Genomic DNA, 140,641 nt, shown 5'->3' on the forward strand with positions numbered 1-140,641 from the left:
CAGCCCCTCTATGCTGTGGTCCTGGCTAGCAGACACCAAATGTCATCATGGCTGTGGAGTGGAGAAAGACTCCTGCAGGAACCAGCCCTGGAGCCAACAGGGACAGAAGCAGCACATCAGAGGCCACATGAGCCCACGGTCACAGGAGGAAACCAGGTGTCTCTGAGAAAGAGCCAAGGATCTCTGCTCCCCACAAGTCCTGGCAGGGGTGGGTGGGTGAGAAGGGAGATGAAACATCACTGGAAAACCTCAGCAGGAGGGAAGGTGGAGCTGATGGTGCCCCATGGAGATGCCTTCTCGCAGGAGCTGGCAGTGCTTAAAGTACCAGATGGGACATTGTCCACCCCGTTGGGTCAGGCACAAAGAAATCCCTATCTCTGGGCTGAGCTCCTGTAGATGATGGGGTCTTCACAGCAAGGGAGAGGTACCCCAACCTTCACCCTCCTGTCACGTATTCCAGTCCTTTTGCAGTTCCTAGTTCGAACCCGCAGGCAACCTCCTCCCACTCCAGAGCTTCACTGTCAAGTCACTGAGAAACAAAGGTGAGAGGGATGGCGTGACCTGGGGGTTCCCGCAGGAGCCCCGCAGAGAGGCACTGCCAGGAGAAATGTTCCCACCCGCAGCCCATGGCGACATGCAGCCCACAAGACTTCCAGGCCCTTTTCTCTTAGCAGGAGGTTGCCCAATCCATTTTGGGGAGCGGACAGGCCCAATGGGGCTCAGCCTCCAGCTCACCCCACTGACAGCAACTGGGGACTAAAGGAAATGGTGACGTCCAGGGCTGACACAAACGACAGGACTCCTGCACCCCTGGAATGAGCTCTAATTAGGTCAAAGCAGTGACATGTGGGGGGGAACTGATATGCTGGGTCCCCCAGGGCATGGGCTGCTTTGGGGGTGGCTGCTGACTCCTGCCCCACCATCCATGCAGGGGTGAGGGCAGGTCACAGCTTGCATGGAGCTGCCACAGTCGATGTGGGCACTCAGCAAGTTACAAAAAAGAGTAAACCAAAACAATGTGGGCAGTATGGCTGGGCCAAAGGGGCATGTCACTTCTAGCAAAGGTTTATCAAGTGGGGGAAAAAACGCAAAATAGTTTCATACCGTGAAGAAGCAGCTCAGACCAGAGAGAAAGAAAGAAAAAGAGAGAGGAGCAAAAGCAAGCAACAGAGAGAAAGACAGAGGGAGAAAGAGATGGAGAGAAAGAGAAAGAGAAAGAGAAAAGGAAAGAAAAGACAGAAGAGGAGTGCATGAGCAAGAGAGTCAGAAAGAGCAGGAGGGTCAAGGCAGACTAGTAGCACGGCCCTTTATGGCAAGGACTCGTCGTGGAAGGCAAGGGGTGAGCCCAGGCACGTAATTCCATAACTTTACCCGGCAGTCACTGTGGCACAGATGGGAGGTGGGGAGGAGGAGAGACAGAGAGAGACAGAGAAAAAGGAAGGGAGAAAAGGGACACAGTCGAAAAGAGGATATCAGAGTCTTGCTGCCAAAGAGGTCCCCGAGAGCAGCAGAGGACACCCAGACCCGGGGAAGAGGGGTCCCTGCATGGGGGATAACCCAGGGCACGGGCAGGGGACAGCCAGGGGAACAGCTCTTGGCACTGCAGCGGGCAGGCCGTGTCGCGGGGCAGGCTAAGGCGGGCAAGATGAGATGAAGAAGTGGAGGGACAAGAAAGCTGTGAAACTCCCCTCTTCCCGCCCTCCCTGTCCCCTCAGCATAAACCCACCCAGCCCCAGGGATAACAGTTCAGCCCAGGGGTCTCCCACCTCCCAAGGGTCTCAGGAGTAGAAAGCCTGGGGCTCACCTGGAGGCAGTGAAGATGTGCTTTGAGTTGGTGCAGATGGCGTTGATGGGGCTGTCATGCCCTTTTATCTCCCCAACGGGGGTGAAGGAGTCCACATTCCAGACTTTGATCATACCTCCTCGGCAGGCGCTCAGCACCATGGGGCGGCCGGGGATGAAGGCCAGGGCACAGACCCAGTCTTTGTGGGCATTGGGGATTTGCTGTAGGCACAGAGCAGAGATCATGACCAACCTCATCTGCAGCACCACCAGCAGCCTCACGCACCCAGCCTGGGAGGCTCAGCTCCTCACTGTCACCCTGGGGCTGATTTGGATTGCGGGGCTTGTGAGGAGTCAGAGGGTCCAGGCTTGGTTTGTCCTCAGAGCAGGAGACAACAATCCTGCCTTCAGAGGGGAACTTAGCACCCATCCCTGCAACTGATGCTGCAGCCTGTGTGCCAGGGGGAGCTGGCAATCCCAAGTGCTACAGAGCCACCTCATGCATGCACAGGCAGATTCCCAGGAACGGGAGTGCCCTCCCTGGCACCAGGTCCTTGAGCAAGAGGCCCCCCCAGGGCCCCAGCAGCAATGCTCCTCTGCCCCACATCACCCCGACGACCTGTGCTGTATTCTCCCCTCCAAACCTGGAGAAGTTCCTGCTGCTCCAGATCCCACTTCTTTATGCCATTGTCCCTGGAGCCGCTGAAGAGAACATCTCCCTGGATGGCCAGGCACTCGATGCCGTCGTAGTGAGGGGGCTCAAAGTTGTGAGTGGGGCCAATATTGCCCACCATGCCCTCAGCAATCTCAAATACCTGGAGGAAAAACAGTAGATGAGAGACTCCAGATGGCACTAGAAACAGAGGTGATCCTCTCCTGGAGAACTTGGCCATCACCCAGTTTTCTAGGCTCAGGGCACCCAGAGTGACACTGGAAAGGGGAGCGGGCATTGGCCAGTGGAGACGTGTTTGAGGCAGAGGTCTTGCCAGGAGTCCTGCCACCATTAGAGGAGGTCTGCCATCAGAGGTAGCCCCCATTCTGCTATATTTTACTCGTGATGAACTTTCACACACCTCCATGCATTGAGCTAACAGCCTGCAGCTGTCAGAAGAGTGGGATCCTACCTCCCTTATCACCACACCACCCTTCTTCACTCCCCTGGTGACAGGAATTCAACCTGCCAAAAACCAGCAACAACCTCAAAGGGAGTGACAAGCTCTTGCTGTGCTGGAGCTGTGAATGAGCAGGTGCAAAGTGTCTGTATGAGGGAGGGGAATCGAGCAGAACAGGGAGAGCTGCTAATCTGGGTCACCCATAACATGCAAGAACCAGCCACAGAGCCCAAGGGATGAGAGAGATGCAAATACATATCCAAAGGTACACTGGTGGACCAAGCAAAAGGCAAGATTTGAGGTGAGTAGATACACAAAAAACCTCACATGCAGAAGTGAAAAGAGAAATCTGGGCTTAGATTTCAGGGGGAAACAAGAGACCTTAGGGGCTGCCAAGATCTGAGCTTCCCTGTGGGACACAAGGCTCTCCTCTCCAAGGACAGTACCTTGACGTAGTGATCTTTGGAGCCCGTGACCACCAGGTCGTGGTTGCTTGCCGTCTGGTTTACTGTGAGACACATCACAGGCCCGATGTGGCCGCTCAGCTTCCCAATGGGCTGCAACCTGAGTTGGATAGCGTGGGTCAGCCAACCCCTTCCCGGCTGCTGAAGCTCCTCCAAGGGGCTCTCCAGGCAGAGACCCCCACAGCTCTGGAGCCCCCGGGGGACTGTGACCCCCTTTCGAGGACACCCCTCTTCCTAGTTATGCTGGGGGAAGAAGGCAGCCCTGGGACATGGCAATGTCTGGCTACAGAGCCCAGGCTGCAGCAAGGGGTCAGCAGCCCAGAGCTCTCCTGGCAGGGAGCGGGACAAGGACAAAACCAGGGGCATACTGCTGCTCACCCCACATGTCTTCTCCCTTCTCATAAGCTCTGCCCAGTTCACAGACAAACCCCCCACCCCAAGAAGCTCCACTGCTACTCATCACCCCTTGGGTCCCATAGGAAAGGGTCCTGTAAGTCCTTATTCCAAGCAACTTCCACCACTAAAAATGTTTTCTCTTTCCCAGGAGGGGAGTAATTTCAGGCTGCTCCGAGCAAACAGTGTCTACTTGACATCTGTCCTGCCCACCCCAGCACTACCCCTCACCTGCTCAGCTCCCAGATGCGGACGGAGTTACCGGTGGCAGCATAAAGCGTGGTGCCAGTGGGGTTGAGAGCAATCTGGTTGATCTGGTGCTCCCCCTGCACGCTGGTGACAGTGCGGTTGGATGTCCCAGCACATGCGTCCCCAGAGATCACCTGGCCAGAAGATCTAAGGGAGAGAGAGGTCCAGGGGAGAGGATGAGCAGAGATCAGAGCCATGGAGACCCCATGGAGGAACCACATGGGGCTGTTGGCTCCAGGCTGGTACAGCTGGGTCCCATGTCAGGGAAAGACCCTAGAGGTGTCACCATCTTTGTGGCCAGAATGGGATCAACAAGACCTCTGTCTCCTAGGCCAGTGCCCTGCTTGCAGAGGAAGCCAAGGATGTTGGGTGTGTGCATGACATGGAGCATCCCGGCCTGGTTTCCATTCAAGGATCGCTTTTGTCTCCTCCCATTTCTCTTTGCTTCCTTCAGGGAGAGCTGGCTAGTGCTGGCAGTCAGCACAGGACGGCAGAAGTATTTGGCCTCTGCACCAAAGGCAGAAGCACCTTCAGGCCAAGGCAGATGAGCTGAGGCTGGATGGAGGAAGGAGCTCTATGCTGGAGCAAGCTGGTAAGCCTGGCCTGCTGTACTCTCTTAACATTTGAGCCCTGCTCCAGACCAGCAGACCACAGCTACAGCCTGTCCCACGCTCCTTTCTGGTCCTCAAACTCCTCATAAAGATCCAGGTTTCACGGAAGAGCCTGTGATTTGCTCAGCTATGATGCCGTTAGGGGCTGTGCCTCCTCTACGGAGCTGCTCGCTCTCTCGGCCACCTCCAAAAGCAGCTGCAGATCTCTTCAAAGCTCTTCACCCTGAGCCTTCGCTGCAGGATGTCCCTGCAGGTCCTCTCACCCCAAACTCTCTCCCAGCCTCCCTGTTCCCTAAGGATGCAGCGCTGCCAACTGGCACTAAGGCAGCTGGTACTTGGCCCTGTCCCCAGCCCCAGTAGGTCCTGGGACTAGTTTCTGTAAAGCCAGAGATGCCCAGAGTGCCCAGGGTCCCCGTTTGCCACGTACGTGAGGGTGCGGATGCATCGGGCTGAGTCCCGGATGTCCCAGACCTTGATGTACGACGTGGACACGGTGAACACCAGCCCAGTGTGGCTGCAGTACTTGATGGAAACCACGTTGTTTGGGTGACCCTTGAGGGAAGCAATTTCTTGGCCCGTCACCAGGTTCCACATTTTGCAGCTCCGGTCTGCGGGAGGAGGAATGTGACCAAGAGTGTCAGGCTAGTGTGGGGGGTTGTCTCCCTCTGAAAGCATGGGGGCTTGGGGGCAATACCTCTTCTGAGCGCTGCCTCCCCCCACCCACAGGGCCAGAGGAAAGGAACCAGCCAGCCCCAGCACCAGGGCAGTCACGAGTAAGGCTCAGTGCTGAGGACAGGAGAGGGGTCCAGGAGGAACCATTCCCATAGTGCCCAGCACTCCACATATTCCCTTGTGCCAACTTCCTCCCACGGCATCTGCAGGCCGGCAACTTCTGCGTCCTCTCTGTCCATCACGCACCTTTGGACCCGGTGAAAAGCAGCTCGTCGGTGGCATCCAGGCAGAGCACAGGCTTGGTGTGTCCTTCTGCCACAGAGACGCACTGCAGCGGGGCTGTCCGGGCATTCTTGGTCCCACCCACTGGGTTGATGATGCCCCTTGCATGGGAAAGAAAGAACGAGCATGGTGGAGTGTGTGTGCAAAGACACTGCGCTACACAGTCCCAGGGGCACGGGAGAGCAAGAGCTGCCTCACTCCAAGCATCTTCCACTGCCTAGCAGTGTGAGGGGTCACTCCACCTGAACCTGGCATGTCTGAGCAAAGGTCTTTGTGGGAACCCTGGGAATCGCCCCAGGAGCAGCCCCTGCCTGCTGCCTCTGCCCCAGCAACACGGACTGAGAAAAGGCGACTGCCCAGCGGCCTCTGCTCTCCTGCTGAACCTCTCACACCTGGCCAGCATGCACTCAAGCACCCAGGAGACTCAGCTCATCGGGCCCCAGGTCAGTCAGGGACAAACTGCTCTTTCTCCAGCCTGAAGCTCTGCTGGGACAAGTGTTTCAGGGTACCAACGTCCAGCACCCCAGTTCTTTGGAGGCTGTCAGCCTGTGGCTGGTGACATTTGGAGACCAGGTCCTGCACTTTTACATAAGACCACAAGGGTGACAAAGCACAGCACCAGCATTTGCACTCAGCATCCCTGTTGCAATGGCCATGGAAGCCCTGCTGGCTCCGTGCAGGAGAGGACCTGTCCCTGCCAAACCTTCCTCCAAGGGACACCTGCTGCCTGTCCCTCTGGACACAGCATCTGTCAATCCCCTCCTCTTGAGCAGTGCTCAGGGAGCTGAGGACCAGCCCTTGCCCTTCCAGACCCCAGAGTGCATTGGCAACAACAGCTTTTCCCAGCTGGCGCCCCATAGCACAGCCTCCCCGCAGCCATGGGGCCCTGGGTTGTGCTGGTCTCTTTCTAAAGGCAGGGAAACTGAGGCACAGGGCTGTAGAAGGGCAGGCCCAAGGCCACTTAAAGTTTGCATTAGTCATGAGGACCAACACAGCCTCATTAATTTGGGTTTGGAAATCACACGCATGTGACCTTTCTTTCTCAGCAGCTGCATTTACAAATTCAAACAGACTTCCCCTGACCCCTGGTGTTTCTACCAGTCTCAAGGTGACACTGAATCTAAATGGAAATCCTGGCTCCCCAGGGTGAGATGTTATCGATGGACCTTGTGTTGCTGCCTGATGATAAAACTGCCCAAGGTGACACAGCACAGACACATCTGGTGCCACCTCCCCAGGCCATGGGCAATGTGAGGTGACACTTGGGTGCTGGAGGGCTGATGTTCCTAAAGGACAGGGAAAGGTGGCCTTTGTGTTGGGAAACCTCTGCAGGCAGGAGCGTGCAGTGGGACAAGCCCAGGAGCACCTTAACCCCAAGGCTGAAATCTGCACCACAATCTGACTTGTATTTCCTTGGGAAAACCAAACCACAACCCAGCACCAGGGAAGCACAAGCAGGTGTGGGGAGCACCTGGAGATATTTGCCTGGAAGATGCTTGTGAGAAGGGCACACCAGGAGTGCCCAGGGTTGCTTGTCCCCTTCCCCAGCATCACACCATCCTGCTGGAGAGCTGGGGGACAGGATGGGACATGGTGGCATCATGCTGATGAGAGCCCATCAGAGATGGAGGAGAACATGCTGCCACCCCAAAACAGCCGTTGCCCATAGATGAGGTTTCCAAGGGCTGATCAGAGCAGGAATGGTTCAAACTTGCAACCAAGGGGACAGTGTCAGATACTGGAGGTGGCATGCCAGGGGGGACAGCACACACAAGCTGGGAGGTGGGGGAGAACAGCAAGGCGCAGGTGGAGCATGCAGGGACAAGGGAGAGCAGACTCGTGAGACAGAGAGAAGGAGAGGAGGGAGGGATAATAAATAGAAAGTTGTCTATACCTCAGCACCTCCGAGACAGAGGAATCGCTGTCATCAGACCTAGGGGCAGAAAATTAGCAGGATTATGGGAGAGAAAACCCAGACTAGAAGAGGGAGCAGAGGAGTCAGAGAGGGAGGATTGTTATTGCATCCAAGCCAGTGTAGGACAGAGAGAAAGAGGAAAGGAGAGGGAGAAAGAGAAGCACACGTGGAGAACTAAGGGAGAGGGCAGAGGAGCAAGAGGCATGTGAGGATCAGACAGCAGGTCTCCATCAGGGAATGTCAGCGCCGCTAGCGATGCTCCAAGACAGCAGCTGCCCGACCTGCTGCAGGGGGTTGCTGGAGCAGCATTTGTGGGTTGGTGCCAGTCCTTCAGCTTCCTGCAAGCCCCCATCCCACCTCACCCCATCCTGCTCCACAGCCTTTGCCAGTGATCCACGTCTGGCACTGCCGTGTCCCAAGGAGGGCTCAGCCAGAGCCCAGGACAGGGAGCTCCTGCACGCGGCCAGCTCAGAGGGCACTCAGCAGGCAGGGCACGGCGAGAGTCTGGCATGGCCCTTGAAGAGCATCTGCTCCCTCATGGAGAAGAGCAGGGAGTGAAAAAGGTGGCAGGAGGCTGGCTGGGTCCTGTGTTCCTACACCCCACCGTGGGCCCTGATATGTGCCATTTGCTGTTCTGATGTGGGTCCCTCTCCCTCAGACCCCCCCACCCCACCAGGACTTACTTATCCAAGGCAGACCCCTGGCTCTGGTTGCTCGTGAGACGAGAGAAGACGTTGCGGTCGTTGCGTGGACGGGTGGGTGGGGATGAGGGAGGTGTGAAGCCAACATCTGGAGGCCTGAGCCAGGAAGGATTAGAGAGACATGTGAGTTGGGAATTGCTCACCTGGCAGCTGCCTGGTGCACCAGGGCCCAGCCAGCATCTCTCCCGCTTGTCTGGGCCACCCAGCCTCTCCCTGCCCAAGTGACCATTTCTCCAGCTCCCAAGCTCACCTGGCAGGCTGCCCACGGTCATAGGATTTCCTCCTTGTCAGAGGCGAAGTGTCCGAGCCACGAGATTGTCTGGGACTAAAGCAAGTGAAAGAGAACACAGTGGGTGCCTTCTCCCGACTGGGATCCCTCCACGCTGAACACCCATGTCCTTCCCCAGCAGAGCAAAGGAGAAGCTGGGCTGTCCTGGATCACAAGATCAGGGGATGCCTTGAGTCATCCAGTGAGTGCGGAGGCTTTTGGCAACCCAAGAAGGCTGATCTCCCAGGGCAGTGAGCCGGGGATCCTCACACACCTCTCTTCCCTCCCTCCTCCTGGACTACCCTTCTCTCCAGCTGCAGAGGACACCAACATACTCCTAGACACTCTCTGAGGCCCACTGGAGAAATCCACCACTGCTTGCTGCAGACAAGCCCGGATAGATGCACATTTGCTCTCACCCTCACTGCTCTGCAACTCCACAGACAGGGCACAGCTTCCCCCCTGCTGGCTCATGCCTGTACAAGTTTCCCAATGCCCAGGAACCCCTCATCCCATGCTCACAAGGTGCTTCCTCGTGTGGGTAAGCTGATGGTGCGTGACACTTTCTCCTTGTAATAGGGGTCTCGGATGGAGAAGCTGATCCCATCCTCTTTGATCTCCATGAGGGATGCCAAGGACTTAGTGATGTTCTTGGTGGAGACGTCCAGCGTGGGTCCTAGACACTCAGCCGACACTGCCTTCATCTGCCCTGACAGCTTGGGCTCTCCCTAGGGCAGGACAGAGGGCTCAGGCACAGGCAGCACAGCGTGGGGACAGTGGGAGCAGTCAGAGAGCTGCGGAGGGGAGCAGTTCGCGCGCTCTGGCCACAGGAGGCTGAGCTCCCCTGCAGTGTGCTGGGATGCCCATGCTCTCCATGTGCTAAGCAAATGTGATAGCCTGTGCAGAACTGTCCTCCACCTTTCCCACAGTGGATGCAGCACTGCACAGGGTCCTCCTTGGTGCCCACTCAGATCTGGAAGGTACTGGTTGTGTGGTGGATGTTTTCCAAGTCTCTGGTGCTTCAGAGGACCACAGGACCAGGAGGCCTGGGATCGCCCTCGGTTAGAGCTGACTGCACCCAGAGACCAGCCACACTGCCTTACGCCAAGCCTGGCTCTCCAAGGCTCAGACTAGCGAGCCTGAAGAATCACTGACCAACATGCCCTTCCATCCTCCTCCCATTCCCCGTGACAGGGCAACAGAGAAAGGCCAACTAACCTTGAACTTGAAGTCATCCTGGCTTGCGGAGCCCTTCATGGTGAAAGACTGGGAGATGCTACAAGAAGAAGGGAGCAAAGATGGAGCTTTATTGCTAAACCCCTTTCAGAGAGCTGGTTGCCATCAGCCCACCAGACTCCTTGGGTCACCCCCTGGTCCCCAGCACCGTTTATACAAGGGATGACCTGGTCTTCACTCCCTGCTGGTATCTAAGAGACATCTCTGCTCCCCTCCCCAAGGGCTGGGCACCACAGGAAAGCTTAGGTGGGGCTTCGTTCATCCATGTCCACCTGCGAGGTTCCATGGGTGGCACCAGACATCCCACCCTGTCCTGGCCCCCCCAGCCACCAGAAGCTCAGGCAGGGCTGAGCTGGGCACTCACCTGCCATCTGAAGCCAGGCTGAACTCTGAGACCTCCTCATCCGTACTGGCGTAACCATTCTCTGTGCAGGAGGGAAACACCACATCAGCAGCACAGAGGAGACCCCATTGTGCCAAGCCCCATCTGAACCACAGAATCATAGACCATCCTGAGCTAGGAGGGACCCACAGGATCATGGAGTCCAGCTCCTGCCCCTGCACAGGACACCCCACAGTTCACTCCGTGTGTCTGAGGATGTTGTCCAGTCTCTTCTTGAACACTGTCAGGTTGGGGCCGTGACACCTCCCTGGGGAGCCTGTTCAGTGTCCAGCACCTCTGGGGGAAGAACCTTTTCCTCATGTTCCACTGACCCTCCCCTGGCACATCTTCTGCCATTAAACCACGCAGCAGAGGGGGCAGCTGAGGGGGTGTCTGGTCCTCTTCCCTGTGGTGTGGTGGCTGGAGAGTATATCCCCCCCAGCATCGCCCTGGGGGCAGCCCCAGACACACTGGTGCCCCCTATGGCACCTCCAGATGCTTCCTGGGGGGCTGGCACGGGGGAAACCTCACCCCACAGGCAGCACAACCAGCCTGAGGATGCACCGGTCCCGGGTCTCACCTTGCTGGACATTGTGGATCAGGGCCTGCAGCTCGGGGTGCGACTCAGCCTTCTCCCGCAGGGCGTCCAGGATGGCGTGGTTCTGCGAGGAGCTGGTCACGTCCGACTGCCGCAAGCGTCCCTCCAGCAGGCGGATCTGGGCCTCCTTCTGTGCCACCTGCAGCCCCTGGGGATGCACAGCCACACCGGGCCTGAGGCGGGAGTCTCGGGTGCCCGTCACTAGTCCCCATCCTGGCACCCTGCTCCCTGCTCCCTCCCCAGCCACGGGAAATCCCGCCAGGCGTCCAGGCCCTGGAGTGGCCCCACACCTTGTCGATGGAGGCCTTCAGGAAGTTGTCCAGCAGGAGCCGGGCTTCGGCCAGGGAGCAGGAGCTGATCACCACCGAGGTGTCCGTGGAGTCCAGCTCCTCCTGGAAAGCAGAGGGATGGGCATTGGATGCAGCAGGGGAGCTTTGCTGCCGGGCGTGGGACGGGCAGAACGGGCACCGCGGCCAGCACAGCACCGCTGCCAGCCTGCCCAGCCCCCACACTCACCCTCCTCAGTCTGCACAAGAGGCTACTGGAGAGATCATAGAATCATAGACCGTCCTGAGCTGGAAGGGACCCACAAGTATCATGGAGTCCAGCTCCTGTCCCTGCACAGGACACCCCACAGGTCACCCCGTGTGTCTGAGGACGGTGTCCATTCTCTTCTTGAACACTGTCAGGTTGGGCCGTGACACCTCCCTGGGGAGCCTGTTCAGTGTCCAGCACCTCTGGGGGAAGAACCTTTTCCTCATGTCCCACTGACCCCCCTGGCACATCTGCTGCCATTTCCTGGGCTCTGTCACTGTCATAGAGCAGAGCTCACCCTGCCCCTCCTGCTCCTGCTGAGGAACCTGCAGCCCATGAGCTCTGCCCTCAGGCTGCTCTGCTCCAGCTGAGCAAACCCAGGGACTGCAGCCGCTGCTCATCCGGCTTCACTCCAAACCTTCACCAGCTTCGCAGCCTCCTCTGGACACTCTGCAGCAGCTTTATCTCCTTTTCTCCTGTGTCCCAGCCCTGCACACAGTGAATGCTGCAGGTGAGGCTGCCCCAGCGCAGAGCAGAGCGGGACAATCCCCCCCTGCCCGCTGGCCGTGCTGTGCTGGGTGTACCAGGACACGGGGCCCTCTTGGTGCCAGGGACACTGTTGGCTCATGTTCAACTTGCCATCAACCGGAGCCCCCAGCTCCCTCTCCATGGAGCTGCTCTCCAGCAACTCACCCCCAGTCTGTCTGTACAGCCAGGGTTGCCACATCCCAGGTGCAAAATATGGCACTTGCCTTTGCTGAACTTCATGTGGTTGGTGATTGCCGAGTTCTCCAATTTGTCCAGATCCCTCTGCAGGGCCTCTCTGTCCTCAAAAGTGTCAACAGCTCCCCCCAGTTTCGTGTCATCAGCAAATTTGCTAAGCAATTCCTCAAGTTCTGAGTCTAAATCGTTTATAAAGATCTGGCCATGGAGATGGCCAACACAGCCTGGAGATCTACTGTGTTGCTACAGGAATCCCGGTGCCAACGCTTAATTAGTCACTAATCTGCAGACACCAGCATCACCTGAATCCACAGCAGATCATGTCACTGGCCCAAAGGCTAGTGTGAATTAACAGCCCCTCTTTCCTGCCAGTGTAGGTGACAGCTGCGGACAAGCTGGGGACAGCACGCAGCCTCCAGTCCGGGCTGCAGCCGCTAGAGGGAAGCCGGGAGCCGCTCAGCATCTCTGCGGCGTGCACAGTGCGTAAACCGGACTCACAACCTGTGGGGTTTCTGCTGGGTGTTTCCAGCACATGAAACTCCCGTGGGGACAAGGGACCAGCAGCCCCACAGGCAGCAGAGGGTCTGCAGCTTCCCAGCATCCCAGGGCGGTGGGGCACCGGGCACCAGCAGCCTGTCTGTGTACCTGGCAGCACTCCCCTCCACAATTAACCACCTAATGAGAAGTGACTGTGTGGGTGCAACCCCATGGAGTGCGTGGCACAGCCCCAAGAAGGACTCAGGGATGCCCAGCCGGGCTGTGCCCAAGGACACCTTCACCTCCCAGGGATGCTCCTGGGAGGAGGCAGGGCGAGCGGGGCCAAGTACAACTGCCCACCTTGGTCTCCTCGATCTGCATGATGGTGGCCTGGCAGTCGGAAATGCTGTCATTGATGTAATCGATGTTGGCCCCCAGCACCTCGATCTCCTCATTCAGCTCCTGCAGCCCCTTCTGCTCCATGGGGCTCTCTGCTTGCAGTTTCGCCCTCTTGCCCAGCAATGCTTCCTGCAGCAGTGCCAGCTCCTCGCGTTTCTGGGGGAAAAGGAAGGGAAGTCAGCATGGCTGTCCCACCGACCCACACCCACCACCTGGCCCTCCCTGTCCCCAGCACCATGTCACCTTGATGAGCCGCTCCATGTCAGCCTCCAGGTTTACGATGGTCATTCTCTGCATGACAATGTCAAAGATGCGCCGCTCCAGCGACTGCCACTTGAGGCGGGCGGCTTTGCTGAAGGTCTGGCTCACCCCCTTCTTGGGGAACTTCTTCCTATAGCCGGAGTGGAGAAGAGGCACATGGGTGTTCAGCCTGGAACATTGTGCTTTACCCCAAAAGGATGCCTAGGATGTGTCTACTTGGGAGCAGAGGCAGCATCTGCATAGTTTCTGGACTGCTCAGCTTTTCCATCGCCCCTTAGTGAAGAGAGGGACAAGAGATGAGGCCAGTAGGGTTTGTGCCACGGCATTTAATGCTCATGGAAGGCCAGTACTGGGCTCAAGCCCAGGTGACAGTCAGTGACATGCTGCCAGCACAGCCTGTCACTGAGTCAATGGTTTAACACAGCCTAAATGCACAATAAGATGCTGGCATTCAACCTCCACCCTCAGCCAAAAGCCAGACATGGGAGTCCTGGGATGCCCCATCACCCCTGCAGCCCCTGCCCTGACCTGGCGGGCCGAGCCCCATTCACGGAGGACGAGGGATCTCCCAGGAAGTTGTTGATTTTCCTGTTCCACTGGCGCACGATGCTGGAGACGGAGCGCGCACCGGACTCTGGCTCGGAGGACGTGGTGCTGGCCGAGACCTCTGCACCTGAGTCCAGCATGGCCGGCTTCTGGCTTGTCCTGCCCGCCACCCGGTCTGACATGGGCTTGGCAAGACGGCGCAGTGCCGAGACCTGCCCAGAGGAGGAGCAGAGGAGAGGGTCTCAGATGGACATCCCCAGCCCAAACCTGTCACCATCACCCCCAGGTCCTCATGGGACCAAGAGCAGCAGCTCTGGAACCCAAAGCCCCAGGGCTGTAGTCCATCCCCTGCCCCAGGAGATGAGCAATTCCTCTACTGCTGCAACCACCTCTCATCTGCTTACAAAGCCATAAAAAGCCCCCCACCCTTTTGGGAAACCTGCTCCCAGAGCTGGCACTGTCTGAGGATGGGATGTCTCTGAGCCAAGCACTGGGGCCAGGACCCCCATGGGGTTGGGGGCTACATGGATGCAAGCCCCACATCCCCACCCCTCACCTCCTGAGTTTTCCTCCGCAGAACGATTTCCTGCTGCCGCTTCTGAGACTCCAGAGCCCGGATCTGAAACTGCACGAGAGAGAGACTATTGGGGTCCTGCCCAGACACCCCAGCAATGGTCACAGTCCCAGGGCTCCCACCACCAACACCTGGAGCAGTTACTTTGGTATCAACAGTCTCACTTGGGAAGCCCTTGGGAGCTACTCAGACAGGAGTGTTCTGTTGCAGCCATGCAGCCCCTGCAAGGCCATGGGTGCAGCAGGGCCCTGAGCTTCACCAATGGATATTTATAAGCACCTCAGAGTGTCAGAGCAGCATAAACACCCCCCCGCAGCCAGCCCAGGTCCCCTGCTGCACAGGGTTGCCCAGGGACACACAGACAGGCTGGGGTCTCACCTCCTGCCGGCGCTGCTCCTTCTTGAGCTGCGCTATCTCCCGATTCCTCTTGGTCTCTGCCAGTCGCCTCCGCTGCTGCTCCTCCCGCATCTGCTTCATCAGCGCAACCTGGAATGGGGAGATCTCCTTCAGCTGACACCCAACTGTCTCAAGGCACCCACCCACCAGACAGACAGACAAATGGACAGACAGATGTCCTGTACTTGCCACCAGAAGTGGAAAACACCACTTCTAAGCAGGGAGCCAGACTTGACCAGGTAATGCCCTCCCTGCCCTGGAATGTCCAGGTACCTTTGCCTTCTTCATCTCGGCCACCTCTGCCTGCAGCTTCCTCAGCTCCCGCTCGTAGCGGGACTGGTTCTTGAGCAGGCGAGCGTGCTCCTTCTGGGCTGCCTGGAGCTTCTGCAGGTCCCGATTCATCTCCTTCAGCCGCTTCTCGTAGTCCGCTTTGATCTTGTTGGCTTTCTCCTCCGTGTAGCACTCCATGGTGCCTGGGGAAGCGAGGAGAGGGCTTGTGATGGCCATGCACCCCAGGCTCCTCCTGCAGCTACACACTCTGCCTGGAGGCACCAGGTGCTGCTCCCTCCCTGTCCCACCAGCCCACTCCCCACAACCCCTTTGCTCTGGCCCCCTCACAGGCTGGGGTCTCCCTGGGGGCACCCACTGGAGATGCGTTAGGACCCAGCACAGGGTGGGGGACAGTGGGTTACAGCAGTCGCTGGGCTGAGAGAAGCTGCAGACCTAGACCTACAGCCATGTACATGGGTGATCCTGCCCTGCTGAGCCTAGAGATGAGCTACACCACCAGGTCTATGGGGTCTTCATGTGCCCCTCAGCATCTTAGTTTCTCCAAGAGCTTCTGTATCTCATGAAGCGACATTCAAGCCTAGAAGAGGCTTTGCCTCGCCATCCTTTCCAGCTACCTCTCCAGGACCAGCAGGGTCAGGAGCTCTTCAGCTGACTAGTCCCACTCCCATGGCAAGACAAGCAGGGTCTTGGGGGACCCAGGGGCTCAAGCACAGGCAGGGGGATGGCAAAGCTCTACCAGAGCCAGCATTGCATGCAGAGGGTGGATGGTTTGGCTCCAAGTCAGCAGGGCTGGAGCGGGGACTGGGGCTCAACACTGCAGGGATGGGATCCCACAGGAGACACGGTTCTCACTGAGGTTCTGCAGGACTCGGTCCCGCTCCAGCTGTGTGTCCCGAATCTTGTTCTGCAGGAGGATCAGCTTCTCCTCGTACTGGTGCTTGAGGGTCTGCAGGCGCCGCTGGCTGTTCTCCAGCTCGTCAATCAGCTTCTGCTTGATCTCTATCTCGCAGGTCAGATCCGCCAGGTCAGCCTGGAAATTCACGGCTGGAGACCGGTGGGAGACAGTCAGGCTGGGAAGGATGGAGGAGCATCCCCCTCACAGCCCCACTGAGCCACAACACGAGGGCAGAGGGAACCAATGGGAACACACTTTGCTGGGGAGCAGCAGCGCCCCAAAGGGTGTTGGAGACTCCCTGCAGCAACCCTGGTGCTTTTCCAAGCTATGCAGAGGAGATGTGGTTGGGGCACCCCAGTGGATTCCCCCTTCCCAGGACCAGAGCTCAGTGCCAGGAGGCACCAGCAAATGCACCCCTATACCCTGGGCTGCATGTGGGGCTCCACACTTTACCCTTCTCCTCTGCATCTGAGTCTGAGTCCACCAGGCTCTCTTCACTGCCTGAGTCCTCGTCTTCATCCTCACGTCCATCCTCTTCCTCACAGCCACTCTCATCCTGTTCCTCCTCCTCCTAAGAGATGAGTGGCCAACCTCAACTTGCAGCACAGCCTTTCCCTTCTCTCTGCAGCAATTCCCTCCTCCAAACGCAAGCTGACCCCACAGCGATGGGCTGCAGCCCCCACAACAGGATGGAACCTCCCACACAGGGTGCCCAGGGGCTGCAGCAGCACGTCTGGACCCCCAGTGCACCTTGTGGAGAGCAGCTCTGTGCCCTGTCCATCCTTGAAGCCATCCTCTCCCAGCTGGGCCACACTGCATCACCCAACCCCTCTTCATCTATTCTGGGACTCACCTCTTCCACCTCGTTCTCATCTGTCTCCTCCTCATTGTCCTGCTGCAGTTTCTGCCGCCTCTTAAACGCCTCCTTCTCTGGGCTGCGGGAGAGCAGAGGAGTGTTGGTGAGTCCCAGCACGGGGGTGCCCGGGGATGCTCCTGCTTTTGGACCCTTTGGGGATTGTGTGGTGGGTGACAAGATCAAGGGCAAGGCAGCAGCAGGAGGGGAACCCAGCCATCTGGGTTCTGTCTTGTTGCTCTGGCTTTAGTGGGGATGGGGGAAGCAGGACACCCGAACCTGCAAGGACAGATAGGGACCAACACGCAGCCTCCCCCTTCCCAACACTGCACAGCAGCTGCCTTCACCTTTTCCTCTGCTGCTTCCTCTCTTTCTTTTTCAGGCGCTCCAGGTCCTGCTTGGCCCGTCGGAGCACGTCGGAGGCCTCTGTGTCCACGGAAGCCGCGGGGCTGCACAGGCCAGCCAGGCCCGATGCTGGGGATGAGCCCATGGAGTAGGGGGCCCGGGCAGAGATACGTGAGAGGCTGCGACGCAGAGACTCGTTCATGGACTCGCTCTCCAGCAGCTTCGTCCTAGGGAGTGGAGACAAGATGTGGTCAAAGAGGGGACATCCCACTGTCCCCAGATGAGGGGATCTTGCCTGGTTTTAGGATGGTGTGAGCCAGGGACAGTGTCACCACACACCCATTCCCATTCATGTTGGGTCAGGAGGTCAGGATGCTGCAAGACAGGGTTGCTGTATCGCACAAACAACTGTGATAAACCCAGCTTTGGGGGGTCAGCAGCCCCTGGGAGACACCAGGCACTCCCATCAGGATCTCCCTCTACATCAATAGCCACACAATGAATGAAAATGGCCAAAGGATTGCCTGGCACCAAGGCTGGGACTCCTACAGCCCCCGTGCAGCAGCAATGGAGTCAGCTGCTTCTACATCGGGGCTTACGACTCATCCCAGCGATGCCGGAACACGGAGCTGTGAGCCACACCTGGGCTCAGAGCCCACCATGGCAGCTGTCAGCCCGGGGACCCGGGTGACAGTCCAGCCCCAATGCCCAGCTCACCTCAGCTCCTCAATCTCCCGGATGTAGTTCTGGATGAGGGCACCGATGGCTTCATTGCCGTCACCTGGAGGAGCAAGGCACAGGTGGATCCAGGCAGGACGCGGGCTGTCCCACAGCTCCCATCCTGGCTAATCCACCATGCCATGCACTAGTCCAACCTCACCTGCTTTGGCCAGCATCAGATTGGCCTCCTGACTCATGAGGTGGGTGACCCTGCTGTTGATCGCGTCGATGGCCTCCTGCATGGCCTTCACCCGCATGCGCAGAGCGCTGTTCTCCTTCTGCAACATGGCGTTCTCGCGGAAAAGGTCACTGTAGCCCTCCGAGCCATCCTCCCCGATGACTCGCTTGCCCTGTGGGGACAGGAGGGGAGTCCTTGAGTGCAGGGCGAGCTGGGACATGGGGACACACCACTGCATCCCTGGGGGCAGCCCCAGCCACTAGAGCAGGGCAGGGACAAACCTAAGGACCAGGAATGCTCAACAGGCAGAGGGTGAGAGATGCCTCAAGGCTTCTCCCTGCCTTGGTATCCCCAAGAGACTTGCCCAAGGTTCTGCCTGTGGCAGGGCAGGAGCTGAGCCTCCATCTCTTAAGCTTCCTGACCTCTCCCAGCAATTACCCCCATCAATAGGGGCGGGGCATGGTAGGCAGGAGGGTCTTTCCCACAAAAACCACCCCAATTCAAACACAAGGAGGAGGTTTTCTGCTCCTGCCTCCATCCCTCCTTGGCTGGCCACTCACTGCCTTGTACTCCATCAGCTCCATCTGCAGGCGGGCGATCTCGGCCCGCAGGGCACTGATCTGCTGACTTGTCTTGTCCTGGTTCACCACCACCTTGTTCTTGATGTTGCGAGCCCGATTGGCATACTTGAGAGTGTTCAGGGTCTCCATGAAGTCCCGGTCAGATGGGCTCACACAGGCAATCATGATAGTTTGGCTTGGAAAGGTGAAAATCAGCATGAAAGGACAGTTTCCCCCCACCCCGCGCCAACTCAGCACCTGGAAACCTGGGACCCGGCACAGGCTGTGTGCCCCCAGACACCCCTCCTAGACCCTTCTGTGTTCTATAACCAAGGTAAAAACTGGGTTCAGTCCCTCCCAGAGCCAGAGCGCCATCAAGACCCCATGAGTAACACGTCGCACTGCACTGGGCAAAGCCAGCCTCCACCAGGCAGGTCACATCTCCGAAGAGTGCTGGGGAAGAATGAGAAATACCCCCAAAGCTGGCAGGGAATTCAATCCATCCCATGCTTGGCAACACCACCTGCCAAGTCCCAGATCCGCAAGGGCTCTGAAGTGTTTGCACCAGCTAATACTGCCAAAGCTGGCTAATTGTGCCTGGGACTTATAAGGAGCCCAAGTGCAAAATCATGCACTGCCTGTCAGGAGGCATCATCTCCCCCCTGGGCAACCCACATGGTATTTGAGTCTTGAAATAGTTCCTGCAGGGCTCCCTAGACCCTCGGCCTTGTTTGCAGTCTGGTCTCAGGGCTCAGCCCTGTCTGGGACCCCCTTACCTGTTGCCCCCGAGGGAATCCTGCAGCAGGCGGGTGAGCTTGGAGTCGCGGTAGGGCACATGCACAACTTTCTTGCTCTGGTCTCCGAGGGCACTAATGACATTCCCCAAGGCCAGCTACCAACATAAAGGAAAGCACACCCCAAATTCAGCCCCTGCTGAGAATACAGCTGTCACGTAGCCAGCACGACAGGCCTGGGGCGTGTGCTGCAGCACAGGTTTGGGGTGCCGGAGGTGGAGGCGTGGGGCTTCCCTTGCCAGTCTCAGCACTCATCCCCCCTTCCCTGGGCTGTGCCTTTCTTCTACATGCAGTGAGAAGCAGCATCAAGCCCTGGAGATTTTTATATGCTCAAGTTAGCAGACCTCAACCTTTTGGGTACTTGCACCTTGTGCCCAGCTGTATCTCCTCCCCATAGTCAGAGCTGTGCCCTCAGCACTGGTGTTTTGGACTATGCGCATTCCTGCCTACAGGGCCAGGCAGCATAAAGCCCAGCAGAGACAGCAGCAACCCCAAGAGCCCAGAGCAGCTCCAAGCAGGACCCAAAAGCCTCCCAGGCTCCCCCCGTCAGGCCCTGCCTCCCCCTGCCCTTGCACACTGGTGTCTGGGGCCGTACCAGACCACAGTTGATGGAGATGCCTTCCTTTGCTCTCTCGCCGGTAGCACCTGTTCGCTTCAGCCTTTCTGAGCCAGCCAGGTCTACGAAGTGGAACTTGGCCGTGAGGGTCTCGTACTCAGTGGTGGGCTGGGCTCCATCCAGGAGGCTGGTCACCTCCCCATTCACCTGTGGCCAGGCACACATGGAGAAGGTCACCACCACAGCCCTAGAGCAGGCAGGAGCTCCCTTGGCCACACAGACCTCTGCAAAAGCCTGAGTGTTCACCCTCCGCATCCAGCCCCACAAGGATGGAGGAGAGAATCCCAACAGCAGCTTGCTTGGGGACATTCCTTGGGCCAGACTATCCCTGCCTTGGATGGGGCTGCTCCAGGGCAGACCTCAGCTCCCATTAAATGCTAATGCTGGCTATGGCTGCAAAGATGAAAGGCAAAGCCCTGCCTCTCTTTGCAAGACTTCAAACCCTCTCTCATTTCCAAGGGACCCCCTGACACACCGCCTGGGTGTCAGATTCAGGAACAGCCCAGCCGCGAGGCAGGAGCACATCTCACCAGCTCCGGGCGCGTGCACACTCTCATCTGGCACAGGTGAATGGTGAAGATGGCATGGGACCGGGAGCTCTGCACGTTCATCTGGGTGCTGGCGGTGGTGCGGGACAGAGCGCCCTGTTTTAGGCACTGGATCAGCTACAACGACATGAGGCAGGGAAGAATGGAACCTTGAAGCACCTTTCAGGGAGGGAGGACAGCAGCCTGACGCAGTCTGGCAGGCACACCGACCTCTCCCTGCATCATCCCGGGGCTGCTCTGTCCTATCCCAGTGACACCCCCTACTCACCTGGCTGTACCCACATAGCACATCCCCAGCTGGTGGGCACCCCACTGCCATCCCTCTTCCACGCCTGCCCCATTCTGCACCCACCTCGTCCTGCGAGCTAATGAGGCGCGACGTGACGCCTGTGGTGTAGATGCTCCCACTGGCATCCTCATGGATTTTGATGTTGGATTTGCGGTGGCGTGCGTCAGGGTCACGGGCACTGTCAAACAGGTCCAGAATCTCCTCATTGTAGAGCTAAGCGGGGTGGAAGCGGGTGCGGGGTGAGTAGCAGTAAGCAGGAGGCTGCCAGAGCCCAGCACAGCGGAACCAACAGGAGCTGCCCTCCTGCTGCTGCAGCCCTGAGAGCCAGGACAGGCCGCACAGCTGGGGACGCGCATGTGTTCACACATATGTGCACATGTGTGTGCTTAGGCAAGGCTGACCAGGACAGCTGGTGTGCGTGCAAGTGTAGAAGAGGACACACATGCATGTGTGTGGAGATAAGAGATGACACACAGCTCCGACCTGCATGCGGGGGTACCCTGCTGGGACACGACGCCCACGGTGCGTGTGCGCGGGGGTGCACACATGTGCCTGTCTGCCTCGCAAAGCTCCCAGCTGCAGCCTGGGCTGGTTCCAGTTCCCTACCCTGTCTTGTCACACTAGGAGCTGTGTGGGAACCAGGACACTTTCAGAACCCTGTCCCCAGAACCTGAGTGAACACTCAGGAGCTATGCATGCCCCCAGTCAGCCCTGCTCACCCGGGGAGCCCCAGCTGCAGGAGCCAGTGCAGCCCCTCTCCCACCCCAGCTCCTCGAGGTCACCTCTGCCAGGGAGAAAGGGGACAAGGGGGACCAGGGAGTGCTGGACAAGCAGGGAAAACCCTGAGGACCCAGAGCTGACCAAGGATGCTCTCATGGATATCTTGTCCCTGCAGCATCCTCTCTCACCCTGAGGCAGTGACACCCCTGTCTGTCTGTCCCCCCTGCCACCACCACTAAATGCCACACATCACCCTGTCACACCCAAGTCCCAGAGCAGAGAGTAGGGTCACCCAAGGACCATAGGCTCCTGGCCAGCAGAGCGGATCAGGCTAATCCATCCCTGGCTGCCCCAGGTGCAAACAGGCAGCCCAAGGGTTTAAACCCCACTCTGACAGCCTGTGCCCAGGAGCACAGTCACAGGACAGGGATCAGCAGGGCCAAATCCTTTACCACCACCAGGACAGCAGGGTTGGTAACCAGCACCCAAAGAGGCCACATGCCCAGGCTGGCACAGGACATGGCCACCAAAGCCACATGGAGGCAAGATGACGGCACGGGTGTCCTCTCTCTGCCTGTCTCCTCTGCGTTGTACTCCAGATCAGAACACCAGCCAGGTGAAGTATGTTCAGGAACTCAGCTTTGCTCAGCGCCACCCTCTGTTTTCTCACCAGGGCCTTAAACCAGTTCCCATATTGAACTTCTTTGCACTTTCACCCCAGGACCAGCCCCCAGGGAAACTGCTGCAGATACACAAGGTCCATGGGCTTTCTGAGACAAACTTCTCCAGGGAAAGAAGCAGTTAATAGAAGAGGCTTTTGAAATGAAGAGGCCAAAGCAGGGGCGGGAGAGGATGCAATGAAGCATTCTCAAGGTCAAAGATGCAGCAAAGGACATGGGAAATAATGCAGCCCTTCCTCAGATCTCCAAAAGAATGGCACTTTTTTCTCTCCTTGTTTCACTGGGAAATGCTGGTCCAGACCCAGGGGAGCAATAAGCCACCATCCCAAACCTCAAACAGGAGTAAATGAGCCCAGAGCCCCCTGAGCTCCCAGGGGACCAAGGCACAAGTCCCTTCCCCATGGCGGGGGCTCCCTGCAGCCACGTAAGTGCCACCCCAGTTCATGGCCATCATGAGGTCAACAACATTCAGGTGCTTTGAGTCTCCTCTGCCTGGGCACACATCCCTGCCTACGCACACCTGCTCTGGGGTCCAGCTCAGCCAGGGAACAGCCAGGACATGGGGGACTTGAGGAGACCAGGACATGAGAACTGAGCAAAGGGCAGGACAGGGCAGACCCACTGTCACCCACCTCCAGGAACTGGGCGCTGACTTTGAACTCGGGCACTGGCACGCCCTGATTCTGCGCCGCCCGCTTGCGCTCCTCGATGCCGCTGAAGAGGTGGCCGATGGCTCGTGGGATGATGCCCTGCTCATCCTCGGAGATGTTCATGTCGAAGCCGGTGCCCATGGTGTATGTCTTGCCCGCACCAGTCTGCAGAGGCAGCGAGGGGGTAACTGGCTGGGCCCTCCAGGCTCAGAGCACTGCACCCCACACCTCCCCCTGCCACCCCAGGCTCCCCAAATGCTCCCAGCCCTGCCTCCCCCTCCTCCCACCCAAGGACACCACCTGCCCCAGCTCCCACCCAGCCTAGAGACAAGTCTGTCACCTCCACAAGGTTCATACACCTCCTGCCTTCCCGAATGTCTGCAGGTACCATCTCAGCATCTCCAGAGCCCAGCGCTGCAGGAGAGCCCAACGCCCATGACAGAGCCCAAGGAGCTGGCAGAGCACGCACCTGGCCATACGCCAGCACGGTGGCATTGTAGCCCTCGAAGCAGCCTTCGATGAGTTTGCCCACGCATGTCGTGTAGATCTGCTCCTGCCATGTGTCCAGGTCGAAGACAAAGTCATAGGTGAAGGCCTTGTCCTTCCCCAGCAGCACCTGGGGCTCGCCAGGTGTCACCGAGGTGCAGATGTGACATCCTTCTATTTTCTCTTTGGACAGTTGGGGCCGGATCCTGCAGGAAGAGAAGCAGGCTGAGGGCAGCCTCGAGGCTCATCCCGTCCTGGGGGACACAAGCCTGGCCCTGAGGATGCGAGCGTGGCCCATGATGGAACCACGGCACCTCTGCCTGCAGTGTGGAACAAACAGCACAGGGGATGCTGCAGCTCCTGCACTCAGTGACAACCTTGATCTGTTTGTGGCTGAAATAGGAGGGTGGTGCATCCCAGCAATGCCACCAGCGACCTCTACAGCCAGGGTGACAGGCAGGGCTGGGTACCATGGCACAGGCTGGGTACCAGGGCACAGGCTGGGTACCAGGGCACAGGCTGGCCCAGTAACGACACACCGCCTGCCCTTAAAACTGCCCTTGCACCACCAGCTGAATCCAGCCCAGCACGGCCCATATGAGGCCAGCCAGCCTCCCCACGCCTGTGCTGGCTCATTCACCCTGATGTCCCCAGCCAGCTCTGGGCTGCACGTAGGCACTGATCAATACATCAAAGCAGCCCTGACAGGGACTGCCAGTGTGCAGGCAGGCAGCCAGGATACGCTGCAGCCAGCCACGCTCGCTTGAGAGGCAGCGAGATCAAACTGCAGTTACAAAGGCTTGAAATGCAAAATGCAAAAGCATGACGAGACAGTCCCAGAACCAAAACAACTGTCTCACCCACCCAGCCCGGTGGCTGTCTCCAGCTGTGGACTCGGCGGATGGGACGGGGACAGGCAAGGCCGTGCTGGGCTCCTGGAAGCACACACAATAGACCCACCACATCCCCACCCACCAAGCTCAACCCTTCCCCGGGAAATTTGGGTATAGAACAGCAAGACCTGTGCAGGCACAGCTCTGCTTCAGTGCAGGCATGGGCGCACGTTAGAGCTGCAGCAGCTCTGGCCTTTGGTGGATGTTCTGGCTGCGGGAAGCGGGCTGGTCCCGAGGGACTCATGGAGAAAGGGGGAGCATGGAGCCAAGCGCCACGGCAAACAGCTCTCATTAGAGCTAATGACTGCACATCTCCTCTCCCTGGGTGCTTCATAAATACAGCTATTAATTCCTCCGAAGCCGCATCGCTGGCAAGCCGGCATAGAGACCACAGCAGCCGTTTTGCGGGTTGGGGCTCTGCATGAGCCACCGCTCCTCGCAAGGCCCAGGAGGGCCAAAAGCCACCGTGTCTAGGGGGACAGGGTGTCCCCAGCAGGGCGGGAGGGAGCCGGGAGCCTGGGCAGCAGACGTGTGGGAACAGCTACATGTGTCCACGGGTATATTTAGCTCAGTAGCCACAATCGAAAGCAGCTTCTGATGTGCTCAGCCCTAGACTTGCTCTGGTCGCCTTCCCAGGGTCACACCCTCCTCTAGGAAAATTAACCCCAGCTTTAATTACTTTTTGACCAATATAATGTGCTTCCCCCTCCCCCCACAGCGACAGTGTCCCTGTGGAACAGGCAGAGGAACAAACTGGAACCATGGTATTCTTAGAAATTTTTCTCAAGAAAAATGAGAACAGGGTTTTCCCCCCAGTCTCCCCAGGTGATTAACTACGTGCACATGGGTTTGGAATAGAGGATGAGCAGCAGCACCGGAGCGGTGCACGCACATTAATTTGCCATATGGCATTTTGGGCCCCACCTCGAGATGTCCAGGGAGGAGGGAGCCGGCAGGACCACATGGGCACCACAAGCCCGGCCACCACATCCACCTGCCCCCACTCAGCTCGCTGCAAAGGGCTGGTGACAAGGGACAGAGTACCCAGGACAGAGCTGCACAGTTCCAGCCAAGTGCCCCTGCCAAGCAAACGTGGCCACCTCCCAGCCTCGGGCACCCAACACGCAGGGTTGGGAGGCAGATGGACGCACAGACAGACAGAGGCCCAGGGGGGATGACCAGTCCTTCCCCAGCCAGCAGCTCCCGCTGGGGCGATGACGGGTGGCACGGCAGGACCCTGCCTGCGCCAGCATCAGCGTCCAAACCCAGTGGCACCAGCAGCATGTGTGCCAGGGAGAGCCTCCAGCAGCACGGGGAGACAAAGGGAACCTCGGCTGGGAGCCTCTCCATGGCCATCCTTCCCTTTCCTGCCGGGCTGGCAGGCTCTGAAAGCGCTGTCTCCACGGCTGGGCTGCCAGAGAGACCGAGCATCTGGGAGGAAGGGGGGAGCAGGTCCCACACCCCGAGGGGCAGGGAGCTTCGGCGCCCAGCCGGGTGTGCTCGGCAGCAAGCACAAAGCCCGAGTTGTTCAGCACCGCTGTCCTATGCCAGCGTTTGGCCAGGGTGGGGGAGCCAAGCAAGGTTGGGAGCCAAGGGCTGCACGGGCACTGCAGAGCAGCCAACTCCCACGGGCAGGGTTGGCTTGGGGGTCCCTCCACCTTGGGGAGACACTTGTCCATCCCGGCGTCCCAAGCTCTGCACCCAGCGGAGGGGATGGGGTTCACCACAGCAGGCACAGCCAGCGTAACCAGCATCAGGGCTGCATCCACCAGCACAACCTGTGCACCACAGGGAGGCTGTTTCTTTGCACAAGAAGGCACAATTCAGCTGACACAAACCATTGGGTTCATGTCCTCATGTTCCCCCACCTTCCCAGCTGATGGCCTCAGTTTTCCCCCTGACGGCCTCAGTTTCCCCCCTCCCAGCCCACCGCTGTGCAACCCCAAGTGTGACGGGAGAGCCTGCCCCAGCTGCAGCAGGGAGCTCCCGTTTTTCTGATGCTGCTCAGGGAGGGAGGGTGGCTACCTGCAGAGCCCTGCAAGGAGCCATTCCTTTCTGCTCCAAAGGCCGAAGCCGGGGCGGCTGCCCAGCCAGGCAGGGCTTGTTTCCCAGAGAGCCGAGCCAGACAGCAGGGGAGCTGCAGGTGGAAAAGCTCCACAGCATTTTCCCTCTCGGTGCCAGGCCCTGGAGGCTCATAGCCACTTGCTCTTGTCCACCCTATGTCCAGAGTGGCAAGGCTGCCCGCTGTGATGCTGGCAGCTTCAGCCCCAGGTGTGAGTTTGGGGTGCTACACCCTGCCCGCCCGTGGGCACCGCTGCCCGTGTGTGCTGGCAGAGCCCGACCAGCCACACAGCCCAGCTGCTGGGGACGAGACGTGCCTGCCCAGACAGACGGGCTGGGCAAGCCCAGGCAGTGCCTGGCTCTGCTCCCCGCATTTCCCACATTCACCCTGCTCCCATCCCCACTCCCTGCACCACCTGCATTCACTCTACTCCCCACATTGCTTGCATTCACCTCACTCTCCCCTCCACACGTGACTCCACATTCACCTTGCTCCCATCCCTGCACCACCTTTGTTTACCCTGCACCCATCCCTGCTCTCCCCATTGCCCCATCCCTGCATCACCTGTGTTCTCCCTGCTTGTGCTCACTCCAGGCTCCCCAGCATCGGAGCTGCAGGAGCATCTGTCAGATAGCTCACCTGCCACCCTTGCTACTCCCTCTGCTGCCCCTACACTTTGCTCCCCTCTACCCCAACCTGCCCCCCATGCTTTGCTGCTGCCCTGTCATTGCATCCAGCCGTGCAGGGCAGCCATGCAGAGCATCATCCTGCGCTCCTCTAGGACATCCTACAGCTCAAGGACACCCCAGGCATTGCAGACCGTGGGTGGCACATGGGGCACAGTGTGGTGATGTATGGAGCACCCAACCTGGCCAAGCAGCTCCCCAGGCAGCCGGGAGCTGTCAGCATCATCAGGCTAAGATCAAAGCAAAGTGCTCCAGGTTTGCCCATATCTCCAGGCCAGCACAGCAAGCATGGACCTACCCACCCTCCCCAGCAGCTCCCCAGGCCTCAGCTCAGCATGGGCTGATCCAACAGGGGGATCTGCCCCCTTGCCTGGGAAGGGATGTCCCTGTCCTCATTGTCCCCTGAGCACAGGGTCTCAGGAGAGGGCTGGCTGCCAAGGGCTGGCTGTTTGCACACAGGTTGCTTTGGACCCATATCAAGACAAAGTTAAGCATTTAATTACCGCGGCAGAGAAGCAGCTCCGCAATCAGAGAAAATTCAATCAGGCTCCCTGGGGACTAACCAGGTCTGGTCAGCAAATGCTCCAATTAAGAGATACAGGGAGTGACCTCCTAGGAAGAGCGAGCACAACACGGGGCAGCACTGGGGTCTGCAGAGGCACCCACACCACGCGATCGCTGCAGAAATGGTCTCACGTTGCACCGGGCGGGGTTTACATTGGATTTTAGGAAAAAAAATATTCACAGAAAGGGTTGTCAGGCATTGGAACAGGCTGCCCAGGGCAGTGGTGGAGTCACCATCCCTGGAGGGGTTTAAAAGGTGTTTAGACGAGGTTGTTAGGGACATGGTTTAGTGCTAGAGTTAGGTTATGGTTGGACTCGATGATCCTGAGGGTCTCTTCTAACCGAAATGATTCTATGATTCTATGAAACAGCACCAAGGCAGAGGGTGCCATGGCCAGTACAGCTGGCCCAGCACCAGCAGTATCCTGCCCCCTGGGTACCCATCCCGCCACAGCACCAGAAAACCCCGTCAGCAAACCCCGCTGCCTTGGACCCAGAACCCACCAGCTCCCAATAATCCTCCTGCTCCAGGCTTTCCCAGGCTTAGGGAAACCTTTAAATCAGGCCTTGGCAGCCGGCATGTGCTGCTCATTAGGTCTGGCAGGAGCACACCAGCACTGAGCCGCACCATCTGCTCTGCACCGAGACCCACCGCGGGCCAGGGACGCAGGACGCGCTGCCTGCACGGGGACACGGCACCTGGGGACACCCAGCCCAAGGCAGCAAGCAGAGACCAGCAGTGCCTGCGGGAAGCACAGAATTGTGCTTCACCCAGCCTGGATGGGAGCAGGAGTGGACTGAGTTTGGGATGTCCCTGAACTCCTCCTGCATCCCCATAAGCAACTGGCCATGCTATTAGCTCCATGCTGCACCTGCCCAGGAGAACAGGCTGGGAAACACCACCGGGATGTTTGCAAATGACAGACTCAGGACAGTCACCCGCAAAGGAGCACAGGGCCCCAAAACCCCAGGCAGGATGGGCAGCACAAGGAAACACACGCGTGGCAGCACATGCAACTCGACACACACCCCGGCAGGGCCCCCTGCTCCCCTCCGACCACGAAGCCACTGGCTCAGCAGCAGCATCAGCACTTACTGGAGAGCGATAGAAAACCATCATTTGCTGACTCTGGGCCTGACGGGCCATCGACCTGACCCTGTGGGGGCACAGAGATGCCACAGGTCCGATGGAGATAGATGAACATGCTCCCCCTCCCAATTCTGCATCCTGATACTGAGGCTCCTGTTCCCTTCCAAGCCAGTGAATCACAGCCACTCGGTCTCTCCCTCTCCCAGGTGCTCCCGTAAGGTCTCACATCCCATTCTGATCTCAGTACAGGGGCACCCATACTGGAGATAAGGCTTTCCCAGCCCCCTGACACGGTCTGATTGCCACTGGGAAAACAACCTTGGCAGAAGATGCTGCAGCCCCAGAGCCCACAGGGGACATTTGGAACAACATGCCTGCAAGACAGGAGAGTGGGTGGCACCAAAGAGGTGCATCTCCACCCCCACAAAAAACCAAAATCCCAAGCCCTTGGCCAACAGGAGGGGAGATGCTATGAAACACTCAGGAGCAAGCCTCGTCCCACAGCTGGGAAGGGAATAGGGTTGTTTTCCCCTAACATCCTCTTCAGGCAGCATGAAATAATAGATAAGCAGAGACCACAGTGACATGGCTCAAGAGACCCCCCCTCCCTAAGACAGGCAGGAGCCAGGTTGGGCCTCCCAGCCCTGTAACACTGGGCTGAGGAAATGCCCTTTGCTCGGTGCTTGGAGGGCAGGGAGGAAGCAGAAACCCACCAGCATCCCAGCCCAGTGAGGAGTCCCCATGCAGTGTGTTCACCTCCTGCAGCAGAGCCGGCGGCAGCTGCCCTCACAATCCACCACACCACAAACCTGCCGGCTGTTTAACCAGCGACAGGGACTGTTTTGACAGCCTGGGGCAGGAAACAGCCTCGTGGGACCACTGGAGCCAACCCCCCAAGCAGGAACAGCAGGACAAGCACCAGCCAGGGCTGGCTCCTCAATTAGCAGTGGGCTCAGCGGGGCTATCCCCTTCCCTCTCCGGGGACCGGGAGCCGTGTTCCCGGCAGCTTTGTTTACGGCTTCATCTCCTGCGATTTTCTCCTAGACCCAGTTTCACTGCTGGTGCAGGGAAGCTGCAGCTGGCTCTGTCCTCCGGCTTAGAGACAGCACCAGCCTCCCAAGTTCCTGAGACTTCACAGCATTACATATTTAAATCCCTGGCTGATGGGTGATGGGTGCGGGCACCGAAAGCCTCTTAAAGCTGCTTTGCTCAGAGCGGTGCTGCAGGTGATGGTGTGTCTGCATGGGACCGTGGGGTCCAGCCTCGCTCTCTCCTCACGCCAGCACCATCTCCATCCCCTTTCTAACATTTCCGCTGTAACAGCCAGCAAGCGTGTGACTGATTGAAGCCAGGCACAGAAACCCCCCCGTGCCCACACACCTGGGCTCAGCACTTCCCTCCAAGAGCCCGTGGGGCCCCCCCACAAACCACAGCCCCCGACATCTCTCTCCAGATCAGGGAGGCCAATTTAATCCTCCTCGCTGGGAGCCAAGAGCGTGCACATCCCTTTGTCACAATGGGGCTGGGAAGCCCCAAAGTGAAACCAAAGAGCAGCAGCTTGCCCAGACGGGTTCAGCAAAGCAGCAAAACACTCACAGGACATGGAGGCCTCAGCTGCCAGGGCTGAGCTGCCCTTGGCGGGAGCAAAGGATGGGGAAAGCAGCTGGGGGTGCCCACGCCAGTGTTCTGCCTGCCCAGCACCCCCAGATTACAGCAACCTCCTGAGATATTTCCTTCCTGAGATCAGGGCCGTTTGCCAGGGACCCTCCCAGCCCCCAAGATGGACCACTCGACCCCTCTCTGTGCTAGAGCCCTTGGGCACCATGTGCTCCAGTGTGGCACCAGCTGGGCTCACACCACCCCTCTGTCCAGATCCAAAACTGCACTGGGAAGAGCTGGTTTGATAGGGCTACAATTCCACCTCCTTGGGGACCGACCCCTGCTGGTCCCAGGGGTGTCAGATTCACAGAAACCACCCCAGTGGGCAGAGGAGGGCTGGCGGCACGGCAGCGAAGATGCCAGGACCCTGGCAGGGCTGCGAGCCCACCTGATCCCGGCATCTTTGCCAGAACGATCCGACTGAACCGAGGTCCTCCAGGGTACAAGGTGACGGGCACGTGAATCTGTCCCATCCCTTGTGGCACATCCCACCTTTCTTCCCGAGGAGGAGGTGGGAGCAGCTCCTCGGGGCAGAAGACAGCCAGCACCGCGCTGCCTGCGTGGAGCGCAGAGCATCACAGCAGAGTGTTTATGAGAGCAGCAGAGCGCTGGAGGTTGCAGGGTTTAAATAAACTTGAAATCCGACTCAACTTCCTTCCCCAATTTCACAAGCTCTGTTTCCTGAGTCTCTGCAGCCGGCCAGGCACGCTCGGGTGGCGCGGGCAGCTCCGGCACAGGGCTGCCCCTTGCTCTCCAATGAACTGGGCAGTTTGAGAGTGCCCTCGGTCAGCGTTTCTGCAGCCAGCCCGGCTTCTCAGACCTCCCCTGGCCAAGGATTTTAATGGCCTCTGGGTCAATATACGCCATCAGCCCTTCCTGACACAGCAAAACGGGGCTAGGTTCCACCCCCTGCAACCAGCACAGCAAGTCTCGCTCCCCACGCTGCACCCCGGTGAGCTGCAGCTGCAAGAGCCGACTGCACCTGGCTGCAAGATGGGGTGCTGCAAGCTGGGGTGCTGCAGGGAGGGGTGCTGCTGAGGCTCAAGGGGAGGTACGAGCCTCAAATGGATGGCTCTGCTCATGGTTGGGGGTACAAGCTGGCTGCGTCGCAGCCACCCACTTGAAGGTCACCTTACAGAAAGAAACGGCAGTTGTTGCCTTCCCCAGCCTCTGAGGAAGCCTCCCCCAGCAGCAAGGAGTGAGAGCTCCCGGGCCACCCCGCTCAGCACCATCGCGGCAGGCGGCAGCTTCCCGGCTGACACCGTTACTCCAGAACCAGCCCAACCGCTGCCGGCAGCCTGGCCCCATCGCTTCCTCCCCAGCAGTGGCAACCGCAACCAGCAAGCTCAGACGCGCCCATGAAGCGACATGCCAGGCTCAGTGCCGATGGGCGAGCGAAGGCAGACCCTGCCTGCGGGGAGGGTGGGAGTCAGGGCGCGGTCCAGCCCTGCTCTTGCAGATGGTGCAGGTCTGAGCTGCAGGTACAAGGTGCTGGTACAAATCAGCCTGTGGGCCAGGAGCACCCGCTGGGCCTGCATTTCCCTGTGCTGACAGCAGCGCTGCAGCAAGTACCAGTCATTTCGCTGCTGGCACGCAGGAAGCCTAAATAATGCCCCCATACCCCAACCAGTGGCTCAGCACCTGTGTCCTTTGGACCCCTAGTGGCAACAGGATTCTCCCAATGGGAGCACGGGAACCTGTGAAGTTGACAGTGAAACACCACAGCATTTCTCCTGCCTCCTCCTGACAGGCCAGGAGAACCAGAAAGACCTGGGGCCCCCCCATGGACAGCACAGCCCACCACCCCTGCTTCTCTGTCCCCACCCTGAGCGCTCTGAGGCCCAGAGACAGGTCCCAGTGCCTGTGGCACCGCTTGACGTTGGCTGGACCATCCCCATCGCACAGCTGTTTAACCTCAGCAGCACACAGCACCTTCCTCCAAAGCCCCCATCGCTTCCCAGTGTCTCCCCAGCTCTTCCCCAGGTCCCACCTCGCTCCCTCCAGCAGCACAGACAGAGAAACCCCAAAGAAATGGAACAGCTGGCACATGTATGTTATTATAAAGGACAAACGGGGAGCTTTGATCCGTGTCTGGCCGCACCCTAGAAGCATTGAACCTCCTCCATGCTCCGATGGCCAAAGGAGGTGGGATCTGCGGGCAGGTTTGCTTGGAGGGTGGGGAATCCTGGGGGATCCTGGGGACGCCTGCAGCCCAGCTGCTCTACCAGCAGAGTGTCATGAGTGCTCACAAAGGAAAACCTCCCTCTGCTTCCAGCCCTGGGGACGAGGGGACCTATCGCCAGTCTCCAGGGGCTGCTTTGGCAGAAAAGCCGGGTGGTCCGCAGGGAGAGCAGCTCAGCTCTTACACGCTCGGTCCAGCCTCAGGAGCCAGCTTCCTGCACAGCGCTGCGATCTGCCTGCTTTGTCTCGCAGTCTTCTTGCTCCCAGCCCTCCTCCTTTGTCCTGCCGGCTCACCTTCACCACCGCATCACCATGGCTGCAGCGAGCAGGATGCTGGCTCACTCCCCCAAGGAGGAGGCAGGAGTTGGACCTCTCCCCCCTCCCCAGGTCCTCATCATGGAGACCCCAACCCCACTGCAATGCTGCATATTCAAGTCACCTCCCAGTCGTGATGCCCTCCCTGTGCATCAGACCAGCCCTGCACCCCATCGCTGCCAGGGGCCAAGGGGATTAGATGGGAAGAGCCCAGCAGAAATGACTCCACGGCTGCCACCCTCAGCAGTACCCACTCCATCTCCCAGGCAAAAGAGACCCTGACCTTGAGCCGGGCCTCTGTTAAAAGGCTCCATCCCAAGAGAAATGCAGGATGGAGAAGGGGAAGAGTCTGGTCAGCAGGAAATCTCCACCCCCATCCACCAGCATCACTCGGTTCCCGGGTCAGTGTCCTGGCATGGATACCCCCGCCTTGTACAGCCCAGCCCTGCCCCTGCACAGGCACTACAGCCACACCCGCACCACAGGGATGCTGTCACCTCCCTTGTAGCTCCCCTACCCTTTAAAACCACAGCCTGGCCCTGATTCTCAGCCTTTCAAATGGAGCAAGGCTCACCACTGTCTGCTACCAGGACAGGAAGACTGGACAGGCAGGCAGCGCTGGGAGCTGTCCTGGTGCACACACACACATGCACACACACACATGCACACACACACAGACACGCAGCGGCACATACAGCCCCACACCCACCCTTTCTCCTTCCATTACTGACGCTGCACCCAGCATCTTTTGTGCTCTCACTGTGCCCAAGCAGGCAGGGACCAGCCAGGGCAGTGCCCTCCGCAAATCCTCCTCCGAGGACCAACACAGCCCCCCCGCAGGCTGCCATCAGCACCCCCCGCCCCGTGCCGTTAGGGGTGCGGACAGGGGGACACGCGCTGCCCTGCCCCGGGTGAGCGCACAGCCCCACGGCGGGACACAAGCAGGCACAGCCAGCCGGGGGGCCGGTGTACCCGCGTGGGGCTGAGCCTGCCGAGCTCTGTCCCCACGAGGCCCCGGTCCTGCCCTGGCCCGGCTCCTCCGCCACACGCTGCCCGGCAGCCCAGGGCGCCCGCCGGGGCTCAGCTGGTCCGGAAGCCGCGGGCTGACCCGGCGCAGGCCCGGGGAGCAGCGGGCGCCGCACGGCCGGTCCCTTCAGCTCCAGCAGGGCCGGGTCCCCGCCTGCCCCCCCCGCCGGCTTTGGCGGGGCTCGTACCCCGCGTCCTCCGGGGGCTCCTTCCTCCTCTGGGGGCAGAAAGAAGCAAAACGACGCCGATCTGCGGGACCCCAGCGGCTGTGCACAGAATACACCCAGCCTGGCACGGCGCTAACAAAGAGCCCCCCGCTTTCGCCCACCCGGGGGCTCCGCAAACGATGCGTGGTCGACCCCGCCGGCTGCCGCCCAGCCCAGCGCCTCCCGAGCCCCCCCGAGCCCCGCGTGAATGAGACGCCGCCGGCAGCTCCTTTATTGAGGTGCACGATCTGGAAGGCGCATTGTTCCCACTCCGGAGTCAGCACAAAGGACACCGAGATGCCGCATCGTTCCCTACCACCTAGCGGGAGGTGGGGGGGGCAGACAGGGACCCCCACTCTCCAGCATCATTCCTGACACCACCGGGGGGCCAAACCCACCCGCGACGCAGCCAGGAGCTGCCGAGCGGCATTAACCGGGCGTTAACCAGCTGTCCAGGTGACGGGGCCGGAGGTTCCCAGTGTTGCCCCCCCGGGCGCAGGGATAGGAGGGGAGGGCGGTATCGCGGGTGAGCCGATGGGGTGAGGGGGGTGGCAGCCCCGAAACGCTGCACAGGGGCGGTGGGGAGGAGAGCGGCGGCTGAGGGTGGGGGGGAGGCGGCAAAACCCGACTCGCTGCCCCGGGGATGGGCAACCGCGACCCCCCGCCGCGCACAGGCGGCTGCAGCCCCCAGCTCGCCGCGGGTGCACCGAGGGTCACCCCGCAGCCCGGGCCCGGCCCGCACTCACCTCACGGCCACCTTGACACAGCTGTCCGGAGCCGCCATGCCCCGCAACGGGCACCGCGACCGCGCTGCGAGAGCAGCCGGGGGGGAGGGGAGGAGAGGGGGCGGGCCCAGGTGCGGGGGGCGGGGCGAGGACACGCCCACAGCAGCGCTGCCCGCGCGCGAACACACTGAGACACGGTCACAGTGGCACACGGTGACACACTCACACACACTAATGTGCACTCACACGGACACGGAGACACGCACACGCGGACACGCTCATGCTGGCACACACACACTAACATGCACTCACACGGATAACGGAGACACGCACACACAGACACACTCACAGTGACACACACACTCTAACATACACTCGCACACACTAACATACAGGGACATGGAGACACACACACAGACACGCTAACACTGACACACACACAGACATGCTAACACTGACACACACACGGTCAGACACACACACTCACCTGGAGACTGACTCACAAACACACACATGCACACACTGACACACACACACCTCGAGGCACACACTCACACTGACACACAGACACACATTCTGACACACACACAGGCACACACTAACATACACACACGCTCACACTGACACACACACAGAGACACACACTAATATACACGCTCACACACACAGACACACGCTCACACTCTCTCACACAGACACTGACACACACACGCACACACTGACATACTCACACACACACTAGTACACACACCCCCACACACTCACAGAAACCCCCCCTCCCACACACACTCACACACTATCACCCGTCAGTCCCTGCTGCCCCCTGCCGAGCCAGCAGCCCCGCTGCTGCCTGTGCACGGCTGTACCGGGCTGTACTGGGCTGTATGGGGCTGTACTAGGCTGTACTGGGCTGTATGGGGCTGTACCGGGCTGTATGGGGCTGTACTGGGCTGTACGGGGCCGTACCAGGCTCTACTGGGCTTTACCGGGCTGTGTCCTGGGAAAGGTTGCTTTTCTGGTCTAGGACAGCCAAGACGTACTAGAACCGATGGCCGACAGGTAATGAAGTCAAAGCTGTGCCCAGTACAGTACCCGGCACCCTCCCTCTGCTCCGGGGTCTGGATGCCTTCACCTCAACAGCACTGTCCCTTCACCTCATCTGCTCGTGCTCATCCTGAGGTTGCAAGGGACCAGGGCCACACGCCACTTGTGCGTGGGGCTGCGTGCACTGCGGGAGCTTGCTCGGCAGCTGCTGTGGCAGGTAAGTTCCAGGGCACCTCATGCTGGTACCACATCAAGGTGACAAGCAGGATATGGCCTGTCTGTCATCCCGCAAGGATGTGAGGAGCTGGCATTTCTCTTCCTTGATCCCTGAGGGCCAAGTTTGCAAGGACTGGACAAGAGGAAACGGCCTCAAGTTGCACCAGGGGAGGTTTAGATTGGATATTAGAAAAAAATTCTTCACAGAAAGGGCTGCCGGGCATTGGAACAGGCTGCCCAGGGCAGTGGTGGAGTCACCATCCCTGGAGGGGTTTAAAAGGTGTTTAGATGAGGTTCTTAGGGACAAGGGTTAGTGTTAGAGCTGGGTTAGGTTATGGCTGGAATGCATGATCCTGAGGATCTCTTCTAACTTAAATGATTCTATGACACCTGGGTCAGGAGGGACCCTGAGCTGCCATTTTTTCTGAGGCTGGACCCTTCCCCACCGAAGCCGCACGCAGAGAAGGGCAGTGACTGTGCCATGGTGTTCCTGGCCCCATCTTCCTACTCCCACCCCTCTGCCAGTCGCATCACAAGCCCCATCTATCCCCCAGTTCAGCTAGAAAACAACTCAAGAAAGACCCCCCAGATGCTAGTTTGAGGAAAATCAGCCCATTAGCAAGTGCCCCTTCCTCGGGAGCGGGGAGATGTGTCTGTGTGTGTGCAAGGGGGTGTAACGCCTGCCCCAGGGCAGTGAAGCAAGAGCAAAGGATGTGCGGCTGCCTCATGACATGACATCCCTGCTGATTGCCTGCATCCCCGCGGGGAAAAGCTGTCTGCGCTGCCACGTCCCCATACAAGATGGGCTCTCCGGCGCTCAGGCTGCAGCTGGAGCTCAGCAACAGCCATTTCTCTTTTATTAAGTTAACAAATAAATGCCCTGCTGGAGAGAAGGCATGGTCTATTGATTCAGCACCTCCCCCAGGACCCATCAGATTGCTATATTTTAATATATATTAGGCAAGGAAGAGCCCTGTGTGGCCCAGTTTGGCTGTACTGGGAGCCCTCTGGAGCAAGATCCCAGCAAAGAGCCAGGGTGGCCACAGTGCTCAGCACCCAGACCCTGCCTGGGGCACTGAGGTCCATAAAGTGGAACCCCCAGGGAAACTCATTCGCAGAGTGGAATAACCTCAGCTGCTGCTTGGTACCCGGCAGCAGTGGACAGTGCGCAGGCAGCCGTGCCTGTGCCTGCCTGCTGCCCCAGCCCAAGGCAGATTGCCCAAGCCACTTGTCCTCCTCCTCTCAGGACGGGCTTGACTGCAAGCAGGAGGAACAGGCTCCACCAGAGATGTGAGGATGCTGGATCCAGCTGCTGAGGTACCAGAAGACCCCCCCGAGCGTGGCACCCTCAAAACGGCTGGTTGAGACATGAGCTCTTGGGAGTGAGGACAGATGTCCCCCAGCATGGGGAGTGTATGCTGGCACATGAATCACTGTCAGCTCTGGTTAAATGCAGTCTTGCATTTGCAGCCTCCTCCCCAGGCTGGGCAGCGAGCAGCCGTGGGCACAGGCTGTGCAGGCAGGGTGGCAGAGAAAGGAGGGGACAGGAGGATTCACAGACTCACACAGCAGAAACACTTTAATGACCCATCCAGCTCTTGCACGACCTTGCTGGCACAGCATTGTCCTATCTTGCACCAGCATCCTGGAGACTTGGCCCAAAATTTCTCCTGCAGCGGACAGAACCCACCAGGATGCCAGGCAGGGAGGGGGAGCAGTGCAGCATCGCTCCAGTGACCCCCTGCAAGCTCCTGACGGCACGGTGCCCACTAGGCTGCATCAGCAGGCAGCTCACGGGTGAGTGGCACTGATGGCCTTTTTTGGGGAGGCTGCGCTGAGCCCTGGGGAGCCGGCTGGTGATGCAGCCGAGGTGTCCTGAGGGGCAGAGCCAGTTTTTGTGCCCTGCAGTGTTTCTCTTTCCTGTAGCAGCTCCACGGCTGCTTTCTCCACTTCATCCATCTCCAGCTGGCTGCTGGCTGCCATCTCGTCCCTGGTCACTGCTACGAAGGATGGGTCACAGGCCAGAGACGCAAGACCTCCAGAAATCAGAGCCTGCAGTGGAGGAAGAGGCCACAGCCCAGTGTGTGCTCAGTTTGTAGAAGTGTCCCTTGCTGCCCTCTGCGCTGGCACATACTTGCTCCTCACCCTCATAGCTAAGCTTTGTCTTCCAGCCTCCCAACTTGGCAAAGCATGGCACCTCTGCCAGCCTACTTCACTGCCTGGCTGCCCTACCTTTCCCTCTGCCAGGCTGTGCCCATGTCTTACCTCCTGAATGAGGAAGGTGATGGCTGGGGTGGAGGATGTGCTTGGGTGAAGGCTCTCACCCTGCTGGTACCCCGAGCTGGATGTCGTTCCCGTCGCAGTGCCATCATCTCCAGGCAGCTGGGCAAGAGGAGCAAAGAGCTGCAGCCTGGGCTTGGGCAATGCCCATGGAAGGTCTCTCCCATGTCAGTGTGAGGGCTGCAGGTACTGTCCCCAGCCTGGACACACACCCTCATTCTGCTGGAGCTCCTGAGTCCAGGGCACCACACTCAATGGGACCAGCAGGGCCATACGGGCAAAGAGACCAGTTCCCCCCCAGCATAGCTGTGACAGCCCTTCCCATGCTTCTGGATATCCATTTGCCCCCTTTACCTCCTGGGGGAGAGGGTGCAGTCCTGATGATGGGTGACCCTCGGGGGTGGCCCCTCGCCTCCTGCTCGGCCTCCGTCGCAGCCTCTCCATAGGTAAGGGGGGGTTGCGCTCTGGAAGGAGGGAAGTTGGAGACATCAGATGGGCACAACAGCAAGGACTCCACTGCCTCCCAGATCTGGGAATGGGTTAACTAGACTGGGGGAACCAAAGGGTTTAGGAGTTCAGGACCAACCAATGTCCCAGCACCTGACCACTGCCCCATGCTTCTCACTCATGGCTGGGAAGAAGTCCCTGTTAGTTGAAACACACACAGACTTGTGGCCCTGCTGCCTGGAGAATGGCCAGTCCTCCCCAGCCTGAGACACTGGCTCCAGGCTCCATCACCCCAGAGGGGAAAAAGGTGGGAGAAGGGTCTGCTGGAGCTCCCCACCCAGGTCCTGCTGTGCTCGAGACTCTCAGCTAACCTCCAAGTTGCATCCCCTTTCCCCTGCCCTGGCCCTTGGGCTGGTGCAGATCCCCCAGAAGAACGATGCTCAGACTCACCCCGCACTAGACGCCTGGGTGCTGCTGGCGCCATCTTCCTCAGCACCTCGTCCTCATACTCCATCCTGCAATGGCAAGCAGGCAGGTCAGCCCAAGCGGCCACCATGTGCAGGGACCAGCTCCACCCAGGGGTGCAGCCTCCCCACCTTCTCCACCCTGGGGAATGCAGCTGGGGGCAGACCAGGAGGGCCACCTAGGGTAGATGAACAGAGCAGAGACCCCAAGAAGTAGGATTAAGAATATCCTACGTTGGTAATCCTTGTTCCTTGTACCCATGTGTGGGCAGCCTGCTGGTGGCCCCTACCTAGGCCTTGGCACCCAGTTTGGTGAGGAAGGGTGTTCCTCTGATCCCTGGCACCCTGCTGTCCACCTTGAGCCTCATGGCACCGAAATGGAGTGATAGGAAGGACAAGAAGGGTGTGTAGGGGCTCGCATGCTGACACACGGAGCCACACACCAGCCCTGAAGCTCACCTGCATGTTCTGGGGACACCTCTGGGAGTGCTAGGCTGGGGCCCAGGGGCCAGCAAGAAGTGTCTGCCCTCCCTGTCCCCCCTGCCTCATGCCCCAAGGGCTGAATTTCTGCATAAAGCTCCTGTGTATATGGAGCCACTTGCATGGCCAGCGCTCGACTCCTCTGCAAGTTTGCAGGGACCTCAGTGCTGCACCTCAGTGACTCAGACAGACCTCACCCATCCATGAAGAGCCCCTGGGCAAGACCAAGTTCACCAGCCCTTACCTCTCCAGCCAGTCGTTGCTGTTGGCGTTGTTGACGTTGGTGTTGCCTTCCTGGGGGAAGTCATCGAGGAACACAGGGGAGTCGAGGTCCTCGCTGCCCACCTCTGTGAACTGCAGGGGCCTCTGGCTGGCCACCTGGGGCTGCAGGGGGCTGCTGGGCTCCAGGAAGCTGTCGACCTGGCCAAACAAGCCCCCTGTCCTCTGCAACCAACAGGGAGGGCATCAGAGGAGGCCTAGAGCTCTGAGCTGCTCTGGGGCCATTCCCTTGGGAGGAGACATGTAGGGGGGGCCATGGCAATAGTGGTCTCTTCTCATCTCTCTGTTTGGGCTTTGCAGACCACATGGTGCTGAAAGCCTCACCACCCAGGTGGGGAAGATGAGGCACTGAGGGGTGACAGCCATGCAGCAGCGCTGGGATGAGAGCCAGCCCTGTGCATGACAAATCCTGCCACCTCTGTGGACAGCCTGAGCTGGGGGCACCTCTTGACACAGCAGGAGGTGCAACCCTGCAACACCAAAGCTGCCTGGCCCAAAGTGAATCTCTTCCCGCACTGGTGATGACACCTGAGCTGTCCTGCCTTAGCCTGGCAGGAGGTGAGAATGGGGCCCTCCAAAAGAGCACATCACAGTCAGACATATGAGCAGGGTCCTTTTACAGTGGGGAAATGGAGGCAAAGAGCAGGTTGCCCTGGATGACTCAACCAGGATGCTCAGGCACAGGAAAGAAGTGCTGATCCATCCTTGTGGTCCACACTGTTTTTCATGGTCAGGCTCATGTCTGTGGCCTCTCCTCCAGCTGCTGGGAGCCATGCTGACCCACCACCAACACACTGGAATGGGGGCTGGGTGGGACCACCACCACCTGGGGTGCCCAGAGGGCTGCACTCACCCTGTATATCCCTTCCTCCATGGCAGCCTCCACCATTGCTCTTTCCAGCTCCTCCTCAGCAGTCAGGTCCCCAGAGATGGCCCGATGGATTTCAGGAGCAGCTTCTTCTTCAATGCTCCTCAGCCCAGCCTGATGGGGACAAGAAGGCATGGCTGGATGTGGCCTGGCCCCACCACCTGTCTCACTTTGGGCTTTGGAGAGGGAAACATGATGAAGCGTGCTCACCTGGTAAACAATACTGCAATTCTCCTACCAGGGCCAGGCCATAGGTGACCCTGCAGCTGGCTCTGTGCTTGGTGAAACAGCTTCTGGGCTACTGCTGTCCCACCAAGGGGTATGCTAAGGGCAGCCTGGTGAAGGGTCAGGCTGGTGATGCCCAAGAGGCAGCTGTGCCTTTGTCCCTGATCTGGAGACATCTGACCTGGAGCCCAGCTCTTTTCCTTGCCTTGCATCTTTGGGGCCTGGTATTTTATCTGTACAAGTGATTTCCTCCCTATAACATCAGGAGAGGCTGGGTACATCCCAGCTGCTCTGGCCAGGCACATAAATCCTCTCCCATCACACCCTGACAGCGTCCTTCAGGGCCTCTCTGACTGCAGTGGTCCAGCTCAAGATCAGCCACCTCAACTCCTCTCCACCTTACGTTGCACTAGGCAATGAGAGAGGACACAGAAAGTACCAGGCACACAGAACTACCTGCAACACTGCTAAGGTGAGGCAATGGAGAAAGCCCTGGGAATGGAGAAGAGTAGGTGGGTAAGGGCCTAGGCAAGCAGCATTTGGCCCAGACATTGGTCTGTGATGCAGGTCTCCAGGTCTTAAAACCGCTTGGTGAGGCATCAGATCCTGCTGAGCCCTCTCTGTGCTCAAGTCATCCAGGCAGAGTCAAAAATCTCCTTTGCCACCTGCACTCTGGAGACTAAGACCACCCTCAGCGGTGGGATGCTCATGGCGCTGGTTCGCTTGGGGCCGCATCACTTCCAGAGTCCGAGGCACAGAGGTCCCCGTGTGTCACGGCAGCTCTGTCTCTCTAAGTCATCCTTGACTTTCCTGAGCTGGGTGAAGCCTCTTCCCTCATCTGCAGGGCTCCCCAGCACACCCTGCTTGCCCCAGGGAGGGTCATCCCTCCAACACAACCCACACGCTACCAACCTGGATCTCCACAGGGTTCTTCTTGGGCCGGTACCCGTAATACTCCTCCTGGCGCTTCATGAACTTCCTGAAATGGTCTTGGATGAGGAAAGTAGCATAGAATTTGCCCACCGTCACCTCATCATCTGGAAGGAGGAAACCAACCTGACCATACTGCTTATCTCAAGGCCCCGAGTTGTTGGAGCAGCTGAGAGCCCAAGCAGGTGTCACTGTGCCCCTCTGGGAAGCACCACCAGGTGACATACCTCCGATAGGTGGGATGACCTGGTCCAAAAGCTTCATACTCGTTCGCTTCCAGATTTTTTTGATAATGGCTCTGAGCTCCTCGTTGGCCTGTTCAAAGTTGCCTGTGAGAAAAGCAAGCAGGACAGAGCAGTTCATTCCCAGGGCAATGTGAACATGAGTGAAGACAAAGCACTTTAAAACCTGGCCAGACTCCTCCAGGGTGTGACAGCTCCTCTCCAGCCTTCCTACACAGCAAAAATGAGTGTTGTAAGAATGGGGCTTTGATTTTAGCAAAAACGCTTTAACTATAGAGTAAGTGAGACCTAGAAAATGGGGGAAGCATTACTACGACTGTTCTGGTGATCAGCTACAGATTTCGACTTCCCCTTTGGTGCTCTCACAGGCTGTACAGTTCAGTGCCACCACTGCCCAGCCTCACTTGTCCCAGAGCCCACGTCCCCAGCCCAGCCACAGAGCTGCTCCTGTGACAGTGCCTGACCCACGGGCACAGAAACAGGCTGATGGGGCATCCCCCCAAAGCAGGGCTTTGCAAACCATGCTGCTGGCAAAGAAGAGGGTGAAAACAACTCCTGCCCAGCACAGCTAAATTAAAAGAGGCTCCATCCCCTTCCACTCCACTCTGAGATTATAAACGCACAGGGAAACACAACACTGGAGCAGGTGGTGCTATGCTGGGGCAGGGAAGATCAGCCTACACTCAGCAGTGCAGGAAGGGAAGATGGTGGCTGTGCATCGTGACAAGGAAGGGAACCGGGACAGAACTGCTCCTGAGCTGTTCAGGGTGAAGTTACACAGCTGGGGCATCATTGGTTCACTCTTGAGGGCTGCAACACATGTGCCTGCAACTAATAATGTCCTCCAGGCTTGGCCTGAGCAGCCACATGCATGTCCCCATAGTCTCTGGTCCAATGATATATTAATGGCATGAAGCCGAGGGCTGCAACAGAGGGTGTGCCCTGAGGTCCCCAGACAGAGTGGGGGAATGGTGTGTAACCAGCACGAGGAGAAGCCCATCAGTCCGCAGAGGCAGACAGGAGCATCACTTACCTTCTGTCTTGATCTTGAGGGCTGTCCTCACCAGCGCAAAGAGGGTTGCATTGAAGGTGACGGTGCCGTCACTGTTCAGGGGCATGTTCATGCACACCAGACGCTGCACAGCAAACAACAACTGTGAGCCCGGGCTAGCAGCTCCCCGCAAACACACGGCCTGTCCTGGCCAGAGGATGGTCACGCTGGCCAGGGAAAGGCTCTGCTGGGGCGCTGAGCTGCTGGCCAGGGAGCCTCCCAGCTCTGCCGCTCTGCCCCAGCTCGCAGGACTCTGCACCACCGCTGGGCAGCGACACCCCTCATTACACCAGCCAACTAAACCAGACCAAGCTGTGGGGAGAGCCAGGTCAGATCTGTGGGAATAACCCAGTCTGTGGGGCACCAGTGCCATGGGAGAAAAACATAGAATCATAGAATCATTTTGGTCAGAAAAGACCTTTAAGATCATCAAGTCAAACCATTAACTCTACACTGTCAATTTCACCTCTAACCTATGTCCCTGAGAACCTCATGTCCGTCTGTCCAACCCTCCAGGGATGGTGACTCCAGCACTGCCCTGGGCAGCCTGTTCCAATGCCCCACAGCCCTTGGGGGAAGAAATTGTTCCCAGATCCAACCTCAACCTCCCCTGGCGCAACTTGAGGCCGTTTCCTCTGCTCCTGGCGCTTGTTCCTGGGGAGCAGAGCCCGACCCCCCTGGCTCCAAGCTCCTTTCAGGCAGTTCAGAGATCAGAAGGTCTCCCCTCAGCTCCTGTTCTCCAGGCTGAACAATCAGCCAGCAGAGACACAGCACTGCTCTCAGGGAGGTGGGAATCACTCTGCACTGTGCTCCACGTTCCAAAAAGTGTCCCAGTCTGCCATGAGGGATCTGGGGATCAAACCTCCTCATGAGTCTGCCCAAGACCCAGGTTTACATGTGAGCCTGATACAGGCCCTGGATTTGGGTAGAACGAGCTAAGCCATGAAAAGTGTATGCATGCTGACAGAGCTGGTGTTTCCAACTCCCTCAGTGTTACTTGCCCTTATAAACAAACCTCTACAGCCCAGTTGACGTGGCTGGGTCCCCAGGCCCAGCATTGCCCTCCTGCACCAGATGCAGATGTGGGGTACATCTGTGTGGCTTGGGCGTCCCCCTGCCCTGAGGGCTCCAGGCTGGGCAGAGGCCAGCCCACCAGTGCCATCCCTCTCAGAGCAAAGGTGAGCACAGCCAAGTCCTTAACTTCAGGACCCTCAAACACATCAGCTCCATGCGGGTTAACAGCACCTCTCCTTGCTCCCAGAACACCCCCCTCCATTAAACACCAGAGGTCAGAGCTTGCGTATAATCCATGACACTGGGAAGCTGGCTGGACTGTGACCCTCAGACTCCCTGGGGAGGGTGCAGAAACCGCTTGGGGAAGGTGTCCCTGTGCCCACACACCCTGCCACCCCCTCGGCTTTTACCTTACAAGCTACACGGTGTGGGCAGAACTTCCCGAAGCCCAGGGGAGGCTGGATACGTCTCAGCAGAGTCACTACATCCAAGTGTTTGATCCTGCCTCTGTGGAGGCAACAAACTGCATCAGCAGTGCGGTGACAGACGTAGGGGACAGTGGTTCGCGCAGGGGCTGGGTGGGTTCATCCTTGTGGCCTTCCCTGTGCTCTGGGCAAATCCCTACACTTCCCTGTGCTGCTCCTGGGGAAAGCAGCTGTTCCCCACGGCACCGGGCAGCAGATAAAGGTGTGCAGTGGCACGGGAAGAGCTGGGAGGATCAACAGGGCTGGATGAAGAGGCTACTGGAAGTCTTGTGTCCCCAGACATCCTGATGGCTTGCATCAGCCCTGGGACACACCGGCAAGTCCACATCCACCTCCAAGATGCTGCGATCTAACTCTTAGTGCCACAGCTCGCACTGCCACGCGTGTCTCAGGGCAGCCCACCCAGCTCCCCATGGACTATTCCCCTCGTGCCACTCACCCCCTGTCACTCACTTGGCCTCAGGGTCGTACTCAGCCCAGATCCGTTTAAACTCGTCCAGGTGATGGGGCCCAAGGATGGACCAGTCGCGTGTGAGGTAGTCAAAGTTGTCCATGATGACGGCCACAAAGAGGTTGATGATCTGAGGGCAGAGGAGTGGGTATGAACGATGCTGGCTAGGGCAGGGCCAAGCACCTCGCAGGTTCCCGGGCAGAGGGACAGTGACAGCTCTCACAGCCGGCAGCACAGAGCAGGGCAGTGCTGCTGTGGGAAAACACAAGCAGACGTGTTCAGGAGAAGGAGCTTGGGTTCCCCTAAGCCAGGGGATGATGTGGGTCACCCGCTGCAGGGATGGGCCTCCTGAGCACAAGGAGAGCATGTGAAAGGCTGCAGCAGGCACCGGGCAGCTCTTCCCTCTCCACCTTTGCAAGAGTCAGCACAGGCACGTCTAGACAGCAGCACATGGTGCTAGGGAAAGGAACTTAATGGGGGATCATGGGCCCTGCAGGAGTGCGGTGTCAGGTTTACAGCATGGCTGGGTGGATGGGCATGGGAAGAGGGCACTGTGGGCTCAGCCCCACAAGATGCAAAACTAACACAACACCGGGGGCCGCCCAGGGCCAGGACGGGGTTGCCAAAGGGAGCCCTGTGGGAGTCATCATACCAGGAAAGCACAGAGCATGTAGAAGCTGATGAAGTAGAAGTAGGCGAAGCCTGTGCCGCAGGTGTACTCCTCCCCCTCGGCAAAGTCTGACTCGGGGTCGCACAGTTTGCCGTAGCTGCAGCCCAGCAGGATCTCCTGCCAGGCCTCTCCCGTCGCACACCTGCGGAGAGGGGACGGCTGTGGTCCCTGCCCGTCCTGCGGCCAGCCCGGCGCACAGGGAAGGAGCGGCAGAACACTGGGCTTGCTGTGCTGGCGTGGGGAGTCTGCTACTGAAAGCCCCTCCGTGCAATGTCTGGGACCAAGGAAAGCTCAGCTTTTGCTTCCCCTTGAGTTTCCTCACAATTCACAAACTAAAATCCAGTTTGGAAAGGAAACATGCAGAACAGAAACCCCAAGGTGCACTCTGCTCCTGTAGCTCAGCCACACCAGACAAACCGACAGCCACCCCTGAAATGTCTCCATTGCTGTGAGACGTTGTTTTTCAAGGCAAAAAACAATCAGCTACAGAAATGCTGGTCTCCCTCACTCCCAGCTGTCGGGCTCACACGCTGACTCTGAGCCCAGTCCCCTTCTGGAGCTGCTCACTCAACAAGACTGACCTGAAGAGCAGCAGCACAGCTTGTGGAAAGGTTTGGAAGTTGTTGTTTCGGTTGATCTGGGTTCCGTCCACCATGGCAATCTTCCCAAACATCTGTAAAACACATTGTCAGATCCCCAGCACCCTTGTTCTCAGCTGCTGACCACCTTCCCCCTGCGGTTCTCTTCCTTCTTTACTTGGCCTTCAGCATCCTCAAAAGTGGCTGAGATGGGGCTGTGCATGCTCCGGGGCTCATGAGCTCCTTGGACATTCCTGTCTATGCTGAAAATGCCCCTTGTCTATGCTGCATTTCACCTGGGTCTTACGAACCAGGGCACAAGCACTGGTAACTGTGTGTCTAGGTTGTGCTGCTGACTCTGGAAGTGTTGTTTACCGTGTGCCTCAGTTGCCCTAACTGCAGCTTGGGGACGGGACGAGGCTGCTGGGGCTGTAAGCATCTTGCAGACCAGGGTAAAACAGTCCCATCACATGCAAAGTCACAGGGAGTACCTGGCAGAGGACCTAGTCCCTCTCTGTCCCAACTCCCCAGATGCTGCCAGGCTTAGGGCATCTGTCCAAGACCAAATCCCACCCCTGTGTTTCTCACCTGCATCCCGATCACAGCATAGATGAAAAAAAGCATCACAATCAGCAGGGCTACGTAGGGCAGAGCCTGTGACAAAAGGAACATGGCTTGTGTGAGACACCAACCCAGCATCAAGGCAACCCAGGGACACAAGACAGGGTCTGGAGCTACCACGAGAGGCCAACAACCAGAGGAAACAGCTTTATCTCTGCCTGTTCCTCTAACCACTCTCCCACCAGCCCTGCTCTCCAGTTTTTATGCATGGGAGGCTTACGCCAACCCCAAAGGAGCAGCGCATCTCTGCAGCTGTGACAAAGGCTGAGCACAGCCCAGGGATGTCCACGGCTCAGGGGCTGTATCCTGAGGTGCTGCAGCATGTCCTTGAGCTGCCCGCGTGGTGCAGAGCCTGGCCTTGCTGGGACCGGCTGATGTGCCTGGGCAGGCCCTGCCCTCTTGCTCAGCCCAGTGGTGTCTCAGGCTCTGACACATAGTGGTGTCAATCAGGGAGAACCCCCCATCTTCTCACCCATCTGGGCAACGTTCTCCTACACAACACAAGCCTCTGGTCAAATCTGAGGCCAGCAGCCTGCCAGCGCTGGAGCTTTCCTGCTCTGCCTGGTGAGGACAGGCTGCTCACCCAGGTAGCCTGAGGATCCGAGCATGCTGCTAGCCCAGGGCACGTGTTCGCCGGGGAGGGGAACACTGTTCCTCACCTGGAAGGACTTGATGAAAGTCCACAGGAGAGTCCTGACACCTTCCCCCCGGCTCAGCAGCTTCACCAGCCGCATCACCCGGAACAGCCGGAAGAAAGTGATGGAGACACGGGAGTTGTCATCGGAGTCCTGCGGGCAGAGCACAACATCTGGAGGGCAGCAGGTGCTGATGCACCCAGGCAGACAAAGGGAGATCTAGGTTCTGGGGGAAAAGGGTAATGAGATTCCACACCCCCCAGGCACTAGTCATGGTCCCCACAGCCCTTGCCTGCATAGAGGACCAGACTGCAAAGGGGATGTGCTGGCACTTTTCCTCCTGCCTTCGCAATGAGTTCATCTCCCCAGCCCCATTGTCTCACGTCTGCCACCCCGGGCTGCTGGGGAATGCCTGGTTATGGGTATGAGAGCAATCCTGTTAGACAGAGGGATGGGACACCACAGGGAGAAAGCCATGCTGTAACGCAGGCTGGGAGAGCTGTGCTGTTCACCGCACACCAGACAGGTCCACCTAAGGACAGGCTCAGGTCCCTCCGGGCTCTCACCTGGCACATACCATATGGGATGCTCCCACTTCAGGGCCCACTTGTAAGGTGAGCTTTAGGTCAGGCACCAGGCACACAAAGGGTTAATGATGATTGTTTAGGCACAGAAAGGTTGGTTTGAGAATGGCCCAGCAGGGCTTTCATGGACCAAAGGAGGGAACGAAAGCAGGGTGGCTCCCTGCCCAGTGTCAGCCCTACCTGTGGTGATTCGCCCTCTCTTGGGGTGGCTGCAGGACCCCATTGGAGGGGTGAACAGCCATGTCCCAGGGCTGGGGCCTCCTGGGTTTGGGGCAGAATGGGCAGTCAGGAGGGGAACAAGCAGCCACAGGTGCAAGGGACAGGATTCATCTGGGACCACCTGAGGCGTTGGCAGTTGGAGATGTCTGGAGCTCGGTCACCTGCTCCCTTGGTTGCTCCATCCCACCAGGAACCATGAACAGACCCTGCTGGTCTCTGCCAGGAACTGTCCATCCCAACTCCATCACCACTTGAGATACCTTTCCTACTGCCCCCTTGGTCATCCAGAGCTTTGCTGCTGCCACTGGATCCCCATCACTCCCATCATCCAGCCCACCCGCCCCCAGCTATTTCAGGGCAACAAAACTCAACTGTAAACAACCTTCCCAGCAGCTCCAGCTTCCTCAGTTTTGCATGTCTGAGTTCCCAGCACTGCACTGGAAAACACCATCTCCCCTCCCCACCTCTCCTTTTATTGCCTTTCACTCTCCTAGAGCCTGCCAAGCAAGTATAGTGGTCAGGAACATTTAATCAGCTCCAGTGAACCGTGTCCCCACCGCTGGGACCCAGACAGTGCCTACTGAAGGCCAGCTTGCCCTCCACAGTTCCCAGCACTAGGGCCCTGGGACCCTTGGAAAGAGGCTCCAGCACGTGGAATCCCGCAGCCAGCCTCTCCCCATCTCCAGAGCTCCGACGGGAGCTCCTATGGGCCAATCCAGGGCACTCCCTGCATCCCCATGGTGGGCTCAGCCACCAGCACAAGGCTTAGCCCACTCAGTGCCCCAGCACATCAGGGCAGCAGCCACGGGACACATCCAGCTTTCTGGGGGAAGGCACGGGGTAAAAGTTGCCCCTCTATGCGTTTTTCCAGCTAACGGTGTCAGATGCTGCATTCATGCAGGCGAATCCCTACGGACCTTACAGAGACAGAGAGATGGTCAGAGGAACAAGGGCCAACTGTCCTGCCCTCAACAGCCAGGGAAACCTTTGTTAGATACCCCGTTCAGGTCAGATATCGCTGTACCGGGGGGTGTGATGGCAGAGAGCAGTGCTGGGCCAGCAGAAGGACCCAGGAGTGCTGAGGAACAGCCCGGCACATCTCTGGGTGGGGAAGCATGTCTGTGTGTGGGGTGTCTCACCCCAAGCTCCTCTCAGCTGTGCCCTGGAGAGAGCAGCTGTGTCTGGAGTGTCTTCATGACATGCAGGACACATGCAAATACCAGCCACAGGCACGCTGGCACGGCCATGGGCAGCAAAGGGAGAAGGGCACACTGCAAGCACATGCAGCTGATATTTACAATGCTATCACAGCCTCCGCCGAGGCAGTATAATCCGCCACTGGGTGCAAGAACAGTCTGTCAAGAAAACAAGAGAGTCAGCAGGAGAAGTGAGGCAGGGATGAGAGGGAGGGAGGGATGGATGCAGAAGAAGACACAGACAGAAGAAAGAGTAAGGTGGAAAGTGAGGACAAGAGGAGGAGCACAGGGGAAGGACAGGACTCACCATCACTCAGGCTCACAGACAAGTCAACACGATTCTTAAGGGGCAGAGGCAGCGGATGGATAGTCAGGGAAACACACTGATCATGAGGGACTTACCCATTTCTATGCCCCACTGCATCCCACCTGCTGTGACACATATTTCTGGGGCACGGGTGTGTGGGACAAAGCTCAGGACTGTGCAATTTTGCTGCCTCCCATGGACAGCCCCAGGGGAAGCCCAGGGCTGCGGCAGGTGGCTCGTTCACCCAGGACTTGCTGGTCACCAGCACACACCAGACACACACATTCACACGCAGAGGAGTGCACTCATGCCCTGGGGCAGGGGGACTCCTCAATGCAGACCAACATCTGCCCCTTGGCTCAGCCCCCATGTCCCCTGTGGCCCTGTGGGGACCCAGCCAGTGGCTGCAGGAGGCTTTGGGGAAGCTGGGAGGGTCGTCCCGTGCCAAGGGGCTGAGTTTCAGGGCAGAATTGGCAGGGCTGGCACAGCAGCATGGACACTGCCCGCCCCTGCACTTCAGAGCCTGTGGTGGCACTGCCAGAAGGGCCCCCACTCCTACTTCCCTCTTGCTCCAGACCCCTCAGTACTCCCTGGGATCTGGGCAAACTCAATGTCTGAGCAGCTGCGAGGGTCTGGCTGTGGTGCCTGGCTGCTGATGGCACAACCCTCCTCACCGCCTCACCCTGACAGCCACACACAGACACAAGAGGGAGGAGAAAAGAGCCAGAATGGAAAGAGAGAGGAGGAGAGGACAGACTTTGCAAACCAGAGTCATATTCCTGGGTGCCACCAGGAATGGCTTGGCCGCTGCGAGGTGTCACCTGCCACCCCTGCAACGTGGTGCAGGTTGGTTTGGTGAAGGCCACCCTCCTGGAACACGGCAGCCCCTCAGGTCTGCCTGCACCGGCAAGGCGAGCTGAGGTGGGTGCAGTGGTTGCAAACAGCTCCCGGGCACCAGAGCCAACAGACCCACCTTGCACTGACCTCTCAGCAGGGAGGACACTTACTGGAAGAGGAGGTGAGACTGGCCCTCCACCTCCTAATCCTAATCCCCCTGCACATCACCAGAGGGCTAGGAAATGCTTGGTGATGCTTGGAGAGATGTGGGCTGGGTACAGCAGCACCTGGGCATCTGGTCTACAGGGACTGAAAATCTCTGCCCAGGGCAGGGCCCCGAGTACCCTTTGAACTTCATTTCTGAGTAAAAACAGGATGTGGAAGGAGGTAGTGCACTAGGAAATGACACTGTATGGGCAATGTGAAACCAAGTCACCGGTGCAGAGAGCTGGGGGGCCAAGGATGGGGTCCTGGAGGACCTGGTGACATATGAAAGCTACTGGCATGAAATCTCAGAGCTCATCGAGGCTGAGGAGCCCAGAGGACGCAGTATTGATGTGCAGGGAGGAGCATGTTGCTGCCACAAGGGAGGAGGGTGGATGGTTTTGTTCATCCCAGCTCTGTGAGGTCTGGACCACTCCAGAGAGGAAAGTGAGTGTCACCAAGGGCCCCTGAAGACCCTCTCCTCCCCATCACAGAGAACAGCTAAAGGTTACCCTGCACGGGGCAGCAGTGGCAGCAGCCCCGCAGTGCACCAGAGCTAGCAAACCCTACTCCCGAGAGGAGGTGGCATGCAAAGTCACTAGGGGGGGTTAATCTATAATCTACCCAATCCTGCAGCTTCTTCTATAGTTACCATCAGATCTGCTAAATGCAGCACACAACCGCCTATACAAAGGGGCATTTTCAGTGCCAGACACGGGATGTGGATGTTCCAGTGCTATGAAAGGCAGTGGCAGGCTGGCTTCCTAGCACTGCTCTGAAAATGCTCTCAGCAGAGCACTTACCATATAGCTGCTGCCTGTGGCTATCCAGCCATGCAGTTTATATGGTGTGGAGCTTCTGAAATAGTGTATAGAGTATACACACGCACACATATACAGTCAGTATGTGTATATGTATGAATTGCTATATAAAGGGACACACACTAAGCAAATGCCTTGAAATTTGACATGTCTGGCCCTCTCCTGGCATGGGAGAGCTGTGTCCTGTGGGTACAGGGAGCTGTGGGAACCCATTTTCTTCCCACCTGCACTGATCTGAGGCTGGACACACGGGTTACTGCGTGTCCAGGGTGAGTGGTGCAGGGGCTGGCACGGGCCCAGCCCTGTAGACTGTTTTCCACAGGATCTCAGTGCCTACGGATTCAGGGGGAAGGAGGGGAGAGAGCAGTGTGACATGCCAGCCAGGTGGGCATGGCCTGTACGTTTAAACAGTGCTTTCAGACCCACAGGGCCACGGCTGTGGTCTCCACACGCTCATGGCACAGGCTGACCCTGGCTTATCCCTCCTCAGCACCAAGCAGAGCAGGGACAGAGGAGGACACGGATGCTCTGCAGAGCTGGACACCACATCCTCGTTTCACTCCGGGGCAGGTGCCGTGGCACAGGCTTGGTGGGTGCTCTGCAGGGACACCCTCATGCCCGAGCAGCCTGACACTTACGTCAATCTCGCTGAGGATGACATCGATGATGCTGCCAATCACTATGAGGAAGTCAAAGACGTTCCAGGGATCCCCAAAGTAGCCCTGTCAGGGAAGAGCCAAAGAAGAGTGAACAACCAAGGGTCAAGCCAAGGATGAGACAGATGCTGGACCCCAGAGGTAGGAGTGCTGGAAGGATCACCAGTGACCTCTGGCACCTCAGGGAGAGCCAAAAAAAGGGACGTTGGTCAGACCTGCTACCATCTGGTCAATTGTTTGGTCCTGACTTGCAATGGTGTGAAATGAGGAGGGTGGATCAAGATGGCTAGCTATGACACCACCAGTGACAGATAACCCCAAAGATGGCTGGATTAGGTTGGATTTGGCTAATAAGGGTAGCTCTGACAAACACTAGTCCTTCCAGAAACACACAGGTCCCACAAGAAGTTCTCTGGAGTTGCAAGCCTGGGGGTGCTTTTACTGGAGAGATGCCCAGTGCAGGGTAAATGGAACTCCCTGGCCTGGCTTGAAGCCCTCTCCTGCTCTCCAGACCATGCTCTTCTCTCACCTTGGCTTTAAAGGCCATGAGCTTGAGGATCATCTCCAGGGTGAAGAGGACGGTAAAGGCCACATTGAGGATGTCTGAGATGTGGTTCATTTCCGCAGACTGGTTGTAATGCTGAGGAGAAGGCAGGAGGAGCTGTGTTAGCCCATGGCAGGTCCAGCCTCTGCGAGCTAAGTGGTGTGTACTGGATGCAGACCCCCCCTCCCACAGACGTATGGCTCAGAAGTGGTGAGCAAAAAGGAAATTTGTCCCTCACAGCCTCTTCTCTGGGCTCCCCACATCCAATCAGTCCCACTTTGCCCCACTTTGCTGTACTTTGCTGTACACCATGAGCTTTGCTGTGTAGGAAAGTCCTCCTCCCCGGGAGCTCTGTGGGAGGTGTCAGGGCACAGCCAGCCTGTGGACACCCCTCCACCACCCGTGCTGGGCACTGTGCCCCTTACCTGCATGCCCAGGCAGATGGTGTTCAGCAAGATCAGGAAGAACATGAGGTACTCAAAGTAGGAGGAGGTGACCACATACCAGATCTGGTACTGGTAGGGGTTCTTGGGGATGTAGCGCCGCAGCGGGCGAGCCTTCAGTGCATACTGCACACACTGGCGCTGGGGAGAGGAGGGCACGTGTGACCCCACCGAAGGGCACAGGGCAGTGCCAGGGGTGCAAGCACAGAATCAGCACCACCAGCAATGCTGCAAGTCCCCACAGACACAAGCTGGATCTCCCTCCACCTCTCCCAGCCCAGTGACATGGGCCAGGGACAGCGATGGTTGAAGTATCTGCTGTGCTTTCTGCAAATACACCCCCAGAGCACACACATGGCACCAAGTTTCCAAAACCATCGCTTGCTGCCAAAGATTGCCATGCTGCCCTTCTACTGACCCCTCCAGTCCTCAGCCTGCCTGGTTATTTTCCCAGTACGTCCATGTTGCTTTTGTACTGGGGAGACCAGACCTGGGCACAACTCTCTGCTCCAGCTCAGTCTGGACACCCCACCTGCACCAGAAGGCCAGCTCCTTGGTTCTGGTCCACTCTGCCCTTCCCTTGGAAGGCTTTTGGTTTTTGTTGTGCTAGGTTAAACTCATTTGCACCAGCAGTGCCACCAGTGAGGGCTCTCCAAACCGGCCATCCCGAGCAGTGCCAGATTCAGGGCTTGTCCACCTTACCCGTCCCAGCAGCTCCATTACCTGGTTCTTGTCCAGCTCACAGTTCTTGTATTCGCTCTCCCCCTGCTCCTGGAAGGTGACAATGACAAAGCCCACAAAGATATTCATCATGAAGAAGGCAATGAGGATGATGTAGATGATGAAGAACATTGCAATCTCCACCCGGTAGTTGTAAATAGGGCCTGTATCCTCAGCATTAGTGTCAATGGCCATGTATAGCAGCCTACAGGAGGGAAAGCAAGGCAACAGGGATCCTAATTAGGTGGGAAAGACCATCTCTCCTCTTGAAGGTCACGGACAGCTCTGGGGATACTCCAAATGAAGCAACAGTGAGACAGGGCTGCTGGGATGACCTTGTCAGCTCCACAGCCACGGCCAGAGTGGCTCGCCAGCCTGGGCAGCTCTTTCTTTACCATGGGACAGGCCCGCGGCAGTGACCTGCTCCCAGCACAGCCCCCTCCCTCAGCGGTCACACACAACCTGACTCACTCTGGCCAGCCCTCGAAGGTGGAAACAGTGAAAAGTGACATCATGGCTGAGAAGACGTTGTCGAAGTGGAAGTTGCTGTGCACCCAGACACGCTCCTGTAGCTCAATCTGTGTGGGGTCTCCGTCCACGTAGTTGATGAAATAACCCCTGCAGCAGAAGGGATGCAGTGCTCACCGGGCAGGGCCCCGCTCGGCCGCCCTGCTGTGGCACCGGCCCAGTGCTCTTTGGTCCTGCGGAGGGGGGGATACCCCTGTGCTTGCTTCTAATTTACCCCAGTGTGAGGGAGAACAGCACAAGACTCCAGCCCCACTTTCTGGATGCAATATCCTCATGCAGGAACACAAGTAGCCCTGCCACACACCCCTCTCCCCTACTGAGCCACTGCTGTGTTGGGGCTGAGCTGCAGAGAGCTCTTACCTGCACTCCTTCTCTGTCATCTTGGATGGATCTGTGCATCTATAGAACTTGCCCTGCATTGAACAGAGATCATAGAATCATAGAATCATTTCAGTTGGAAGAGACCCTCAGGATCATTGAGTCCAACCATAACCCAACTCTAGCACTAAACCATGTCCCTGAGAACCTCGTCTAAACACCTTTTAAACCCCTCCAGGGATGGTGACTCCACCACTGCCCTGGGCAGCCTGTTCCAATGCCTGACAAACCTTTCTGTGAATAATTTTTTCCTAATATCCAATCTAAAACTTCCCTGGCACAATTTGAGGCCATTTCCTCTTGTCTTATCACTTGCTATTTGGGAGAAGAGGCCAACACCCTCCAAGCTCCAACCTCCTTTCACATAGTCGTAGAGCAGGAGAGGCTGTGATTTTGCTGTGACTTCAGAAGTCCTGGGGACTTTGACATTTTCACAGCGCACAGTCAGTGGCCACCCTGCCCTTGCGCTGGCACTGGTTCCTGCCTCACCCCTCAGCTGGCTTCCCCACTCTGCATGTCAGTGCAACCCAGTTCACAGGGTGTTTCTCAGGCCATGGCAGACCCTGGGGTCAGCCCCAGGCTGAGACAAGCAAACCTTGCCTAGTAATCAGAATAAATCTTCCAGGGCCATGCACTGAGACTTACCGAGCTCATCCTCTTTGGGAGCCAACTATTTGGAAAATAGAGAAGAAAACAGTAACAGCAGAATTAACTAAAAGTTAAGGTATGCTGACAGGTCTGCTCAGTCTGCAGGGTGTCCTGAAAGCTCTCTCCATGTCAGCTGGGAATTTAAGCTCAATTATTAGAACAAAGCTGAGCTCAGCCATAGCTAGCTCCATCTTGGAGCAGCCAAAGCCCAAAGAGCAGGAGTAGTGCCATGAGAAACACTTTGCATCCAAAGCACAGAGGAAGTCAGAAGCACTTGCTGCCTTAGAAAGGGGAAACTGAGGCACTAAGTGAGGCAGCTGGTCCCTTTATATGTGCTATCTGGACCTGAGAGCATCCTCAGTGTTTCCTGCCCTCCTTGCACTGCAGGCTCTTCTGCTAGGAGGTCTGGTGCGTGCAGGTCTTCTTGCAGAGCACAGAGCATACAGCCTGTGCTGCCCTCAACACCATCCCCAAGGGCTGTGACTAGAAGAGCCTGTCCAGGATGTGAGTGAGCAGAATGTCCCTCCTGCCCATCTGAGACACCTCTCACCTTGAAGAGCTGGACCCCGATGCAGGCAAACATGAACTGCAGCAATGTTGTGACGACCACTATATTACCGATAGTCTTGATGGCCACAAACACGCACTGGACCACGTGCTGTAGAGATTGAGGACAGTACACACATGAGCATGTGTGGGACAAGACCCTGCTTTGTGCCCCACGCCCTCTCTCTGCAGGGATGTGCCCCAGGGACGGGGGGATCCTGCTGAGAGCAGTGGGATGGGGCAGACCCCTTCCACAGACAGTGATGGGAATCGGGTTCCTGGCCCCATAAACCTCACAGGGCATGTTGCCTGCCATATAACCTCCTGGGAGGACTCCTGTGGGCCAAGGACTCCCGTTCCAGCCTCCCTCTTACCTTCAGCCCCTTTGCCCTGTTAATGGCTCGCAGAGGCCTCAGCACCCTCAGCACCCGGAGGATCTTCACCACTGAGATGGTACTGGACCTGAGGAGGAAAGCAGAGCTGAGATGGGGCAACTCCCCACCCAGGCCAGCCTGGCACAGCCCTACTGGGCAGCCAGGGACCAGGCTGGGACCAGGAGCGAAGGGCAAGGGATGGCAGAGGCACGCAGATGTCACCAAGTCATCACCCCACACAAGGCCAGGGGACACCGGCAGCTGGAGAAAGCAGCTCCAGATTGAATTCCTAGCCAGATCTTCACCTTTGACACTCAAGGAGTTTGCCTCCCTGGCTCCCATTTGCCCACGTCCTGTCCCCTAAGCATGACTTTATGGACACCGACACATGGGCTAATGCCCAGCCCTTGGGCTGGCTGCTCCTTCTCCACCCAGCACAGCGAGCTGCAGCATCCCAGCTGCCCTTCCAGGTTAAACAGACCAGTGCCCACCCCGCGAAGCGTGGAGGTGCTTACTCGATTCCCATGGAGATCAGGGAGACTGCGACCACCAGCAAGTCAAGGATATTGAAAGAGTTCCTGCAGAAGGAGCCTTTGTGCAGGAAAGCACCGTAGGCTGTCATCTGGGGAGCAGAAGGAGTTAGGAGAGGGGCCAGGCGGGGCTCAGGGGCATGGTTCCTCCACAGCCCTGGGACGATAAGGCACACAAGAGGTTCCTCACAGCGCCATGGCCTGTGGACCCTGTCCTGCTCAGACCTCTACATGTGCAGCCAGGCAGGAAGCTGACTTGAGCTGGAAATCCTCTGTGCTGTACTGGCTGGAGACAAAACACTTGCCAGTCATTTAGCAAATTAAAGAGCAGAAGAGTAAAGGGACTTGGAGTGGGAGCAACAAGCAGCAGCTGCTTGAATTACTGTTTTACTCCACAGATTTCCATTGCTTTATCTTTCTCAAGGTTTTTCTTAAGGGCATTTCAGAACAAAAAAGCTGGTGCCACGGCCCATCTATCCCTGTGTCACAGCGCAGCTGACTTGGCTGCCTGACCTCACTGGAGGGAATGTGTGGGCTCCGTGGCAGTTCATACACCACCCAGACTGCGTGGACTCTGGGGACAAGGGGATCAGCCAGCAAATCCTCCTGGCTGGGACCTCGAGCTTATGCCCAAAAAGCACGAATGCCTATGGCCAGAACAGTCTGGACCCGTGTGCTGGACCATGCGCACGGACAGGACCATGGGCAGAGGGACTCACCTTCAAGACGATTTCGACTGTGAAGACAGAGGTGAAACCAATGTCAAAGTATCCGAGAATCTGGGGACAGAAGCATCAGAATTGGATGAGATTTGGGTGACAGAGGCAATACTCCAGTGTGTTCAAACATCCTAGTATTGCTGTTTTGCCCTCCACCCTGTGGACTGGGGAGTCCCTCTAGCTCATTAGAGACTATAAACCTAATGCCAAGAAGACTCCTGAACTTCACTCAGCTTTGCTGATTTTCCCCAGTGCATGATCCAACCTGCAGCCTGGGGCCAAGCTCTCTTTCCAACTGAGGCCTGACCTGATTTACCTGAAAGCATCTGATCCCCCAAAGCACTGAGTGCCCTCGGTGCTGTTCCGTGTGAGACACCCTCATCCCTGTCAGACTCCACATGGGCACAGATTCATTTGTGCCTCCTGTGCAGCCACCTCTGCTCCATGCCGACAGCATTTCAGGATGCTGCGCGCACCAGTGATCCAGTTTGCCCCTTCACAGGATGTCCCTGTCCCCACTGTCCCGCTCTGCTCTGCCTGGGGCGGCCTCACCTGGAGCATTCACTGTGTGCAGGGCTGGGACACAGGAGAAAAGGAGATAAAGCTACTGCAGAGTGTCCAGAGGAGGCTGCGAAGCTGGGGAAGGTTTGGAGTGAAGCCGGATGAGCAGCGGCTGCAGTCCCTGGGTTTGCTCAGCTGGAGCAGAGCAGCCTGAGGGCAGAGCTCATGGGCTGCAGGTTCCTCAGCAGGAGCAGGAGGGGCAGGGTGAGCTCTGCTCTGTGACAGTGACAGAGCCCAGGGAGCGGCAGCAGATGTGCCAGGGGGGTCAGTGGGACATGAGGAAAAGGTTCTTCACCCAGAGGTGCTGGACACTGAACAGGCTCCCCAGGGAGGTGTCACGGCCCCATCCTGACAGTGTTCAAGAAGAGACTGGACACCGTCCTCAGACACATGGGGTGACCTGTGGGGTGTCCTGTGCAGGGACAGGAGTTGGACTCCATGATCCTTCCGGGTCCCTCCCAACTCAGGACATTCTATGATTAACTGTGAGTCCACAGCCATGAACCAAGGTAATCTCACACACCCTGTCAGGTGAATTTCTTAATCCAGAAGTAAACTGAGACATGGGGCAGTAAAACCCTGTCCTAGCTGTGCCCTGAATGGAAAACACAACCAGTCTCTCCTCCCAGAGTGTATTGCGCTTCCAGAGGCAGGGATGAAATCACAGCTTCCTGCCCGGCATGGCATCTTGCAAACTGGTCTCTGCTTACTGGGGAGCTAGGGATCTCCATGAGGTCTCTCTGACCCATTCCAACCCTCCACAGATACACGGGCACCTTGTTGCGGAAGGATTCGGCCCGGATGGGATCCTCAGCTGCCAGTGAGATGCTGCTGAGCAGAATGAAGAGCAGGATGAAGTTGGTGAACCAGGTGGCATTGACAATTCTGTGGCACAGCATCCGAAACCTGCCAGGGACAGAAACAGCATGAGATGCTGCAAAGGGCCAGAGGGACATCACATAAGGCCATGGCAGCCTGGAAGAAGTTTATGGTTAAACCTTGAGGACAGGAAGACACTAGGCATGAAGGGATGACTGTACCAGCCCTTCCACAGAGAAGACTTTTCCCAGAGAACTGGTGTCCTTCAGAACCAGCTGTTAGGTACAAGCAGGACCCCACTGGGAAGGCTCAGTGCAAGAGGCACCTGGGCCAGGCCTGGCTCCACAGGGCAGGGAGAAGGGTCAGTGCCTACTTGTTGGTTGGGCTGAAGATGAAGAAGGAGCTGGCTTCTGGCATGGGGACAGCCTTCTCTTTCAGCTGTAGCTCTGCAAGGGGTCGTGGCCGAGGACTCAGGGGGATTTCAGGCTCATCTTCCTCATCGTCACCTGTAGGGAAAAGAAAAAAGTTACCCAGAGAGGGAGGGAAAGTGACCTTATGGACAATCCTCTGCCAGAAGGACCTCAGTACCCCAGGGTTGGTGGAGGGTCATCACATCCTTTGCTCCCCATGCAGCCAGGGTTCTGGCACCATCCCTCTGCAGTGCCTCCTCTGCCAGGGACAAGTCTTACCTGGGAAGTCCGCAGAAGGATAGGGGTCTTTAATCTCATTGACATTGGATTCAAATTCATCCACTTTTAACTGAAAGGAGAGACAGAGAAGAGGACATAGAGTTGCATGTGCCAGTATTGCTGCGAAATGTTTTATGGTGGCCAGACCCTGTTGTCTTGGAAGCCACATGGGGCAAGCAGTGCCCATGCCTTGGGCCCATACAGCACCAAGCACCTGGAGTCCTGGCCCAGCATGGAGCAGGGTGATAGGAAACACCTCAAGGATGCTGCAATATGAGCAAAGAGCAACATCAAGAGGTTGGGACAGGGGAATGTGCGTTGGGCAAGAGCCTGGGGCCATGCACCCACATCGTGGGTGGAATAAGATACGAGGTGACTCCTGAGTGAGTTCCCATGGGGCATCACTGCAGAACGGATCGGGAAGTAAGTGCTGCCCAGATGCTTATAAAAGGCAGCTCGGCATGCAGCACAGTTGAATAAAGGGTTTTGCACACAGGGGGTGCTGGTGCAGACATGAAGGAGGTCTGTGGGGATGCTGCTGACCTGCTCTGCTCCACTCCACACTAGTGTGCCCATCTCAACCACTGACAACTGGCTGTGGCCAAGGGAATGAATCAGAGGAAAAGGATCCCCAGAAATGGACCTGTTTAACCAGGCAACATGTCCTGTCTGGGCCCAAAATGCCCCCACCACCAGAGGATACTAAGGCATAGAGCAGTTTTGGCCCAGAAGAGTCCAGATCCAGGCTGGCTCCAAGCCTTTTTCAGTCCTGGCTGGTGGGAAGAGGAGCCTGGTCCTTCACGAGGGGCTCCCCAAGGCCCAGCCCCAACAGCACTGACCTTGGCTGTTGTGGGAATCCCTTCTCCTTTCGCTTTCTGCTCAAGTTTCTTTGCCAGCATCTGCTTCTCATCTTCAGACTTCTCTGGGTAACCTCTGAGCAAAGACGAGGGGAGAGCAGGAGCTGAACTCCGGGCAGGGGTGATGCCATTCTGTCCCCTCACACCAAAGCACCCAGCCTGGGAGCTCCCACTGCCAGGGACAGCAGCACTCACCTGGACATCTTCCGCCGCTTGCGCTCCTCTGCTTTGGCCTTCTGTGCTAAGGTCAGGCTCTCAGCCTCAGCCAGGTTATCAACCGCAATGGCCAGGAAGACATTGAGGAGGATATCTGGAGGGACAGCGCTAAGGACATGAACTTGATTTCCTTTTGGAGGATGTGGCAAGAGCTTCCCATGGTCTCCAGGGTGCTCTGAGAAACCTTCTTGGAGTTGAACCCTTGAGATAACCCTGGCTGGTGATCCCTAATCCTGCACCCATCCCTGCCAGTTGTCCAAACTTGCCCCATAGGGTGCTTTCCTCCACACTCCAGCCACCACCGATGCAAGCCCTGAAGGCTACAGTTTGTTCCGCTGCTGTTCAGAACTGAAAAGCTTGAGGTAAGCAGTGAAAAGCTTAAGCAAGCCCCTGCTGCACCCCTCCTTCACAATCCATTGTAGCTGATGCTATGGGGCTGGTTACAGGGAGCCTGGGCCCGGCTTTGCAGGCAGAGGATACAGTTCCCACAAACGAAGAGGATGATGAAGTAGATGCAAACCAGCATGCCGGGAAAGGATGGACCCCCAAAGGCCATGATCCCATCATACATGATTGAATTCCAGTCCTCTCCTGTCAGGATCTGGGAGCAGAGCAGAAACAGGGACTGAAGACCCTCCACAGCAGAGAACAGCAGAACCCCACAGCTTGATCCTGTCCTCCTGGCTTCAGCCCCAAGCCCTCACAGACCCTACAGCCCCGTGGCCAGACCCCACCTCTCTGCTTCAGACCTGAACCTGCACTACCAGTCATGACCCCATTCACATTTCCCTGCCCCTGCCTCAAAGCAACATCACCTCCCACAAACCAACATCTCTCTGAGCCCCAGAGAGCCAGGAGACCCACAGCCCAGGTGAGACTCCCAGCACCCCATCGTCCAGCCCCTGCTGCACTTTCTGTGGTCCCAGACCTGGAAGACACTGATGAGGGCCTGGGGGAAGGTGTCGAATGTGCTACGCCGCACTTCCATGTCCTCAAAGTCAAACATGCCCCCAAAAAGCTGCATGCCCAGAAGTGCAAAGACGATGATGAAGAGGAAGAGAAGGAGGAGCAGAGAGGCAATGGAGCGGACCGAGTTGAGCAGGGATGCCACCAGGTTGCTCAGGGACGTCCAGTACCTGGGGAGAGGAGAGACACAGCACCGCCTTTTACAACGTCCCAGAATTCAGAGCAAGAGAGGGACTCCAGGAGACTTCCAGCAAGCCCTGCTCTGTCCTCTTGACATTCCCAGATCCTGTCTCGGAGTCAGAATTCCCCAGCTTGGCCTTGTTCCACCATCCAGGAGCTACCAGCTCTGCTCATGCTGCAGCCCTCCCCAGAGACAAGGCCAGTGACACCAGGAGAAGCCCCACCACCCACAGAGGTCCCTTCCCAACCTTGTGATCTTGAAGATGCGGAGGAGTCTGATGCAGCGCAGGACGGAGATGCCCAGGGGTGACAAGGTGCCGAGCTCCACCAGGATGGTCTCCAAGATCCCCGAACACACCACGAAGCAGTCGAAGCGGTTGAAGAGAGACATGAAATAATGGCGCAGGCCCAGCGCGTACATCTTCAGCAGCATCTCAGCCACAAAGAGTGCTAGCAGCACCCGGTTGGCATTGTCTGGGGTGGGAGATCCAGCCCATTAGAGCATGGAACTCTTCATCTCAGCATAAAACAACCCTTCTCTGCCCACCACTGAGCCCTGAGCTGCAGCAAACGCTGGTTTTCAGGGAGCACACAGGAGAGGAAGATGAGTAGAAGGGTGATGCACAGCTGTGTGCTTGTACATGTGACGGTGCGGCTGCACTGTGCATGGGAGTGCATGTGTACTGGGCTGTGAGTGTGTGTGCACGTGGTTGAGCTGTGCACATGTATGTGCAGCTGTACTCCATGTGCTTGCATGTGGAGGACACAGGTAGCATGATCACATCCACAGATGTGTGTGGCTGTACTGCGTCAGTGCGTGCAATGCGTGTTTGTGTGTACTATGCATGTATAAGTGTAAATGTAAACGCTCTGCATGTGTTCACCATGCAAAACCATGTCCCTAAGAATATATGCACTTTACATGCATAACTGTAGGCACCACACATGTCCGGTGTGCGACAGTGCAGTGGGAACAGTGTACACACATGTGTGCAGGCTGTGTTTGTGTGTGTGAGCAAGTTTGCATGTGTCTAACAGCCCCAATGTGGCTGTGCATGCACAACAAGAACTCACACATGTCTGTGGGGCAGCAGGGTGGCCTGGGCTCCCCCTCTCCCTCAGGCTCTTTGCTCACCTTGCACGTGTGTCAGCCATTCTGGCTGCAAGTGGTGCTCAGAGGCGATGGAGAGGGTGTTCAGTGCCACCAACAGGATGACAAGCCAGTAGAAGAACTTGGATTTCACCACATCCCTGCACTTTCTACGAAACATGCGGTTCCAACGCCTCCACTGACGGCTGGAGAGATCATAGAATCATAGAATAGAATCACAGAATCATAGAATAATTCTGGTTGGAAGAGACCCTCAGGATCATCGAGTCCAGCCATAACCTAACTCTGGCACTAACCCACGTCCCTGAGAACCTCATCGAAACACCTCTTAAACCCCTCCAGGGATGGTGACTCCAGCACTGCCCTGGGCAGCCTGTTCCAATGCCCCACGGCCCTTTGGGGAAGAAATTGTTCCCAAGATCCACCCTCAACCTCCCCTGGCGCAACTTGAGGCCGTTTCCTCTGCTCCTGGCGCTTGTTCCTGGGGAGCAGAGCCCGACCCCCCTGGCTCCAAGCTCCTTTCAGGCAGTTCAGAGATCAGAAGGTCTCCCCTCAGCTCCTGTTCTCCAGCTGAACCCCCCAGGTCCCTCAGCTGTTCCCATCACACTTGTGCTCCAGCCCCTCACCAGCTTCATCATCTCCTCTACACTTTCTCCAGCACCTCAGTGTCCTTCTTATGATGAGGGGCCCAAAACTGAACACAGTATTCAAGGTGTGGCCTCACCAACACCCTGTACAGTGGCACAATCATTTCTCTAGTCCTGCTGGCCACACTTTTGAAGTTATTCACTGGCTTTTGGTCAGTACCAGAGCAAAATTCCCTGTTTGCTGTACATGATGTTTGCATCTCCTCCTGAGCACAGAGCTCACAAGACTCTCCCTCACAAATCAGCGGCTCACAAGAAATCCTGGCTCAGCCAGGACAGCAAGTGAGAGACTATGCAAGTGCACCTGCAGAGATGCAGATGGTTTGTCCAGTGCATACTTACAAGTAGAGAATCCACTTGTTCATGCCTTCAATTTCATACAAGCTCTCTGTCTCTGACCCTCCTTCATCTGATGGCATCATACCTATGGGGGGAACAACATGCCAGGCTTTCCTTGGAGCCCTTGGGAAGAACATGTGGGAGGGAACTTCTCCCAGGAGCACATCAGGAAGAGCTTCTCCATCAGATGTGAAATCCAGAAATACTATTCCAGGGAGACAGCAGTGAGAGTCTGGGCAGAGGGTTTTGAGGTTCAGGTGCAAATCCAGTAGGAAGCACCAGGAACACCCACCCTGCAGCAAGAGTAGCAGCAGCTCTGGGAGGCAGCCTGGGAACACAGCAGCTCAGCGGCAGAGCTTCCCAGGCGCTGCTGAGCCTTTCGCTAGTGCGCATATATTCACCTCACCACTTGTAATCCTTTAAAATTGCCATGCAATGGTAAGAAATCCATGCATGTGTTAGTGTGCGAGCTAGTAACCCAGCGTTCTGCCCCTGCACACAAGAGTGCACACGCTCCTCATGGCTTCTCATGGCCCTTTCAAGTGCATTTTGCCAAAGGAGACCTAGGCCTTGCTAGTAGTCTACAAACATTAAATACCATGGTTGAGGTGGAGGTTTAGCATGAGGGCCAAGTTATTGCTAGTTTGGGTCAGATTCAATAAATGATTCAGGAAAGAAAAAAATAAAAGAGGACGGAAACTTCTGCAGAAGTCAAAGCATTTTGTTTCATAAGTTTTCAAGCAAAATGAATCACTGTGACTTCTCCAAAGGGCTCTACCCTGCCTCTCTAGGATGGTCAGTGGTAGAAACCCAACCCTCATGCTAAGGGTTTTTGACCAAGAAGAGCTGGTACCTTCTCCCCTGGCCCGGTCACTGTCCATGACCTCAGCATGGGTGATCCAGTCCATGTAGCCCTTCAGATCCTCCTCCAGCTGCTGCTTCTCCCGCAGTTTCTGAAACGTGCCCCGTGACTTGGCCTTCTCACGCTCTTTGGTGAATTCACTGGGACAAGGCAAGCGGCAGAGTGAGACCAGGGACGGGGACAGCGTGGAGGTCAAGTACCACAGCCTCGTGCCAGGCCAGTCCTTGGAGAAAGATAAACACTTGAAATACCCAGCACTGCCACTAGATTGCTCTTAGCGACTTTCCTCTTTCTTGGCCTTCTTCTATGATGCAAGAACACTGTGCTGCAGGACGCTGCGGTTGGATAGGCCAACTAATGAGAGATGCTGGAGGTTGTGGGAGCTCTCCAGCCCTGCTGAGGATGAGAACAAGTGGGGTCTCACCCATCTTGGGGCAGAAAGCTGCACCAAGGTCTCCATGTGGGGAAGGTGACCTCATCACTTAGCAAGAAAACAGGACCCTCTTTTCATGTTAACATGGAAAAGACAGGTCTGCCAATGCACTGAGTCTCACTCTCCTCATGCATTTCAATTTTCTTTTCTTGACTGGTATCTGCCAGGACTGTAGATCTGCCCAGTCTGGTGTTGCCATGTGTTGGCAACGGGTCTCAGACATTATAACAATAAGTAGACATATTAAGCCTCAGGACTTGTCAGGCCTTGTCTGGATTTTACCTGATCTCAAGCATATTTTATCTATATTTGCAAAAATATTCCAGCAATTTTTGCTGTGCCTGCGATTTACTGTAGGATCAGATGACTATTGTCCAGCTCATCCAGCTGTTGCAGCCACCTTCATGCAAGGTCAGGTACCTGTGGTCAGCCTTGCGGTTTTGAGCTTGTTTTAGTTATATTAACACCCAATTTGTTTTAACCTTGTGCAGTTGTGTGGTCCTTGCCATAAAAGTGGACTAACAAATTCAGGTAATTAGGGTATAACCAACCTGGTGAACTAAAAGAGATGATGAGTGTGATCCATTTGCACACACAGGATTGAAAAAGACCCTGAGCCTACATAGAACAAGGTGAAAAGTTCCCCTCACTCCTCAGGACAACACACTCTTCCCAATAACAAAACTGAGATGATGACACCTCACCACAACAATATATAGTAGGTTGAGCATTGCACAAGAGGTATTTTGTGCACAGAAGCTTTAACTGTACCACGACGGGACTCAGCACTAATTGAGCCATTTGGCATAGAAGTGTTATCATTGTAACCAGACTGGTGACAGCTTGTCGTTGTGTTTGGATGAGACTGTTGAAACATTAATTAGACTATGGATCCCTTGCATTCATATCGAAGGTGCTTTCCTTAGTCTGGCCATAAGGAAGTCGTGTGTGCTCACAACAGGACAGCAGCGCTGTGGGCACCAACAAGAATGAGCATTTCAACCCACAGCCGTGGGGTAAGGACTGTTGCTTTGAGCTGCCTGCTCAGCTGCTTTCGCTGTGAGTGCTGGCAGACTACACAATAAACACCTAATAATGTGCTCCATGGCTGTGTTTACTGACAGGGTTTCTAAGCATGCAAAAAAAAGGGGAGAGGACTAGGAGAGGAAAAGGAACGGAAACTTATCCAGGCTTTCTTGTTGTATAGTTAAAACCAGTCAACATCCACACTTTGATCATGGTCACTGATCTGCTGGCAAAGAGAAAGGACAGGGTGGCACTTACCCGCTGAGCACCCCCAGCACCAGGTTAAGAACGAAGAAGGAGCCGAGCAAGATAAGGCTGACGAAGTAGATCCAGGGCCATTCATTCCCCATGGCATCATTTACCTGGTGAGAAGAGAGGCATATGAAGCATCTTGAACACACTGTCTGCTCTCTGTCTCCCCTTAGGGCCCCCTCAACAGCCCCTGGAAGCTTTTCCCCCTCTAACATGAGTGCTTGGGGTGGTATCAGATAAACCTGACACTGAGCTCAGGCTCTGCATCTGGTTTTAGCAGAGGTAAAGCCAGATGCAAGCATTTTGGAAGCAGATTCAAACATCAGCCTAAGTCTTCAGCAAGACAGCATTCCCGAGACTCAAAACCACAGGGTATTGCTGGAGAAGCAGGCACTCCAGCCATTGCTGTGCCTGGCCTGTACAGCTTCGCAAAGGCAGGAGCTGAAGGATCCTCCTGTCTACTGGAGAGCAAGAACAGCTTGGGTGGTGCCTGCAGAGATGCAGAAGACATGCCTGGTGCACTATGGGCAGTGCATCACGGTATGAAGGTTGGTAAGGGAAGGATGTTTTTCACTGATGCAGAGATCCATCCCTGCAGTGGGGTTCTGCATCCTGGAGGGAATTCCCCCGGACCGGCAGTCAGCTCTGCTGAGCTGGGCACCGAGCCCAGGCTGCTGGAACTTACCCAGTAGAGGACTTCGGTCCAGCCCTCCATGGTGATGCACTGATAGACAGTCAGCATGGCAAAGCCAAAGTTGTCGAAGTGAGTGATGCCGTTGTTGGGCCCTGGCCAGCCGCTTCGGCACTCAGTGCCGTTGATGGTACAGTGTCGGCCATGGCCAGAGCTGGTGCACGGGGCTGGCTTCTCTGGTGGCACCGTGGCGATCACATCTGAGGGGGAAAGCCATGGTGTGAGCAGCGGGTCAGGCCAAGTAGAGCAGGTCCTAGCACCTCCCAGCCTCCTGCAGAAGCTTTCCAAAAAGGGCTCCTTTCACCACCTCCTCACACCACGTACCATCACCAAGCTGTTGCTGTACCAAACATCCTTCGGTCCTGCCACATTCCCAGGCCTGATGCTGGCAAGACCACGCTTCCTGCTACCCACAGAACATCTGTGGTCCCCACAGCAGTCACACAGAGACAGCTCTGCCATATCGCCCCCCTGCCACAGCCCCACCTGTCCCGAGGTAGTAGCAGGTCTTGTGCATCCTGCCCTTGAAGAGCTCTTGCCCAACAATGGCATAGATTATGATCATGAAGAGGACCAGCAGAGCAATGTGGAGCAGGGGCACCATGGCCTTGATGATGGAGTTCAGGACGACTTGAAGGCCTGCACCAAGGAGAAGGGACAGGAGGTTAACCACTTCCTAAGCAGCTTTGGGTTCACCTTGCCTTCCTGACACCCCTGCTGACAAGCAAACTCCGAAATGCCCCACTCCAAGGGCCATTTCACTCCCAGCCCACCTGTGCCCCCTCTTAGAGAGGGGAGTGAAATCTCTGAAGCAAGAAATCCATTCTCTGCCCACCCTGTGAGCATGTGGAAGACCCCAGCAGAGCCAGTGGCAACAAGAAACCTGCCCCATGGCCCCCCACCCTGGCCAGGCACAGGGGTTCAGTCCAGTCCTGCACACCCAGCACCCACTCGGTACTCCGGACACAAGGCGCAGGGGTCTCAGCACACGAAACGCTCGCAGGGCCTTCACGTCGAAGCCACCCTTTCCCCCTTCTCCCTCCTTCGCATTGATCTGTTCCAGGGTCATGGTGATAAGCCTGAAAGAGCCGGGGCACAGAGCAGGGAAGGAAGGGGGAGAAGCAGAAGGAAGGACAGGGAGAAAGAGAATGGCATGAGGATGGAGAACAATAAATCTGTGCTAAGGATTCAGAGCTCTGCAGGCAGGAAAGCAAGGGGCAGGACTCTGCCAGCTGTGCTCATCCCAACCCAGGGAACAGCTCTTGGCTAAGTCCAAGTCCTGGATGCACTTGGGGCTGGACACCCCTCTGCTGAGTGCCACCCTCACTGCTGAGCAGCCAGGGACCCTCCTGCCCCTTTCTGCCCAGTGCAACCTCTCCCTGTGTGCCAAAATCTGAACAATCCCATCCCATTCTCCAGGGCACGGAGACCTGAGAGATGTAAAGGAGCCAAGCAGGAAGAAACAGGAGTTGCAGAGGATCCCAGGAGATGTCAGAGCATGAAAAGGGGCCCATAGGAGAAGGCCATGAACTGAGCCTACGAGTTGCCCCCAAACCCACTGTAGTCACCAGCAAAAATCGATGTAGCTGATGGGCTATGGAGCAGGCCCAGCACCAGTAGCTTCCCCTCATTGTATTACCCTAAGGTCACGATGGAGAAGTCGAGCACATTCCAGCCGTTTCGGAGATAGGCATCCGTATGGAAAAGAAACCCGTAGGCAATTATCTTGAGCATCGCCTCGATGGCAAAGAAGATCAGGAAGGCGTATTCCATCTTCTCCTGGGGATTGCAAAGACAAGCAGGAGACGATGCTCCATTAGAGCAGACTGTCACCTCCCTTGGCATCACCACCATGCACGGCTGTGCCGCGAGTGTCTCTGGATCAACCCCTGCTGCCAACCCATCTGTGGCCTCCCATGCACAGCGGGCAGTACTGTGGCTGCCCAGCTGTGTTGTGGCTTCCCTTGCGCCCTGGGCTCCCAGGGAAGCGAGGCCTTGGGCTTGAGACCTCCTGCCTAATGCCAGACGTTGGCCTGACAGTGAGCTGCTAGAAACTGGCCTGGGGGTCTGCTGGGCAGAGGTGTTGTGCCCACCCCCAGGCGGGACTTGGCTCCCCATGGCAGGGGTTCAGCACAGCCTTGCAGCCGCAGTGCCCAGAATAGCTCATCTTGCCCTGGAGCACAGCCAGGAGCTGCCTGTGCCCACCTGGCTCTGCCTGTCACTGCGATCGCTGCCCTTGCTGCTCATGGCCCTTTCCAGTCTGGGATTAAAATCCCTTCGAAGCAGCCAGATGGATGGGGGTATTTATATTTCTGGTTTTCCATGGCCCCTCTCCTCCATTTGCACCCCATGAAGGGCAAACAGCATCTCTGCTTGGGCTCTGCAGGGAATCGCAACCAGAAAGGCAGATGCGCCTCTCTGAGACTAAACTGGCAGTGGGTCTCCAACGGGGAAAGCAGCAGTGCTGCGAGCCCACCTTCTTCCCACGGCCCCTCTGGCTTGCCAAATAGAAAATGCTGTTCATTTAAGAAACCAGGGGCAGGGCCCCTTGCTCAATGACTGTGTCCAAAACCAGTGGCCATGTCAAAGTGTCCCTGTATGACTGTCATCCATACAAGTGCCAGTTACTTTCTGTATCTACGGCAGCAACGGTAAGAGCAGACACATGGGCTGAGCTCTTCTCTGTGACAGTGACAGAGCCCAGGGAACGGCAGCAGATGTGCCAGGGGGGTCAGTGGGACATGGGGAAAAGGTTCTTCCCCCAGAGGTGCTGGACACTGAACAGGCTCCCAGGGAGGTGTCACGGCCCCAACCTGACAGTGTTCAAGAAGAGACTGGACAACGAACTCAGACACACGGGGTGACCTGTGGGGTGTCCTGTGCAGGGATAGGAGTTGGACTCGATGATCATAGAATCACAGAATGATTCACATGCCCACAAGGCCCCTTCCAACTCAGGACATTCTGTGATGCTCTGAAGGCAGCTCGGGTTGACAGACTCCTGCACACCCATTAGTGGTGAGCTCTGATGAGAATGAGCCTCCATGCTGCCTCCACAAATAACATGGGGCTGTGTCCTGCCCCTCTGACCCAGCTTCCCTTCACACATTTTGCCTTTTCAACACTTCAGGGTCTTTAGATAAACTCAGTCCTCTCCGGAGAGAACTTGGCAATGAAGAGCGGTAATTAAAAAGGTGACAGGGAGAGATTAAATGCATTACAGCATTTCTCTGCTGCAGGAAGAGATCCCTCCACCAAGCCTTTGTTGTGCTGTCTTGCAGGCCTTGTGCAGAGCGTGGCCCAACACCCAAGGTGATGGGGGTCTGGCTTAGCTCTTGGCTGGGACTGCTCCCACAAAGCCACAATATGATGACAAAGGGACACGCGGAGCAGGGATGAAAGAACAGAAACGTGGGGCTGCCAGTCTCCTGATACAGAGGGCTGTTGGCATGGCAACAGGCTGAAAAATCCCCCAGTAGGACCTAGCACAAGTAAGCTAATACACAATAAATACAAATAGGTGAAATTTCATTTATACATGACATCACTTGGTACATACCCGCTTGTCTCCCAGTAAAGGGAAAGGCTATTGGTCCAGTCTCAGTCAAATCCCAAACCCCCTCCCCACGGGAAGCCCCCATCCCTGCTGTCCCCTCCTCTTGCTTTCCATGCTCAGCCTGCCCCAGTTTTGCTTTGTCTCCTCAATCTCTTGGCTAAGGTAACTGCATCCTTCCAACCCTGTTACACCCCCTCGGCCAGGGAAGAAACCAACAGCAGCGTCTTGAGCTCCACTCTGCCCCGAGCTCGCAGGTGATCAGACAGCACACCAAAAGGCTGAATGAACACCCCAATAATTAACTCCCTGGGGGTATTTTTAATGCCTCTTGATCTGGGTTTATTTATCTTGGGCTTATTTTTAAAAGATGTAACCACATATTGCCAATAGTGACACCTTTTCTTCTTTTTCCAGGGCAATTAGAAGTAAACACTATCTTCACTGCCACTAAAAGCCTGTTAAGAGGGAGACAAAAGCAGTTCAAAGAACTAGAAATCGTACAAGTAAAACCTTACTTTGTATTTTGTGTCTCAGATTCTTTGACTACTGTAATATTTTTCCCTGCAGGGTCTCTAAGTAACAGGCAAAAAACAGAGGTGCTTTTTTAAGACACAAGTTGCCAGTGATACTTGCACACAACACACCCCTTTCCAACACCAAAAAGTCTTGAAATTAGCAGAAGAGAACATGCCATTTAGAAAGGGCATATTTAGATGCTTCGATTCAGTCACCGAACTCAGACTCTCAATGGAAACCAATGCGGATTGAACCACAACGGGGATCTGAAAAGGTGAAAGGGGCAGCAAACTAAAAATAGTGCATAACTATTGACTTGGATGACATCAAAACATCTTACTCCAGGCAAAATGGAATGACCAGGAAAAAAAAAATGGAATAACTGATTAGAAAGGAGCAACCTCTCTGTGTAACAGAGACTTTTTTTTTTCCCCTCTTAAATAAAAACTACCAAAATTAATACAGTTTTGAAATGAAAGGTCAGAAAATTGTATCCTCAAAAATGCTGAAAGACAGCATTTGAGCCTTTCTGGAACAAGGTGTTTCCCTTTGGAAGTGCCATGATAAAAATTGAAGGAATTTATTCCTTTTTTTGGCACCGATTCTTCATTCCTGTGCACTTCACACACCAATCTGCTGCCTTTGATCTCAGCGTAGGGGTGGTTTCAGTCCCTCTGAACACCCATTCTGCAGCGGTCTCTCCACCACCTCTTCCCCCTTCTGACTTGGAAGCATCTCTTGCTGGTCTGAAAATGCTCAACTGCACCGCAGGGCAGCAGGAGATGCCCCCACGACAGGTATTGCCGTCTTGCACCCACACCACGCTGAGCGACCAGCCCTGGGAGCCGAGCAGACAGACAGCAGGACAGCAAGAAGGGCTGTGCCTTACCAGGCTGGAGTTGGCGACGTTGGTGTCATCCTCAGGCATCGGCAGGTAGATGGCCAGTGCAACACAGTTGGCAAAGATGGTCAGGAGGATGATGATCTCGAAGGGTCTGAGAGGAGGTGTTAAGGAGCAGAGACAGGACAGAGAACCAGGTACGGTGCTGCCCCTGTGTGATAACCTTGAAGCGCTCCCCAGTTATACTATGCCTTAAACATCTAGTTTTTATGGCCATGGAGGCAGACATCTTGTCTTTCTTTCTCAAGGTTTTGTGATCGATATTTTGGGTGGAAAACATAGATGGCTGTGGAGGTCAGACACCTTGTAAGATAAAGACAATTAACAGTGTTGCTGTGAAGGCCTCATGGCCTAATTGGGATGATAGAGATGAACCATCTGTTGGACATCCAATTATCAGAAGAAAACATGAACCAACAGCTACACCCAATGGACAAAACAACTCACTTCTGGTCAGTGTTATGAACTTTCTCCTAGTTTTAAGACCCCAGACACATTTCCAGAAGAGTCTTCCTAATTAGCATGAAGGGAAAACAAAGGGAGAAGATGAACTGCCTGCATGTAAATGAACTGCGTTATAAAATGACTCCGTGCATGGCATGAAGTGTGGCGTGTATATGCTGCGCAGCGTGACCAAAGGCTTCAACACATCCATCCCCCTCCATAGGACATCACAGGACCGAACACCTGTGGCGTGGTGATACCTTTCTCTCTCTTTCTGATATCTCAGTTTTCCTTCACTCTCTCTCTTTTCCTTTTTCTTGAACATATAAAGGTAATATCATTCTAAGTTCTGCGGCTAAATTCTTGTTAAGTTTTGCATGAATTAGGCCCTTGGTGCCCTGCAGCTCTGTGATTCTCCAGGGTCCCCAGACTCCTCACCCATCTGCCTTTAAGTCCTCCTGGCTGAAAAATGACCTGAAATAGCAGGGTGACACCACAAAGCTTGACATGTCCCAACAACCATCAACTTGTTGGGCTAATTGTCGAGCACACAGTACTCAGCAATTTGCAGAGTACCCAGATTTTCTTATGCTAACATACACGCTTTTTGAGATGTGAGCAAATTTCAGCATAGAAATCCCTCTGCCTCAGCCAGCCTGACCTCCACGCACCTTAGGCTGAGTGCAGTGATACTGCCCACTCTGCAACTGCCTGGAAAAGACCCTGGACCACTCCTGTGGCTCAGCTTTGTGCTCTGGCAGCAGAAGCTATACAGCAGAGATGGACCCAAAGAACAGGAGTGTGCACTGCTATAGCGAACTCAGATGCCAGGTATCGTCACAGAAAATGGTCACAGCTAATCTCCCCTTGGCAGCTTGCCTGGCTCTGAGGACCATAACAACCATCAGGAACTGGAACGACCCTGTCATGCCTTGTGAACCCTGATCCCTGAACGAGGGCAGTCAGGTGCATTTGGGTATAAATACAGCGAGACGCAAGAGAGGCGCTGGAGAAACCTGATGCCCTGGATCATTTGTCCTGCACAGGTCAGAACCATCCGCACCTGCAACCTTCCTGGTGGGACACCCACCTCTCCCTCCACACACCCCTTCCAGGGTACCCACGTCAGAAAGACCCCACTGTGCCACACACTCTCTCTGCATTCCTTGGCACTGGAGGAAGAATGTGTTTAAGCGTGTTGGAAGATGTAAGCCCTATTTCCAGCTCTTCCCCTGCCACAAGGGCGTGTGCACAAGTTTCGTCCACACTTAACGCCTGTTGAAGACATAGACACAGTTCCCCTCCACGTGCTTGTACAATGACCCAGTCCTCATGCCAGAGGTGCAGAAACAGAGATATCCCCAATTTTAGCTCTGCTCTCTCTCCTTGAAGGATAGTGAAGGAACAGGGGCTCAAAATCTATGGCCAGCACAGCACCACCAGAGATGTGAGTAAGCCCTGAGTGCCTGCAAATGGGCACTGTGGGCTTCAAACACAACGGCACCCCCGGTAGAGCATGGTCATGGTTTTGGTGTCCCTGTGGCACTATGCAAACAGCAACACAGGCAGCCTAAGGTGACCTGGCCACCTCCCAGAGGAGCAAAGCCGGGCCAGGGCTGGAACGATCCTGCCAAGGCCAGGACCATGCAGACAGGTTCAGCAAATGAAATGAGAAAAGCTGGGGTGGAAAGTTGCTGGAAACATCCCCAAATTCCATTGCTTTTGCTTGAGCAAAAATGTTTTGCTGAAGCCAAAGTGAAATGTTTTGTCTCCCATCCTCTTCCCTTTCGTAAAACACAGATGAACAAAGCAATATCCAAAGCCCTAAAATAGTTCCCGGATGGGTGGCAGAAACATGACATTTTGGTATTTCAAAGCTATAATGCCCCAGTGAGAAGATGGCCAAAGAGCAACCACCTAAAACTCATCCCTAAATTAAATCAGAGACACAGAGAGATCCTGCCCCTCTGAACAGTATCACTCACAAAAGCCTTCACCTGTGACAGCAGTGCCAGGGAGGGACGGGAAGGGGGGCTAAAGGGGAAAACAGTGCCATTGGGATTTGGGGGATGCTGGCGATCCCCCCCCGACCAGGGCACTGAGCAGCTGCGGGATCAGGCAAGCGCTGACACACACCAAGAGCCATCCCAAGCAGCTCGCCATGGCCTCGCTACCCACCCAGAAACCTCTCCCCTGGAGCAGCCTGTTGCCCCCAGCTCCTGCTCCCCCAGCCCCATCCCCACCTGCACTGTGTCCCCTCCTCACACACCAAACCCTCTCTCCCCCTGGTGGGCTGTCCCGTTTCTCCCCAGCACAGCTCCTGCCAGCACAAAACCTGTCTGCTCCCACAAGTCCTTTGTCACCCAGGCTGTCCCTGCCTGTCCCTACACCACCCAAGGGTCCTCCTGCCCTGACCCACGTCTCAGCCCCAGCGTCACCCACAAGCCTATTCATGCCTCTGTTGCCTTTGCCCGGGCATCCTATTGGGGCTCCCCAAGTGCCTCGTTGCCTTTTACGGACCTGATGAGCCAGTCAGCCCAGGATTGAAAAGTGCTGACAGCAATCCTGCCTGCAGCCCACGGGGTCCCGCTCCCCGGCACCCACGCTCACAGGCGCACACCAGAGCGCTCCCCAGCCCGCACGGCCAGAAGGATACTTCCACTCCACGATGCTGATGCATGCCTTCCGCAGCGGGTTTTGCAGCGTTAAGCAGAACAGAGCCCTGGCTGGCCGGGGGGCTGCTGGTGGCACCGGCTTCTTGGACTTGTCCTTCTGTTGCTTCTTCTTCACGTCATCCTGGGGTGAAGCAGGCTCCATGATGTTTGTCCCCTAGCTGTTTCTCCCCCTCCTGCCCCACGGCCGAGCCCCCCTTCCCCAGGTCCCAGCCAGCTGGAGCTCCTCTGGACCTCCCTTCTTGCAGAGTCCGTCTCCTCCGTGCACCGGGGGAGGCGGTGGGGGAGTGGGGGCTGGAGCCTGCACTCGCGCGTACAAACACACAAAGCATGAGTTTAAATTTAGATGCCAGCCTGGCTCTCGGGCGCTGTCACAGCTCCTGAGGCAGCAAAAGGGCCCCTGCAGCTGTTGCTTCTTTAACCAGCACGCTGGGAGGAAGGCGAGTGCTTCACATGCCACCGAGCTGGCTGGGGGTGGGAACAGGCTGGGCACGCCGTCTCCAAAAGAAAAGTGCCTTTGTCCCAGGTCAGCCCTCTCCCCAGTTCCCCCAGTTGCCCCAGCTGGGAAGCCGGGTTGCCTGGGGCAATGCATGCAGCCCCATTTGCTGAATCACTTTAGTCAGGGTGAGATGGAGAATCCAACTCTGCCTGGTTCCCAAAGAAGATTACTCCACAAGCTGATCAGTCCCCTCTCTCTGCAGAATTTTACCTTCATTTGGTGCAAACTGCTCCAATGAGCACCAGATCCCATGATCCCAGGGCTGTAGGGTGTCTGGGGCTGGGTCTACCTTACTGACAGGGACTTGACCCCAACCTCAGAACTCCAGGGAATCACGGTGATTTCAAAAAGTGCTCTGTCTTGCTTTTCTGGAGAGGCAGAAGGAACCTTTGGCTGGCACTAGTCACTCCAACAACCCCTTGCTAAGCCTCACCTCCCCAGTCCTGCTTGCAGGGCATGGGGGATGCCTGGGGTCGGATTGTGTCTTGGCAAGTCCAGCTAGGCTTGGGAAAGCCCAACTGGATGAGCAGTTATGGCAACTCCTGAGCTGGAAGGCGGGCCGGGACAGGAGCAGGTTACCAGCACCTCTTCAGGGCAGGGGAAACTGAGGCACCAGAAAGGATTGCTCGTGGGTTTTTTTTCTGGGGTTTCCTGGACTGAGTCAGCAAAATAATTGCAGCGATCTTATTACTTACAGTTATGTCCCAAGGCAAATGGTAACCCTGTCCTACAGAGATGTTACTGACGTGACCGACCAGCTGTGCCCCGGAAGAGAAGCTTCCAAATTGATGTATACTGTGATTAAGTTATAAAAGACTCACCCATCATTAACCAATTGACATGATCAATGCTTTCTGACCACGTGCAAAACAAGGGGATATTTTTCAAGTTTTAGATCCTTCTGCAGGACAAGAGGGAGACAGAAGATTAATTAATATATTGTTTAGAAGCAGAGTGCTTAGTTTCTATTTAACTAATAATTAATAGATGCATTGTAAGTAATAAACTAAACAGTTATAACTAACATCTTCAATTATTTCTTAGTATAGATGTATTGCATGTCAAAATTTTCAAAAATTGTAATGCATATGTAATATGCACATGAATACAAGCAATGCAAGAGCATTTGTCTTTGGAGCACTTATGGAGGATGATCCCCAGTGTTCGCCAGCGCTGATAAAATAAAGGATGCTGCTTAACAGTATAATGGACTCTGCTGTTAAGCTTATTTCTCCGTTTCACCCCAGTCAGCCCCATGCATCCCGGGAGCTGCTGAGCATCACGCTGCCGTGCTCAAAGCTCCGCTGCCTTTGCTGTGCAGTGTGGAGGGACATGACCGTGCAGCTGTGCAGCAGACGGCGTTGAGGGCCAGGGGGGCCACAGTGCCTGGGAACCGATCACTCCTGCTCGTGGCAGGAACACAGCACGGGAGAGCAAGTCCTGCACCTGCCCCAGCCCATTTTGAGGCACTTTGGAGGAGGAGGGGGCCTCCACTATAAGGGCTTAAATTAGTAACTTGCCTCATTCAATACCACTCTGCTGCATTTTGTGCAAATCAGAGTCAAATAATTCCTGCTGAAGGCTCCATGTGAGGCAGGTCCACACATGTTCCCATTTCTTATTTAGTCCTCGTTCTTCTCCCTAAGCCTCCTAGTGAAAACCAGGAGCCATATTTCTGCTGCTGCCTGTGCGGGAAAACCTGTCACACAGACAGCAAGGGCGCGGGGCCCATCTAGCGGTGCACCCGGGAAGAAACATCTGCTCGTTGAGTCACCCTGGAAAAGTCCCAGAGGAAGAGGGCAGGGTGAGCGAGCTGGGAGGAGGATGCTGGGGGTGTCCCTGCCCTCTGCACCCCTTTGCTCACACACACCGTGTGCAGCTGCTGGCAGCCACTCACCACTTCGCTGTGCTTTGTGTTTTGCGCAGGGCTGTGTTGGCAAACACCATCCTGACACGGCTTGGTAAGGAACGTTTAACGAAGGAACGTTGTTTTTACAAAACTGGGGACCTGGCACCTGACCCTATCCAGGGGGAAAGAACTGAGAGTCATCAGACTATGAATCCTTAATGTAAAACAAAGTCTCTTTGAACTAATCCCAGAATGCAAACTGATACCTGTATTTTAAAAGTCCATCTAGGGGGAAGATCAGCCGAAGAGCCAGGAATCCATATTCTAAATAGATCGATAAGGGGAAGGGAATTGTTAGAATTTGATGAATTACATATGTAAACTGGGGCAGGTGTCAGGCAGCCTATAAACTACCAACCAATGGGGAACAGGGGAGGAAAAATGCGGTCGGCATTTTGGGGGAATATAAGCAGGGTTTTTTTGCCCTATTATGTGCACCTACCTTTAGGTAGAACACCTGATCTTGCAAAATCGTTAATAAAATGTGCTTTGCTGAGAGATCCTGCCTGGGCCTATTAAATTGTCAAGGTAATTGTTTCCTACAGCTTTAACAAAACACGCCGCAGTGCTGTGCTCTACGGAGACGTCCCTACCTGCCCAGCAGGGACAGATCCCCTCCTCGCGAAACCACTTGACATCCACCCTTGTCTTCCTCGCATACTTCATGAGCCTTCGTGTTCATCTCCGGCTCTATCACCGCACACAGACCCTCAGGAAGGGCCCCGAACGCAGTGAGCCTGTGACGGCGGCTTCTCCCGCTCCGGGAAGCGCAGGGATGGACACGCCGCCTGCGCTGCCGGTTCTCCCGCAGTCACCACGCCGGCGAACACCTCGCAGCTCCCGGCGCTCACAGATGTGCACGCCCCGACAGCTCCAGAGCCCAGCACCCGCAGCACCCTGCCCAGCCTGTCCCTCGGGGCCGCCCGAGCCGGACAGACGGCAGGGGGCAGCATGTCCTGCGCAGACCCACGGCGAGCTCTCCCTCCCGCACACGCCAGCCAAAGCCGCGCCGCGGGAACCTTCGGCCGGAGCGGGAGACCCGGCAGCGGCTCCTCCGGTGCCCCGGGCAGGACGAGGCAGCCCGGGGCGGCCGGGCCGGAGCTTCCCCGGGGCGGCCCCGCCGAGCCGATCTGCGCTGCCGGCAGCCGGGCGGCAGCAGGAACGGGAACCCGCCCCTCGCCCGGCCCCGCTCCCGCCCCCGGCCCGGTCCCGCTCCCGCCCGGCTCCCGCGATTGCGGCCCCGCCGGCAGCTGCTGCGGCGCGGGGCGGCCACACGCCTGGGTCGGCCCCGGCCCGCAAGTGGCTGCTCGAGGGACCACGGGAGTTCGCGGGTTGGCGTGGGGACAGCCGAGACCCGCGGACGCACGCGAGTGTGTCGGAGGGAGATGCGGCCGCGGGGCTTGTGTGTGCAGGTGCCACCAACTGGTGAGACTGGGTGGGATCCAGAGGCAGAGGGGCTGACCCAGCTGCTGGAGAGGGCTGATTGCACACCTGTGCGTGTGTGCATATATATACATATGTGTGTATATATATATGTGTATATTTTCCACTCAAGGACTAAAGGGCCTTCATTCTGATCAGCCAGAGAGGGGAATAGGATGAGGCCACTGGTGCAGTTTGTGTTTTTGTGTGTGCTGAGTGTATGTCTTATTTTGTGTGGCCAGTCATATATATGTATATATACGCGTGTGTATGTTGTAACATCATAGAATGGTTTAGGTTGGAAAAGACCTGTAAGATCATTGAATCCAACCGTTAACCCAGCAATGCCAAGTCTACTACTAAACCATGTCCCTAAGAAACCTCATCTACACGTTTTAAACCCCTCCAGGGATGGTGACTCCAGCACTGCCCTGGGCAGCCTGTTCCAATGCCCCACAGCCCTTGGGGGAAGAAATTGTTCCCACATCCAACCTCAACCTCCCCTGGCGCAACTTGAGGCCATTTCCTCTGCTCCTGGCGCTTGTTCCTGGGGAGCAGAGCCCGACCCCCCTGGCTCCAAGCTCCTTTCAGGCAGTTCAGAGATCAGAAGGTCTCCCCTCAGCTCCTGTTCTCCAGCTGAACCCCCAGCTCCCTCAGCCGCTCCATCACATTGTGCTCCAGCCCCTCACCAGCTCCGTTCCCTTCTCTCCACTCGCTCCAGCACCTCAAGGCCTTTCTTGGCATGAGGGGCCCAAAACTGCCTCCAGGATTTGAGGTTTGGGCTCCCCAGGTCCCAGCACAGGGACGGTCACTGCCCTGGGCCTAATGGCCACACCAGTGCTGGAACCAGCCAGGGTGCTTTCTGATCACCTGGGCATACGCTGGCTCATGTTCAGCTGCTGTCACCAACACCCCGAGGTCCCTTTCCCCCAGGCACTTTCCAGCCGCTCTTCCCCAAACCTGGAGCGTTGATGGGGTTGTTGTGACCCGACACTTGGCCTTTTTGAACCTCAGACAATTGGCCTCAGCCCATTGATCCAGCTCATCCAGATCCCTCCGTATGGCCTTCCCACCCTCCAGCAGATCAACACTCCCACCCAACTTGGTGTTATCTACAAACTTACTGAGGGTGCATTCGATCCCCTCATCCAGACCATTGATAAAGAGATGAAGCAGAACTGGCTCCAGTACTGAGCCCTGGGGAATACCACTCGTGACCAACCACCAACTGGATTTGGCTCCATTCAACACAAATCTTTGGGCTCGGCCCTCCAGCCATGTCTTTATCCATCGAAGAGTACACCCATCCAAGCCGTGAGTTGCCAGTTTCTCCAGGAGAATGCTGTGGAAAAATCTGTCAAAGTCTGTGTCCAGGTACACAACATCCACAGCCTTTCCCTCATCCACTAAACGGGTCACCTTGTTGTAGAAGGAGATCAGGTTGGTCAAGCAGGACCTGCCTTTCACAAACCCCTGCTGACAGGGCCTGATCATTTGTTTGTCTTGTATGTACCGTGTGATGTCACTCAGGACATGACTTCAGCTCCATGACCTTCCCTGACACCAAGGTCAGACTGACAGACCTGTGATTCTCTGGATCCTCCTTTCAGACCTTCTTGTAGATGTGCGTCACTTTTGCCACCTTCCAGTCAACTGGGACCTCCCTGGTTAGTCAGGGCTGCTGATAAATAATGGAAAGTGCCTTGAGGAGCACCCCTGCCAGCTCCCTCAACACCCTTGGGTGGATCCTATTGAGCCCCATAGACTTGTGTTTGTCTAAGTGGTGTAGCAGGTTGCTAACCATTTTGCCTTGGATTATGGAGACTTCATTCTGCTCCACATCCCTCTCTTCCAGTTCAGGGGCTGGGTAGTCTGAGTACAACTGGTACCATTACCCTTTTACATCAGTAGCCTGCTCTAGTTGGGCTTTGGCCCTTCAAATTTTCCCCCTGCATAACTTCATGGCATCCCTGTAGTCTTCCTGAGTTACCTGCCCCCTCTTCCAAAGGTCATAAACTCTCATTTTTTTTTACTGATTTCCAGCCAGAGCTCTCTGTGCAGCCAGGCTGGTCTTCTTGTCCACCAGCTAGTTGTTCAGTACATGGTGACAACCTGTTCCTGCACCTCTAAGACCATCTTCTTGAAGAGTGACCAGCCTTCCTGGACTCCTTGACCCTTCAGAGCTGCCTCCTGAGAGAGTCTGTCAACCAGTCCCCTAAACAGGTCAAAGTCTGCCCTTCAGGAATCCAAGGCAGCACTTCTGCTGACCCACCTCCAAGAATCAAAAACTCTATCGATTTTGTGATCACCATGCCCAAGGCGGCCTTCACCACCACATCACCCACAAGTCCTTCTGTGGTCACAAACAGCAGGTGCAGCAGAACCCCTCCCTAGCTGGCTCAGTGACCAGCTGTGTCAGGAAGTTCTCCTCCACACACTTCAGGAACTGTTTCCCCTTAACTTGTATTTCAAGCAGACATCTGGTAAGTTGAAGTTCCCAGCCCTGAGAACAAGACCTAGTCAATGTGCGACTTCTCCCAGCTACTTATAGAATATTTCATCTGCCTCTTCATCCTGCTTGGGTGGTCTGTAACAGACTCCTACCAGGATATCTGCCTTGTTTTCCTTCCCTCTGATTCTTACCCATAAATGCGCAACCCTGTCATCACCAACATCAAGCTCTAAACAGTCAAAACACTTCCTAACACACAGAGCTACCCCACTGCCTCCCCTTCCTCACCTATCCCTTCTGAATTGTTAATAGCCATATATATACGTGTTGACTTCTCTGTGTGTGTATCTGTGTGCCTGCTGGGAACCCTGGCTGAGTCTCACCTCAGGTTGCCCCTGGGGTTATGGAGCTGTGGCAGGATTCAGCAGCCCCGAGCAGGGACATGTTTCATTTACTTCCACAACCCCTGGTCTTTTCTTGTTGAGTATGTCCCTTGGAGATGCACGCATATCTTAATTTTTAGGTAGCCAGAAAGCATCCCTTTACAAGCATTGAACCCACAAGCCAAAACCCCGTATAAGAAAGTTTGTTTGAATCCTCAAATAGATGGAAAGTACTTGCGCTGAAGACAATGACAAGGTAAGGATTTGACGCAAGTGTTTTTGAGTTTTCTCAAAATCCTCATGGACACCAGCTCTGCCCTGAGTTACTTAATGAAGTCTCCTGGGTCACAGAAGGGGAAAGAGCCACCATCTTCTGTGTAGCTGGGAAAAGTGTCTTCAGGAAAGGCTAATTTGAGCATTTTGTTTTTCAGATTCAGCCATCTAAATAAACATGCCTTTCATGTTGGTTTATACATTCACGCAAGACAAAAGTTAGAGCATCCCTTTATTGCATAAACATAAAGCAATTCCCTGCACCCATCCATGTTCCCTAGCATTCTTCATACACCCGCATTCTTCACCATTTATGATCCTGAGGAAACAGTCGCTGCTTGTGGAGTGATTTAGCATCCCCTGACATAGGAACTCAGGTTTTTGCCCTGGCAATATTTTTTCCAGGCGACCCTGGAAAATAAACACATGGTGTAATTTGAGGAGGTAAATAATGATTGAATTGCTTCTAAAATCAAACTTGGTTAGTCTTTGAGAGTCTTGGGTGAAGAAAGCTGGGCATGAAAGATATGAATCAATGAAAATTCTGATGAGCTCAATCCAGGGAGCTGGAGGAAGGGGAAGGAAACAAAAGGGAGAGCTCTGGGAGGGGAGGGAAATGTAAGGAGTTAGGGCAGGTCCTGGAAGCCAGGACTCCTCAGTTCTCCTTTCAGCTCTAGAAGAAGGACTGTGCTAAACTTTACCAAATACATCTTCTCACCAATTGCCTCTACCCCCACACCAGTCAAAAGCAGGATTTTCTTTCATGTCTCTGCCCCCTCTTTCCCAGTGCCCACTGCAAATATCCTTACCAGGGTGTGAGGCCTCTAGCCTCTCTGGCAATCTTCTTGGCACACTGAATATCATCCGCAATGTTATCATCCCGTAATTCTGTAGAGAAGGGAGAAAAGGTCAGTATGGAGGAAAGCAGAGTACAGAGAGAGCAGGGATAGATGGGCAGAGAGAAAGGTGTTCATCAGGAAGGGCAGCTGGGATACTGGGGAGATGGATGAATAGTACACAAGGAGGGAAATGACCAAAGCAGCTGATAGACAGATGTCATGGGCAGATCAAGGTGCTTTCATAGAGTGGATGAAGAAAGACTCTCTGTTCTGTCTCACCACTTACTTGAGCAATTGATACTACAGGCATTCTTGGATCCACGGGTCCTGCCATCATTACACCAATACTTGCTGTTGATCTGAAAGATCCCGTAGTCCCTACTTGGACCATTGTTATTAAATGCTGTAGTTCTGTAACCGCTCTCATGTTTTACCAGGCAGACCCCTGTGGGAGGAAGAGACAACCCAGAGGAGGAACATCAAATATGCTCAGGGTAAGTAAGAGGAAGGAGATGAAGGGATTGAGGATGAATGAAGAGCTGGAGAAGTAATTAACCTGTTGATATCGTAAGTCTGACAAATGGATGGATAAACTCTTGGAAATATAAAGCTCTGAATGGCTATTTTTAGTGTAAGCAATAGAAGGGGGCAAGCAAGGGGATGAGGGAGACAGATTATGAAGTCAAAGGAATGGAGGGACAGAATAGTACTGTTGGAAGATTGCAAAGAAGATGAGAGGGACAAGGGTGGTATAGGCAGAGAGGTGCAGCAGGAGCTTATTATACTCACAGTCAGCTACAGTTTTGCCCACAAAGCCCTCAAAGCCATGCCGACGAAGGATCTTCACCAATTCACATCGGGGGATCTCTTTTGCCTGTGTGCCTGGCAGAGCCAGGCCAAGGAAGACGAGAAGAAAGCTGACGAAGAGCATTGACCTTCTCATAATGCAGTCCACAGCAAGGAAGTGCCAAAGTGACTTGAGCTCTCTGTCTGTCAAGACTGCCTTCAATGTCACCCTTTTATTCCTGCTACCCGGATGAGGACCAACGGGCCAAGCCAAGCATGCCTGGGAAGTGTGGGAAACCTTTACAATAATAAAAAGTCACTAAGGAAGTGGGCCAAAAGCCAAAGACAAATTCTGGAGGGTGGCAGTACCTGTTTCACTAGTCCTGCCTGGATAGGGCGTGTGCATGCCACAGGCAATCCACCAGTTCCCAGTTTGGTATTCCAAAAGCACATAGTTACTCCAGCAAAGAAATTTAGACATAACATTGAGATCATGGTTACGGTTGCCATAGGAGTTGAGCTGGGATTTATCTATTAGCAAAGGCTGGGAAAACCCCAAGAGTCACTGTTATAGTAATGTCAGACTGAGTTTACAATTAAATTACAGTTACCTATGTGTTAGGACGAGCCTTAAGTTGATGCTATTGATGCAATTTGGAACTGTTCTATGATTTGAGGGCAGGGTTGCTATAGAGATCCTTTTTGGGTAATCACAAGAACAGAAGTCACCCCAGGTTGCTCTAAATGAGGGTTTGGTTACACATGGTTAATTTTAGGATACTGTACTTACCAAAATTTGATGGTTGGGGTTACAGACACTTCATGGATCAAAGGCTGTAGTTACCTTGGGTTTCGTGGTGTAACTCCAGCAGGTTGCTAAGTCACTTGGTCTCTCCCCAGTGGTGGGTTGAGGGAGAGAATTTTAAGGGTAAAAGTGAGAAAACTTGTGGGTTCAGAAAAAGACAGGGTAATAGGTAAAGCAAAAGCTGTTTTCACAATCAAAGCAAAATAAAGAACCAATACACTGCTTTCCATCATCAGGAAGATGCTCAGCCACCTTCAGGAAAGCAGGGCTTCATCACATGTAACAGTTACTTGGGAAGGCAAATGCCATCACGCCAAATGTCCTCCCCTTTCTTCTTCTTCCCTCAGCTTTTATTGCTGAGCATGGCATCATATAGTATAGAATATCCCTTTGGCCAGGTGGGCTCAGCTGCCCCAGGTGTGTCCCCTCCAGCTCCTTGTGCTCCCAACCCACGCGCTGGTGGGTCAGTGTGAGGAGCAGAAAGACCTTGACTCTGTAAGCTCTGCTCAGCAGGAACTAAACCATCCCTGCGTTATCAACAGTGTTTTCAGCACAAATCCAAAACACAGCCCCATACAATCCACTATGAAGAAATTTAACTCTATCCCAGCCAAAACCAATACAGGGGCTTACTGTTACCCTGGGTCTGGGAATGATGTTGTGTCGTGGTTGAGACAGACAAACGACATGGACCAAATTCTTTCAAGATGAAAGTAATAGGTGCCATTTATTGTTACAAGTGCATTTTTATACAATTCTACCAGTTCATGTGTCTTTTCACTATTGGTTACAAGTTACAGCACTAACATCTCATTGGTTAATTTTTCTATCATCCATGTTATTCTTCTATCCCCTTCTCTCTCACGGGTACATCTCTCCTCTCTCTGGATACTCCTTTACTCCTATCCTTCTCAAGGGTAAATCTTAATATCTCAAGGCTGATCTCTACTCTCATATTTTCTGTCAAGGATTCCACAGACCCGCTGCAGTTTCCCACAATGTTGTCCGAGAGGCTAGTCTAGGATGGAGGCTTCTCATGTGCCATGTCTCAAGGTGTACTCAGTGGCATTAAGACTGGTAAAAAGTACCTTATGTCTGAGCTTACGAAAGGACACACTAGTAGTTTAGAGGGCAGGACTGGGAACCATTCTGGCCCATGTTTGATCCCACTGTGGGAAGTAGGAGTTTAAAGCCTGGGGTTCTGGCATTCAGATACCGAATAAATTAGCCATATACAGCTTTTTAAGGCATTAGCGTTCTGCTTCATCATCATTTGCATCTCAAATGGCAGATACATGGACAAAGTATAACATCAAAGTGCTAGAACACCTTTAGCTGTAGATGCCTCAGAAGAAACTGTAACTTTTACCGAAATCTCATACTGCTGGTGGTATCTATTATTAAATGATACGTGGGACACTTTCCAAAGTGGCTAGTGACTGTGGATGCCTCATTCTGGAGGTGTCTTCTTTCCTAATTTTTAATGCAGCACTACTTATAAAAAAATCCGTCCATCTGAAGACCAGTTCTCTTTGAGTTTCCTCATGAAGGAACCGATACCTCTGGCCAAACTTAACCTAGAGATGTGTTTCTCTCAAAAGCAGCTGTTATGGGGTGTTGGAACGGCAGTTTTATGATAAAGGAAGGTGAATACTAACGCTGACCATCTGGAGCAATAATACTAACATGATTAAATTACAGGAATTCATCAAAACATAAAGGGGCTTAGATAGGTTATACAGAAGTATGTTTTTTATGAGTGTAAGGAGTGATAGCCCAGGACAGTGAGAATGATATCTCTGGTCAGAAAACCGCCCCCATATGTGTGATGTGTGAATGTTGGGCCTGGGCATGTGTGTTTGGAATAACGTTTTTTGTTTAATGTTTAATATGCTGTTTATTGACATCTATAAGAAATTGCAAAAGGTAAATGGGGCTGAGGAGCTCAGCCAGTTGGAATTGCATGTAAAGTGTATAATAGCAGGAATGAAAAAAAGAGGCAAAAAGAACCCAGGCCTGTGCTGTATGGCTAGAAAATAAATTTCAGGCCTGTGTCAATGTGCAAGATAAACTCAGCTCATTTAACCAAGGAGTCTGCCAGGGCCTGGCAGCTCCCACTTGGCACCAGCGATTACATGTCCTGCATGGCCTTGCCTGTATATAAACTGCAGCAAGAAGAAGACCAAAAAAATAAAATAGAAAAAGCTGTCTGCCGCTGCTAAAGCAGCAAAAGGGGGGGTTTCTCCACTCCCCAGCCCCTCTGCTGCAGTGATGTTGCTTCTAGAGAATTGTAACACTGAATAGAGCAGTCTGAGGGTGAAATTTAAACTTATTCAGTGGTAAGCAGTTGTAAGAGACTTCTTAGTATATCCACCATGCTAGTTCTTGGGGTCATGGGAAAGAAATAAAGGCCATTTTTGAAACCAATGGAAGGTCAAATTTGGAACAAAGTTTTAACACATGAATTCTTGTATTTGCCAGAAAGCCCTATACCTCTCTTAGGTCAAGATTTGTTAAGTAAATTGTAAGCTCAAATAACATTTTCTGAGAATTCTGTTTAGTTGTGTGTCCCATAAGAAGATGCTTGGATGGTGCAGATCTGCTTGTGCAAGTGAGGAATCTCCAAGGAAATTCTGGATGCTGTATTTCCACTAGTATGGGCAGCTGAAGTATCTGGTAAAGCCAACACTACACTGATAGAACTGAGACAGAACTGAAACAGGACTTCAATCCGGTAAGGAAAAACAATATCCATAAACATGAAAGCCAAAAGGGGGTTAGAGACCTTGATGAACAAGTTTATGACAACCTTTCAGACTGACTGCATTTGATTGCATTTGCGGATTTGTCTTTTTATAGCTACAACACAGAGGCAACCTGTGGCTGTTGTAGGACAATATAATGAGAAAGCAAACAAACTGATATATTTGGAACGGATTTTTTTTGCCCAATTCTTTCTGTAAAACTATTACTCAGCTTCTAAAATTGTTACTCTGATCAAAAAAGACAGGGAGCAAATTCAAGTCTTAATAGGCCATGATCCTTCCGTCATATATGTACCATTTGTGAAATCTCATTTTAATTTTTTTATTCGCGATCTATGTCCTTGCAAATTTCACTGGCCGATTTTCTTAACAGCACAACTTTTGGCAGATTTGCTGCAGAACCTAAATGTCTTTGATATCAGGCCGAACTCAACCTAGAGATGTGTTTCTCTCAAAAGCAGCTGTTACGGGGTGTGGGAGCGGCAGTTGTATGGTAAAGGAAGATGAATACTAACGTTGACCATCTGGATCAATAATACTGACACAATTAAATTACAGGAATTTGTCAGAACATAAAGGGCCTTTGATAGGTTATATAGAAGTATGTTTTTTATGAGTGTAAGGAGTGATAGTCCAGGCCAGTGAGAATGATATTTTGGGTCGGAAAACCGCCCCCATATGTGTGATGTATGAAAGTTGGCCCTGGGCCTGTGTGTTTGGAATAACATCTTTTGAAAAAAGCATCCTGTTTAACCTCTTGGTTCAGACCCATATCTGTAAAGCTATAAATTGAGAAAGGCTAATTAAAGAGGGCTCAGCTCGGCTCTGCCTGGCTCTCCTCTCGCTGCTAACAAGAACTCTGTGTCTGTGTCTCTGTGTCTCTGTATGCCTCACTCTCATCGCCGCGATGGGATGCAGGACACACTCTTATGGTGATGAAACAGCTTCCTCTTGCGCATAATTACAATACCTATTTGCTTCCTTTTTGGAGAGAATCATAGTCCCACAGACATTCCTGGTAAATGTGGAGGGGAAGGGGACAAGTCTTACAGCTGGCTGGAGATGGCCTTCCAGATCAGTTCCTGACTGATACTGGACCATGGCTCATCTGAACCTAAAGAAGTCCAAAGATGGCACAGTGAGGAGGAAACTGCCAAAAGACGGGTCTGTGCATCCCAGAGCACCTCCCTTAGAATGATGGAATTGTTTAGGTTGGAAAAGACCTTTAAGAGCATCAAGTCCAACTGTTAACCTAACACTGCCAAGCCCACCACTAAACCATGTCTCTAAGCACCACATCTACACATCTTTTACACACCTCCAGGGATGGTGACTCAACCACTTTCCTGGCCATCCTGTTCCAATGCTTGACAACACTTTTGGTGAAGAGGTTTTTCTTGATATACAATCTATACCTCCCCTGGCACAACTTGAGGATGTTTCATCTCATCCTGTTGCTTGAGAGAAGAGACCGATACCCTCCTCGCTGCAACCTTGCATACAGGGAGCTGCCAGGACAGTGTCAGATAAGGATTTATTTAGGCATTGGGAATTCAATTGTACATGAGTGTACAGGAATTAAAATTATTATAGGATCATTGTGGCAGAACATCTCCTTCATATGAGCAGGTGTGAAACACTGATTGTATTTATGTCCCCAGCAAAAGCTGAGAAGCAAGGATAATGCATTAGTTTACAATTCTGTTTATTTCTGTGTGTGAGAAGCTGATGAGAAAGTACGGTTCCAACTGTGTTCACATACTGAGCTTTTGACCATCAAGGCAGGGATCCAAAGGTACCCTTGCAGTCGCTTCTGTGGGACTCAGTGCCATTTGCATTGAAAAGCAAACTTCCCATTGGGCTGGAGGCATGGAGGGAGACAGGACAGGATTCAGTCACCAGAATTTCGAGTGTCTTTTGAGGTGTCCTAGGTATCTGAAAGTGTCCTCCAGTCACTGATTCAGATTACACATAGTTTTCCTCTAGGTGCTGTTTCATATCTGACAGATCCACACAGATGTTTCATCTGTCCTGAGCTGTCTCAAGTGGCACTAGATGTCAACATGTAGGCAATAAACTGTCCCTAGATGTCCTGCTGGAAGCCTCAGTCTAATCTCTAACATCCCACTTTGCTCCAGACCTGAGAAACCCAATGTTTCCTTTTCCTTGCTTGTGGTCAGGTAGCCTTGGCTGATGTCCACATTCTCACCCTGCTGCTCACTCCCTGACCTTCTCAGTGAAATGGGGGAGAGTATAGAAAGGGTGGGAACAAGAAAGCTCATGCACTGAGATAAAAACAAGAGGTTCACTTACCCATCATTGTTGCTGGCAGAGCAAACAACTCAGGGAAAATTAGCATTATTTATTGATTTCCTCTGCCCTTTCCCAGGCTTAACTCCATTCCTTCAGTGCTGATACCTCTATTCCCCCTTGAGTGGCACAGGAGGGATGGAGGTGTTCTACTTGCTACATAGCAGTTCCTCTCTGCCACTCCTTCCTCCTCATACTGCGTTGTACTCGGGCTGCAAGGGTATCTCCTCCATCATGAGGTACCTCCTCCCCTTTCTTCTCTGACCTTTGTGTTTCCCCTGGTTTTTTTTTGCAGTCTTTTTTTTCCTCCTCTGCCTGTGTGGCATCTTCTGCCTTTTCTCAAACATGTTATCACAGAGGTACCACCAGCTTTGCTGATGGGTTGAGCTTTGGCCAGACAGTTTCTTTGTGTCCATTTTGGAGCTGGCTAGAACCAGCTGTCCCCAACACCGGGGCAGCCCCTGGGCTCTTCTCACAGAGAGCCCCCTGCAGCCCCTCCTGCCGACACCTTGACCTGTAAATCCAATGCACTGTTTAACCCAACAAACTCAAGTACTCTCACAAGGGGTGATAATATCCACTTGCTTCTGTAATATATTCCACACCCCTCATCTTAGGAGGAACAGAAACCTTCTGTCACATTTAATTATTTCTAAAAATAATATCAGCAAAATCATCACCAATGGAAAGGACACCTTAAGATCTCATCTGTTATATTCTACGTATTGCTATCTTGAAAATTAGACCAGGTAGCTCAGCAGTTTGACTGGTGAAAGCTTGAATATCTCCAAGGATGGAGGTTACAGAATGGCAGAATCATGGAATGGTTGGGGCTGGAAGGGATGTGTGGAGATCATGCTAAGGCAAGTTCACCTAGAGCAGGTTGCACAGGATTGTGTCCAGGTGGGTTTTGAATGTCTGCAGAGGAGACTCCAAGACCCAGCCAGCCTGTTCCAGTGCTCTATCACCCTCAAAGTAAAGAAGTTTCTCCTCATATTCAGATGGAACCTACTGTGTTTCGATTTGTGTCTGTTGCCCCTCACCCTGTCACTGGGCACTATTGAAAGGAGGGTGGTCCCATCCTCTTGACACTGGCCATTGAGATATATATATAAAATGTATACATATGTATATATGTGTGTATATATATATATTTTTCTTGTATCAATATAAGATCCCCTCTCAGTTTTCTGTTCTCCAGGATGAACAGACCCAGCTTTCTCTGCCTTTCCTCATAAGAAAGATCACAGAATCACAGAATCAGATGCTCCAGACCCCTCAGCACCTTTGTAGCCCTCCACTGGACTCTCTTTTTCTTGAACTGGAGAGCCCAGAACGGGACACACAACTCCAGATGTGCCCTCACCAGGGCGGAGTAGAGGGGGAGGAACAACCTCCCTGACCTGCTGGTCACACTCTTCCTCATGCACCCCAGGTACCATTGGCCTCTTGGCCACAATGGCACATTGCTGGCTCATGATCATCCTGTTTTTCACCAGGACTCCTGGGTCTGCAAAGCTGCTTTCCAGCAAGTCAACCCCTAAGCTGTACTGGGGTATGGGATTATTCCTCCCCAGGTGCAGGACCCTACACTTGCCCTTGTTAAACTTCATCAGGTTCTTCTCTGCCCAATCCTCCAGCCCGTCCAGGTCCCCCTGAATGGCAGCACAGCCTTCTGGTGCATTGGCCCTTCCTCCCAGTTTGATATCATCAGCAAACTTTCTGAGGGTGCACTCAGTCCCTTCATCCAGGTCATTGATGAACAGGGTGAACAGGACTGGACCCAGTACTGACCCCTGGGGAGCCCCACTGACTACAGGCCTCCAACCAGACTCTGCACTGTTGGTCATAACCCTCTAAGCTCTGCCATCCAGCCACTTCGCAATCCATCTCACTGTCCACTTATCCAACCCACACTTCCTGAGCTTGCCTATGAGGCTGACATGGGAGACAGTGTCAAAAGCCTTACTAAAGTCAAGGTAGACAACATCCACTTGTTCCCCCTTCATCTATCTATCCAGCCAGCTATGCCATCATAGAAGGCTATCAGATTGGTCAACCATTAATTCCTCTTGGTGAATCCATGTTGACTACTCCTGATAACCTTCCTTTTCTCCACATGCTTAGAGATGACATCCAGAATGAGCTGTTCCATCACCTTTTCAGGGATGGAAGTGAGGCTGATTGGCCTATAGTTTCCTGGGTTGTCTTTCTTTCCGATTTTGGGGGCTGGAGTGACATTGGCTTTCCTCCAGTCCTCAGGTACCTCGCCTGTTCTCCACGACCTTTCAAAGCTGATGGAGAGTGGCTTAGCGATAACATCTCTCTCAACACTCATGTGTGCATCCCATAAGGGCCCATGGCTTTGTGGGTGTCCAATTTTTCTAAACGATCTCTGACCTGATCCTCCTCAACCAAGGGAAATTCGTCCTTTCCCCAGTCTTTCTCTCTTAACTCCAGGCTCTGGGATTCCTGAGGGTCACCCTTAGCAGTAAAGACTGAAGCAAAGAAGGCACTCAGTAACTCTTCCTTCTCTGTATCTTCTGTCACGAGGGCATCCATGTCATTCAGCAGTGGGCCTACATTTTCCCCAGTCTTCCTTTTGCTACCGATGTACTTGAAGAAGCCCTTGTTGTCCTTGGCATCCCTGGCCAGTTTTACTTCCAGATGGAGCCTGTCTTTCCTCGCTGCATCCCTGCATACTCTAACAATGTTCCTATATGCCTCCCAAGTGGCCTGTCCCCTTTTTCACATTCCATAATCTTCCTCCTTCCATTAGAGTTTTATCAGAAGCTCCTTGCTTGTTCATGCAGATCTCCTTCTCCCTTTGCTTGATTTCTTGCTCATAGGGATGCATCAGTCTTGGGATTGGAGGAAGTGATGCTTGAACATCAACCAGCTCTCTTGGACCCCCCTACCTTCTAGAGCCGTATCCCATGGGATTCATTGAAGTAGGCCCTTGAAGAGGTCAAAGTTAGCTCTCTTGAAGTCCAGGTTTTTAATCCTACTTATTGCCCTGTTTCCTCCATGAGGGATCCTGAACTCCACCATCTCATGGTCACTGTAGCCAAGGCTGTCCCCAGCTTTCACATTCCCAACCAGTCCTGTTTTTGTTAGTGCATGGTCCAGCAGCAGACCTCTCCTTGTTGGCTTTTCCACCATCTATGTCAAAAAATAATCATCAATGCTCTGCAGAAACTTCATGGACTGTGTGTGCCTAGCTGTGTTGTCTTGTAGACATGTTGAAGCCCCCCATGAGAACCAGGGTCTGTGATCTTGAGGCTACTTTCAGCTGTCTGTAGAAGGCCCCATTGACTTCCTGATCAGGTGGCCTGTAGTGAACACTCACAACATGTCATCCATATTAGCCTGCCCCATAATTCTTACCCGTAAGCTCTCAACTTGTTCTTCATCCACCCTTAGGCAGAGCTTAATACATCCCAGGTGCTCACTCAAAGAGCAAATCCACCGCCTTGTCTCGCTGCCCTGACTTTCCTAAAAAGTACACAGCCCACCCATGCCAGCATTCCAGTCGTGTGAGCTGTCCCACCATGACTCTGTAATTGCAGTGGGGTCATGACCCTGTGACTGCACATGGATCTCTAATTCTTGCTGTTCATTCACGTTCATTGCACATCCCTCCTGAGCCCATTTCATGGCTGCACCATTCCTGGGGAGAAGGATTTTTTCATTATGTTCTGTTGGTATTTCTCCATTTGCAACTTGTGTCAGTTCTCTCTTGGCCTTTCACTGTGCCCCTCTAAGAAGAGTCTGGCTCCATCTTCTCTGCCACCACACTTCAGGGTTTGAAAATCTGCTATTGGATCCTCTCTTCAGTGTCTCTTCTCTAGGCTGAATAAGCCAAATTCTTGCAGCCTCTTCGCAAACATTTGAGCTCCATTTCTCTGACCATTATGGACACATGCTGTTGGACTCTCTAGGGTTTCTTGGCATCTTCCTTTCCATGGGTGGCTGTGAGAGTTGGTCCAAAGATAGAGCAGTATTTGCCTGAACATCGCTATCAAGAACTTAGAGAACTGAAACCAAGACCGAAAGAACAGATGGACAAGGAATTGGAGAAAGGCCCGAGGAGAAGCATTGTGTTGCACTGTTTCTCCGATTCAGGGGGGCTGCTACTTACAATGGCTGCTGTGTGGACTTTGCCTGCTGCTTCAGCCAAACCAGCCCCAGCCTCCTGAAAGTGATTGTTGTGAGTGTCTGTTCGACCCAGGAACAATAGCTGCCGTCCAGAAGATGTGTTCTCACCTGCAGTCTCAGTTACACGTGTCCATCACCTGCTCCCCCAAACAATGGCCAACGAAAAGGAGCATGCCCAGAAGCTCGCCAAGGGTCCTGAGGTCGCCCAATGGACCAGAGAAAGACCCCTGAATGCTGGACATGTAAGCGCTGGCAAAAGAAAGCGTGAGTCTTTTGAGCATGCGCAGTACGAGCCTGGGTTGCGAAATTGGCCTGAAATAATGGGAGCAAGGAGGGGTGAAGAAGCATAAAAGGCGACTCCAGAATGGACACCATTGAAGATCTTCCCACCAGAGGATCCTGAACTACGATGGAGGACCAGCAGGACTCCATGGGACCGGAGACCAGAGGGAGCTTCTGGAACTGGACTGGTGATAAACGCAACCTCATTTCTCATCTTTACCTTTACTTTTCCCCATTTCTCTCCCCTTTCTCTTTCTTACTCTCTCTATCGCATGCTGCTTGATTGAATCATAACCCCTTGGCATTTTAGTTGCCTTAATTTTGCATTCTGAGATCAAGGTAAAAGAACCATCACGAGTCCATCGCTGAATGGACCGTGGCATTTAATTGGCGCTGAGGATGGGATTCTGGGAAACAGAGGAGTGTAAATAGTGAGAGGCCTCTGTCTCTCAGAATCAAACCAAAAGATCTCAAAGTGCAAAAGGGGTGTTGCTCTCATGTTGATGAGAATTGTCTGCTAGGGAGAGTGAAGGGGCAATCTTGTGTGTTTGTAACTAAGTTGTGCCTCCCCGTAGCAGATTTTTGGCCCCTTCAACCACTCGGGAAAGAGAAGGGTGACACAGCAGTTGCTGTGGCTTTGTGTAACTAAGCTGTGCCTTCCTAGAGTGTGTATCGCTCCTTCGTAATACGAATGACTGGAAAAGCTGACAATCAAGATTTTTGGTTAGCAAAAGACCGGGACTCATTCTACACGCTTTTAGCAAAGTATGGAGCCCGACCCTCTGTACCTGGAGAAAACTGGGCCTGTGTCAATTGGGCTAATTTGCAAAATGTAGTGGACCGAGTGGTTTCTTTGCAGACTAAGTCTAAGTTTAGATCAAATAAGGATAAAACTCTTGTTTGCACTGCTCTAGGAGCCAGCCTAGTAGCGGCAATAGAAGATTGCTTTATGCAACGCAGTAAGGAAGGCAAAATTATAGAATCCCTTGAAAATCTGGTGCAGGTTTTGCAAAAAACTACCTTCAGTTTAGAACAACAATTAGAAAAAGAGAGGGAAGAAAACCACTCCTTAAAAGCTGCTCTAAAAGAATGTTTAACAAACACAGGAGTGCTGAGGGAGTGGGAGCTAGACGAGAAAAGTACCTGACAAATAAATCAAATCAATGAGGAACATACTGACCCTCACATTACAACTAAGCAAACACCGTACACTGCCACTGAGCCGACCGAACTGAAAAAGAAGTATGGTTGCTTCCCTAAAGAATCTAAAACAGACTACGTGTGGCGTGTATCCCTAACTGGGAGAGAACCCCTAGCAATCACTGGCACACCTGATCAATTGCTAGAAAGTGTACACAAAGCAGCCTGCTTGCAAATTATACATGAAAGAAAATTGATTCCCGAATGTGAATCCCCAATGTTGCTGCCAGTGAATCCTGACATGATAACTCCCTTCATAAGGGGACTTTCAGAGTCTCTCCCAGAAACAGGGAAACTAGAACCTCCATTCCCTAGTAGTGGGGGTGGAGGGTGGATTTATATCCAGCTCACACGCACAAAGGGGGAAGATTTGTTGATCACAGCTATAGTGAGTCCCAAGCGTGCACTTGTAACCTTTTTAATCGACACCGGTGCAGATTTCTGCTCTAAGCGAAGTAGATACTAAAAGCGATGTTTTTGCATCCTCAGTGCCTTAGAGTTGACAGAACAATACCCCCTTCCCCTGGACTGTAACAGTGGCCCACCATGGGTTTTAGTATTGAGATGCAGCAACACAGGTGGCAGGTAGAGAAGAACCATCACTCCCCTCAGTCAGCTGGGTGCCCTCTTATTAGTGAAGCCCACACTGAGATTCATTGCTAAAAGTGCACCTGCTAATTCATGTTCAACTTCTTGTTCACCAGGGTCTCCAGCTCCCTTTCCACAGAGCTGCCCCTTGGGCAGTCAGTCCTCAGCCTGCCTTGCTGCATGAGGCTATCCTGTACCAGGAAAAAAGTAGGACTTTACATTCACTTTTGCTGAATTTCATCTGTTTTGTGACAGTTTCTGACAGGTAACTGGCAGCTTGTATGGGTCCCATATGCCACCCTACCTTCAGTATTTTAACCATTCACTTCTCAGTTTGCTTTTCTGTACTAACTAACTGAAGATGCACTGTGTCCAGTCTCCATTCTGCGCATGAACATGCAAGCAGTATTAGCTCCAGTATCGACCTCTGGGGAACACAACTCCAAAGCGACCACCACTAAAACTCAGAATGATCAACCACTAGGTTGACCTTGCTTTCGGCAATTTTGCATTCTCCACATCATACGTCATTCTAATAATAAAAGTGTTATTGCTTATTATCCAAATTCCACTAGTCCCTTTTCCAGTAATGTAATTTCCTTTAGGTCAGCCATTTAATTAAACATTTATTTAACAATTGACTTGTGTATTGACATAAGTCTGTACCTCCTTCCTGTATTAAGTAACTTCTTCCTTGGAGCCTCCCCAACCATCGCTCATGTTCACCCTGTGCCTGGCAGAGCTCAGTCCTGCTCAAAGCTGTGAACTTCCCTCCCTTCCCAGCACTCTGTGTTTCTTTGTGAGTCATTATGAGACCATGGCTTGTGTGGTGGAGTGTCTTGGTGCACCCGGCAGGAGCTGTGGTGGAAACTTCCTCCATGCACTTGTCTGGGATTTTCAAAACACTGACCAACCCTATAGGAAAGAGACCCCAGCCCTCAAGATGACAAAATGCTGGAGAGAGGAAATGTTGGTGCCATGGGAGGCTGTCTCCAGGAGAAATTGCTCAGATGTCTACCTCACATGGGGATTCTCATGTCTTTAGGGAAATTCTAGCTATATCATTGCCTATAAAGAGTTCTCCCCTTTCAGTTTTACCGTTTGAAGTAGAATGTGAGATAAACCAAAGAAATAATGATAGTTGTGTCTGCTTACTGAGAGACTATTGTTTGGGTGAGCAGGTGTCATGGTTTAACCCCAGCTGGCAACTAAGCACCATACAGCCGCTCATTCACTCCCCCATGGTGGGATGAAGGAGAGAACCAGAAGTGTAAAAGTAAGAAAACTTGTGGATTGAGACAAAGACAGTTTTATAGGTAAAGCAAAAGCTGCACATGCAAACAAAGCAAAACAAGGGATTCATTCTCTATTTCCCATGGGTAGGTGGATGTTAAACTATCTCTAGGAAAGCCAGGCTCCACCACACGTAACGGTGACTTGGGAAGACAAAGGCAATATGTCTCAATGTCCCCTGTCTCCTTCTTCCTCCTCCAGCTTTTATTGCTGAGCATGATGTCCTGTGGTCGGGAATATCCCTTCAGTCAGGTGGGCTCAGCTGCCCCAGGTGTGTCCCCTCCCAGCTCCTTGTGCTCCCAACCCACGCGCTGGTGGGTCAGTGTGAGGAGCAGAAAGACCTTGACTCTGTAAGCTCTGCTCAGCAGGAGCTAAACCATCCCTGCGTTATCAACATTTTCAGCACAAATCCAAACCACAGCCCCATACAATCCACTATGAAGAAATTTAACTCTGTCTCAGCAGGTTAGCAGGTCACAGGCATAGTTAGAGAAATAATAAGAGTAGAGGGTCACACAAAAGTAGAAATGTCACCCCAAAACTATGAGTTTAGCAGCTCAGGTAATGCTTCTCCTCAAGATCTTCACAAGTGAGTTTTTACATAGATCATCTTTCATATATATTTTCCACCGTGTGGCAGAGTGCAAACCCCCTCTCTCCCCCTCCCTCCTTCGCTATGGAAGGAGCAGACACATCTCCCTCTCTCTGTGCTGTTTGAGGCCAACAGCTTCTTTTGTTTGGCCCCAGAGCCCCTGGCCAGGGCCGTTGGGAGAAGGGAGCACCGAGGCGCCACTGGGCACCCGTGGACAGTGTGGGGGTGTTTGGAGGGTTCAGGGGCACCCACACCCAGGGTGGGGGTGCAGAGAAGCTTCTGGAATGCCCACAGTCACATCTGATCAGCCTATAAAAATGGGACTCTCATCGAGGCTCTGCCCCTTTGTCGTGGGTCTCTCGGAGCACGAGCGAGATGCTGCCGCCGAGAGCCCCCCCAGGATGGAGACTGCACTTGCTGTGCTGCCACGGGTGTGAGTAAATTAACCTGTGCAGGATTGCGAGTGCATCTGTTTCCGTGCACATTTGCACGTGTGTTTATACTTTCCGTGCACATTCGCATGCGTACTTTCTGTGCTCAATACGAGTACATGTATAAATTGATCCTCACAGAATCACCAGTGTATTTTCCTCCCGTGCTTCCACGTAAGCACGTGTAACTTTCCGTGCACATTTGCCCATGTATTTCTCCTCACAGGATTGCAACTGTATTATAAATTTACCCTCGCAGAGTTGCGAGTGTACACTTTCTGTACTCAATACAAGTACGTGTATCCCTTTAAAATAATCCCACACTGTGTTCAGGCAAGTGTGGACTCTTCCCAGACTCAGGGGTGGCTCTGGCATCATTTTTGGTGATGCGACATGTATGAACACTATGGACCTCCTGAATTATTAGTTGCTGCCCCTTAATAATTTTCCTCAACTGATATCCGAACCTATATTCAAGTCACTTTTGGAGTGCTAAAACCCTCTTTCTCACCGGTTTAACCTCAGAGTGCCTCCGTGACACACCGTATGAACTGGTGGAGGCTGAAGTGTTCTGACACACACTGGTGACACGCACTGGTGACACACTGCGTCAGAGAAGCAGACCACAGTGACAAATAATGGGTGGCATATCCCACATGCTATGGGAGTTCCGGCCTTTGTGGGGCAATCACTTTTTCTCCCACTATGGACCTGGTCCAGACTGTGCCAGAGTTGTGTGATACAGAAAGAAGTGGCGGTTTGGACAATCTGTAACGGTATGTTCCCTACTGTGGACAATATTTCTCTTCCACAGACTCTGTCACAATGCACAAGGACCTCAGGGCAGATCACATTGGTAAAGCCCGAAGCCAAGAAGTCAGCTTTTTCCAAGTCACTTGTCACTATATCCCCTGCCTCATTCAGCAATGGGCACACATGCCCCTTAACCTTCCTTCTGTTGCCCACAGACTACTGGAAACCCTTTTTGTTGTCCTTCACATCCCTCAGTAGTTCCACTTCCAGCTCAGCTTTAGGCTTTCCAAATTCCAGGTCCGTTGAGGTACTGTCTATATTCCTCCATCCCTGCTTACACCGTGCGTGTCGGTGTGAGTGTGTGGGTGTTTATGTGGGGTGTGTTTCAGCTTTCTCAGAGCTCTACTTCCCACAAAATGTTGCACCAATCTACTATGTTTCCCACACAGATGTCATCATCATTGTTCGAAGTTGTGAACTGATCACCAACAGTTTTGCTTTCCCCTTTTCTACCTTTAGTGATGAGGTATCTGATGTCACTTCTGCTGTGTTTCTTGCTTAACACTGTAAAGAAACCTTCAGAGAAATTTTTTCAAACCAGTGTCCATTATGACAAATAGATCATGAGTTTGTACACTAATGCAAGTATCACAGAGGAATTAGAATTGAGGAATTAGAAATAGGTGTGCATTTCCATGGTTATGATGTTGTTGGGATCATGGACACATGGCAGGATTGCTCACATGATTGGGGTGTTGCGATAGAGAGATACAGGCTCTATAGGAAGGACAGGATAGGAAGACAAGGAGGGATATGAGGGAGCAGCTGGAGTGCAGGGAGCTCTGCCTGGGAATGGATGATGAGCCAACTGAGAGCTTATGGGTTACGATTAAAGAGAGGACAGGTAAGGACAACATTGTATTGAGTGTCTGCTATTGGACACCTGACCAGGAAGAACAAGTGGAGGACAGGTAGGAGCAGCCTCACATTTGCAGGCCCTGGTGCTCACAGGGGACTCCACCACTCCTGTATCTGCTGGAGGAACAACACAGCAGGGCATGATCAACCCACGTTCCTGGAGGGGATCGGTAATAACTTCCTGACATAAATGACTGAGATGCCAATGAGGAGAAGTGTTCTGCTGTGTCTCATGCTTACAAACAGGGAATGGCTCTTTGGGGATGCAGCCTTTGCTGCAGTAACTATGAGACAGTAGAGCTCAGGATACTGAGAGGAAAGAGCAGGGGAAAAAGCAGTATCACAAACCTGGACTTCAGGAGAGGAGACTTTGGCTTCTTCAGGGATCTGCTTGGAAGAATTCCACAGAATAAGACCCTGGAGGGAAGAGGGGCCCAAGAAAGTTGGTTAATATTCAAAGATCACCTCCTCCAAGCTCAAAAGTGGTCCATCCTGACAAGTAGAAAGACAGACAAAAATGCCAGGAGGCTGCATTGATGAACAGAGAGCTTCTGGCAAAACTCAAACATAAAAAGGGAGTATACAGAAGGTGAGACCAGCAACAGGTAACCTGGGAGGAATATGAAGACATTATATAGTCAGCATAGATTCACAAAAGGCAAGTAGTTATTGAAAAACTTAATAAACTTCTACAGTTAAAAGGCTGGCTTGGTAGATGATGGAAGAGCAGTGGATATTGTCTACCTTGTCTTCAGGAAGGCTTTCAACATTGTGTCCTAAAAGCTCCTCAGAGAGAAACTGATGAAGGATGGACTGGATGTGCAGACACTAAGGTGGATTGAAAACCGGCTGAATGGCTAAGCCCAGAGGGTGCTGATCAGTGGCACAAAGCCCAGCTGGAGGCCAGCAACTGGTTGTGTACCTGAGTGGCCAATACTGAGTCCAGTCCTGTTTAGCATCTTCATTAATGATCTGCATGATGTGGGACAGTGTATCCTGTGCTACAGAGAAATGGATTTGATGGATGGACTGTTAGATGGATAAAGAAATGGCTAAATGGCTGAGTCCAAAAAGTTATAGTCAATGACTCAATGGCCAAGTGGAAATCAGTAATGAGTGGTTTCCCTCAAGAGTCTATACTGCGCTCGAGACAATGTCCCTTTCCACCCATTGTGCAGAAGAGCTCACAATGCAGCCCCAGCAGCGATCCAGAAACTTCCAAGATCTCTGTTATGCCACCATTGATAAGTCTGCCCATGTATACTCTACTTTCCTGCACTTGCATATGTCTCATTACACAACGTCTCACATGAGGTGAACTTGCTACTCTCAGCTCCCTCTTGTCCCCTGGGGCTGGGAAGACAGTGGAACTGAGAGTAATCTTGGTAACCTGCCTTGGGAAAAGCTTTCTAAAGGAAAGCTTAAATCACCACTCCAGATTTTGGCCAAGTACATATGGTGAGGAGATGTTCCTGTTAAGAGATTTTTCAAGAGCATAAAATATACTGCAAAAACTGGAAGTCTAAGAATGGGTTCTTCAGAACTGCAGGAAGTTGTGCCAACCACAGAATTTCTCCACTCTGATAGATGGACACAACTGGATGAGATTGACCGACTGGAGTTTCTCACAAAGATCCTGGAGAAAAGCAGGAGAGGGAGTTGTTCAGTGACAGCCACCATAGGAAGGAGAAGGGGGTTAGGGAGAGATCCAAGGAGTGCCCAGAAGAAGGGCAATACAATAATAAGTCAGCTCGATAAGATTAGTTCCTAGAGAATTGTACAACTATTAAGTTTTGCCTGTCTCCTTCAGATAACTCCCTCTGTCTGAAAGGGTAAAGTATATCAAACCCTTAGAGGGTTAGGTCTCCAACTAAAGAGTGCTGGGCACTGGTTTTATCTAGAATTGTCTAGAAGTTAGGTTTAGCACAAATAAGCTGCTGGAAAGGAACGGGCTTCTTGAGGCCCTTTTCTGGAAGCAATTCACATACATAATTCACTCAAAGAAGTTAATGTCAATTTTGATGCAATCAAACCTGTACACTGCTGAAAAGCCTGACCCAACATTTCAATTCAGAGAGAAGAAAACTTCCTTTGTACAGTCCTTCTGAAAGCCTCTTTCATCTCCTTGTTCCTCAGGCTGCAGATCAAAAGATTCGGAACAGGGTTTGCCAAGGCTTAGAAAACAGATGATCTTGTCCTGATTGACAGGATATTTTGAACTAGGCTCCAGATACATGAAAAAACTATTCCATAGAAGACCATGACAGCTATCAAGTGGGAGACACAGGTAGAAAAGTCTTTGTACCTTCTCTTGAAAGACTGGATCTGTAGGATGGAAATTATAATATAGGGGCAGGACATGAAAATGATCAAGATTGTAGACAGATCTTTGGCAGGGCCTCATTCAAACCCCACCCGAATGCCATGTGTCAGATGTGCTGTGGGACGTTGAAGCACTTTCTGGCAAGAGGCTGGAGAGATTTTTTGTGCACTCCGGGCACTGACAGCATCTCCACAGACATTCACAACTAGTCAATGAAGAGAAATAATAACTTACAAGTTATGAGTAATTTAGTCTTATAGAAAGTTTTAAAACTGTGTATGTGAATTAAAACATCACGATACTTCCTGTTTCCATTTGGATTTAAAGTGCTCTTAGGCAACTTTCATAACCTAAGAGGTGTAGAAAGCCTCAGGTTGATAAGATGAATATCACTGTTGGTTTTACTATCCCTTTTCATTTCCACTTCAACACCAGTTCAGACAATAAGCGTAGCCTTGGATGTGATGCTGCTAGTGAACCCATTCCTGTACTCACATCCTTGAAGGCCTGTTTACCAGAGTAATCCACAGTTTTCAGAAAGCTAGATTCACATTATTTGAACCCTGATTTCCAATTTTTTCAGAGTTTGGGGTCTTTCCACTCTAGTTTCTGAAACTGAAAAGAACAACGAGAGTTCTTAACTTAAATCCAGTTTTCTGAAGCATTTCTCTCCATTTTGGGGGGAGCGGGGAGAAGGGAAGAGTTAAAGAAGTTCACTTTTAAAGTAATTTGAAGTCAGACTTGAAATTTTGTTGCTGCACTCATTTTGGAGTAACAGCTACTTCATATTTTTCCATTCTTCAAATAAACAGCTAGTGTAGCCTGAGCACAATAGCCTAATCATTATGTTGCTGCACCCAGATTATGTATTTTATGTTTTTCTGTGGTGACTGTTCTGTCCCATTCTAAACAAGTAGAAGGTGTCAGCCTCGAGGAGTAACCTTGAGAGGCGTTCCACCTCAAGGGGAGATGACCACTGCGCAGCCAGCTGCTATGGAGGGAGAGCTCGACATCTTATTAGGGCTGCTCATATTTATAGTGTGAAGTACTTGGCTGCCAGTCAAACCACAAGTACATGCATCCTTTTTTGCACTTGGTTTGATATATTGGTTTAAACCAGTTTAATATCCTTGTGCATGGTCCAGGGACTATAATGCCCACAGGTTCATGTTTGATCATGAGGCCAGTTGTTCCTTTATCAGCCTGGAACAAAGTACAGTCAACTTGATTAAGAGTTGAGCCACCAAATTGTTAGCAAAAAGGACTTGCCAGGTTACAAGCCAAATAATAAAGGAATGTAAGGCATATGCAAAGGATTTATTTCAAATGTAATGAATATGTGTGATCTGGATGGATATAACCTGTGCCTGGAGCTTCTTCCCCCCCACTGCCCACTAGGGGGATGGATCCCCTGGGGATCAGACTCTAATTCTACAATTAGCCCAAATTGCTGTGTGATGGGTAAGAACCTTAGATTGCAAGGGTATAACTGCCCAGGGTTTTCTTTGCTTGGGGTCCCTCTTTTGGAGGTCCCAGATTGAGCTGCTCTCTATGCTGTACCTTACAAATAAATTATTTATTTAAGAATTTCTGGAATCCCTGCCTGAGTCTCTGCTTCAGGAAACCTAGGGAGAAAACCTTTCCTTAATATAAGCATGGGAGGGGGCTGAGTCCCCTTCTAGCCCCAGGGCTATAAACCCAGGATGAGATGCTGCAATTTACTAAGCTGGATCCCTTCCCTTAGCTGTGGTAAAGGAGATGCCTCCCTGATCCTCTCAGGGTCTCCTGACTAATGATGGGACAGTGAAAAGGTGATTCCAGAACCTTCTCTGACAGGAGAAATGACACAACTGGAAATAAGTGTGGTTCCCCAGGTGAGGGTGTTGAGCATTGATAAGGATCATGGCTGAAAACACTGTGACTAGTTCAGCCAGGAGAAGACACATCAGAGCAGGGAGAACTGTGATCTACACATCAGCGACGAGCCAACGAGCCACAGATCAGGCCGGCTGACCGACCAGAGATGGAGGATGTGCTGGAGGGCACATAGCCCCATCTCCTGATATGCCCAGCTTGGCAAACAAAGAGGAAAAGTTGAGACCCTTTTAACATGGCCCAGGGCTTGTCGAAACTTGTTCATCTTTTGCAATCACCACTTCCCCCTGATTTCTGCATGACACAAGGGGGCAAAGCGGAGACCCCTCAACGTGGCCCAGGACTTGTCCAGACTTGTCCCTCTTTTGCAGTCACCACTTTCCCACTCCAGACTTTCCTCTACTCTGGGAGCTATAAAAAGCCCACCAAAACCAGCATGATTGGGGGGAATACCAGTCTCACCTAAGGGCCTGATCAGTTTTCATCAAGGGAATACCAGCCTACCCGTCCCACCAAAGGGAATACCAGCTCGGCCTCACCAAGAGAATCCAGCGCGCTGAGGACCCTCACTCTGAACCAGGCATCAGAGGACGCTGCACTCCTGACCCTAGCATCCTTGCTGTGGAACACCGAGGCTACACATCATCGTACAAGTCCTGTCATCCACACTGTGGGGCCGTAAAAGACTGGATCCCTCACTCTTTTCTTTCTTCCTTTCTCTCTGCTCTTTCCATCTCTCCTCTTTCCTATACCCCCATTTCTTTGCCTCTCCTTCCATATATATATATATATATATATATATATATATATATGTGTATATTACTCTCTTTCTCTCTCCCTTATACCTTAGTTTTCCTTCCTTCTCTACCACTCTCTTTCCCTTTTGAACATATAAGGATAACACCATCTTTAAGTTCTGCTGTTGATTTCTGGTTAGATTTCATATTATAGCTATTGATGGTTCCCAATACACTGCTCGTTGTAGGATTTTCGCTGTTAATGTGTTGATAAGTTCTGTTACACTTTTGCCAAGTCACCATTCGCTGTAACCAATATTCCAACAAGGACTTTTAGTAAAACTCACGATTGAATTGAACCCCAGAGGTGATTGTCATTCACTTCACATAACCGCACAGAATTAACCCAGAGTTAACTCACACTTGGTCTCATCTGTTGAGTCAGGGCGCGGGTCGCATCTGGAGTTAACTCATCCCTCATCCCAGCTGTTGGGACGGGACAGAGGGAGGGAAAATAAGTGATGCCTTTAGCCTGTTTCACAGCAGATTCCCCTGGAGCCCCAGGGACACCTGGAGGGAGCCCAGAGGGGACAGAGAAAGGGACATCATGGGCTGCTCCTGTGCTGTGAGCTGGGCTGGGCTCCTGGGACACAGGGAGCTCATGGCAGCGGCAGCGCTGCAGAGAGACAGCTCTGCCCAGGAGCAGCTCCTCTGCACACGCAGCAGGGCTGAGGGCTCTGCCTGCAGCACCGAGGGCACAGGAGTGAGGAAACAAGAGGTATAAGGTAGCCTGGATTTGGAAGATACTGAGAGTCACTGGAAGCAAGATCTGCACAGCTCTTGACCTGGTTAAGTCTGTGGCTGCAAAACTCTGCAAGATGGGATTGCCAGAGCCATCACCTAAAGCTGTTACATCCCATGGCTGATAGGATATGGCAGGACAGCTCTCACAGTTTCTGCAGTATGGAGAAGAACATGCTTGAGAGCAGGATGTTTCTGAGGTTTTTTTTTAAGAGGAAGGTCAAAGTAAGGGCTGCCTGAAGGGGAAAGGCACTTTCTGGAGTCTGTGCTTTCAGTTTGCTGCTGTGACAAGGTGGCAGGTTGCATGGTGATGCAGTTGCCAGGTTTGTACAGGGGACTGTGACTCCTGGAATATTGAACTGGGAGAGCTGTAGCTTGACAAAGAAGCTTTAAAGTCCTTTTACCCACCTCAGCATACAAACACCATCTTTGTGGTGTCCTCAGGGTTATCTGAGATGTTCTGTGGGACTTCCAAACACTGACAGTGTCCTGTTCCCAGGAGGTGTCTGCAGGACAGAGCTGAGCACACAGCGGGTAGGATGGGGTCTGTGAGCCCTGGCGGAAAGGAGACCTGGGGACAAAGAAGCAGGGACAGCTTCAGGCGGCAGAGACATAGGCAGGGAAGAACAGGGAGCTGCTACCAGAAATGCCCTTGGAAGGGGTTTCGGGCAGCTGCTTCCTGCCATCCCTGTGGTTCAGACGCCTTCCCTGGAGCAACCCCTGGACTTCTCTCCCACCCAGAAGAGCCTCTGCCATCAAGACCACAGGGTCCATGGCATGAGTCACCTGCAGCCAAACCCCCAGGAAAGGAGACTGTCCTGCATGTCCGTCTGTCCCGCCATCCCCCCTACCTTTGGCTCCCTTGGCAGAAACAATGTGGGATTTCTCTTTTTTTTTCTCCACCTGCCCACACTGTTGCTGCTGTTGTTTGGAGGCTCTGTGGGGATGGGGGTTTCAGCTGCATCTCAGACACTCACCCTGTGGGCCCTCTCATGCGGATGTGTCCATGGGGGGAAAGTGACCAAGGAATCGTCTTCCCTGTGGGGCTCTGGACCCCACAGGGCTCATGGGTGGGGAAAAAGCTGACTCTCACTCCATGGAACCCCATGTTTAGGACAGTGAAAAGGACACAGCTCTGCATTGCAGTTGTTGCAATACCAGGGAGCCCAGCACAAAAACTGTGGAGACACTAAGGCCATAGAAATATGAGCGTGCAGCTGCATTTGGGAAACTGAGATGAGCTCTCATGTCCTTGGCTGGAAAGGGAGTCTGGAGACAGGGTGAGGGCATTGGAGATCTGCACTTGAAAACTGGGCTCCTCTGCTCTCAGCAGGGTGCAGTTTCTCCTAGGAGGAACATCCAGGGGTGACTGTCCTCTGTCCTCCAGCTCAAAGAGTTGCCAGAACAGGGCAGCTGGACCAGGACTGATAGACAGAGCAGATAATCTCACCCTGCACTAAGAGTCAGTCCCATTGCCGCTTACGTCTGAAAAGGTTTCACTTTAAGGGAACAGAAATGTCAATAACTTCTGGCTTCAGAGCACCACTCAGGTGTGGTGGGGCAATCAGAAATGAATACACACACAAAACCCAGTCCTCACGGAGTGAGAATTCTGAAAAGCTCTTTGATATTAAAAGTGATTTAACCTGAGATCAGTCCGTGTTCCTATTACCTGTAGCTGCAGGGCCAGACTGACTCCTGCAGAGCCCACAGCAGAGCCCCTGCTCCCAGTGACACCATCAGGCAGCACCAATCGGAGCTCAGAACAGACACCTACCAAAATTCTTCCTGAAACAGAAGACTAAGTTGGGCGCAGTTCCTGGAGAAATAGCACAGGTTTTATTCAGACAAATTGCACCCTGATCTGTCACTGTCTTTTCCTCTGTGAACAGGTGCACATGTCCAGAGGCAGCAAATGTCCAACAGCAGCTCCATCACCCAGTTCCTCCTCCTGGCATTCACAGACACATGGGAGCTGCAGCTCTTGCACTTCTGGCTCTTCCTGGGCATCTACCTGGCTGCCCTCCTGGGCAACAGCCTCATCATCATCACCATAGCCTGGGACCAGCACCTGCACACTCCCATGTACTTCTTCCTGCTCAACCTCTCCCTCGTTGACCTGGGCTCCATCTCCACCACTGTCCCCAAATCCATGGCCAATTCCCTCTGGGACACCAGGGCCATCTCCTATGCAGGATGTGCTGCACAGCTCTTTTTGTTTCTCTTTCTTATTACAACAGAGTTTTATCTTCTCACCATCATGTCTTACGACCGCTATATTGCCATCTGCAAACCCCTGCACTACGGGACCCTCCTGGGCAGCAGAGCTTGTGTCCACATGGCAGCAGCTGCCTGGGCCAGTGGGTTTCTCCATGCTCTTCTGAACACAGCAAATACATTTTCAATACCACTTTGCCAAGGCAGTTTCCTGGACCAGTTCTTCTGTGAAATCCCCCAGATCCTTAAGCTCTCCTGCACAAATTCCTACCTCAGGGAATTTGGGGTTATTGTGGTTAGTGTCTTAGTAGTTTTTGTCTGTTTTGTGTTCATTGTGCTGTCCTATGTGCAGATCTTCAGGGCCGTGCTGAGGATCCCCTCTGAGCAGGGACGGCACAAAGCCTTTTCCATGTGCCTCCCTCACCTGGCCGTGGTCTCCCTGTTTGTCAGCACTGGTGCATTAGCCTACCTGAAGCCTCCCTCCATCTCGTCCCCATCCCTGGACCTGGCAGTGTCATTTCTGTACTCGGTGGTGCCTCCAGCAGTGAACCCCCTCATCTACAGCATGAGGAACCAGGAGCTCAAGGATGCCCTGAGGAAACTAATGGCTGAATGCTTTTCAAAAGCAATAAACTTCCTGTCTTCTGCACATCACTCATGATATAGAAGTAACTACAGGCCCAGACTCTCTTTTGTATATCTTGTAGTTTTTGATGGGTTTTGAAGTTGGGGGAGGCTTATTTGGTTTTGCTTTTTTTAACTGTGATAATATTGCAGACAAAGTAATGCCTTTTTTCATTCCACTTCTATTTCACCATGCACCTTTATAGTTTGAGTCACAGACTGTGTAAATGAGAAGCCACGCTCTCTGTGTATTTAAACAAAATAAAGAACTATGAAGTCTGAGATCCTTCCTCTGAGACCTTTGTGAAGCTGAATACAAAGTGTGTGTGTGCAGAGCTGAAGGGAAACAGTCTCAGCACAGCAGCTCTGCCAGGGAGCACCAGCCTTGTCCTTCCAGAGCTGTTCTCCTTCCACCTCCCCACTCTCCTGTGAGCCCTTGTGTTGGTGTAAGATCTGAGCACTCCTGACCCTTGGTTACAGTCCCGCTGCGTGTCAGTCCTGTGACCACAGGCAGGGACAGGCAATGGGCACTTCTGTGACAGAGCTGCCTCCAGAACAGCATCTCCATCAGCAAGGGGATCTCCCTAGCACAGTGCTCGAAGGCTTAGGTCTTCTTCCAGAGTTGCTCTCCAGAATAGGTGTAAGGAATAGACCCTCGAAACGCTTTGTTTTCTGTGTTTTCTGTGGGCTCAGTGGGATGAGATCAGGGTCCCAGTGTGGCTTTTGAGGGACTTAGAGCTGGAGGCTCAGGTTTGGGTTGTTGGTGTCCAGCACCCAGGCAGGTGGTGGATAAGGCAGAGCAGCTCTGAGCAGCCTCCATGGCCACCTCAGAGCTCGTGTGGGAGGCGATCACAGTGACAGTGACCAACATCAGCTGACATGTGTGGCAGTTTGGCTGGATGGTCAGGCCCAGATGCCATCAGTGGAATGGACTCCTCCTGGCAGCCAGTCACTGTTGGCATCCCTCAGTGACCTGCACTTGAGCCAACACCTGTGAACATCTTCATTATCTGCCTGTATGATGGTTTAGAGCTCACCTTATCGTCCTTTGTGGATAAAGGCAAACTGAGGGGAGCCCTTGAGCTACCCCATTGAGTTCACCTGCCTCAAGCAGCACAATCAGGATGACATTCAGGTGTCTTCCAATCTGAGTGAATCTATGATGCAAGGAATCTTCCCTTGGAGAGCACTTTGAAGACAGAAAAGGGAGAGGATTGAGAAAAGCCAGTGAAACAGAAGTACATAGACAGAATGTTACACTCTAAATACAGAAGAAAATTTGTTTTCATAAGTGGCTGCCTGAAATTATTCACATAAATCAAAAGAACATGATCAACTGCTGGTACATGGCCTTAGTGATGTTAATAAAAAATAATAAAAATCTGAAAGTTCATAAAAAAACTAAGCATGCAGGAAAAGAAGACTTTTTCAGTGATTGTCTTGAGTTTTTTTCTGCAAAGATCTCAGCTTTTTCCTAAATGTTCCCCCTTCACCTTGAAAGGAATCCATTACTCTAGCCCTTAGCCTCAAACCTTACCTCTAAAACAAAGCCCAAACCCCTAACCCCTTACACTTACCCTACCTTTGTCCTTACTTACCCCTCACATGAAAATGCTGGCCTTCATCCTAGCCCTGACCCCAGCCCTGACAAAACCCTAACACTCAAAGCCTGCCTATACCCTAAACACTAACCAGACACCTTTAGCAGAGCTCCAAACCCTCCTGCTAAACCTGTGTCTAATCCTGAACCCTGGAAGGTGAGCTCTAATCCTGAATCCCTAACCTGAAAGCCTAACACCCAAAGCCCTCCTTCCCATGCTCTAAATCCCTCACCTTCAGTCCCTTTCCTAACCTGGACTTAGGCTGCTTGGCACCTTGGGGGCAGGACATGAGGTCCCAGAGCAGTCTCATGGTGTGGGAAAAGGAATGTGGGGTGACCTGTATCTGATCAGCTTGTAAACCAAAAGGGTGAGAATGCTGTGCTGAGCTCAGCTGTGCCTTAGAAACTCCTGCTCCAGCAGGCAGCATGGGACTGTGAAGGTGGCTGTGAGGTCAGTTCAGTCTCTGGAGTTGAACAGCATGTGGCTTGGAAGATCCTGGTGAGGTCACTTTTGCCTGGTCAGCTGGTACAGCTCGTCTTGCAGAACTCATCTCTGGAAGGGTTATCCCATTTCGCTCCACTGATCACTTTGTTTTCTTAACCCAGTCTATCCTGCAACCCGCAGAACTGTGTGCTCAGCACAACACAGACTGAAGGCCAAGCTGTACATGGGCACAGCCCTGGGTCTACTCTAGTTTACTGTTATGTGGACCTCTAACTCTCCATGTACAATGGTGTTCTGGTCAGAATTGCTGAACCTCCTGAGGAAGGTTAGGAAGAGGATGAGTTGTCCCTTAGACAGCTGGAGGAAGCTTCACAATTTTAGGCCCTGGTAGTCATTGGGGAGTTTGAATACCATGGACCTCTGCTAGAAGTCTTTGGTTTAAGAGAAAGTAGAAGGTATTCCCTGATCCAACATGGTGGGAATGGTCTCCTGGCTTTGTTTTTCACAAGAAGACAAAGCAAGACTGCTGGACAATGTGGAGGGGCAAGAAAACCCTGTGGGAAGTGGGCGAGACCCTTGGTCAGCTATTCAACTAAACTAATACCTCCTTCTATCATCCGCAGTGCCTTGTAATGCCTGATACTCTGATCTTGTCAGGGGCACCATAAATCTGATCAGCCATCTGTACGGACTCATGAACAGCTGGCAAAGCAGAGCTTCACTCCAGGAGAACCTTGAGAAACTCTGGGATTGGGCAATAAAAACCTCATGAAATTTTAGAAGGAGAAGTTGCCGGTTCTTTACTGGGGGCAGAATAACCCCACACATGAGGGCAGGCTGGGACCTGAACAGCTCAGGAGTGACTCTGAGCAGAAGGGGCTGGGCATGACGAGGGATGCCATATGAGCCAGTGGTGCATGCTCACCATGAGTAAGGCCAAGGGCCTGTGGGGCTGCGTTAGGAGGAGTGTGGCCAAAAAACAACAGAATTATTGTTCCCTTTGAATCAGTGCTGTGGTGGCCACATCTGGGCTAGTGTGTCTGGGTATGGGACTCCCTGTTCTGGAGGAATGGAGAGGAACTAGAGAAACTTCAGAGATCTGCCAGGATGGGGTTTGGGGCCTTTGAGAGAGGCAGAGAAACATGGGTTTCTTGAGCCTGGTGAAGTGCAGGCTCAGGGCACTGTAGCAGTAGCCTGCAACTGCTTGAAGGGTGGTTTCAGAGATAATGGAGCTTTTCTTGGTAGTAGAAAGTGAAGGAAACCTCCACAAAGTGCAACTTGGAAGGTTCAAGATTGGAGGTTCAGAAAAAGACATCTCAGTCCAAGGGCAGTGCTGTGGTACAAGAGGTCACACAGAGGGAGTCTGGATCAGCCCATGGCCTTGGGCTTCAAGGAAAGAGCAGTGAGGGTGGAGAGACATCAGTGAAAGTAGGAATTGCTGGGATGAGAGCTAGGTAGGAAAGCAAGGTGGATGTCAACAGCCTGAAGGCACAAAGGTGCCTGAAGGGGACAGTATCAGCAAACATGAAGTAGACATGGCCAAGGGCTCTGGTGAGGCTGAAAGGCCAGACAGGACCAAGGTCTTTGTCCCCCTGGCTATGGCAGTTGTATCTATCTCTGCGACCTACCAGGATAAAGTCTGTTTTGAGGCCCTGGACTTTGATTCTCGTTGCCCCTTTTTGGGGAAGCCAGGAGGGGTTGTACAGTTTCCTACACTTGGCCTTGCTCAAACTCACACCCCACTGCTCCAGGAAGAGCCCTGAGCCACGCATGAGGGATCTGCCTTCCCAGGGCCTGGGGTCAGGGTTTGGCCTTTAGCTGGTAAAACAGACCAAGGATTTTCTCCATAGCAGACCAACCTGTACAGTGCCTTTTCCTACCTGCAATCACAACCTTCAATTATCTTCTCTAACGAGTCCATGGAGAGGCTTTGTCAATAATGACCCTCAGTGGGGTCAATCAATGTTTCAAGGTACTTTGAGTTGTGCTTCTGACTTCCACCTCCTGAGCGATTTGTTCAGTCTCCTCTCAGTATCTGTAGTTCATGGACTAAGGGCCAAATACACTATGGGGCTCATTAAAATACAGAAAGTATTAATGAACTCTTTCCCTTCCTGCAATTTTCTTCACGTCTTCAAGACTAATTTGAGCTGTTTCATAATGTAGCAAAGAAGGAAGATTTCAAAATGCACCTAGCAGAAATTATTCTGTATTTTGAAGGGCATATTATGTTCCTTTTCAGTTCAGTGAACAGGTGATAGTAGCGTTCTCTGGTTGATAACGATCCAGAATGTCTCCTCAGTAGGTCTGGACAGGTAGGAAAAGCAGTCCCTTGACATCCAACATAGTATGGACAACGCTCCTCCTCACCTGCCCAACCTTACCCTTTCTCTCGTTGCCCCCTGGGACTTGTTCTCACTTTTCTTTACATCAGATTTGTCCACATTTCTCTGCAGCTGGATGTTCCAGCTCCTTTGTACCATCTCCCAAATGCTCTTCCTAGAAAGCTGGCTACACAGGGGCACCAAATGATTTTTCCTAATTACAAACAAAGAAAGGTGAAGCACAATTAAGCTTCAAAAATAATAAATGCACTCCTCCACCATAAGTTAAGGACAAGCTGTCTCTAATGAGGTTGTCCTTCAAAAAGGGATAATCTTATGAGAAATGTTTTAGGTAAGAAGATAAAAGAATAAAGATACAAACATAATTAAAGAATTGACTAAGGAGACAATTAAACTACTGCAAAACAGGCAAACATTCAACTACCTGAAGTTCAAAACAGCAGCTGGCAAGTTGAGTGTAGTCTGAATGAATAAAGAATAAGAGAAAGAGAAAACTGGAGAATAATGAAAAGGGTCTTTGTCTAGAGAGTCTGCAACTGAAAATGGGACTTTAGAAACAGTCATTATATCAGGACAGGCGAAAATAAATGAAAGATCACAGAAATTAAATACACCATATAACAGGTGCAATAGTGACAAGGATGTTGCAGGAGATCAACACATTGTTGGAATATCCCTTTTGAAAGGTCACAGGATTGGTAGAGGTCTCTTGTGAGTGAGAAAAACCCAATGTTGCAGCCAAAAGTGCCTGCCAGGGAACCACAAGCTGTACAAGAACACTTTGGTGAGGAGTGACCTGTCCAATGAGTCCTCTTGGGTGACATTTCTGGGCACCTAAAAGAGCAAAACGTGATCGAAAACCATCAGCATGGACTTAGCAAGGGTAATTAATGTCTCACAAACTTGATTGGCTTCATGATGAAGTAACTGCATTTCTGCGTGAGGGAAGAACAGTGGCTGTCATTTACCTCAGCTTCAGCAAGGCTCTTGGCATGGTGTCCCTCAATGTTCTTGTACCTGAGGTAGGCCATTACAATCGGATGGGTTGACAAACAGATGAGTGAAACCAGTTGGATATCAGGCTGACAGAGCAGTGGTGAAGGGGTCTCATGCCCAACCTCGAGACCACTAGGGCTTACTGGGGGCTTGTGGGGCAGCACAGGGGACTCTGCTGAGACCTGGACAGTTTAATCCTTTAATAATCTATGACCTTGAGGACACAACTCTCAGCACATTTGTTGATGATGCTAAGTTGAGAAACCTCATAGGCAGGAGGGCTGTCCTGTCAGGAACATCACAACAGAGAAGGACAAAGGGCAGGTCCTGCACCTGGCATAGACTAACCCCTGAAGATGTTGATAACTGGGAGAGAGGTCAGTGGACGGCTGCTAAGATGGTCAGGGACAGGAGCCCAGCCCAGCTCAGCAGCACAGGAGCAGCCCAAGGCAGCATTTTCTCTGTATCCTAATAAGAAAAGAGTTGGACATAAGAATCACCTTTCCTTTTCTCAGCATTAGAGAGGACACCCAGGCGGGGACAGGCAGGGATCTGCTTTACCCTTGCTGAGGGAAGGGATTCATCTGAGTCAATTGGGCAACTCATCCTGGGTGTGTAGTCCTGGGGTTGGCAGTGGACTCAGCTCTCACCTATGGCTGCCACAAACCCACAGGAGCTGGATTCCTCTTGCCTCAGTTCAGATGGTTACAAAATAGGCACCTTCTGCCTGGGAGCTGCTTGTCTCAGCTGTTGTTCAGACAGCTGAGTTGCTCAGACCCAACCAACAAGTGACATCTGGGGTGACAGTGGTGGTTCAAGATACATGCAGGCAGATTCAAGGTCCAATGGAGCAGTGCTGAAACAGGGTGGTTTCTGGGAGCAGCATTTTTGAGACCACTGGGGAATTCCTTTGGTTAAATGAAAGGACAGCAGTTGATCATGTTTGGGACAAAGAAACCTGTCCCTCCTTAATATACTCTTGTCTAAAACCCATATACAGCTGACCCAATGTAGCCATTGCCATAGGGAGAGCTCAGCCTTTCTCCTCTTCTCCACCACCTGTATTTACTAGGCTTCCACTGGGAAGAATGGCATTTGTCTCAGGGACACCCCTCCATTACCCAAACTAATTCAGGGCAGCTGCTCAATGTCATGGCCAAGTCCAGGCTTGTGCTGCTACCTGAGGTGTGTACAGGGCTCTCCAGCACAACTGCATTTGTCTGGCAGGGAAAGCGCAGCAGCTATAGGAAAGCCGTCCCCACTCAGAGCAGGTGTGGGACAGACCACCCAGGGCATCTTGGACAGACCCACTTTCTCTGTGTCAGTGACTGGTCACCAGCACTGTGCTGAGAAGAGGCCTCTCCCACCTCCACCTGGTAGATACAGGCCAAGAAGGAATATGAAGCATGTCCTACCAGGGTCTGTACTCATGTGTCTCTGCTCCTGAACTCTGCTGGTTCTTCTCTCTCCTGTCCTTTACTCATCCCATTGATGGTGTTATTATCAAGGTGTTCCTGGAACACAGGATGTCCCCAGTGAATGGAAAAAGGGAAATCATATCCATCTAACATAAAATAAAAACAAACAAAAAAACCCCACACCACCACCACCAAAAAAACTACAACAAACCAACCAACCAAAACCCAAGATGTAAAAAGGAGGACCCTGGGAACTACCACCCACTCAGCCTCTCTTCTGTGCCTGGAAAGGTCAAGGAGCAGATCCTCCTGGAAGCTCTGTTGAAATGTATGGAACACACAGAGGTGATTAGAGACAGTTCACAAGGCTGAACCAAGAGTAAATCGTGCCTGACTAAGCTAGTGGACTCCTCTGAAGGAGTGACTGCATCAGCAGACAAGGGAAGAGCTATGAATGTCATCTATCTGGGCTTCTATAAGACTTTCCATGCAGCCCCCACTGAAAGATTGCTGAGATGTTGGTGTGATGGATAGATGGATAAGGAACTGACTGGATGGCTGTGTCAAAAGAGTAACAGTCAATAACTCATGTTCAAGTGAAAACAAGGAATGAGCAGTTTCTGTCAATTGTCCATTCTGGGATGAATACTGTTTAATATCTTAATAAATTATATACACAGTACACCCTCAGCAACTTTGCAGGTCACAGAGTCATAGAACATCACCAGCTGAAAGGAATCCATATATATCATTAAGTCCAACTCCCTGGTCCTTGCAGGATGACTGAAACCATATGACTAAGAGCATCCTCCAGATGCTCCCTGAACTCTAACAGGTTTGGTGACATGGAGACAGTGAGATGAGTTATGTTATGTGTCATATGTTGAAGAACACGGACACTTTGTAGCTTCTGGCAGGCATCCAGTCACCAGTTTCCACACTGCATCCTGGAGCTCCTTGTTCCTCATACTGTAGATGAGGGGGTTCACTGCTGGAGGTACCACTGAGTACAGAACAGACACCACCAGATCCAGGGATGGGGAGGAGAAAGAGAGGGGCTTCAGATAGGAAAATATGACAGTGATAAAAAACAGAGAGACCACGGCCAGGTGAGGGAGACACATGGAAAAGGCTTTGTGCCGACCCTGCTCAGAGGGGATCCTCAGCACGGCCCTGAAGATCTGCACATAGGACAGCACAATGAACACAAAACACCCCAAATACACAATAGCAATAAACATGAGAAGTCTAAATTCCCTGAGGTAGGCATCTGAGCAGGAGAGCTTAAGGATCTGGGGGATTTCACAGAAGAACTGGTCCACAGCATTGCCCTTGCAGAGTGGCAGTGAAAATGTATTTGCTGTGTGCAGCAGAGCATGGAGAAACCCACTGGCCCAGGCAGCTGCTGCCATGTGGACACAAGCTCTGCTGCCCAGGAGGGTCCCGTAGTGCAGGGGTTTGCAGATGGCAACGTAGCGGTCATAGGCCATGACTGTGAGAAGAAAGTACTCTGCTGAAATGAAAAACACAAACAGAAAGAGCTGTGCAGTGCATCCTATGTAGGAAATGGCCCTGGTGTTCCAGAGGGAACAGGCCATGGATTTGGGGAGAGTAGTGGAGATACACCCCAGGTCAAGGAGGGAGAGGTTGAGGAGGAAGAAGTACATGGGGGTGTGGAGGTGCTGGTCCCAGGCTATGGTGATGATGATGATGCCGTTGGCCAGGAGAGCAGCCAAGTAGGTTCCCAGGAAGAGCCAGAAGTGCAAGAGCTGCAGCTCCCGTGTATCTCCAAACTCCATGAGGAGGAACAGGGTGATGGAGCTGCTGTTGGACATCTTCTGCCCCTGGTCATGATGACCTGTCCAAGTAGGAAAAGGCAGTGAGCAGTTAGGGCAGAGTTCTTTGATGGAAATTTATTCAAAGTCTCATGGAGATCCCCTAGACTGCCTTGGCCCTTTCATGTCCCTTTTATGAGCTCTGCTCTGTGCTGACTGACTGTGCCTCTGGGAGCAGGGGGCTCTGCTGTGGACACACAAATATCCCAATGCTCCTGTCAAGGCAGGAATGCCAGGGACAGACGGACAGGTACTCAGGAATTTCTCTTCTTTGGGGTCACGTTTCCAAGAGGACTCAGCCTGAAACCCCACGACCCTGGGGGCAGATGCTGTGCTGGGTGTGAGACCTGGGAGCTGCTCCAGGAAAGTGTCTGCACTGTGGGGGATGGCAGGGATGAGCATGAATTTCGTCCTCCAACAGCATTTCTGTCAGCAGCTCCTTCTCCGTCCCTACTTATGTCTCTGCTGTCTGGAGCTGTTCCTGCCAGGAGCTGCTTCTCTCTCCCCATGTTTCGTCCCTGTTTGTGCTCATAGTCTCCATCTCACTTACTGTCCGCTCAGCTCTGTCTTGCAGACCCCCCTGGCAGTGGGGCCCTGACCAGAGGCATCTCTTTATGGGCAGCGAATCAGGGGCAAGTCAGAATATCCTAAAGAGAACTGGGATCAGAGTGCCTTCTCCAGAGGAGAAGAGTAAACTATTAACTCCAACTGCACTCTGAGCCAACCAAGAGCAGAAAACTCATAGCACAGACTCCTTCCCTTTTAGATAATAATCCATTTTGACCTTCTTGAAAAGTCCCCTTGGAAATACCCTGGGGGTGATTTGGAGCTGTCACCAGTGCTGTGCCATGCAGCACCCTCTCAACAGCAGGATCCTGCATGCCCTGCTAGGGGTTGCCCTTTCTACCCACAGCTTCTCCTCACAGCACCGTGGGGATCTCCCTGGGCAGGTTCAGTGCTGACTCTGGCAGGCGGCAGAGTCCCTGCCCGGCACACAGTCCTGGAGTGCCCGGACCCTGCTCTGCAGGACAGCCCTGGGCACCCATCCTGCACACCCAGCTTCACACTGCTGCAGCCATCTCTCAGAGAAGGTAGTCGTTATGCCTTTCTCCTCTCATGGTGCAGCAGGGAAGCCCTGCTCCAGAGCGTGTCCTCCTTCTCCACACCAGACCAGTCAAGACAGTCATCTTGATGAGTCCTATCAGCCACGGGATGTACCAGCTCTAGAAGATCCCTCCAGAATACTCATCTGAATTTCCCCACTCCCACTGACTTACTGTGTCAGAAGTTGTGAAGGGTTCTCCATGAACAAGAGATCACCTTTAAGCTCTTCCTTTCTCACTCCTCTCCCCTCGGTGCTGCAGGCAGTGCCCTCAGCCCTGCTGCACTTTGCAGAGGAGCTGCTCCTGGGCAGAGCTGCCTCTTTACAGCGCTACCGGGTTGCCATGAGCTCCCTCCATCCCAGAGCCCAGCCCAGCTCAGCAGCAGAGGAGCGGCCCAAGGTGGCGCTTTTTCTTGGCCCTCTGGGCTCCCTCCAGGTGTCCCTGGGGCTCCAGGAGAACCTGCTGTGAAACAGGCTGAAGTCACCACTGATGCTCCCTCCCTCAGCTGGGGAGAAACTCTTATTCCCAGCAGTGTCAGTTCTTCTCTCAGAGATAGAGTTACTTCTAAAAATTCCCTTTTTTGTGTTATTATCAGACCGGACACCCAGACAATGACACGCAGGGATCTGCTTTACCACTTCTGAGGGGAGTCAGCTCAGTCAAAGTATCTCATCCTGTGTTTCTATTGTTAGCACTGGAAGTGGACTCAACTCTCTGCCACAGCTGCCACAAAGCCCTGAGAGCTGGGATTCCTCTTGCTGCTGTTCAGGTGTGCATTAAATAGGCACCTGTATGTGAGCTCCTTGTCTCAGCTTCCATGGTAAGTAATGAAGATGTAGGTCAGGAGTGAGCTGTTCAGATGAAATACCTGGTGACTTTGGAGGTTCCAGAGGTTGTCCAAGCTTGTTCATCCCACTGGCACTGTCCTTATTTACGATTTGTCAGCCGATGCTGCCATCTGACCGAAAGGTGTCCTGTATCGTAACAACAGCCAAGTTTCTCTCTGTCTTTTCCATCAGCTGTGTTGACTAGATCGCCATTGACTATAATGATGGTTTTCATCTACACATCGCCTAATCAAATTCCAGGCAGTTACGCTATTTAATGCCCAACTAGAGGCCTGTAGTGCTAGGTGAGATGCCAAGGCTCTCACATGTATCTACATGGAGCTGGCAGGTACAATTCAGTAAAGCCATTCCCACTCAGAGCGAGTGTGTGACAGACACCCAGACAGCATTGCACAGAGATTCGTTGCCTTTGTGTGAGCCACTGATTGCCACCACTGCAGTGTGGCACATCTGTCCATTCCCTATGCAGTAGATGTGGGGCTGTCCAGGAACACGAGGGCCATCACGCTGGAGTCTCCGCTTGTTTACCTAAATTCTCAAACTGCTGTTTTTTCTCTCTATCACCTCATACTCACCCCCTTGAGAATACAGTCAAGCAACAGATAAACCATTTTCACAGTGGGCCATTCAGCAGCATCTTGTCATTCCTGCAGATCAGTGGCACCTCTGCCAAAGTCCCTCAGAGGCAGCAGAGACACCTCTGAAGTAAACCAGGTTCTTTCCAGGGTTGCACTTGCCAGCCCTGTTTGTCTGTGGCCATGGCTACAGCAGGGGTTGCTCACTCTCTTGGCATCCACTTTCAGCTTTAGATTTCCATCTGCCGACCACTCCATCATGCCTCAGGTCTGAAGCAAAGCCTTTGAACAAACAGGGTCTTAGACACTTGGTACGAGTTTTCTTTATAAGTCCGAGCTTTGCCTGGAGGCACAGCTGATGTGCTACAGCCAAAGTGTGCACCAATTCCCTCAGCCCAGGGCACAGACAAGCTCAGTGAGCCCTTGTAGGTGAGGATCAGAGGAGAGTCCAGCAAATGTGAAAGTGTGGTAGGAGACAAGGAAACCGCATCAGCGTGGGAAAACAGCCATAGACCTCTCTAAGTCATCTGGGAAATCTCTGAATGCAGAAGCCTGGGCCTTGCTGGGGACTTCAATAACCCTGGCATTTGTTGGATGGAGAACACAGCAGGACAGTGATGAAGCTGGTGAGGCACCTGGAGCACAAGTCTTATGAGGAGCAGCTGAGGGACCTGGGGCTGTTTAGCCTGCAGAAAAAGAGGCTGAGGGGAGACCCTATTGCTCTCTGTAACTGCCTGAAAAGAGGTTGTAGCATGGAGGGTGTTGGTCTCTTCTCCCAAGTAGCAACTGATAGGACAAGAGGAAATGGCTGCAAATTGAGCCAGGGATGGTCCAGATTGGATATTAGGAAACATTTCTTCATGGAAAGGATTGTCAGGCATTGGAACAGGCTGCCCAGGGCAGTGCTGGAGTCACCACCCCTGAAGGGGTTTAACGGACATGGAGATGAGGTTCTTAGGGACATGGTTTAGTGCCAGTTTTGGGTTAATGGTTGGACTTGATGATCTGAAGTGTCTCTTCCATCTGAAACAATTCTATGATTCAATGATTCTGTAACACAGAGAAGTTGTCAGAAACACTGCTAGGTATTGCAGAATCACAGCATGGTTGAACTTGGAAGGCACCTCTGGATGTGATCTAGTTCACCTCCTCTGGTCAAGTGGGGTCAGCTACAGCAGGTTGTCCAGAGACACACTGGGCCTTGAATATGGGAACTCCACAACTTCTCTGGGCAGCTTGTCCAGTAATCAACATCCACACCTTAATTAAGTGCTTTCTGCAGTTTAGTTACAATTTCCTCTGTTTTAGATTGTGCTCTTGCTTCTTGTCCTGTCGCTGGGCACCACTGACTATGGTCTCATACCTCCCTCAGCCTTTTCCACGTCCTACGTAACCAGGACTCCAGGCCTATTTGTCACTGGCCTCATGTTTTCCCTTGTCTTACTCTTGCTGTTGATGTTCTTCTAGAATCCTCTTTTGTTGCTGTTCACACATCATTACACTGGTTTAAGGTTCTTCAGTACCAAAAGGCCATATTAAATATGCTGTGTCTCATTGTGCACTAAACTGATGTGAAAAGATGACTTCTGCTCCATGACATGCAGCACCTTCATGCAGGATCTAGTATTAATATATCATTAGTAATTGTCTCACTTGCTACATTTAAAGCAGTTGTTGCAGTCCAGGTGCTCAGGTTTCACAAAGTACTCCAGAGCTGCAGTGACAGATGCAGCTGCCTGGAGGAGTGAGAAAGGAGAGAAATGAACTTGGAGAAACATCTTTGCCCAAACACTTAGTAGTAGTTTACACAAAAACCCAGGTAGCTGATGCTGAGGAGACCCACTGTGAACCCACAAGCAGCGTCCGTACAGAGGGTATTAAGCTGAACATTTCCCTCATTGCCAAGGAATTCCTGGGGCTCTCAACAGCTCCCTCTCTGTGGCACCACGCAGTTCAGCTCCCGATGGTGTGCAGGGTTGTCAACAATGGAAACAACACACCTCATCAGCCTGGGAGCCAGATGGATGTTGTGGGAGGGCAAGGGAAGAAGGAGGAAAACACGTCATGGAGGCAAGAGAGGGTCATGTGTGTCCATCCAGCTTAAAGCCGACACCCACAGGGAGAGCACTGGCACGGCCTCCCCAGAAGGACACAGTCCATTTGACTTCTCACCCACCACCAAGATCTCTTGTGTTCGCAGTGTCAGTTTGTAAGCCAACTGCGTGGATTCTGGAAAGCTACAGGGGCCTTGGGATGTCTTGAAGCACAATTACAAACCCTCTTACTTTTGTATCCAAAGGAACATCCAGGAAGGCCTCATAGGAATCAGAAACAGCTTGGCAGCTCTTGCACGAGACTGGAAGGCAAATGGAAATGTTCGGTGATAAGAGAAGTTGATTATGCTGGTTTACACTTCTCATATATACTATGCTAATTAGCTGATCAGCTGATTATCACAGGCAGACAGAAGGGCACAGAAAATTACAAGGAGAGCAATAGTTGTGGAAAAGTACCTCTGGATCTCAAAAAGCCCCCGAATATTTGATGGATGATGGTAGTTGACTGAGAAGAGATGTCCATGCTGGAAACAAATGGGAAGGCAGAGAATTATCTCCTCCAAGACTCTGGCTTGTCTGAAAGCCCTGGGCCCAGGTTTGCCATTATGGGAGTACATCAAGGAGTCCAAAGGGCTCAGGAACACTCAAAAGGTAATTTCCTTGCACTTACTCACTGCTTCCACTCAGACAATCTCTCGCTGCATGGCATCCACGGTGCAGCGTAAGAACTCGTGGGCATCCTCCTGCCTGCAATCCTGGAAATGTTCTCCTATTTCTAAAAAGGAAGTAGTTAATAGTTCACTCTTACAGGAATGGAAGAAAACATATCAAAGTACCTGAAATGGCTTACGTGTGAGAACACTGATGACCGCCCAAGGCTCAGTGGCACTGGCTGAGGAATGCAGGACCTCGTTAACATGTGCTTCCATCCTGCACATCATGCAGAAGCCTTCCCGGCTCCCTGAAGAGGGAGGGAGAGAAGAAAGCTTCTCGAGTTAGTAAAATATCCACAGCAATGGGAAACCTAATGGAGATCTTGTCTTGAGTTATAAGAACAGACTCCACTCCTCTTCTCCCAAGGTGCCAACGTCCCAACAGCCTTGGGATATTTTAGTGCATGGAAAATGTTCTTCAGAGGGATGCTGAACTGGCCAAAGGTTTCTGTACAATAAGCAAAGAGAATTTAACTTACAGGAAGAGGGACTGAGACCTGGGGATAGAAAGAGGTACAACAAGCAGCTTCTAGGCTTGCATGTTCAAAGAACAGCCCTGCATGGACTGACAAAGAAGGGCTGCTTTTCTCCTAAATCAATTCCAGATACTGGGAGCCCTTGGGAACTGCCCAACAGATTAACAAGGAAATGTTCACTGAAGTACTGACAGGCCTGGCTGTGCTCCTCAGAGAGCAGGTGGTTGGCCAGAGAGGGATGTAGGTCAGGCACTGCAGGACGGAGTTGAGCCAGCATGTGTTGCCCAGGTTGTGCAGTCCCGCTCCAGCTCTCTGGCTGTGCTGCCAGGCCATGCAAATCTTCTCTGGGGGAAAGAGGATCCTCTGTGGTGGAGCCATTCGCTCAGCAACAACTGCCAAGAAACCACATTTGAAAAGAAATAATGTTGTTGCATGAAAGCACATTATAAAAGTCCATTTTAAAAGTCAGGAGTACCCAGGACAACCAGCCCTAACCTCCAACAGAGATACATTGGGGCAAGCCTAACACTGCCATTGCAATTTGCTGGTCAAGAAACAGTTTTGAAAAAGTGTGTTCCCCTGCTTACTTTGCCTCAAGTCCAACAAACACACACTCATTTCTGTGCTCCAGGCAACCTTCCTTTCCCTCTAGAGTCTTGAATTGCATTAGCAGGTCAAGTCTTCATTTTTCTTGATTTTAAGTTGATGAAAACAACCAAGTCTCTGGCACAGAAGGTAACCCTACTGATGTCAGACCTTTCTGCGAGCAATGACGTCTTTAAAACTCCTGTACAGAATGGCAGGGAGTGACAAAACTCATCTTCCCGTGTCTAACTGAGAACACCTTGGTAAGTCTGGCTGCTCTCAGGAAGTGCCCCATAATTCACTCCAGGTTGTCAGCGCATTAGTATTCAGGAACTGAGCACCAGCCACGTCCGTTGACTTTGGTGATTCACAAAGTCCAAGGCTGCTGCTGCAGCTGCTACTCACAGAAGTCATTGTGGCCATCGCTCCTCTCAGGAACACAGGGCTCTGGATGACAAAGGATGTCAGGATGTGCTCCCGAAAGAGATGATGAGCGTCAATCCCGTCACCTGATTCCAAATAAAGAATTGTACCTCAACAAAATGATTAAAAAATACCCAAATTGAAACCAACAGAACAGCATCTGCCACCAAGAGTGTTTCAGTGGCAGTTTTAACTGCTGCAGAGCTGCAAGGCTGATGACCTTCCCATGACTGTCACAGGGCCCCAGTTCACAGCAGTTTCAAAGGCCTTTTGAAAGTCTCCAACGCACGTTACCTCCTCTGAAGAGGACCTGCTGCTGACCTGTTGCTGCTCCTGCCCCATCAGCACGTAGATATGGGTGGGCTCCTCACAGGGGTCTGCTGTCACCTGTGGGGAGGAGGGGACGGTCACCCAGCGTGGCGGTGGCATGGGCAAAAGGGGTGGGGGTGAGGGGTCGGCGTACGTCATCGATGCCACGGGAGAGGGCCTGGCAGTGGCAGGTGTGGCAGCCAGAGTCATGGAGGAAGAAGAGGGTCCTGCCATAACCCAGCAGGAAGAGGTGCTGCTGGGCAGGCAGCAGCTTGCAGTGGCCGTGAGCAAAGGGGGATGGGATGGAGGCCACCAGCGCTGGCTGCTGACAGGGGCCCAGGCCCTGGAGGCTCAGCCCGTTGGTGTCTGCAGGGGGAAGCAGAGACATTGTCATGGGCTGGGGACAAAGTGCCACCACCCTCCCCTCCCTTGGCGGTGCCGGGGGCTCACAGCTGAGACTGCGGCATCTTGCCGGGCCGGGTGCTGGTGGGGGCAGAGGGGGCAGAAGCGGCCCCAGGCGGCCTCGCTGTTCACAGCTCATGGCGGCAGCAGCAGGTCTGGCCCCGGCTCAGCAGGCCGGGCAGCGTCAGGAGATGATGAGCAGGAGCTGTGGGGAGGCGGGGAGAGCGTCAGCCCTGGGACCCCCTGCTCTGAGGGGAGACCCCAGCCCCGCCATCCCCCCTGCTCAACTCACCATCTCAGGGCAGACGTGTGATGGCGGCCACGTCCTCCCCTCCTCACCGTCCTCCAGCTGCTGTGGAGTCGCTTGTGCTGCGGGAGGGGATGTGGGGGAGGTGATGGCGGGCACCCCCACGGCAAACACGGCCTCTGCCATGGTTGCCCACCCACCCCGTCCTCCCCCTCAGCGTCACATCCTCGTCACTGTCGGTCACGTGCCGGCGGCGATGGCGGCGAGAAGCCCGGTGGCCCATGGCTGCTGTGTGGTGGCACAGCCCAGGGACACTGACTCTGGGAGGCGGTGGCTCCCACAGAGACGGGGGGTCCAGGACATGGGCAAGGGGGGTAGAGCTGGGGGAGGGCTGAAGAGAGGAGGCGGGGCCAGGGCCGGGGGCTGCTCAGCCCTGAGGCAGCCCCACGGGCGCCATGTCCAAGCTCAGCTCGGCCACCGGCAGAGCCGCCGCCTTCTCACATCCACCTTTGCCAGCACAGGGCGGCAGGGCGGCCAGTCTCCTCCCTGAGGTGACGCTGCCCCGCATTGGTCCCCTGGGCTGTCACTCTGCCCTGCTTTGGGCCGCCCTTCCCTGAGCTGATCCCGGCTCTGATTGGCCCCCAGCTGGTCAGGCTCCTGCACTGCAGTGCCCGCCCTTCATCTGAGGTGCTGACCTCTGATTGGCTGCTTGAGCTGTCACTCTGCCCGACACCTTGCCCCTCATGTCATGGCCTCAGCAGAGGAGGATGCGATGGCGGGAAGCGCCAAATTCATCTTCAGTGTCCAAGGGTTTTCTCCTGGTCTTATGCTGACGACTCACATTGGGACGTGCATAATCAGCCTGTGTTCTGTCACCTTCAGCAGCTGCTTCTTTGGCAGAAATGGCTTCAGAAGCTGATGGAGTAAAAAGATTCTCCACCTCTTGGCTCAGGTTGGAAGGAACCTTCCTGGATTCTCCACAGGCAAACAGAGCTTCCATCACTGCGGGTCCCATCACAAGATTTCTGAGGTCCAGGGGCACTGCACAAGATAAAACCGCATTTTTCACTTGAAACAGTCCATCTAGAAGATGAACGTCAGGAGTAAATGCCCTGGAGGAAAAAATGGGTGGCTACTGGAAAACTCTGAGTCATGTTCCCTTTAGAAACTCAGTTCCCAGAGAAAGTGTTTGTTTGGGTTTTTTCCTCTTGATTCTGCAAGTCCTGCATTAAAAAGCTGCTCCCAGCGCATCTGTCTGATCTGCTGCTCTGAATCACATCAATAGTCAAAACCGCTGTATTTGCTTCCCTCCCAACTAGAGCAAAGTAAACACCTGGATTTCACGCTCTTTCCCAAAGAGCTGATCGTAGGAAGTTACATTCACATCCCAGGATGGAAATAAAGGGAAAGAGGAATAGGAAAAGCATTCCAGACAATGGGAAAAAAAATGGAAAAACATTCTATAAAGGAGCAAATATTTTCCAAGAGGCATCCACCTGTATTTCATATCAGAAATACGCTCAGTGCTGATGTTTGCAACACGAGGTGTACAATGTGGCATTCTCTGTACTGCTTTAAATCTGTTAAATAGTATTAATAGACAAGTAAAACAATGATAAACTTTTATGTAACCTTGTTTCCATCAGAGTGCACTCACTTCACCTTATTTCCTCTGACAAGCTGTTCAGCTGGCCATATGTGAGAGATTGTAAGATAATGTCTTGAGGACCCGTGTTGGAAATTAAAATGTGGGAAAGCAAGATGTGTGGTTCAAGCCACCTGGATGATAAAGGAAGATCAACACTGACATGACCATCTGGATGGTCAAAGACATAATACTAACATAATAATATATAAAGGGCCTTGGACAGATTACTTAGAAGTATGTTTCTCATAATTGTAAAAAGTTATAGCCCAGACTGGCGAGAATGGTATCTCGGGCTGGATAACCACCCCCAAGTGCATGGGATGTGTGAATGTCCTTGGGCCTGGTCTGTGAATGAGTGGAAAAACAAGTGAGACAAACATCACATGAGTTTAGTGTGTTTCTAATAACAATTAGTGGAAAAACACCTTTTGTAAACATCTTAGTCCAGGCCCATACCTGTAAATCCTAGAAATTGTGAATGGTGAATAAAGAAGGCAGCCTAGGCCTAGGTCAGATCTCTGCTTGGCCAGGCTCTGCGCTCCTTCCTGAACAAGATCTCTGCCTCTGCGTGAATTTCTGTCCGAGTCCTGGTATGCGTCATTTCTAATTGCCGCAAAAAATCCTGCAGGCGATCTGGAACTGTGAGCAGCACAGACCACACGGCACCGTCTCAACAGCAGAAGCAACTTTCCTGCCCAATAGGGTTTGCTCCTTCCCCCCACAGCTTCTCCCCTCAGTGTTGTCGGGATCTCCCTGGGCAGGCTGAGCGCTGACCCTGGCAGGCGGCAGAGTCCCTGCCCTGGCACAGCCCTGGGGTGCAGGGACCCTGCTCTGCAGGACAGCCCTGGGCACCCCTGCCTGCACATTTACATTTACACCCCACAGCCATCCTGGGGAGAACACAGCATTCACGTCTTGTCACTCTGACAGCGCAGAAGGCAACCCCTGCTCTGCAGCTCATCCTCTCCTCTGCATCAGGGAATCTCTAAGAGTTGTCCTTACGTCTCTTGTAAGCTCTGCAGTGTGACAGGTATCAGAGTCTGCCATGATTTGCAGATGCAATGTCCTGCAGCCACAGGCTTAATATTTGTGAAGATTTCTCTCCCAGTGATGTCTCAGCATCCTCCACCCCATGTTGTCTTTAACCTCTCTCTGCCTGTCTCCTGTGTCCTCGGTGCTGCAGGCAGAGCCCTCAGCCCTGCTGCGTGTGCAGAGGAGCTGCTCCTGGGCAGAGCTGTCTCTCTGCAGCGCTGCCGCTGCCATGAGCTCCCTGTGTCCCAAGAGCCCAGCCCAGCTCACAGCACAGGAGCAGCCCATGATGTCCCTTTCTCTGTCCCCTCTGGGCTCCCTCCAGGTGTCCCTGGGGCTCCAGGGACACATTCTTTCAAATAGCTTCAAGTAATCAGTGATGATGATTCTCTCTCCTCTGCACAGACACTTCTTGCCAGCATTATATTCTTCCTCTTAGAAAATAAACTGGTATGAAAATCACCTCTTCTTGTCCCATCATTAGACAGGACGCCAGGAAGGTTACAGCAAAGGATCTAATTTCTCCAAGCTGAAGGAGGAATATCTTCAGTTGAATGGATTTAGTAATTTTATTCTGGTTTTATACTCATAGGTCTACAGAGACATTCAGCAATATTTGGCCATGTCATGTCTGTGCTCTGCAGCAAAGCCTTTGCACACATGGGCTCTTGGACACTCGGTACCAGGTTTCCTTGTGGCAGGTCAGAGCTGGGCTGGTGCCACAGCTGGGGTGGTTCAGCCCAGATGTGAGGCCATGTCCTCAGCCAGGGACCTGACTGGGGGAGCTGGAGCTGTCAGTGCTGCAGACAGAGCTGTGACATGGATGGAATGAACTGCCAGGCAGGGTGGCAGGAGTTAGTTCATCTGGTCTGCAAGGACAGCAGCCGCCAAGCACAGCAACAGTCCAGATCAAAACTCAGCCCAGACCTCTAAGGCAATTCAGGGGCCCCATAATGAGCTGTTACTACTGCAGGAACAGTTAAATGAGAAAGAAAGACACTGTGTGGCCACTGATGAATTTAATAAGGGAAAGCAGCAATATTCTCTGTGTCTCCTGTCCTCCTGCAGGTAAATAATGGAAAGGGGCTCAGTGATCCCCTCCGCCAGTTCCCTCAGAACACTCAGTGCACTCAGAGCACAACTGTTCTGACTGTTAAAGACTGAGGCGAAGAAGGCATTTAATACCTCAGGCTTTTCACCTTTTTCACCCCCCACCACCTGGATTCCTCCTTTTGTGCTCTGCCCGCTCCAACAGTCTGTCACTTGGTTATATGGTCAGTTTCTCCTCAAGCCACGGAGAGCTTCTGTAAGCGGTGAGACAGCACACAAAGCACATCCCCTCTGCTGCCCACCCTTGGAATTCCCTAGAAATCTCTACAAACTCACTCAAGGAGCAGCTTCACTGCTGTTCAGATCAACCAGCAGGTGAACATGGGGCTCTGGAACATACCACAGGGCAACAGGGCAGTCCCGAGGGGACAGGAGGGCAAAGGGGGACCTGGAGACACCTGAGAGCACCCAGGTGCCCAGGGCTGAACAGGCCTGTGCCTCCCAATGGGACATGCTGCCCCTCGCTCTCCAGGCGCAGGGTCACAGTGGGGCCCTTTGTGACCTCACATTGTGACACCCACTGCCCTGCATGTGCTCAGCGCAGCTGCAGCCCCAGCCCACACTGTCCGGCAGGACGGTGACGAGACAGGGTGTGAGCACGGAGCTGGCGAGAGCCCCCGAGCGTAGCCCACGTCTTTGATTGAGTTTGCGATTTAGAGAATCTTTTTGGTTGGAAGCGAACCGTTAAGATCATTGAGTCCAACCATACTCTCACTTGAGCTGCCCCTGGCAGACTCCCCTCTGCCCCTGGCAGACTTGTGCCGAGCACTCCCCAAGTGCAGCCCACGTCTTTCCCGGCTGCCCTTGGCAGACTCGTGGTGTTTCACCAAATCTTCCCCATTCCTCACCTATACCTCCTTCCCAAACCCACGAGATGGCAGACAAACACCCCACCTGCCGCATGGTGGCCCTGGAGGAGGACAGGGCTCCCCAGGAGAGCAGCTCTCCAGCAGAGCCCCAGGAGCTGTGCACGGCCCAGCACCTGGAGATGGGTGAGTGAGGGGCCCTGAGTGTCTGGGCAGGGCGGGGGCCAGCGAGCGCTCCCTGCTCAACACCAGGATCACGTTTCCCTGCACGCTGGCAGGGGGGTTCCACAGGTGTTGGCCAGGATGCTGCCTCAAGTCCAGGGCTGCTCCGAGCTGGGAGCCGGCCCCAGCACAGCCTCTGCGGGCAGAGGGGACCCAGCTCCTGCTCCTGGGCACGGGCAGCGAGAGGCAGCTGGGCGGGCAGGAGGCAGCCCTGCTGTGGGACGGGGACCTTTCCTGCCTGTCTCAAGCGAGTTCCTCACCCGCTGCACTGGGGGCTTTCCCCGTCCTGCCTGGCTCCAGCACCGCAGCCCGTCTGCCGGGCACCCTCCAGCCCTGACACGCACGGGGAGACTGTGCCGGGGGTTGATCCAGGTCAAGACTCCAGAGGGAAAGGAAGGTTGCTCAGGGCACAGAAGTCAGAGTGTGGATTTGTTGCACTTTTGGCAGAGTGAGCAGAGGGACACGCTCTTTTCCAAAACTGTTCCTTGACCAGGAACTTTCAAGAGCAGTGTTAGGCTTCCCCCAGTGTTTCTGCGTGGGAGGTTAGAGCTTGTTTTCCTGGGTGCTCTGTCCAGAACTCAACTTTTCAATCTGCTTTTGTGCAAGAACATGGACTCATCTCTCTTCCAATCTGGTTTCTTGGCAGTCGTTGCTGAGGGAATGGCTCCGCCGCAGAGGATCCTCTTTCCCCCGGAGAAGATTTGCATGGCCTGGCAGCACAGCCAGAGAGCTGGAGCGGGACTGCACAACCTGGGCAACACGTGCTGGCTCAACTCCGTCCTGCAGTGCCTGACCTACACCCCTCCTCTGGCCAATCACCTGCTCTCTGGGGAGCACAGCCGGGCCTGTCAGTACTTTTGGGAACATTCCAGTACATCTATTGAGCAGGGCCCAAGGGCTCCCAGAATCTGGAAGCTGATCTAGGAGAAAAGTGGCCCTTCTTTGTCAGCTCCCTGAGTTGGTGTTCTCTGAACACTCAAGCCTAGAAGCAGCTTGTTGTATCTGGATGTGTCCACTTCAGAAAGGCACCTCTTTCTATCCCAGGCTCTTGGTCCCTGTTCCTGCAAGTTAAACTCCTTTGCTTACTGCACAGAAAGCTTCTGTCAGTTCAGCATCCCTCTGAAGAAAGCTTTCTGTGCATTAAAATGTCCTGGGCTTGTTGGGACTTGGGCACCTTGGGAGGAATGGAGAATTCTTAGAACTGCAAGACCCCCATTAGGTTTCCCATCGCTGTGGATATTTTGCAAACCTCAGGAGCTTCCCTCTCCCGTTCCTCCCTCCCTCTCCAGGTCGCCAGAAAGGCTTCTGTGTGATGTGCAGGATGGAAGTGCACGTTCAACAGGTCCTGCATTCCTCAGCCAGTGCCATCGAGCCTTGGGCTGTCATTGATTTTCTCACAGGTGAGTCAGTGCAGGTGCTGTGACATGATTGATGCCGTTCTTGTAGGAGAGAACTAGTAATTTCTTCTTTCTTAGAAATAGGAGAAAATTTCCAGCATGGCAGGCAGGAGGACGCCCACGAGTTCTTACGCTGCACCGTGGATGCCATGCAGAGAGCTTGTCTGAGCGGAAACAGCGAGTAAGTGCAAGCAAATTGTGTTTCCAGCGTTCCCAAACCCTTTGGAGTCCTTGATGTCCTCCCCTCAAGGAGAACTATGCCCAGGGCTTTCAGACAAAGCCAGACTCTTGGAGGAGATAACTCCACCTTCCCATTGCTTTGCAGCTTGGACATGTCGTCTCAAGCAACTACCATCGTCCACCAGATCTTTGGGGGCTTTCTGAGATCCAGAGGTACTTTTCCACTGCTATTGCTCTCCTTGGAATCATCTGTGCCCTCCTGTTCTCGCATGCCTGTGATAACAGCCGATGGTGTGACTGACGCAGTGGGTGTGAAGAGCGTAACCCGGCACAGTCAGTCGACTTCCCCCGTCACTGAGCATTTCCATTTGCCTTCCAGTCACATGCTGGAGCTGCCAAGCGGTTTCTGATTCCTACGAGGCCTTCCTGGATGTTCCTCTGGATATCAAAGTAAGAGAGTTTGTAATTGTGCTCCAAGACGTCCCAAGGCCCCTGTAGCTTTCCAGATCCCAAACAGTTGGCTTAAAAACGTATCTGACAAGAGAGGTTGGTGGTGGGCGGGAGGTGGAATGGCCTGTGTTCTGCAGAGGCCATGGCAGTGGTCTCCCTGTCGGTGCTGGTTTCAGCTGGACAGGCACACGTGCCCCTCTCTGCACTGTGACGTACCCACCTCCTTCTTCCCTTGCCCTCCCTCAACACCCGTCTGGCTCCTAGGCTCGTGGGGGTGTTGTTTCCATCACTGGTGACACCCATACCATCGTAGCTAAACTGTGCGGTGCCACAAAGAGGTGGCTCTGGAGAACCCTGGGAATCCCTGGGAAATGAGGGAGATGTTCAGCATCACACCCTCTTTCTGCCTCCTGGGCACTGCTTGCGGGTTCACAGTGGGTCTCCTTAGCGTCATCAAGCTCGTTTTTTTGTGTAAACTTCTCGTAAGTGTTTGGGTGTTGGAATTTCCCAGAGCTCAGGGCTCTCCCTTCTCACTCCTCCAGGCAGCCGCATCTGTCACCGCAGCTCTGGAAGACTTTGTGAAACCTGAGCACCTGGATGGCGAAAACTGCTTTAAATGTAGCAAGTAAGGCTATTATTGATGATGTATTCATACTAGATCCTGTGCGAAGGTGTCATTGAGCAGAAGTCAGCTTTTCACATTGGATTAAGGCACAGTAATGAGACGCAGGCTTTTTAACAGGGCGTTATGGTACTGAATAGCCTTAAAAGAGTGAAAGGATGTGTGAGACAGGAAAGGCTGTCTGGCCTTTGGGGGAAAAAATGGTGTGTTTCAGCCCTTGGCTCTGTCCTGGCTTTCAAGGTGTGACAAGATGACTGCCGTCTCCAAGAGGTTCACAGTCCATCGTGCGCCCAAGGTTCTCACGGTGTGTCTGAAGAGGTTTGAAGCTTTCACCGGCGACAAGATCAGCAAGGTGTGTGCACAACTGGAGTGCAACGTTCTCTTCCTGGAGCGGGTTTCCCAAAGCCGGACGCTCTGTCACAAGCTGCTCATGTTGAGATTTTCACGTTCCCTTCTGGGGACAGTTCCCGTGGGAAGACAAGTGTGTCCTCTGCTCCCACAGAGCTGCTTTAGTCCATATGAGTTTCCTGCCACCCAACTCGGGACATATTGCTGTGTCCTGAAGTGTTCTGGGGTCATTACTGAGCCCTCCTGGTCTCTCCGTAGGTTGTGGAGTATCCCCAGTACCTGGATCTTCGCCCGTACATGTCTCAGGCAGCTGGAGAACCGCTCCTCTACTCCTTATACGCCGTCCTGGTGCATGGAGGTGGCAGCTGCCGTGCAGGACACTACTTCTGCTACATAAAGGTGAAAAGCGACTTCCTTCTGAACAAAGGAAAAATGTATCCTGGGGAAAACTGACTTTCCTGGCCGTGTTTCTGACAGCCAAGGATTTGAGGGGAGAAGGTTTCCTCAGGGGCTGGAATGCATATGTTTTGAACACGGCTGGTTCGGCAGTTTTTGGCCTGTGTTTTGTGGAGAAGCCGTGCCATTCATCTCCAGATATCGACGCTTTTCTTTGCAGGCCAGTGATGGACTGTGGTACCACATGAACGATGAGACTGTGGATCTTTGTGACAGCGACACAGTCCTCAGGCAGCAAGCCTATTTACTGTTTTACATCAGGTAATCACAAGTTTTAAACTGTGTTCAGAACACATTTCCTTTTCCTGGCTTTGCTATTTTTCTTCTCATCCTGTGGAGTGTTTCTGTCATAGCAGACAATTACCACCTGCATCCTTCAACCCAACCACATTTCCCATTTGTGGTCCGAGTTGCATCTTCTCTCTGTCATATAAACTGTTCCAAGAAAATGCCGGAAGCCGGAGGAGGCTGCAGGAACAGCCCTCAACAGAGATCCCTCTTTTTTTCCCCAGGTGCTCTGATTTGGAGGTTGGACAAAGGGCTTCTCCCTCACCAGCACCATCAGGAGCCCGTTCCCTCCTCAGTCAGTGGGCGGCCGGCAGCAAGCAGGTGGGTTCTGTGGGACAGCAGCATCTGCCCCGTAGGACTAAGGTGGCTGTGGGGAGGTGGTCAGGGCAGCAGATGGACAGCGGGTTTCTTTTGGGGATCTTGGCAGCGCTCTCTTTTCCCTCCCACACGGCAGCTTTCTGCACAGTTGCAGCACGGCTCCCACTCCCAACATCCTCCTGAATCCATCCCATTTGTCCTCCTTGGCCCCTCTGCAGCCTCCAGGGGCCTTTGAGAGGCCATTAGCTGTTCCCTCACAGCTTCTGGGGGTTCCCCACTGGTGGGTCCTGTCAGGAGGAAAGGGCAGGAGCTTCTCACAGCTCTCTTTGCAGGACATGGCGGGGGGCATGGAGGACTCTCCAGAGGACAGCAGCTCATCCGCACCAGCCATCACCAGCCAGCAAAGCCGGGCAGGTGCCCAGGAGGCAGCTGCGGGCTGGCCGTGCCCCATCTGGCCAGCAAGGATCAACAGCAGCTCCTCCGTGGGCTCCTGCTTGCGTCGCTTCTTCCATGGCTTTCTCAGGCTGGTGTCCACAAGGAAAGCTGCGTGCCCGCTGCGCTGTCACTCCCGTGACCGTGTGCTCCACTCTGCACGAGAGGACAGCAGCAAAGAGGAGCGGGGATTCAGCCCTTCAGCCCCCTGCCAGGAGAACAGTGCCAGGGAGAGGCCCAGGAGCAGATCCCCGCACTGGGGCAACGATCTCCGCAGCTGGGTTGTGGAGACCGCGGACTATGAACATTCAGACGGGAGGAGGGGGAGAAGCAGTCCCCTGAGCTGTGACCACACTCACAGGGACGAGGCAGCTCCAAGACCCTCCAATGGCAGCTCCCAGTCTGCACCAGCCCCTCCAGTGCCCTCCAGCAGCAGCTCCCAGTCTGCTCCTGCCCCCAGAGCTGCTCAGGGGCAAACCCGGCCAAGGCGGAGAGATCGGAGCAGATCCCCGCGGCGGGACTATGATCTCCACAGCCGGTTTCTGGAGATCACAGACCAGCATCACTCAGCAAGGAGGACGAGGAGCTGGAGAACAAGTCCTCCACAGTCTGACCGAGCCCTAAGGGGTGATGCGGCTCCAGGGCCCTCCAGCGGCAGCTCCCGGTGTCGTTCCTCACGCAAAGCTGCTCGGGGGCAGACCCAGCTGAGGCAGAGGGAGCGGAGCAGATCCCCGCGGCGCCGCTATGATCTCCACAGGCAGTTTGTGGAGATCACGGACTGTGACCCCTCAGCACAGAGGAGGAGGACGAGCAGGAAGGCTTCAGTGCCCTGCAGAGGCAGACGAGGAAAACGGTCGGTGGTGACGGGGGCAGATTGCAGCCTGGATGAGGGAGGACACAGCATCTGACGCCTGTGATGCTGGAGAGGAGGAAGAGGAGGAGGAAGAGTCCAGGAAGCAGCAAAGCTGCCCCAGCAGGACCAAGCTGCCCCAAGGGCACCAGCAGCCAGTGCTGCCTCTGGCAGGAAGAGCTCAGAGAGCCCTTCCAGAGCCACGGGCAGCTCTGCCGGCCGGCCCGCCTGCCCACAGGCCCCTGGAGGAAAAGCTGCAACCTGCGTGCCACGGCTGGGATTGCTGCTCAGAAACACTCACTGGGCACCAGCGGGCAGAAAAGCCAAAGCCACGATTAAAAACAAACTCCTGTTGGCCTCGTGTGTGTCATTCATGGGGTGTTTGCTTCTCTGTGGGTTTTGAGGCAATTGGAGAAATCCCCATTCTGAGAAGTCTCTGTGGTGGGTTTTGGGAGCTGTGTGTTGTGTGTGCCCATCTTGTTGTTTTTGGAACTGCTCTGGCACCTGACCCCAGCAGGGGAAGGACTCCGAGACAGCAGCCTACGAATCCTTAACGTAAAACAAAGTCCATTGGAAATAATCCCGGAATCCAAACTGATTACTGTATTTAAAAAGTTAATCTAGGGGGAAGGGTAACCAAAGAGCCAGAAATCCATATTTTGAACAAATCACTAAGGTTAGAGGGTTGTTAGAATTAGATGGATGAGACAGGTAAACTGAGGCAGGCAGTGGGTAGTCTGTAAACCCTGCAGCACCAGCCGATGGGAGCAGGGGGGGGGATGTGCAGCTGGGATCGGCGGATCTGTAAGCGGGGGCTTTTTGTCCTGTTCCCGGTGCCTGTCTTTGGGCAGAACACCTGGTCTTGCAAAACCGTTTATAAAATACGCTTTGCTGAGAGATGCTGCCCGGGCCTGTTCCATTGGCGAGGTGATTGTTTCCTACAGCAGGATCTGCAGCAGCAGTTTGGCAGGACCAGAGGGCCCATGCGGTCAGAAAGCGCAGCAGACAGCTGGGACGTGGGGTCACGGCACCAAACCCAGCTCGGGTGGAACCAAGAGGGTCCCCTCGTGTTCAGGGCCCAAAGCGCCATCCGTAGCATCTGCCCGTCCTTCTGAGTGCCCAGAGCCTCCTTCTTGCGGCCAAATCCTCATGTTTAGGGTCCCCACGTGTCTTTCATCACCCGTGGCCTTTGCTCAGGGCCCACAGCTTCATTTTCAGGTGCAGCTCGCTGCCTGGCAACAGCCGCCCGGAAGTCTGGGGCCAGTCAGGGGATGAAATGCAGCCAATCACATTGGAGGAGGTGGGGCAAGTCATGTGATTGAAATGTAAGCAGCCAATCAAGCTTTGAGACCTGCAGGACAGTTGGCGACAGTGGAACAAACTGGGCAGCGATCAGGGGCGGGCTGTGCTGGCTGAACCAATCACACCTGGTGGGAGTGTGGCACATGGATGATTGACAAACGGTCTGACCAATCATTTGGTGGGGACAGCAAGTGGGAAATCCCAGACAGCCAATCAGAGGAAACAGTGCCTCAGGGAAGGGGGACACTGTGGAGGGAGTGACCCCTCAGGCAGCCAATCAGAGAGAGCATCGCCTCAGGGCAGGGTGAGCCCCAAACCAGGGCGGAGTCACAGCCCAGGCAGCCAATCAGCTGCAGGATCAGCTCAGGGGAGGAGACTGACAGCCCTCCCGCCCAATGGTGGCGCAGCGCAGGCGGTTGCTCTGCAGGCGGCCAGGGTGAGTTTTGCCATGGGCCTGTGGAGCTGCCCCAAGGCTGAGCAGCCCCCGGCCCAGCCCTGGGGCCCTGGGGATGTTGTTGCTGCCTCTGGCTCAGGTGTGCGTGGGCTGCTCTGGCCTTGTTCTCCTGGGCGGGGGAGGGGGCAGGGGGCACTTGCTGGAGAGGAGCTGCTGGGGCTGGAGCTGGAGAGAGCAGGAGAAGGGGAAGCAGCTGGAGGGTGAAGTGCAGGGGATCCCCACAGCTGCTGCTGCAGCTGCACAGAGACAGCTGCCCCTCTGGGTGAGGAAGAGTCCCTGTGAGCAGCCTCAGCAGAGCAGATCACACACCTGCACCGCAGGGTCTGTGTCAGTGAGGAGAATTACTGTACGGCCGTATAGTGTGTGTGTGTGGTGTGTATCCGGGAAGCCACGTGCTGTAAGAGCTGTCAAACACCGATGTGTTCTCTTGGGTGCAGGATGGGCGAGCGACTGGAGCTACAGAATAGGAGGGGAGGAAAAGACAGACAGACAGAAGTGCCTGAACTCCACAACTTGCCTGGCAGTGCAGAGAGCAGGAACTGTGGTGAGTCCTGGGCCCTTGGGGTCATTTCATCCTGTTTTGTGTTCCAGTTCTCCCTGCTCCCTCCTCTTTCCTGCTGTGTCCTTCTTCCTCTTCACCTCTTCTCTCTCTGTCCCTCTCTGCTGCTTCCTCACCATTTCCCCACCCTTCTCCATCTCTGTGCAGTGTTTCTCGTATCTCCCTCTCTGTCTCCACCCCTCTGTTGTTCTCATCATCCCTGGTTTCTCTTTGTTGTCACTCTGGTCTGTTGCTCTGTCCTGCTCCCTGTCCCATCATTTCTCACTGTATGTCTCTGTCCTGCTCCCTGCACCTGTCCTGGTTTTCTTTCTGTCTTCCTTGCCTGTTCCCAGTCCCATCCTTTCTCACTGTATCTCCCCTGTCCAGCTGGCTCTGCCTTTTCTTTGTCTTCTCTTCCTCTTTCCTGCTCCTCAGCCCTCTTTTCCTCTTCCTCCAGCTCATTTCTACATGTTTTTCCTTTCCAGTCTCTTCGTTTTCGTCCAAACTTTGCTTTATTTCTCAGTAAAGACTTTCTTTTTGTCTCTTCTTCTGTACATCCCCCTTCCTGTCTTTCTCTACCCGCTTCCTGCTTCTCCTCCTCCCCCCTCCCCATCCCTCTGTCCTGCTCATCAGCCCTGCTGTTTCTTCCTCCCTGTTTCTTCACAGCTCCTTGTCCCTTTCTGCCTTGATCTCTCCATCTCTCCATCCTTTTCCCTGTGTGTTTCTTTCTCTCTCAGCTCCTCTGTCTTCTCTCTTGTCTGATTTGTCTCTCTCTAGTCCTCTGTCCTTCTCCTCAGCAGCTTCAACTGAATGACCAGGGGTCCGTGCACTCTGGTGTTTCCTCATCCCTGCCCTGGGGAAGATCTGTGTCTGTAGGGCTGGGCATCATTTAGGAGCTGGTCTCCTTCTGCAGACAGCAGAGCTGGGTGCAGCTGCAGCAGAGGTTGTTCTCAGCTGCTGCTTATGCACTTGTTGGAAGAGCGGCTGTGGGCCTTCTTTGGAAGGGAGGTTTCTTGTTCTGTGCTTACTGCTCCTCAGGACCCTGTGCAGGAGCGGTGTTGGGGTCTGCAGGGACGGGTGGGACCTGCTGTGACTCCTGGTGAATGTGAACTCAACTTGTCCTGATGTCCTCGAATGAAACCAGATTGAGCGTAGATGGTTTTCTTGCCTGTTTCAGTTCTAAACTACATGTTTGGCACTGAAGAACATGAGAGTTTGTGCTGTTTTCCAGATGTCAGTGGCTGTGAATCAGCTGAGAACATCACTGCCTTAGGTACCAGGGCAGGTGGTCTGTGATCAGGGATGTCAACTTGCATGGCAGTGCTTTTATGAACATTTTAGGGTCTTGCCACTTGAAAGCCCTTCATTTTCCTAGAAATTTGAAGATGATATTTCTTATTCGGAGTTTCAGACTCTGGTTGGACTTGATGTTGAATGGTCCATATAATGGGGTCCATAAAATAAGAATCTCACTTCCTTGTTTTCTTACACTGTCTGAATTTGGTAAAAGCGAGAGCAAGAGTGGTTGACAGTGTCTGTTTTTTGAGAGTAACGTATTCCTGACTCTCCCTCTTTGTATGGTGAAGGTTTCTGCCTGCACTATGATTTTGCTGGGCTGTGAGGCTGTGTTGGAGCAGCAGAGGTAAGAATTGGTGGCTTTAAAGGCATTGAAGCTGTGGTAAAACTAGCAGGTAAAGCTCGTTTCTTCCTAGAGAGCTGCCTGACAAAAACAGTAACAAGTAAAGACCCTTGAAGTTGGCTTTTTTTTTTTTTTTTTAATTTACTCTTAATATGGAGCTTTTGGTATTGATTGTTTGATTGATTGATTGATTGATTTCTGGGAAGCAAGAAGTGAGAGCCTGTGTACTCCCATAGGCAGCGCTGCCTCCCAAAATAGGTTCACCCTTCTCCACTTCTGTTCCTTCCATGCTGGTGTAGAACAAGGCCATGCAGTCGTGTGCAGATGTGGTGATTCCAATGTGACTATGAGGTCACAGCCCCACGGTGACGTGCTGTGCTGTGTCTCGGCAGCAGCAGCATCATGGTGCGAGCGTGGGGGCCATGGTCCTCACCCTCCTCCTCCTGCTGGTGTCCCTGCCAGCCTGGGAGGCCCAGGCTGCTCCAGCCGAGCGCAGGGAGCAGGTGGGCGGGCAGGGGCAGCACCCAGCCCCGAGCAGCTCAGCAGGGCAGCAGTGGGGCCAGGGCTGGGGCTGGGGCCGGGAGAGCAGCCGGGCTGGGCCGGGCAGGGCGAGCCAGGCAGCACCAGGGTGTGGGCAGGGGGCAGACGCCCCGCAGGGAGGGGAGAGGGGCTGCGGCTGCTTCAGGGGCAAGTTGTGGGCAAGCAGGGGCTGGGAGTGGTGGCACAGGGGCAGAAACCAGCACTGAGTCCCTGTGGGGCCCTCCCTGCCCCCCAGCCTCGTGCCACACGGCCCCATCCCAGGGCACGCTTTGAGCCTTTGGGCCTGTTTCAAATCAAAGCTGAGATTGCTTTGGCCCTTTGGGCCAGTTTTGAGCTCAATCTGGGCACATTTGTGCCCTTTGGGGTCGTTTCTGCCTAGATCTGGGAGCTCTTTGGCTTTGCAGTCCAGTTTATACCCAAATCTGGGGGTGTTTGGGCCACTTTTTTACCCAAATCTGGGCATACTTTGACTTTTTGGTCCAATTTCACCCCAAATCTGGAGATGTTATACCCCCTTTTGGCCAGTTTTGATCCAAATCTAGTGGTGCTTTGGTTTTTCTGGCTCTTTTTACCTGATATACTCAGGTGCTTTTGCCCATTTTTTCTCCTAATGGAGGTGCTGTGTTCCCAAATATGAGATATTTTCACCTTTGCCAGCAGTTTTGCTCCCAAATGTGAATGGTTTTGCCGCTTTTGGCCACTTTTTGCCGAAATACTCAGAATCTTTTGCCTGTATTGGCCAATTTAGCCCCCAAATATTTGGAATACTTAGGCATTTTTCCAGTTTTCTCCCTAAATAGGGCTATTTCTCTGCAATATAT

The 140,641-nt window shown here is 53.5% G+C and overlaps 6 protein-coding genes across 7 annotated transcripts; 2 read left to right on the forward strand and 4 right to left on the reverse strand.

The window, feature by feature from the left end:
- Positions 1-362: 362 nt before the first annotated feature.
- Positions 363-34,666, reverse strand: KIF21B (kinesin family member 21B; the record flags this gene model as incomplete). 2 transcript variants are annotated; one of them, XM_080358139.1, is made up of 35 exons in its annotated part: positions 363-529; positions 1,805-2,004; positions 2,427-2,597; positions 3,341-3,458; positions 3,983-4,147; positions 5,039-5,219; positions 5,530-5,666; positions 7,460-7,498; positions 8,164-8,277; positions 8,432-8,506; positions 8,972-9,177; positions 9,668-9,725; positions 10,050-10,110; positions 10,648-10,813; positions 10,956-11,057; positions 12,760-12,954; positions 13,042-13,189; positions 13,588-13,817; positions 14,162-14,230; positions 14,558-14,665; positions 14,849-15,048; positions 15,719-15,910; positions 16,215-16,332; positions 16,615-16,696; positions 16,962-17,186; positions 17,677-17,740; positions 17,840-18,029; positions 18,418-18,613; positions 19,194-19,309; positions 19,807-19,974; positions 20,358-20,492; positions 20,728-20,877; positions 22,697-22,879; positions 23,184-23,406; positions 34,629-34,666. In XM_080358139.1, 35 exons carry the CDS (start codon positions 34,664-34,666, stop codon positions 475-477), a joined length of 4,878 nt encoding a protein of 1,625 aa, XP_080214265.1. In that variant the 3' UTR covers positions 363-474. The 2 variants fall into 2 exon arrangements, with proteins under 2 accessions (XP_080214265.1, XP_080214266.1); XM_080358140.1 differs by lacking the exon at positions 7,460-7,498.
- A 2,992-nt stretch (positions 34,667-37,658) lies between these two features.
- CACNA1S (calcium voltage-gated channel subunit alpha1 S) lies at positions 37,659-75,724 on the reverse strand (the record flags this gene model as incomplete). Its single annotated transcript, XM_080358228.1, has 44 exons — positions 37,659-37,919; positions 38,133-38,249; positions 38,502-38,611; positions 39,045-39,109; positions 39,783-39,982; positions 40,671-40,799; positions 41,823-41,947; positions 42,068-42,169; positions 43,116-43,218; positions 44,558-44,654; positions 45,086-45,213; positions 45,736-45,895; positions 46,335-46,426; positions 46,920-46,985; positions 47,612-47,740; positions 49,689-49,745; positions 52,394-52,477; positions 52,941-53,051; positions 53,381-53,539; positions 54,122-54,323; positions 54,590-54,736; positions 55,007-55,059; positions 56,223-56,330; positions 56,593-56,680; positions 57,108-57,214; positions 57,842-57,901; positions 59,179-59,308; positions 59,595-59,727; positions 59,911-59,980; positions 60,750-60,843; positions 60,963-61,077; positions 61,464-61,584; positions 61,912-62,119; positions 62,378-62,603; positions 63,265-63,425; positions 64,230-64,311; positions 65,080-65,228; positions 66,806-66,909; positions 67,485-67,690; positions 67,977-68,129; positions 68,442-68,569; positions 69,130-69,269; positions 72,452-72,557; positions 75,564-75,724. The coding sequence occupies 44 exons, from the start codon at positions 75,722-75,724 to the stop codon at positions 37,659-37,661; spliced, it is 5,547 nt and encodes a 1,848-aa protein (XP_080214354.1).
- Positions 75,725-82,867: 7,143 nt separating this feature from the next.
- Positions 82,868-84,299, reverse strand: LYZ (lysozyme; the record flags this gene model as incomplete). Its single annotated transcript, XM_080358261.1, has 4 exons — positions 82,868-82,928; positions 83,327-83,405; positions 83,643-83,801; positions 84,146-84,299. 4 exons carry the CDS (start codon positions 84,297-84,299, stop codon positions 82,868-82,870), a joined length of 453 nt encoding a protein of 150 aa, XP_080214387.1.
- Positions 84,300-107,888: 23,589 nt separating this feature from the next.
- LOC308048900 (olfactory receptor 14A16-like) lies at positions 107,889-108,851 on the forward strand (the record flags this gene model as incomplete). Its single annotated transcript, XM_080358229.1, has 1 exon — positions 107,889-108,851. The coding sequence occupies one exon, from the start codon at positions 107,889-107,891 to the stop codon at positions 108,849-108,851; it is 963 nt and encodes a 320-aa protein (XP_080214355.1).
- A 7,636-nt stretch (positions 108,852-116,487) lies between these two features.
- LOC308048901 (olfactory receptor 14A16-like) lies at positions 116,488-117,453 on the reverse strand (the record flags this gene model as incomplete). The annotated part of the gene is made up of 1 exon (XM_080358230.1): positions 116,488-117,453. The coding sequence occupies one exon, from the start codon at positions 117,451-117,453 to the stop codon at positions 116,488-116,490; it is 966 nt and encodes a 321-aa protein (XP_080214356.1).
- A 12,399-nt stretch (positions 117,454-129,852) lies between these two features.
- Positions 129,853-135,110, forward strand: LOC308048902 (ubiquitin carboxyl-terminal hydrolase 42-like; the record flags this gene model as incomplete). The annotated part of the gene is made up of 12 exons (XM_080358231.1): positions 129,853-129,970; positions 130,653-130,853; positions 131,296-131,406; positions 131,482-131,584; positions 131,729-131,796; positions 131,963-132,033; positions 132,576-132,658; positions 132,896-133,007; positions 133,262-133,402; positions 133,620-133,720; positions 133,972-134,068; positions 135,033-135,110. 12 exons carry the CDS (start codon positions 129,853-129,855, stop codon positions 135,108-135,110), a joined length of 1,284 nt encoding a protein of 427 aa, XP_080214357.1.
- Positions 135,111-140,641: the final 5,531 nt, after the last annotated feature.

Source organism: Nesoenas mayeri, assembly GCF_963082525.1.
Source record: "Nesoenas mayeri genome assembly, chromosome: 23".
NCBI lineage: Eukaryota > Metazoa > Chordata > Aves > Columbiformes > Columbidae > Nesoenas > Nesoenas mayeri.